At 42.3% G+C, this 144,179-nt stretch overlaps 3 protein-coding genes and 1 pseudogene across 6 annotated transcripts; 2 read left to right on the forward strand and 2 right to left on the reverse strand.

The window, feature by feature from the left end:
- Window positions 1-42,160: 42,160 nt before the first annotated feature.
- LOC124041759 (serine/arginine-rich splicing factor 11-like) lies at window positions 42,161-49,103 on the forward strand. Of its 2 annotated transcripts, none has more exons than XM_046359749.1 (12): window positions 42,161-42,459; window positions 42,777-42,910; window positions 45,364-45,521; window positions 45,682-45,768; window positions 45,910-45,959; window positions 46,370-46,515; window positions 46,634-46,712; window positions 46,836-46,961; window positions 47,127-47,216; window positions 47,344-47,427; window positions 47,730-47,889; window positions 48,082-49,103. In XM_046359749.1, exons 1-12 carry the CDS (start codon window positions 42,338-42,340, stop codon window positions 48,283-48,285), a joined length of 1,440 nt encoding a protein of 479 aa, XP_046215705.1. In that variant the 5' UTR covers window positions 42,161-42,337; the 3' UTR covers window positions 48,286-49,103. The 2 variants fall into 2 exon arrangements, with proteins under 2 accessions (XP_046215705.1, XP_046215707.1); XM_046359751.1 differs by having other exon boundaries at window positions 45,364-45,479.
- Window positions 49,104-49,806: 703 nt separating this feature from the next.
- LOC124041760 (ankyrin repeat domain-containing protein 13C-like) lies at window positions 49,807-61,396 on the reverse strand. Its single transcript, XM_046359752.1, has 14 exons — window positions 59,673-61,396; window positions 59,014-59,445; window positions 58,180-58,221; window positions 57,393-57,497; window positions 54,365-54,450; window positions 53,874-53,919; window positions 53,448-53,514; window positions 53,164-53,308; window positions 52,825-52,956; window positions 52,376-52,537; window positions 52,155-52,234; window positions 51,863-51,961; window positions 51,454-51,554; window positions 49,807-51,325 (listed from the first exon to the last, which is right to left on the reverse strand). Exons 2-14 carry the CDS (start codon window positions 59,411-59,413, stop codon window positions 51,195-51,197), a joined length of 1,596 nt encoding a protein of 531 aa, XP_046215708.1. The 5' UTR covers window positions 59,414-59,445; window positions 59,673-61,396; the 3' UTR covers window positions 49,807-51,194.
- Window positions 60,012-62,438, forward strand: LOC124041761 (annotated as a pseudogene).
- A 1,016-nt stretch (window positions 62,439-63,454) lies between these two features.
- LOC124041762 (EF-hand calcium-binding domain-containing protein 14-like) lies at window positions 63,455-87,906 on the reverse strand. Of its 3 annotated transcripts, none has more exons than XM_046359754.1 (10): window positions 87,119-87,906; window positions 79,398-79,543; window positions 79,005-79,150; window positions 78,716-78,814; window positions 76,749-76,859; window positions 76,141-76,230; window positions 75,658-75,822; window positions 73,231-73,357; window positions 72,999-73,121; window positions 63,455-64,610 (listed from the first exon to the last, which is right to left on the reverse strand). In XM_046359754.1, exons 1-10 carry the CDS (start codon window positions 87,295-87,297, stop codon window positions 64,432-64,434), a joined length of 1,365 nt encoding a protein of 454 aa, XP_046215710.1. In that variant the 5' UTR covers window positions 87,298-87,906; the 3' UTR covers window positions 63,455-64,431. The 3 variants fall into 3 exon arrangements, with proteins under 3 accessions (XP_046215710.1, XP_046215709.1, XP_046215711.1); XM_046359753.1 differs by having other exon boundaries at window positions 79,398-79,546; window positions 87,119-87,905; XM_046359755.1 differs by lacking the exon at window positions 76,141-76,230 and having other exon boundaries at window positions 79,398-79,546; window positions 87,119-87,905.
- Between the last annotated feature and the right edge of the window lie 56,273 nt (window positions 87,907-144,179).

A 144,179-nucleotide genomic window follows, 5' to 3' on the forward strand; every position in this document is an offset into this window, starting at 1 on the left:
CACATTTATTACTCAAATTTCCGTTACTGTGCGACTACTCTACCCACAGAAATAGAGCCTCATTGCCAAATCCAGAACTATCCCTTTAATGACTGATCTTAGCTGTCCTGATTTGCATATTCCCAGAATTTCACTTCACAACCACAGACAATTGTACCTCGGTGGGATTGTTGATTAACAAAAATGATCATATGTAAAATATATACTCTGCCCATAATTATTTTTCAAGGGTACCTTTCAAAGTAGTTGTAAAACCGTAATAGGTGAGGTCGAGACCGCTGTGGCACCATATAACAACATCTACCCTGTGTGTATTTCTGTGGGTGGAAGCTCATCATAGAGGTCACATGCAGGGTGCTCGTCACCCAACCAATCACCTTGGGGAAGGTCTGAGACAAGAGCCAATCACTGCCCTAGCAGGGTATCACCTGATCTGGGTGAGTGAGTGCACAGAGAATATGAGCCATTGTGAGTTGTCTTCACAGGAGAAACCAGCCAGTGCAGCTTTCCAGCACTACTGGTGGATGTGACCTCACTGGCTTGGAAACACTCATGGCTGGCATATGAGTGCAATGTGTGAGTTGGAGTACACCTCCAGAACCCAATTCAGACTACTCTCTGCCCACAGTTTTATTCTCAAACTACTGTCTATCACATTTACTCTTTCAACTAAATAAAGAAACACATTTATTACTCAAATTTCCGTTACTGTGCGACTACTCTACCCACAGAAATAGAGCCTCATTGCCAAATCCAGAACTATCCCTTTAATGACTGATCTTAGCTGTCCTGATTTGCATATTCCCAGAATTTCACTTCACAACCACAGACAATTGTACCTCGGTGGGATTGTTGATTAACAAAAATGATCATATGTAAAATATATACTCTGCCCATAATTATTTTTCAAGGGTACCTTTCAAAGTAGTTGTAAAACCGTAATAGGTGAGGTCGAGACCGCTGTGGCACCATATAACAACATCTACCCTGTGTGTATTTCTGTGGGTGGAAGCTCATCATAGAGGTCACATGCAGGGTGCTCGTCACCCAACCAATCACCTTGGGGAAGGTCTGAGACAAGAGCCAATCACTGCCCTAGCAGGGTATCACCTGATCTGGGTGAGTGAGTGCACAGAGAATATGAGCCATTGTGAGTTGTCTTCACAGGAGAAACCAGCCAGTGCAGCTTTCCAGCACTACTGGTGGATGTGACCTCACTGGCTTGGAAACACTCATGGCTGGCATATGAGTGCAATGTGTGAGTTGGAGTACACCTCCAGAACCCAATTCAGACTACTCTCTGCCCACAGTTTTATTCTCAAACTACTGTCTATCACATTTACTCTTTCAACTAAATAAAGAAACACATTTATTACTCAAATTTCCGTTACTGTGCGACTACTCTACCCACAGAAATAGAGCCTCATTGCCAAATCCAGAACTATCCCTTTAATGACTGATCTTAGCTGTCCTGATTTGCATATTCCCAGAATTTCACTTCACAACCACAGACAATTGTACCTCGGTGGGATTGTTGATTAACAAAAATGATCATATGTAAAATATATACTCTGCCCATAATTATTTTTCAAGGGTACCTTTCAAAGTAGTTGTAAAACCGTAATAGGTGAGGTCGAGACCGCTGTGGCACCATATAACAACATCTACCCTGTGTGTATTTCTGTGGGTGGAAGCTCATCATAGAGGTCACATGCAGGGTGCTCGTCACCCAACCAATCACCTTGGGGAAGGTCTGAGACAAGAGCCAATCACTGCCCTAGCAGGGTATCACCTGATCTGGGTGAGTGAGTGCACAGAGAATATGAGCCATTGTGAGTTGTCTTCACAGGAGAAACCAGCCAGTGCAGCTTTCCAGCACTACTGGTGGATGTGACCTCACTGGCTTGGAAACACTCATGGCTGGCATATGAGTGCAATGTGTGAGTTGGAGTACACCTCCAGAACCCAATTCAGACTACTCTCTGCCCACAGTTTTATTCTCAAACTACTGTCTATCACATTTACTCTTTCAACTAAATAAACACATTTATTACTCAAATTTCCGTTACTGTGCGACTACTCTACCCACAGAAATAGAGCCTCATTGCCAAATCCAGAACTATCCCTTTAATGACTGATCTTAGCTGTCCTGATTTGCATATTCCCAGAATTTCACTTCACAACCACAGACAATTGTACCTCGGTGGGATTGTTGATTAACAAAAATGATCATATGTAAAATATATACTCTGCCCATAATTATTTTTCAAGGGTACCTTTCAAAGTAGTTGTAAAACCGTAATAGGTGAGGTCGAGACCGCTGTGGCACCATATAACAACATCTACCCTGTGTGTATTTCTGTGGGTGGAAGCTCATCATAGAGGTCACATGCAGGGTGCTCGTCACCCAACCAATCACCTTGGGGAAGGTCTGAGACAAGAGCCAATCACTGCCCTAGCAGGGTATCACCTGATCTGGGTGAGTGAGTGCACAGAGAATATGAGCCATTGTGAGTTGTCTTCACAGGAGAAACCAGCCAGTGCAGCTTTCCAGCACTACTGGTGGATGTGACCTCACTGGCTTGGAAACACTCATGGCTGGCATATGAGTGCAATGTGTGAGTTGGAGTACACCTCCAGAACCCAATTCAGACTACTCTCTGCCCACAGTTTTATTCTCAAACTACTGTCTATCACATTTACTCTTTCAACTAAATAAAGAAACACATTTATTACTCAAATTTCCGTTACTGTGCGACTACTCTACCCACAGAAATAGAGCCTCATTGCCAAATCCAGAACTATCCCTTTAATGACTGATCTTAGCTGTCCTGATTTGCATATTCCCAGAATTTCACTTCACAACCACAGACAATTGTACCTCGGTGGGATTGTTGATTAACAAAAATGATCATATGTAAAATATATACTCTGCCCATAATTATTTTTCAAGGGTACCTTTCAAAGTAGTTGTAAAACCGTAATAGGTGAGGTCGAGACCGCTGTGGCACCATATAACAACATCTACCCTGTGTGTATTTCTGTGGGTGGAAGCTCATCATAGAGGTCACATGCAGGGTGCTCGTCACCCAACCAATCACCTTGGGGAAGGTCTGAGACAAGAGCCAATCACTGCCCTAGCAGGGTATCACCTGATCTGGGTGAGTGAGTGCACAGAGAATATGAGCCATTGTGAGTTGTCTTCACAGGAGAAACCAGCCAGTGCAGCTTTCCAGCACTACTGGTGGATGTGACCTCACTGGCTTGGAAACACTCATGGCTGGCATATGAGTGCAATGTGTGAGTTGGAGTACACCTCCAGAACCCAATTCAGACTACTCTCTGCCCACAGTTTTATTCTCAAACTACTGTGCAGCACTTTCCAGCACTATCACATTTACTCTTTCAACTAAATAAACACATTTATTACTCAAATTTCCGTTACTGTGCGACTACTCTACCCACAGAAATAGAGCCTCATTGCCAAATCCAGAACTATCCCTTTAATGACTGATCTTAGCTGTCCTGATTTGCATATTCCCAGAATTTCACTTCACAACCACAGACAATTGTACCTCGGTGGGATTGTTGATTAACAAAAATGATCATATGTAAAATATATACTCTGCCCATAATTATTTTTCAAGGGTACCTTTCAAAGTAGTTGTAAAACCGTAATAGGTGAGGTCGAGACCGCTGTGGCACCATATAACAACATCTACCCTGTGTGTATTTCTGTGGGTGGAAGCTCATCATAGAGGTCACATGCAGGGTGCTCGTCACCCAACCAATCACCTTGGGGAAGGTCTGAGACAAGAGCCAATCACTGCCCTAGCAGGGTATCACCTGATCTGGGTGAGTGAGTGCACAGAGAATATGAGCCATTGTGAGTTGTCTTCACAGGAGAAACCAGCCAGTGCAGCTTTCCAGCACTACTGGTGGATGTGACCTCACTGGCTTGGAAACACTCATGGCTGGCATATGAGTGCAATGTGTGAGTTGGAGTACACCTCCAGAACCCAATTCAGACTACTCTCTGCCCACAGTTTTATTCTCAAACTACTGTGCAGCACTTTCCAGCACTATCACATTTACTCTTTCAACTAAATAAACACATTTATTACTCAAATTTCCGTTACTGTGCGACTACTCTACCCACAGAAATAGAGCCTCATTGCCAAATCCAGAACTATCCCTTTAATGACTGATCTTAGCTGTCCTGATTTGCATATTCCCAGAATTTCACTTCACAACCACAGACAATTGTACCTCGGTGGGATTGTTGATTAACAAAAATGATCATATGTAAAATATATACTCTGCCCATAATTATTTTTCAAGGGTACCTTTCAAAGTAGTTGTAAAACCGTAATAGGTGAGGTCGAGACCGCTGTGGCACCATATAACAACATCTACCCTGTGTGTATTTCTGTGGGTGGAAGCTCATCATAGAGGTCACATGCAGGGTGCTCGTCACCCAACCAATCACCTTGGGGAAGGTCTGAGACAAGAGCCAATCACTGCCCTAGCAGGGTATCACCTGATCTGGGTGAGTGAGTGCACAGAGAATATGAGCCATTGTGAGTTGTCTTCACAGGAGAAACCAGCCAGTGCAGCTTTCCAGCACTACTGGTGGATGTGACCTCACTGGCTTGGAAACACTCATGGCTGGCATATGAGTGCAATGTGTGAGTTGGAGTACACCTCCAGAACCCAATTCAGACTACTCTCTGCCCACAGTTTTATTCTCAAACTACAGAGCAGCACTTTCCAGCACTATCACATTTACTCTTTCAACTAAATAAACACATTTATTACTCAAATTTCCGTTACTGTGCGACTACTCTACCCACAGAAATAGAGCCTCATTGCCAAATCCAGAACTATCCCTTTAATGACTGATCTTAGCTGTCCTGATTTGCATATTCCCAGAATTTCACTTCACAACCACAGACAATTGTACCTCGGTGGGATTGTTGATTAACAAAAATGATCATATGTAAAATATATACTCTGCCCATAATTATTTTTCAAGGGTACCTTTCAAAGTAGTTGTAAAACCGTAATAGGTGAGGTCGAGACCGCTGTGGCACCATATAACAACATCTACCCTGTGTGTATTTCTGTGGGTGGAAGCTCATCATAGAGGTCACATGCAGGGTGCTCGTCACCCAACCAATCACCTTGGGGAAGGTCTGAGACAAGAGCCAATCACTGCCCTAGCAGGGTATCACCTGATCTGGGTGAGTGAGTGCACAGAGAATATGAGCCATTGTGAGTTGTCTTCACAGGAGAAACCAGCCAGTGCAGCTTTCCAGCACTACTGGTGGATGTGACCTCACTGGCTTGGAAACACTCATGGCTGGCATATGAGTGCAATGTGTGAGTTGGAGTACACCTCCAGAACCCAATTCAGACTACTCTCTGCCCACAGTTTTATTCTCAAACTACTGTCTATCACATTTACTCTTTCAACTAAATAAAGAAACACATTTATTACTCAAATTTCCGTTACTGTGCGACTACTCTACCCACAGAAATAGAGCCTCATTGCCAAATCCAGAACTATCCCTTTAATGACTGATCTTAGCTGTCCTGATTTGCATATTCCCAGAATTTCACTTCACAACCACAGACAATTGTACCTCGGTGGGATTGTTGATTAACAAAAATGATCATATGTAAAATATATACTCTGCCCATAATTATTTTTCAAGGGTACCTTTCAAAGTAGTTGTAAAACCGTAATAGGTGAGGTCGAGACCGCTGTGGCACCATATAACAACATCTACCCTGTGTGTATTTCTGTGGGTGGAAGCTCATCATAGAGGTCACATGCAGGGTGCTCGTCACCCAACCAATCACCTTGGGGAAGGTCTGAGACAAGAGCCAATCACTGCCCTAGCAGGGTATCACCTGATCTGGGTGAGTGAGTGCACAGAGAATATGAGCCATTGTGAGTTGTCTTCACAGGAGAAACCAGCCAGTGCAGCTTTCCAGCACTACTGGTGGATGTGACCTCACTGGCTTGGAAACACTCATGGCTGGCATATGAGTGCAATGTGTGAGTTGGAGTACACCTCCAGAACCCAATTCAGACTACTCTCTGCCCACAGTTTTATTCTCAAACTACTGTCTATCACATTTACTCTTTCAACTAAATAAAGAAACACATTTATTACTCAAATTTCCGTTACTGTGCGACTACTCTACCCACAGAAATAGAGCCTCATTGCCAAATCCAGAACTATCCCTTTAATGACTGATCTTAGCTGTCCTGATTTGCATATTCCCAGAATTTCACTTCACAACCACAGACAATTGTACCTCGGTGGGATTGTTGATTAACAAAAATGATCATATGTAAAATATATACTCTGCCCATAATTATTTTTCAAGGGTACCTTTCAAAGTAGTTGTAAAACCGTAATAGGTGAGGTCGAGACCGCTGTGGCACCATATAACAACATCTACCCTGTGTGTATTTCTGTGGGTGGAAGCTCATCATAGAGGTCACATGCAGGGTGCTCGTCACCCAACCAATCACCTTGGGGAAGGTCTGAGACAAGAGCCAATCACTGCCCTAGCAGGGTATCACCTGATCTGGGTGAGTGAGTGCACAGAGAATATGAGCCATTGTGAGTTGTCTTCACAGGAGAAACCAGCCAGTGCAGCTTTCCAGCACTACTGGTGGATGTGACCTCACTGGCTTGGAAACACTCATGGCTGGCATATGAGTGCAATGTGTGAGTTGGAGTACACCTCCAGAACCCAATTCAGACTACTCTCTGCCCACAGTTTTATTCTCAAACTACTGTCTATCACATTTACTCTTTCAACTAAATAAACAAACACATTTATTACTCAAATTTCCGTTACTGTGCGACTACTCTACCCACAGAAATAGAGCCTCATTGCCAAATCCAGAACTATCCCTTTAATGACTGATCTTAGCTGTCCTGATTTGCATATTCCCAGAATTTCACTTCACAACCACAGACAATTGTACCTCGGTGGGATTGTTGATTAACAAAAATGATCATATGTAAAATATATACTCTGCCCATAATTATTTTTCAAGGGTACCTTTCAAAGTAGTTGTAAAACCGTAATAGGTGAGGTCGAGACCGCTGTGGCACCATATAACAACATCTACCCTGTGTGTATTTCTGTGGGTGGAAGCTCATCATAGAGGTCACATGCAGGGTGCTCGTCACCCAACCAATCACCTTGGGGAAGGTCTGAGACAAGAGCCAATCACTGCCCTAGCAGGGTATCACCTGATCTGGGTGAGTGAGTGCACAGAGAATATGAGCCATTGTGAGTTGTCTTCACAGGAGAAACCAGCCAGTGCAGCTTTCCAGCACTACTGGTGGATGTGACCTCACTGGCTTGGAAACACTCATGGCTGGCATATGAGTGCAATGTGTGAGTTGGAGTACACCTCCAGAACCCAATTCAGACTACTCTCTGCCCACAGTTTTATTCTCAAACTACTGTCTATCACATTTACTCTTTCAACTAAATAAACAAACACATTTATTACTCAAATTTCCGTTACTGTGCGACTACTCTACCCACAGAAATAGAGCCTCATTGCCAAATCCAGAACTATCCCTTTAATGACTGATCTTAGCTGTCCTGATTTGCATATTCCCAGAATTTCACTTCACAACCACAGACAATTGTACCTCGGTGGGATTGTTGATTAACAAAAATGATCATATGTAAAATATATACTCTGCCCATAATTATTTTTCAAGGGTACCTTTCAAAGTAGTTGTAAAACCGTAATAGGTGAGGTCGAGACCGCTGTGGCACCATATAACAACATCTACCCTGTGTGTATTTCTGTGGGTGGAAGCTCATCATAGAGGTCACATGCAGGGTGCTCGTCACCCAACCAATCACCTTGGGGAAGGTCTGAGACAAGAGCCAATCACTGCCCTAGCAGGGTATCACCTGATCTGGGTGAGTGAGTGCACAGAGAATATGAGCCATTGTGAGTTGTCTTCACAGGAGAAACCAGCCAGTGCAGCTTTCCAGCACTACTGGTGGATGTGACCTCACTGGCTTGGAAACACTCATGGCTGGCATATGAGTGCAATGTGTGAGTTGGAGTACACCTCCAGAACCCAATTCAGACTACTCTCTGCCCACAGTTTTATTCTCAAACTACTGTCTATCACATTTACTCTTTCAACTAAATAAAGAAACACATTTATTACTCAAATTTCCGTTACTGTGCGACTACTCTACCCACAGAAATAGAGCCTCATTGCCAAATCCAGAACTATCCCTTTAATGACTGATCTTAGCTGTCCTGATTTGCATATTCCCAGAATTTCACTTCACAACCACAGACAATTGTACCTCGGTGGGATTGTTGATTAACAAAAATGATCATATGTAAAATATATACTCTGCCCATAATTATTTTTCAAGGGTACCTTTCAAAGTAGTTGTAAAACCGTAATAGGTGAGGTCGAGACCGCTGTGGCACCATATAACAACATCTACCCTGTGTGTATTTCTGTGGGTGGAAGCTCATCATAGAGGTCACATGCAGGGTGCTCGTCACCCAACCAATCACCTTGGGGAAGGTCTGAGACAAGAGCCAATCACTGCCCTAGCAGGGTATCACCTGATCTGGGTGAGTGAGTGCACAGAGAATATGAGCCATTGTGAGTTGTCTTCACAGGAGAAACCAGCCAGTGCAGCTTTCCAGCACTACTGGTGGATGTGACCTCACTGGCTTGGAAACACTCATGGCTGGCATATGAGTGCAATGTGTGAGTTGGAGTACACCTCCAGAACCCAATTCAGACTACTCTCTGCCCACAGTTTTATTCTCAAACTACTGTCTATCACATTTACTCTTTCAACTAAATAAAGAAACACATTTATTACTCAAATTTCCGTTACTGTGCGACTACTCTACCCACAGAAATAGAGCCTCATTGCCAAATCCAGAACTATCCCTTTAATGACTGATCTTAGCTGTCCTGATTTGCATATTCCCAGAATTTCACTTCACAACCACAGACAATTGTACCTCGGTGGGATTGTTGATTAACAAAAATGATCATATGTAAAATATATACTCTGCCCATAATTATTTTTCAAGGATACCTTTCAAAGTAGTTGTAAAACCGTAATAGATGAGGTCGAGACCGCTGTGGCACTATATAACAACATCAACCCTATGTGTATGTCTGTGGGTGGAAGCTCATCATAGAGGTCACATGCAGGGTGCTCGTCACCCAACCAATCACCTTGGGGAAGGTCTGAGACAAGAGCCAATCACTGCCCTAGCAGGGTATCACCTGATCTGGGTGAGTGAGTGCACAGAGAATATGAGCCATTGTGAGTTGTCTTTACAGAAGAAACCAGCCAGTGCAGCACTACTGGTAGATGTAACCTCACTGGCTTGGAAACACTCATGGCTGGCATATGAGTGCAATGTGTGAGTTGGAGTACACCTCCAGAACCCAATTCAGACTACTCTCTGCCCACAGTTTTATTCTCAAACTACTGTCTATCACATTTACTCTTTCAACTAAATAAACAAACACATTTATTACTCAAATTTCCGTTACTGTGCGACTACTCTACCCACAGAAATAGAGCCTCATTGCCAAATCCAGAACTATCCCTTTAATGACTGATCTTAGCTGTCCTGATTTGCATATTCCCAGAATTTCACTTCACAACCACAGACAATTGTACCTCGGTGGGATTGTTGATTAACAAAAATGATCATATGTAAAATATATACTCTGCCCATAATTATTTTTCAAGGGTACCTTTCAAAGTAGTTGTAAAACCGTAATAGGTGAGGTCGAGACCGCTGTGGCACCATATAACAACATCTACCCTGTGTGTATTTCTGTGGGTGGAAGCTCATCATAGAGGTCACATGCAGGGTGCTCGTCACCCAACCAATCACCTTGGGGAAGGTCTGAGACAAGAGCCAATCACTGCCCTAGCAGGGTATCACCTGATCTGGGTGAGTGAGTGCACAGAGAATATGAGCCATTGTGAGTTGTCTTCACAGGAGAAACCAGCCAGTGCAGCTTTCCAGCACTACTGGTGGATGTGACCTCACTGGCTTGGAAACACTCATGGCTGGCATATGAGTGCAATGTGTGAGTTGGAGTACACCTCCAGAACCCAATTCAGACTACTCTCTGCCCACAGTTTTATTCTCAAACTACTGTCTATCACATTTACTCTTTCAACTAAATAAACAAACACATTTATTACTCAAATTTCCGTTACTGTGCGACTACTCTACCCACAGAAATAGAGCCTCATTGCCAAATCCAGAACTATCCCTTTAATGACTGATCTTAGCTGTCCTGATTTGCATATTCCCAGAATTTCACTTCACAACCACAGACAATTGTACCTCGGTGGGATTGTTGATTAACAAAAATGATCATATGTAAAATATATACTCTGCCCATAATTATTTTTCAAGGGTACCTTTCAAAGTAGTTGTAAAACCGTAATAGGTGAGGTCGAGACCGCTGTGGCACCATATAACAACATCTACCCTGTGTGTATTTCTGTGGGTGGAAGCTCATCATAGAGGTCACATGCAGGGTGCTCGTCACCCAACCAATCACCTTGGGGAAGGTCTGAGACAAGAGCCAATCACTGCCCTAGCAGGGTATCACCTGATCTGGGTGAGTGAGTGCACAGAGAATATGAGCCATTGTGAGTTGTCTTCACAGGAGAAACCAGCCAGTGCAGCTTTCCAGCACTACTGGTGGATGTGACCTCACTGGCTTGGAAACACTCATGGCTGGCATATGAGTGCAATGTGTGAGTTGGAGTACACCTCCAGAACCCAATTCAGACTACTCTCTGCCCACAGTTTTATTCTCAAACTACTGTCTATCACATTTACTCTTTCAACTAAATAAACAAACACATTTATTACTCAAATTTCCGTTACTGTGCGACTACTCTACCCACAGAAATAGAGCCTCATTGCCAAATCCAGAACTATCCCTTTAATGACTGATCTTAGCTGTCCTGATTTGCATATTCCCAGAATTTCACTTCACAACCACAGACAATTGTACCTCGGTGGGATTGTTGATTAACAAAAATGATCATATGTAAAATATATACTCTGCCCATAATTATTTTTCAAGGGTACCTTTCAAAGTAGTTGTAAAACCGTAATAGGTGAGGTCGAGACCGCTGTGGCACCATATAACAACATCTACCCTGTGTGTATTTCTGTGGGTGGAAGCTCATCATAGAGGTCACATGCAGGGTGCTCATCACCCAACCAATCACCTTGGGGAAGGTCTGAGACAAGAGCCAATCACTGCCCTAGCAGGGTATCACCTGATCTGGGTGAGTGAGTGCACAGAGAATATGAGCCATTGTGAGTTGTCTTCACAGGAGAAACCAGCCAGTGCAGCTTTCCAGCACTACTGGTGGATGTGACCTCACTGGCTTGGAAACACTCATGGCTGGCATATGAGTGCAATGTGTGAGTTGGAGTACACCTCCAGAACCCAATTCAGACTACTCTCTGCCCACAGTTTTATTCTCAAACTACTGTCTATCACATTTACTCTTTCAACTAAATAAACAAACACATTTATTACTCAAATTTCCGTTACTGTGCGACTACTCTACCCACAGAAATAGAGCCTCATTGCCAAATCCAGAACTATCCCTTTAATGACTGATCTTAGCTGTCCTGATTTGCATATTCCCAGAATTTCACTTCACAACCACAGACAATTGTACCTCGGTGGGATTGTTGATTAACAAAAATGATCATATGTAAAATATATACTCTGCCCATAATTATTTTTCAAGGGTACCTTTCAAAGTAGTTGTAAAACCGTAATAGGTTAGGTCGAGACCGCTGTGGCACCATATAACAACATCTACCCTGTGTGTATTTCTGTGGGTGGAAGCTCATCATAGAGGTCACATGCAGGGTGCTCGTCACCCAACCAATCACCTTGGGGAAGGTCTGAGACAAGAGCCAATCACTGCCCTAGCAGGGTATCACCTGATCTGGGTGAGTGAGTGCACAGAGAATATGAGCCATTGTGAGTTGTCTTTACAGAAGAAACCAGCCAGTGCAGCACTACTGGTAGATGTAACCTCACTGGCTTGGAAACACTCATGGCTGGCATATGAGTGCAATGTGTGAGTTGGAGTACACCTCCAGAACCCAATTCAGACTACTCTCTGCCCACAGTTTTATTCTCAAACTACTGTCTATCACATTTACTCTTTCAACTAAATAAACAAACACATTTATTACTCAAATTTCCGTTACTGTGCGACTACTCTACCCACAGAAATAGAGCCTCATTGCCAAATCCAGAACTATCCCTTTAATGACTGATCTTAGCTGTCCTGATTTGCATATTCCCAGAATTTCACTTCACAACCACAGACAATTGTACCTCGGTGGGATTGTTGATTAACAAAAATGATCATATGTAAAATATATACTCTGCCCATAATTATTTTTCAAGGGTACCTTTCAAAGTAGTTGTAAAACCGTAATAGGTGAGGTCGAGACCGCTGTGGCACCATATAACAACATCTACCCTGTGTGTATTTCTGTGGGTGGAAGCTCATCATAGAGGTCACATGCAGGGTGCTCGTCACCCAACCAATCACCTTGGGGAAGGTCTGAGACAAGAGCCAATCACTGCCCTAGCAGGGTATCACCTGATCTGGGTGAGTGAGTGCACAGAGAATATGAGCCATTGTGAGTTGTCTTCACAGGAGAAACCAGCCAGTGCAGCTTTCCAGCACTACTGGTGGATGTGACCTCACTGGCTTGGAAACACTCATGGCTGGCATATGAGTGCAATGTGTGAGTTGGAGTACACCTCCAGAACCCAATTCAGACTACTCTCTGCCCACAGTTTTATTCTCAAACTACTGTCTATCACATTTACTCTTTCAACTAAATAAACAAACACATTTATTACTCAAATTTCCGTTACTGTGCGACTACTCTACCCACAGATAAAGAGCCTCATTGCCAAATCCAGAACTATCCCTTTAATGACAGATCTTAGCTGTCCTGATTTGCATATTCCCAGAATTTCACTTCACAACCACAGACAATTGTACCTCGGTGGGATTGTTGATTAACAAAAATGATCATATGTAAAATATATACTCTGCCCATAATTATTTTTCAAGGGTACCTTTCAAAGTAGTTGTAAAACCGTAATAGGTGAGGTCGAGACCGCTGTGGCACCATATAACAACATCTACCCTGTGTGTATTTCTGTGGGTGGAAGCTCATCATAGAGGTCACATGCAGGGTGCTTGTCACCCAACCAATCACCTTGGGGAAGGTCTGAGACAAGAGCCAATCACTGCCCTAGCAGGGTATCACCTGATCTGGGTGAGTGAGTGCACAGAGAATATGAGCCATTGTGAGTTGTCTTCACAGGAGAAACCAGCCAGTGCAGCTTTCCAGCACTACTGGTGGATGTGACCTCTCACTGGCTTGGAAACACTCATGGCTGGCATATGAGTGCAATGTGTGAGTTGGAGTACACCTCCAGAACCCAATTCAGACTACTCTCTGCCCACAGTTTTATTCTCAAACTACTGTCTATCACATTTACTCTTTCAACTAAATAAACAAACACATTTATTACTCAAATTTCCGTTACTGTGCGACTACTCTACCCACAGAAATAGAGCCTCATTGCCAAATCCAGAACTATCCCTTTAATGACTGATCTTAGCTGTCCTGATTTGCATATTCCCAGAATTTCACTTCACAACCACAGACAATTGTACCTCGGTGGGATTGTTGATTAACAAAAATGATCATATGTAAAATATATACTCTGCCCATAATTATTTTTCAAGGGTACCTTTCAAAGTAGTTGTAAAACCGTAATAGGTTAGGTCGAGACCGCTGTGGCACCATATAACAACATCTACCCTGTGTGTATTTCTGTGGGTGGAAGCTCATCATAGAGGTCACATGCAGGGTGCTCGTCACCCAACCAATCACCTTGGGGAAGGTCTGAGACAAGAGCCAATCACTGCCCTAGCAGGGTATCACCTGATCTGGGTGAGTGAGTGCACAGAGAATATGAGCCATTGTGAGTTGTCTTTACAGAAGAAACCAGCCAGTGCAGCACTACTGGTAGATGTAACCTCACTGGCTTGGAAACACTCATGGCTGGCATATGAGTGCAATGTGTGAGTTGGAGTACACCTCCAGAACCCAATTCAGACTACTCTCTGCCCACAGTTTTATTCTCAAACTACTGTCTATCACATTTACTCTTTCAACTAAATAAACAAACACATTTATTACTCAAATTTCCGTTACTGTGCGACTACTCTACCCACAGAAATAGAGCCTCATTGCCAAATCCAGAACTATCCCTTTAATGACTGATCTTAGCTGTCCTGATTTGCATATTCCCAGAATTTCACTTCACAACCACAGACAATTGTACCTCGGTGGGATTGTTGATTAACAAAAATGATCATATGTAAAATATATACTCTGCCCATAATTATTTTTCAAGGGTACCTTTCAAAGTAGTTGTAAAACCGTAATAGGTGAGGTCGAGACCGCTGTGGCACCATATAACAACATCTACCCTGTGTGTATTTCTGTGGGTGGAAGCTCATCATAGAGGTCACATGCAGGGTGCTCGTCACCCAACCAATCACCTTGGGGAAGGTCTGAGACAAGAGCCAATCACTGCCCTAGCAGGGTATCACCTGATCTGGGTGAGTGAGTGCACAGAGAATATGAGCCATTGTGAGTTGTCTTTACAGGAGAAACCAGCCAGTGCAGCACTACTGGTGGATGTAACCTCACTGGCTTGGAAACACTCATGGCTGGCATATGAGTGCAATGTGTGAGTTGGAGTACACCTCCAGAACCCAATTCAGACTACTCTCTGCCCACAGTTTTATTCTCAAACTACTGTCTATCACATTTACTCTTTCAACTAAATAAACAAACACATTTATTACTCAAATTTCCGTTACTGTGCGACTACTCTACCCACAGAAATAGAGCCTCATTGCCAAATCCAGAACTATCCCTTTAATGACTGATCTTAGCTGTCCTGATTTGCATATTCCCAGAATTTCACTTCACAACCACAGACAATTGTACCTCGGTGGGATTGTTGATTAACAAAAATGATCATATGTAAAATATATACTCTGCCCATAATTATTTTTGAAGGATACCTTTCAAAGTAGTTGTAAAACCGTAATAGATGAGGTCGAGACCGCTGTGGCACTATATAACAACATCAACCCTATGTGTATTTCTGTGGGTGGAAGCTCATCATAGAGGTCACATGCAGGGTGCTCGTCACCCAACCAATCACCTTGGGGAAGGTCTGAGACAAGAGCCAATCACTGCCCTAGCAGGGTATCACCTGATCTGGGTGAGTGAGTGCACAGAGAATATGAGCCATTGTGAGTTGTCTTTACAGAAGAAACCAGCCAGTGCAGCACTACTGGTAGATGTAACCTCACTGGCTTGGAAACACTCATGGCTGGCATATGAGTGCAATGTGTGAGTTGGAGTACACCTCCAGAACCCAATTCAGACTACTCTCTGCCCACAGTTTTATTCTCAAACTACTGTCTATCACATTTACTCTTTCAACTAAATAAACAAACACATTTATTACTCAAATTTCCGTTACTGTGCGACTACTCTACCCACAGAAATAGAGCCTCATTGCCAAATCCAGAACTATCCCTTTAATGACTGATCTTAGCTGTCCTGATTTGCATATTCCCAGAATTTCACTTCACAACCACAGACAATTGTACCTCGGTGGGATTGTTGATTAACAAAAATGATCATATGTAAAATATATACTCTGCCCATAATTATTTTTGAAGGATACCTTTCAAAGTAGTTGTAAAACCGTAATAGATGAGGTCGAGACCGCTGTGGCACTATATAACAACATCAACCCTATGTGTATTTCTGTGGGTGGAAGCTCATCATAGAGGTCACATGCAGGGTGCTCGTCACCCAACCAATCACCTTGGGGAAGGTCTGAGACAAGAGCCAATCACTGCCCTAGCAGGGTATCACCTGATCTGGGTGAGTGAGTGCACAGAGAATATGAGCCATTGTGAGTTGTCTTTACAGAAGAAACCAGCCAGTGCAGCACTACTGGTAGATGTAACCTCACTGGCTTGGAAACACTCATGGCTGGCATATGAGTGCAATGTGTGAGTTGGAGTACACCTCCAGAACCCAATTCAGACTACTCTCTGCCCACAGTTTTATTCTCAAACTACTGTCTATCACATTTACTCTTTCAACTAAATAAACAAACACATTTATTACTCAAATTTCCGTTACTGTGCGACTACTCTACCCACAGAAATAGAGCCTCATTGCCAAATCCAGAACTATCCCTTTAATGACTGATCTTAGCTGTCCTGATTTGCATATTCCCAGAATTTCACTTCACAACCACAGACAATTGTACCTCGGTGGGATTGTTGATTAACAAAAATGATCATATGTAAAATATATACTCTGCCCATAATTATTTTTCAAGGGTACCTTTCAAAGTAGTTGTAAAACCGTAATAGGTTAGGTCGAGACCGCTGTGGCACCATATAACAACATCTACCCTGTGTGTATTTCTGTGGGTGGAAGCTCATCATAGAGGTCACATGCAGGGTGCTCGTCACCCAACCAATCACCTTGGGGAAGGTCTGAGACAAGAGCCAATCACTGCCCTAGCAGGGTATCACCTGATCTGGGTGAGTGAGTGCACAGAGAATATGAGCCATTGTGAGTTGTCTTTACAGAAGAAACCAGCCAGTGCAGCACTACTGGTAGATGTAACCTCACTGGCTTGGAAACACTCATGGCTGGCATATGAGTGCAATGTTGAGTTGGAGTACACCTCCAGAACCCAATTCAGACTACTCTCTGCCCACAGTTTTATTCTCAAACTACTGTCTATCACATTTACTCTTTCAACTAAATAAACAAACACATTTATTACTCAAATTTCCGTTACTGTGCGACTACTCTACCCACAGAAATAGAGCCTCATTGCCAAATCCAGAACTATCCCTTTAATGACTGATCTTAGCTGTCCTGATTTGCATATTCCCAGAATTTCACTTCACAACCACAGACAATTGTACCTCGGTGGGATTGTTGATTAACAAAAATGATCATATGTAAAATATATACTCTGCCCATAATTATTTTTCAAGGGTACCTTTCAAAGTAGTTGTAAAACCGTAATAGGTTAGGTCGAGACCGCTGTGGCACCATATAACAACATCTACCCTGTGTGTATTTCTGTGGGTGGAAGCTCATCATAGAGGTCACATGCAGGGTGCTCGTCACCCAACCAATCACCTTGGGGAAGGTCTGAGACAAGAGCCAATCACTGCCCTAGCAGGGTATCACCTGATCTGGGTGAGTGAGTGCACAGAGAATATGAGCCATTGTGAGTTGTCTTTACAGAAGAAACCAGCCAGTGCAGCACTACTGGTAGATGTAACCTCACTGGCTTGGAAACACTCATGGCTGGCATATGAGTGCAATGTTGAGTTGGAGTACACCTCCAGAACCCAATTCAGACTACTCTCTGCCCACAGTTTTATTCTCAAACTACTGTCTATCACATTTACTCTTTCAACTAAATAAACAAACACATTTATTACTCAAATTTCCGTTACTGTGCGACTACTCTACCCACAGAAATAGAGCCTCATTGCCAAATCCAGAACTATCCCTTTAATGACTGATCTTAGCTGTCCTGATTTGCATATTCCCAGAATTTCACTTCACAACCACAGACAATTGTACCTCGGTGGGATTGTTGATTAACAAAAATGATCATATGTAAAATATATACTCTGCCCATAATTATTTTTCAAGGGTACCTTTCAAAGTAGTTGTAAAACCGTAATAGGTGAGGTCGAGACCGCTGTGGCACCATATAACAACATCTACCCTGTGTGTATTTCTGTGGGTGGAAGCTCATCATAGAGGTCACATGCAGGGTGCTCGTCACCCAACCAATCACCTTGGGGAAGGTCTGAGACAAGAGCCAATCACTGCCCTAGCAGGGTATCACCTGATCTGGGTGAGTGAGTGCACAGAGAATATGAGCCATTGTGAGTTGTCTTTACAGAAGAAACCAGCCAGTGCAGCACTACTGGTAGATGTAACCTCACTGGCTTGGAAACACTCATGGCTGGCATATGAGTGCAATGTGTGAGTTGGAGTACACCTCCAGAACCCAATTCAGACTACTCTCTGCCCACAGTTTTATTCTCAAACTACTGTCTATCACATTTACTCTTTCAACTAAATAAACAAACACATTTATTACTCAAATTTCCGTTACTGTGCGACTACTCTACCCACAGAAATAGAGCCTCATTGCCAAATCCAGAACTATCCCTTTAATGACTGATCTTAGCTGTCCTGATTTGCATATTCCCAGAATTTCACTTCACAACCACAGACAATTGTACCTCGGTGGGATTGTTGATTAACAAAAATGATCATATGTAAAATATATACTCTGCCCATAATTATTTTTCAAGGGTACCTTTCAAAGTAGTTGTAAAACCGTAATAGGTTAGGTCGAGACCGCTGTGGCACCATATAACAACATCTACCCTGTGTGTATTTCTGTGGGTGGAAGCTCATCATAGAGGTCACATGCAGGGTGCTCGTCACCCAACCAATCACCTTGGGGAAGGTCTGAGACAAGAGCCAATCACTGCCCTAGCAGGGTATCACCTGATCTGGGTGAGTGAGTGCACAGAGAATATGAGCCATTGTGAGTTGTCTTTACAGAAGAAACCAGCCAGTGCAGCACTACTGGTAGATGTAACCTCACTGGCTTGGAAACACTCATGGCTGGCATATGAGTGCAATGTTGGAGTACACCTCCAGAACCCAATTCAGACTACTCTCTGCCCACAGTTTTATTCTCAAACTACTGTCTATCACATTTACTCTTTCAACTAAATAAACAAACACATTTATTACTCAAATTTCCGTTACTGTGCGACTACTCTACCCACAGAAATAGAGCCTCATTGCCAAATCCAGAACTATCCCTTTAATGACTGATCTTAGCTGTCCTGATTTGCATATTCCCAGAATTTCACTTCACAACCACAGACAATTGTACCTCGGTGGGATTGTTGATTAACAAAAATGATCATATGTAAAATATATACTCTGCCCATAATTATTTTTGAAGGATACCTTTCAAAGTAGTTGTAAAACCGTAATAGATGAGGTCAAGACCGCTGTGGCACTATATAACAACATCAACCCTATGTGTATTTCTGTGGGTGGAAGCTCATCATAGAGGTCACATGCAGGGTGCTCGTCACCCAACCAATCACCTTGGGGAAGGTCTGTGTAGAAAAGGCCCATGGAGTTGGTGGAATACTCCTTTAATTCATTGCCATTTACTCAGCTGGGCCAGGGGCGCTTTAATTAGGTCAGGTGGAAATGTCCTACAGATCTCAACTCCATAAAAGGAGGAAATTGCCATCGCCTGATCTCGCTGCTTTCTCTTCCCTAAATCCATCTGATCCAGAAGTTCTGTGCGTCCATGAATCCACCACAGACTACCTAGTAAATATACCACTTTATGGTTAAAGGAATTCCTGCCTCAGTCTCATACCTTCCTCTGTCACCTGACACGTGACCACCTGTTCACCTTCACTGTCAGTCATCCTACCTGTCCAGCTACCCACACAGATTCCACTAATCTTTCAATGGTCTTTTGAGCCGGATGATGACTGAACCAAAGACAGGTGAAAAGGAAATGGAGGCGGAGAGGGAAGAATTGTCTCCCCTGGAAGGAAGAATAGAGGAGGAGAGAGCAGCTGAGGGAAAGGTCTTGGAACAAAGGAAATATCCAGGAGCTAAGCCTAAAGCAACAAAGGCTTCATCCTCAATTACCAGCAGCACCAGAAGAACCAGGCAAGCACCTGGTTATCTTAAGGACTATATGGTCGAGGTTCCGACATCAAAGGGCAAGCCCACCAGAGCTCAAAGAGTTGATGGATCAACTATACGTTTCAGCCATCAACCATCCCCTCTGAGCCAAGGACCGGAAACTGCTTTGGAGCAGGAAAGTGGTCTACGTGAAGAACCTATGGAGGAGGTAACTCCCACTGCACAGGTCGACCAGCTTCCAGAGGCAGGCTCCGCTCACCCCTTAACTAATGGGAAATCGTCTAAGCACTCTAGACGGAGTGGGAGGTCGACCAGTGGATACCCCTTTGGAAGTGGCCATGGCAGCCGCCATTCACTAGCTCTCAGCAATTCACAGACCGCTGTCCTACAAGAGAGGATGAAACTATTAGCTTTGGAGGAAATTGAGCGTCAGCTTGAGGAGGAACGACAGGCTGACGAACGATGTCACCAACTGGATGTGCAGGCCCGTAGAGCTCTACAGGAAAGGGAATTCATTGCCAAGGACCTGGCACAGCAGCGACGGCACCGTCAAGCCAGAAGAGAATTAGAGGAGGCACGGATGGTCTCATCCTTCCTGGAGAAGAACGAACAGGGAGTTGACCTGACCACCCTTCCACATGGACCTGAACTGTCTGCCTTTCTTTCCCGATCTGCCCCTCTGGTACAGCATGGCACACAGTCTTCGGAGGCTCCGGGGTCAACAGCCAACACGGAGCACGGGAGACGGGCCGCTCCGCCAACGCCCTCTATGCCAGTGACACAAGTTAGCATTCCTCCATCTGGACAAAGCATCACTCCTTCGCCTTTCCGCCAATTACCAACCAAGGAAAATTGTTCCTTTCGTCCAAGGCCAGGCCAGTCCTCAAACAGCAGGTCGGAGGGCTCTCGCCCAATTCCGGTTGCCACAAATGGACGGTCTGGGACAGTAGGGGACAGGCCCAATGAGGCCACAGTGGGCTCATCAGAAGTCCCGGGTTTATCCTTCACGCAACCAGAAGAGGGAGCCAACATTATGAAACTTCTAGTAGCCTCAGCCTATGGAATTCCCAGACCCAAACTGCCATACTTTGAAAACGGAAAGGAGAGTGAATTTGTCCTTTTGGAAATGGCATTGGAGAGCCTACTGGGTATTCACGGTCATCTGTCAGAACGCTACAAATACCAAGTACTAATGGATCATTTGCGGTTTCCCAGTGCATACAGGCTGGCCCAATCATTTATGCACTCCGCAACACCATACACTGCAGCTCTCCAGGCCCTGAAGGCGAGATATGGTGAGACACGTCAGCTAGTAAAGAATGAACTAAACAACATCCTGAACACGTCTCCAATTAAAATGGGAGACCATGCTGCCTTCCAAGAATTCTCCCTGGCTGTCCAATCCCTGACCTCGATGCTCCAATCCGTTGAAGGAGAAGACGGGAACGAGCTTAAATGTGGCTCCCACGTGGACAGGCTTCTTAGCAAACTTCCAGTGTACCTCAGAGACAGTTTCATTGAACATTGTTTGAATAAGGGCATCCTGAAAGAGGGCTCGAGAAGCACCTATGCTCTCAGAGACCTGGCCACATGGTTGGAGGTGAAGGCAAAGGCGAAGAGCATCGCTCACCAGGCCACAATCTCCGCCATAGCCACAGGGGGAAGGAAGGAGTTTGAACGCCAGCAGGGACAGAAAAGACCAAATCCCACTACCATGTACTTAAATAGTGAGGCCGGGGAGGAACCCGGGAAGAAGACCCCTCTCAAGAGCAAGAACATCAAATTCCAGCCTTACTGCCCATATTGCAATAGTAAGGGGCACTTCCTTGGCTCATGCCCCAGAGTAAAAAAAGCTCACTCAAACTCAATTGAAGGCCTGGATCACTTCAGGCGAGCGATGCTACAAGTGTGCCCGTAGCCATAAGGTGGAGACCTGCACATTGAGGAAACCCTGCAACCGCTGTAAAGAAATCCATCTCACCGTGTTGCATGATCTATTTCCCCAAGCAAAGAAGGAGCAGAGTATGCTCATGGTAGGAGCTGCAAAGGAGCTGTACCTCGACCAGCAGAACCGATCTCCAAGGGTCATGTTGAAGGTGGTCAAGGTCACTCTGCAAAGTGAAGGGAGAAGCATTGATACATTCGCCGTTCTAGATGATGGGTCAGAAAGAACAATCATTCTCACAGTGGCCACCCGTCAGCTTAACCTGGAAGGGACCCCCGAGACCCTTAATCTTAGAATGGTGCGACATGATGTTATCCAAATGAAAGGCTCTGCTGTAACCTTCAGCATTTCACCTTCAGGAAACAGGGGCGTGGCCTATAACATCACCAATGCCTTCACGGCAGATGGCTTGAATCTCACAGAGCACTCCTGCCCGGTAAGTGTTCTACAGAAACAATATCCTCATCTACGAGGATTGCCTCTTCCTAACCTGGCCAGAGTAGCGCCACTTATCCTGATTGGGTCAGACACCACCCACATCTCGTCACCCCGACTGAGCCTATACGAGCTGGACCAGAAGGAGGACCCATTGCTGTCCATACATCCTTGGGTTGGGCTGTGCAAGGTCCATCCCATCTACTTCTCTCCACCCAAGCTGTACAGTCACAGCAAGTCCTCTTCACCAGAAGCAATCCAGATGCAGCCACTGACCTCCTTCAGAATGTTGAGAGGCTCTGGAAGATGGACACCTTCTCCAACCGGAAGCTACAGGAGGTCACTCGCTCGAAAAATGACTCCTATGCATTAGACCTCCTGGAGAAGAGCACCACCACCACTGAAATGGATGGCGTTCGCAGGTATGCAACCCCACTGCTACGGGTGCCCAACCATACTCCTCTGGCAACCACGACACGGGCTGTACTCCCACTACTGCGTGGAACAGAGCGATGCCTGGTGAAGAATCCTGAGCTTGCAGAAGTTCATAACCGAGAGATTCATAACCTTATGGAGGCAGGCCACACCCATGTCTCCTTTGTCATGGCCAGGTCCAGGGTCGCACCCAAGAAGCAGTTGTCAATGCCTAGGCTGGAACTCAGTGCTGCCCTTTCCGGAGCCCAGTTGGCCTCTACCTTGCGAGCCGAGCTCACCTTGTCAATCCAACGGGTCATCTACTGGAGTGATTCGACCACTGTATTGACCTGGCTCAAGTCGGAGTCCTGCAGGCATAAGGTGTTCGTCGGAACTCGCATCGCTGAAATCCAAGACCTAACAGAAGTCCAGGACTGGAGGTATGTTGATAGCATAAACAATCCTGCTGATTACATTACTAGAGGTAAAACCCTTAAGGAATTGGCTAAACCCCATCGCTGGAGCTTGGGACCACCATTCTTGTCCCAACCAGAGAACGAGTGGCCGACAGCCCCCAGGCGTGCGGCCCCTCCACAACCAACTGAAGCTCATGAGTTAAGGAAGTCCGCCCAATGCTACAGCATTTCTACGGAACCAACAACTGCTCTCCCTGACCTAACACAATCCCAAACACTGCCGGATCTGATCACCGCCACAAACCAGACCTCAGATGGGGTGGCTTCTATACCTACCTCCCTCGCGGCAGAGACACTACTCCTCCAGCAAGCACAAGCAGTTAGCTTCCCTGAGGAGTTAAAAGCTCTGAAAGCCGGTAGGGAAGTGGCTAAGGACAGCCGTCTTCTCTCTCTTGCCCCAGAATATGATCCAATCCTTGGAGTGATCAGAGTCGGAGGGAGGCTGCGCCAAGCAGAGGTTTTGGACCCAGATGCTATCCACCCAATTATCCTTGACTCCAGACACCCTCTTACCAGGCTCCTCATCAAGAGTTATGATGAGCGGCTTCTCCACCCAGGTCCAGAGAGGGTCTATGGGGAGATGAGGCGGAAGTACTGGATAATTGGAGGACGAGGAGCCATTTGTAAGCACCAATATGCCTGCATAGAATGTCAGAGATGGCGGGCCGGTACTACGGTGCCCAAAATGGCAGATTTACCCTCTTCTCGCTTGCGCCTCCTTAAACCACCCTTCTGGTCAACAGGAGTAGATTGCTTTGGCCGCTTGATGATCAAGTTAGGTCGTCGTGTGGAAAAGCGCTGGGGCATTCTATTCAAGTGTTTGACAACCAGATGTGTCCACCTGGACCTACTGGAGAGTTTGGATACGGAAGCCTTCCTCATGGCCCTACGGCGGTTTATCTCCCGACGGGGGAAACCCTACGAGATCCTGGCTGACAGAGGTACGAACTTCAAGGCAGGAGAAGCCAGGTTGGAGGAAGCCTTCCAAGCCATGGAACCCAGCCTCCAGGATCAGCTGATGGACCAACAAATCTCATTCAAATTTAACCCTCCAGGCGCTCCTCATTTTGGAGGAACATGGGAGCGAGAGATCAAATCTGTAAAGACTGCCTTACGAGTCGTACTAGGGGACCAAACTGTCACTGAAACTGTCTTGAGGACTGTCCTGATAGAGGTGGAAGGGATTCTGAACTCCAAACCCTTGGGATATCTCTCTGCAGACATCGCTGACCACGATCCGGTTACACCGAATATGCTCTTGATGGGACGCCGAGATGCGTCACTTCCTCAAGCCATGTATGCTGATACCAACCTCGTAGGCAGACGCCGGTGGCGACACAACCATATCTTAGCTGACCATTTTTGGGCCCGATTCATTCGGGATTACCTACCAAGTCTACAGCACAGAGGGAAATGGCGGAGAGAAATGGCCAGCCTGGAAACTGGCCAAGTAGTAATGATGGTGGACCCTCAGCTGCCTCGAGCCTCCTGGCCGGTGGGCCGTATAACTAAGACAATGCCTGGGACCGATGGTCGTGTTAGATCAGTGGAAATCCAGGTGAAGAATCGGACATGTATCCGGCCAGTTGCCCGACTGATTCCTCTCCCTGAGATGACAGAGGACGGGGAGCAATGAGCCTTTTTTGAGGAATGTGGAAATTAACAAATTTCCGGGGTGGCTGTAGAAAAGGCCCATGGAGTTGGTGGAATACTCCTTTAATTCATTGCCATTTACTCAGCTGGGCCAGGGGCGCTTTAATTAGGTCAGGTGGAAATGTCCTACAGATCTCAACTCCATAAAAGGAGGAAATTGCCATCGCCTGATCTCGCTGCTTTCTCTTCCCTAAATCCATCTGATCCAGAAGTTCTGTGCGTCCATGAATCCACCACAGACTACCTAGTAAATATACCACTTTATGGTTAAAGGAATTCCTGCCTCAGTCTCATACCTTCCTCTGTCACCTGACACGTGACCACCTGTTCACCTTCACTGTCAGTCATCCTACCTGTCCAGCTACCCACACAGATTCCACTAATCTTTCAGTCTGAGACAAGAGCCAATCACTGCCCTAGCAGGGTATCACCTGATCTGGGTGAGTGAGTGCACAGAGAATATGAGCCATTGTGAGTTGTCTTTACAGAAGAAACCAGCCAGTGCAGCACTACTGGTAGATGTAACCTCACTGGCTTGGAAACACTCATGGCTGGCATATGAGTGCAATGTGTGAGTTGGAGTACACCTCCAGAACCCAATTCAGACTACTCTCTGCCCACAGTTTTATTCTCAAACTACTGTCTATCACATTTACTCTTTCAACTAAATAAACAAACACATTTATTACTCAAATTTCCGTTACTGTGCGACTACTCTACCCACAGAAATAGAGCCTCATTGCCAAATCCAGAACTATCCCTTTAATGACTGATCTTAGCTGTCCTGATTTGCATATTCCCAGAATTTCACTTCACAACCACAGACAATTGTACCTCGGTGGGATTGTTGATTAACAAAAATGATCATATGTAAAATATATACTCTGCCCATAATTATTTTTCAAGGATACCTTTCAAAGTAGTTGTAAAACCGTAATAGGTTAGGTCGAGACCGCTGTGGCACCATATAACAACATCTACCCTGTGTGTATTTCTGTGGGTGGAAGCTCATCATAGAGGTCACATGCAGGGTGCTCGTCACCCAACCAATCAGGGTGCTCGTCACCCAACTAATCACCTTGGGGAAGGTCTGAGACAAGAGCCAATCACTGCCCTAGCAGGGTATCACCTGATCTGGGTGAGTGAGTGCACAGAGAATATGAGCCATTGTGAGTTGTCTTCACAGGAGAAACCAGCCAGTGCAGCTTTCCAGCACTACTGGTGGATGTGACCTCACTGGCTTGGAAACACTCATGGCTGGCATATGAGTGCAATGTGTGAGTTGGAGTACACCTCCAGAACCCAATTCAGACTACTCTCTGCCCACAGTTTTATTCTCAAACTACTGTCTATCACATTTACTCTTTCAACTAAATAAACAAACACATTTATTACTCAAATTTCTGTTACTGTGCGACTACTCTACCCACAGATAAAGAGCCTCATTGCCAAATCCAGAACTATCCCTTTAATGACGGATCTTAGCTGTCCTGATTTGCATATTCCCAGAATTTCACTTCACAACCACAGACAATTGTACCTCGGTGGGATTGTTGATTAACAAAAATGATCATATGTAAAATATATACTCTGCCCATAATTATTTTTCAAGGGTACCTTTCAAAGTAGTTGTAAAACCGTAATAGATGAGGTCGAGACCGCTGTGGCACTATATAACAACATCAACCCTATGTGTATTTCTGTGGGTGGAAGCTCATCATAGAGGTCACATGCAGGGTGCTCGTCACCCAACCAATCACCTTGGGGAAGGTCTGAGACAAGAGCCAATCACTGCCCTAGCAGGGTATCACCTGATCTGGGTGAGTGAGTGCACAGAGAATATGAGCCATTGTGAGTTGTCTTCACAGGAGAAACCAGCCAGTGCAGCTTTCCAGCACTACTGGTGGATGTGACCTCACTGGCTTGGAAACACTCATGGCTGGCATATGAGTGCAATGTGTGAGTTGGAGTACACCTCCAGAACCCAATTCAGACTACTCTCTGCCCACAGTTTTATTCTCAAACTACTGTCTATCACATTTACTCTTTCAACTAAATAAACAAACACATTTATTACTCAAATTTCCGTTACTATGCGACTACCCACAGATAAAGAGCCTCCTTGCCAAATCCAGAACTATCCCTTTAATGACGGATCTTAGCTGTCCTGATTTGCATATTCCCAGAATTTCACTTCACAACCACAGACAATTGTACCTCGGTGGGATTGTTGATTAACAAAAATTATCATATGTAAAATATATACTCTGCCCATAATTATTTTTCAAGGGTACCTTTCAAAGTAGTTGTAAAACCGTAATAGGTTAGGTCGAGACCGCTGTGGCACCATATAACAACATCTACCCTGTGTGTATTTCTGTGGGTGGAAGCTCATCATAGAGGTCACATGCAGGGTGCTCGTCACCCAACCAATCACCTTGGGGAAGGTCTGAGACAAGAGCCAATCACTGCCCTAGCAGGGTATCACCTGATCTGGCTGAGTGAGTGCACAGAGAATATGAGCCATTGTGAGTTGTCTTCACAGGAGAAACCAGCCAGTGCAGCTTTCCAGCACTACTGGTGGATGTGACCTCACTGGCTTGGAAACACTCATGGCTGGCATATGAGTGCAATGTGTGAGTTGGAGTACACCTCCAGAACCCAATTCAGACTACTCTCTGCCCACAGTTTTATTCTCAAACTACTGTCTATCACATTTACTCTTTCAACTAAATAAACAAACACATTTATTACTCAAATTTCCGTTACTATGCGACTACCCACAGATAAAGAGCCTCCTTGCCAAATCCAGAACTATCCCTTTAATGACGGATCTTAGCTGTCCTGATTTGCATATTCCCAGAATTTCACTTCACAACCACAGACAATTGTACCTCGGTGGGATTGTTGATTAACAAAAATTATCATATGTAAAATATATACTCTGCCCATAATTATTTTTCAAGGGTACCTTTCAAAGTAGTTGTAAAACCGTAATAGATGAGGTCGAGACCGCTGTGGCACTATATAACAACATCAACCCTATGTGTATTTCTGTGGGTGGAAGCTCATCATAGACGTAGAATGTATGCACACATGACTGTAAGTCGCTTTGATAAAAGCGTCTGCTAAATGGCATATATTATTATTATTATTATTATTAGGTCACATGCAGGGTGCTCGTCACCCAACCAATCACCTTGGGGAAGGTCTGAGACAAGAGCCAATCACTGCCCTAGCAGGGTATCACCTGATCTGGGTGAGTGAGTGCACAGAGAATATGAGCCATTGTGAGTTGTCTTTACAGAAGAAACCAGCCAGTGCAGCACTACTGGTAGATGTAACCTCACTGGCTTGGAAACACTCATGGCTGGCATATGAGTGCAATGTGTGAGTTGGAGTACACCTCCAGAACCCAATTCAGACTACTCTCTGCCCACAGTTTTATTCTCAAACTACTGTCTATCACATTTACTCTTTCAACTAAATAAACAAACACATTTATTACTCAAATTTCCGTTACTGTGCGACTACTCTACCCACAGAAATAGAGCCTCATTGCCAAATCCAGAACTATCCCTTTAATGACTGATCTTAGCTGTCCTGATTTGCATATTCCCAGAATTTCACTTCACAACCACAGACAATTGTACCTCGGTGGGATTGTTGATTAACAAAAATGATCATATGTAAAATATATACTCTGCCCATAATTATTTTTGAAGGATACCTTTCAAAGTAGTTGTAAAACCGTAATAGATGAGGTCGAGACCGCTGTGGCACTATATAACAACATCAACCCTATGTGTATTTCTGTGGGTGGAAGCTCATCATAGACGTAGAATGTATGCACACATGACTGTAAGTCGTCTGCTAAATGGCATATATTATTATTATTATTATTATTAGGTCACATGCAGGGTGCTCGTCACCCAACCAATCACCTTGGGGAAGGTCTGAGACAAGAGCCAATCACTGCCCTAGCAGGGTATCACCTGATCTGGCTGAGTGAGTGCACAGAGAATATGAGCCATTGTGAGTTGTCTTCACAGGAGAAACCAGCCAGTGCAGCTTTCCAGCACTACTGGTGGATGTGACCTCACTGGCTTGGAAACACTCATGGCTGGCATATGAGTGCAATGTGTGAGTTGGAGTACACCTCCAGAACCCAATTCAGACTACTCTCTGCCCACAGTTTTATTCTCAAACTACTGTCTATCACATTTACTCTTTCAACTAAATAAACAAACACATTTATTACTCAAATTTCCGTTACTATGCGACTACCCACAGATAAAGAGCCTCCTTGCCAAATCCAGAACTATCCCTTTAATGACGGATCTTAGCTGTCCTGATTTGCATATTCCCAGAATTTCACTTCACAACCACAGACAATTGTACCTCGGTGGGATTGTTGATTAACAAAAATTATCATATGTAAAATATATACTCTGCCCATAATTATTTTTCAAGGGTACCTTTCAAAGTAGTTGTAAAACCGTAATAGGTGAGGTCGAGACCGCTGGGGCACTATATAACAACATCAACCCTATATGTATTTCTGTGGGTGGAAGCTCATCATAGAGATCACATGCAGGGTGCTTGTCACCCAACCAATCACCTTGGGGAAGGTCTGAGACAAGAGCCAATCACTGCCCTAGCAGGGTATCACCTGATCTTGGTGAGTGAGTGCACAGAGAATATGAGCCATTGTGAGTTGTCTTCACAGGAGAAACCAGCCAGTGCAGCTTTCCAGCACTACTGGTGGATGTGACCTCACTGGCTTGGAAACACTCATGGCTGGCATATGAGTGCAATGTGTGAGTTGGAGTACACCTCCAGAACCCAATTCAGACTACTCTCTGCCCACAGTTTTATTCTCAAACTACTGTCTATCACATTTACTCTTTCAACTAAATAAACAAACACATTTATTACTCAAATTTCCATTACTGTGCGACTACTCTACCCACAGATAAAGAGCCTCATTGCCAAATCCAGAACTATCCCTTTAATGACAGATCTTAGCTGTCCTGATTTGCATATTCCCAGAATTTGACTTCACAACCACAGACAACTGTACCTAGGTGTGATTAACAAAAAATTATCATATGTAAAATATATACTTTGCCCATGATTTTTTTAAATGGTACTTTTCAAAGTACTTACGTAAAAACGTAATGGATGAGGTCGAGGCCACTGTGGCTTGGTAGAGCATGGCGCTTATAACGCCAGGGTAGTGGGTTCGATCCCCGGGACCACCCATACGTAGAATGTATGCACACATGACTGTAAGTCGCTTTGGATAAAAGCGTCTGCTAAATGGCATATATATATATAACAACATCTACACTGTGTCTGTGGGTGGAAGCTCATCATGGAGGTCACATGCAGTCACTCAACCAATCACCATGGGATAAGAGGCAATCACTGCCCTAGCAGGACTTCACCTGATCTGGGTGAGTGAGTGAGTACACATAGGATATTGGCCATTGTGAGCTCTCTTCACAGGAGATTACCAGTCAGTTAGACTCTGGTGATTGTGACCTAGCTTGCTTGGAAACACTCATGGTTGGCATATGAGTGCAATGTGTGATTTGGAGTATACCTCCAGAACCCAATTCAGACTACTCTCTGGCCAGTTTTATTCTCAAACTACCATCTCTCTCTCACATTTACTCTTTCAACTAAACAAACACTTTTATTACTCAATTTTCAGTTACTTTTGTCCGAGTTTGGCTCTGGCTCTCTCTCAAAATGTTCTGATTTGGCCACATTTCTTTCCCATCAATGATCTGTCTCACGTTCAAAGAGGTACTTTTATTTTGAAGGCAAACCGCAAATTCCACTATTGTGTCTATTCCTTATTGTGGCTAGTTTCACAACAAATAACCCAGTCAGGTCAAGCCTCACTAACCAGAAGAAGCTAGCTGGCTGCTTATAACATTAGCTTTGAAATTGAAGTTCAATTTCAATAGGCGAACAACAAGTGGCTACCTAGCTAATACTTACAAGTATTCCTAAATAATTGTTAAGAATGATAAAAATGACTGCAATTTCTACTGGTTATTGTTTTTAGGCTGGTTGTAATTGTTGCTAGCTAGATACCCCAGAAGTTGCGGTCAAAATAATAATGCCTTATTACCAACTCGGTATTGTAAAGACAGTTCGTGGCCAGTGTGTGCTTGTTCGCAGACTTTTTGTACAGCTTTGACTGCTTCTGGTAGTAGTGGTGGCGCTTGGCTTGCACGTGCAAATTCATCGCATGCAACATTCCATAATTGTAACGGTTTTCTTCCTGGGAAGGAGAGGTGGACCAAAATGCAGCGTGGTTAGAGTTCAACATGTTTAATAAAGATCATACAAAATACAAAACAACCAATGTGAAAACCAAAACAGTCCTATCTGGTGCAATGACACAAAGACAGAAGACAATCACCCACAAAATATGGCTGCCTAAATATGGTTCCCAATCAGAGACAACAATAGACAGCTGCCTCTAATTGAGAACCAATCTAGGCAACCATAGACCTACAAACTACCTAGAAAGGACACAGCCCCATAAACATACAAAAAAAACCTAGACCAGATTAAAACACATAAATCACCCATGTCACACCCTGACCTAAGCAAAATAATAAAGAAAACAAAGATAACTAAGGCCAGGGCGTGACAATAATATAATTGTGTTATTTGATGTGTCAAATTCAAGGCTTATTTAACGTTTCAAATAGTGTTATTTGACCCGTCAGATAGTGCTATTTGACGTGTATCTTTTTTGACACGTGAAGACCCAAATGGCGTTCCATAGAGGGGTGCCCTGTTCGAAAGAGACATGCACAACACTTCAAACGTATCAAATCAGTTAAGACAACACGCGTTCCTTCTGATCTGCAGAAGCACAAAGAAATCTTAACAAGCCTGCCTCTGGTGATCCTCACAGCCTGCACTTTACCCAGCACTCTCTCCACCAGTTTGGATAAGTCAAATTATTTATTTAAGATTAGTATTCTGCTCAGCTGCTTGGAGCCCGATCTTCCTGCACCTCAAGTACTTCAACTGAATAAAAAGAAGAAGAACTACACTATGAAACAAAGATAAATGACAAAGAATGATAGTAAAAAGCTTTGGAGCACCTTCAGTGAAATGTTGGAAAAAAATGCAAACTCAGCTCCATCATTCATTGAATCAGATGGCTCATTCACTACAAAACCAACTGATATTGCCAACTGCTTTAATAATTTTTGGCAAGATTAGCAAAAGTTAGACATGACATACCATCAACAAATGCTGACACAACACATCCAAGTACATCTGACCAAATTATGAAAGACAAGAATTGTAATTTGAATTCTGTAAAGTGAGTGTGAAAGAGGTGAAGAAAATTATTGTTCTCTATCAACAATGACAAGCCATCGGGGTCTGACAACTTGGATTGAAAATTACTAAGGATAATAGCGGACAATATTTCCACTCCTATTTGCCAACTAGGAAGTGTGTGCCCTCAAGCCTGGAGGGAAGCAAAATTCATTCTGTTACCTAAGAATAGTAAAGCCCCCTTTACTGGCTCAAATAGCCGACCATGTCAATCCTTAGTAAACTTTTGGAAAAAATTGTGATTGACCAGATACAATGCTATTTTTACAGTAAACAAATTTACAACAGACTTTTAGCACGCTTACAGGGAAGGACATTCAACAAGCACAGCACTTACACAAATGACTGATGATTGGCTGAGAGAAATTGATGTAAAAAAGATTGTGGGGGGTGTTTTGTTAGACTTCAGTGCAGCTTTTGACATTATCTTGCAGAAAGTAATCAATTACTTTGGTAATGTCACACCCTGACCATAGTTTGCTTTGTATGTTTCTATGTTTTGTTTGGTCAGGGTGTGATCTGAGTGGGCATTCTATGTTACATGTCTAGTTTGTCTATTTCTATGTTTGGCCTGATATGGTTCTCAATCAGAGGCAGGTGTTAGTCATTGTCTCTGATTGGGAACCATATTTAGGTAGCCTGTTGGGTTTTGTGGTTGATTGTTCCTGTCTCTGTGTTTGCACCAGATAGGGCTGTTTTGGGTTTTCACGGTTCTTGTTTTGTTAGTTTGTTAATGTGTAGTTTCTTTATTAAAGAACCATGAATAGAAACCACGCTGCATTTTGGTCCGCCTCTCCAACTCAAGAAAACCGTTACAGGTAAATTAACTAAACCATATTCAGACAGGGGTTTTATACCTTAGAAATGACCAAATGGTCATATTTGGAGGAAGAAATCGAATAATTCCTTCAGCTACCAAAACACTTATCTGCACTAACTGTCAACTTGCGTGCGCCCCATTCCAGATGTATCAATGTGAAGCATCTGCTTGGTGTTTCCTGTCATTACCAAATGAGAGGAAGCGCAGTGGCCAGAAGTGAGAGAAGATGGAACGATTTTGTCTGACATTCTGCATATGTTTTTAACGATGAAACGTTTGATCTCAATACAATTTTCTGTTCCCAAAACGAGAATATGTTACAAACAGAGTGGACTAAGATGCGTAGACTTTACCCTTTGCCAAAGTCTCAAGAAATGGTGTTGTTTAGAAAAATTCCTCCAGAAAGAGCTTGGTTTCCATCCCGCACAGGTAAACTGCATCTTAGCCCTCCCCTATGGGAAAGGCTTCGATGGCAGTTTTGCCAGCGCCTGCTTCCTGAGGGAGATCTGGGGGAAACTCCAGAATGCCCTGAACACCCAGGGGTCCCTGACAATGATGTTTGAGTTGACCAAGCTGATGGATAATAGCATTACTGCTGGAGGATGTTGCAGTATGGCTGGGCAGGTACTGTAATGTGAGGGGGCCCCTGGTCCAGGTGAAGGATCCCAATGGCATCTGGGTCACTGTCCAATAGTGGAAGGACCCTGGGGGCTATGCTGGGTTGAAAGCAATTCCATCCACCATAGTCCTCAGAGGGAACAGGGGCCATGTTTACTACCAGGACCAGCTCAAGTTGTGCTGTAAGTGTGGTGAACAAGGTGGTCTGCATAAATTGCCGGGAGGAGGGCCACCGCTATGAGGAGTGCACAAACGGAAGGTTGTGCAACCTCTGTGGCGAACGGTCCCACCTCATCCGTGGCTGCCCCTCCTCCTGGGACAATAAGGTCAGGGCTGGCAGGCGGAAGATTGTGGTCGCGGACTGGGCTTCCGAGTGCCAGATGGAAGGAACGGCAGTTGCCGATGTGGTGGAGGAGGCGGTTGTGCAGCCGGTGGTGGAGGAGGCGGTTGTGGAGCTGGTACTGGCGGAGGAAGTGGAGGGTGCGGAAGGTGCAGTGGTGGAAGAAGTGGGAGGAGAGGACAAAACCCTTCCCACCCAATCCCCCTGCCCCAGACTGATGTGACCCCTGAAGGAAAAAGTGCAGAGAAAGACTGCTCAGGTGAGGTTTTGAGTGAGAGCTCCCCAAGTGGGTCAGACAGCAAGGGAACGGATAGCACCATGAAGACGGTGTCAGGAGATACGGGAGAAAGGGGGAGGAACTCTGGAGGAAAACCTTCCACCACAAAAAATAAATGCTGAGGAGCTCTCCAACCCCAAACAGGGTGAGGAGAAAAGGGACAGAGTGTAATGGGAGAGCTCCCAGGGGAGGAAGAACCTAGAACCTTTCCCTCCAACTCTCACAACCAAATCTCCTTTTTAAGTCCCGTTTTAACTTCCTCTCTCTGCCAACCCCCTTTACCCTAGAGGGAGAGCGAGAAAGTAGCTGAAAAGTAACCACTTTAAATTGTTTTTAAAATGCCTTTTTTTAGCACTGTTTTTACTCACCCCCTTTATGGCTTTTAACATCACCACAATAAATGTCAGGTGCGTAAAAACGGAAGTAAGAGCACAGTCGGTTTTATCCTTTTTAGAAAGGTTTAATTCAGATGTGTTTTTATTACAGTAGTGCTGTCTACCCTTTTTATCCTCTTATAGTAAATGGCAGGTTAAGTGGTAGCACGGGCCCTCCATTTGGAGTGGTTCCAATTTGAACAAGAATGACAGTGTTGCCATTTTAATCAAGACCCCCACAGGTAGTGGTGAGGGGGAGCATGGCGGTGGTAGGTGGGCGTGCTCTTTTAGCCAATTGCACTTTTAAGCGAGGGATTTTAATGTGCTAAATGTGTATGGTTTAAACGACACATGAGTCCCACATGCTAGGGAGGGATCCTCTAGTGGTGTGTGGGGTTTTTAATTGTGTTTTAAGTAGAACAGATAGGAGAGGGGTGGGAAAAGATTTAAAGTAGATAGGTCGTGTTTTATTGCAAGGGCTGTGCAGGGATTTTAAACTGACTAACTGTTTTAAAACCCTGCATCCAAGAGAAGAGGGCTTCACCTGGACCAGTGGTGACGGCACCATAACCTCTTGCATTGACTATCTGTTTACCCGGGACTGTCCCCCAACTGATGCTAGAACAACCCCTGCTTTCTTCTCAGATCACTAACTTCACGTGTGACTTTGGGTAGAAGGCCCTGGAAACTGAAACTCCCTTTTAGAAGATGATAGAGTAGTTAGTCAGTACCAGGAGCAGTTCAGCCAGTGGCAGACGCTACAGGACTTCTTTGACACACGAGCACGGTGGTGAGAAATGGTGAAGGGAAGGACGAGGACCTTCTTCAGAGAGATAGGAAAGATGAAAAGTAAAGACAAAGATAGACGCATGGTGGGACTGCAGAGGCGACTGGAAAGGTATTTTAATCTTGGTCAACAGAGCTTTGATTTTAACCATGAAATTAAAGAAGTAAAAAAGGAAACTGCATTTTTTTAGCAGAACAGAAAAGTAAGGGGGTTATTTTAAGAAGCAAGGAAAGGGAATTAGAAGAGGGGGAGAAGTGCACAAGGTACTTTTTTAAGAATATAGTTAGTAAAGGTAGAACAATGACAGATTTTAAAAAACAAAGATGGGGTTTTAAAAACAGATACAGAATGAATAAAGGAAGTAGTGGAGGATTTTTATGGGGAACTGTTTGGAGTAAAGGATGTGTGTGAGGAAACCATGGGGGACGTTTTAACATACAGTCGTGGCCAAAAGTTTTGAGAATGACACAAATATTAATTTCCACAAACGTTTGCTGCTTCTGTGTCTTTTGATATTTTGTCAAATGTTACTATGGAATGCTGAAGTACAATTACAAGCATGTCAAAGGCTTTTATTGACAATTACATGAAGTTGATGCAGAGTCAATATTTGCAATGTTGACGCTTCCTTTTCAATCCGCCCTGGCATGCTGTCAATTAACTTCTGGGCCACATCCTGACTGATGGCAGCCCATTCTTACATAATCAATGCTTGGAGTTTGTCAGAATTTGTGGGTTTTTGTTTGTCCATGTGCCTCTTGAGGATTGACCACAAGTTCTCAATGGGATTAAGGTCTGGGGAGTTTCCTGGCCTTGGACCCAAAATATCGATGTTTTGTTCCCCGAGTCACTTAGTTATCACTTTTGCCTTATGGCAAGGTGCTCCATCATGCTGGAAAAGGCATTGTTCATCACCAAACTTCCTGGATGGTTGGGAGAAGTTGCTCTCGGAGGATGTGTTGGTACCATTCTTTATTCATGTGTTCTTAGGCAAAATTGTGAGTGAGCCCACTCCCTTGGCTGAGAAGCAAACCCATACATGAATGGTCTCCGGATGCTTTACACTGTTGGTAGCGCTCACCTTGTCTTCCCCTGACAAGCTTTTGTCCGGATGCCCCAAACAATTGGAAAGGGGATTCATCAGAGAAAATGACTTTACCCCAGTCCTCAGCAGTCCAATCCCTGTCCCTTTTGCAGAATATCAGTCTGTCCCTGATGTTTTTCCCAGAGAGAAGTGGCTTCTTTGCTGCCGTTCTTGACACCAGGCCATCCTCCAAAAGTATTTTCCTCACTGTGCATGCAGATGCACTCCCACCTGCCTGCTGCCATTCCTGAGCAAGCTCTGTACTGGTGGTGCCCCGATCCCGCAGCTGAATCAACTTTAGGAGACGGTCCTGGCACTTGCTGAACTTTCTTGGGCGCCCTGAAGCCTTCTTCACAACAATTGAACCGCTCTCCTTGAAGTTCTTGATGATCCAATAAATGGTTGATTTAGGTGCAATCTTACTGGCAGCAATATCCTTGCCAGTAAGGATAACTGTGGTTGAACGAGGTAACTGTGGTTGACAGAGGAAGAACAATTATTCCAAGCACCACCCTCCTTTTGAAGCATGTCTGTATTTCTAATTCAATCAGCATGACAGACTGATCTCCAGCCTTGTCCTCGCCAACACTCACACCTGTGTTAACGAGAGAATCACTGACATGATGTCAGCTTGTCCTTTTGTGGCAGGGCTAAAATGCAGTGGAAATGTTTTTGGGGGATTCAGTTCATTTGCATGTTAAAGAGAGACTTTGAAATGAATTGCAATTCATCTGATAACTCTTAACATTCTGGAGTATATGAAAATCGCCATCATACAAACTGAGGCAGCAGACTTTGTGAAAATGTATATTTGTGTCATTTTCAAAACTTTTTTTCTTCCCCCCACGAAGAACTCTTTTAGCTCTGGAATGGATGCTGTTCTACCTCCTGTGGGGAAGAAAGTGGGAGAGGCTGTGGAGGGAGGTGGTCAAGAGGCCCAGGTCCAAGGGGGGGGGGGAGACTTTCATGACCTCTACTTGTTCCTGGGTAGCTTCTACACAGCGTTACATCTCACTCTTGCCACCTCCCCGGTCACAACAAGACTCAGGCCCTCAAAAGGTTCTGGCTGGGATCTTACCTCAGAACCCTGAGGCTGATCCTAGTTGCCCTGCGAGCCCCAGTTTTTTTCCTGCCCCACACACACACAATCCAGCTCCAGAAGTTTTTAAGACATTTTAAACTGGAAAAAGAAGCAGTCACGGTTTTAACTTAAACACCGCTCTCTTCTCTCTCTTGTGCAGGAGCGGGGAACCAGTGTGTCCAGTGCGCGGGCTTGCTATAGGCGAGCCCATAACGGATTGGCGTAATGTGGCCCATTCTGCTCTCCTGAATTGGCACAGGGACCTGTCCTGGATGGGTGCCTACGAGATCCTCCCGATCAGGGCCGTTAAGCACTCCCGGGGCATGGCGAGGATATCCGCATGCCCCCGACCAGGCTTTTGCCAAGAGGAGTCGGTGATGCACTTGCTCTGGGAGCGCAGAGCCGCCAGGGACCTGTGGAAGGAAGCAAGCCCCCTGATCTCCCCATGTCTCCCTGCAGGGAAGGACCTAACACCCCAGCTCGTACTGTATGGGGTGGGCCGAAGGCCTATTCCACCGAAGGCCTTCACCAAGCTCTGACCCACCCTCATGTGTCTGAAGGATGCACTGTGGTCCTCCCGCAACCGGCTGGTAGTGAAACGAGTAGAGACCACCCCCCGGGCAGTGGCCATGGTAGACACAGAAGCCCTGGGGTGGTACAGAAGAAAGGGGGCCTCGACCCCATGCGAAGGGTCCCCCACCAACACACAAGGTCCCGGTGGCCACAGCCTGACAGCGCTGCGGCACCTAGGGCGATGCGCCTAGTGGAGGGATCTCCTCTTAGCCCCGAAGGACAGGATGGTGATATATTCAGAAGAGCAGGAGGAGGCGAGTTTAAGGACTCACCCCTCTCCTGTACAAATGACCGAAGACAGCTTTTAACAAAGTGACTTTTAAACATGTTTTCCATGTCTTAAAAATGTTTTACTTTTGTTAATTCATTTGTACACATTTGAAATGGCTTTTACAGAATTGGAGGTGTTACATAGAAAAGTGCTTGTATTTATGGTTGTTTAATTGGTTTTAAAAACATGTACTTTTGACACAAGAATATAAATGAGCTGTTTTAAAGGAAATGCGATAATAAAACTTATCTGAAAGAAAAAAAAGAAAAAAATAACTATCTTTACTGCTTCGGCATATAACACCTTCTGTACTACTCTGACAACCTCAATCTGCCCTTTTCTCACCAGACACCTCTGATCTCCAGCTCCACAGGCACCCCCACAACTAACACACATAACTTTCCACGTAACTTTGACTAATAGTAGTAAAAGTGTGTGGGGAGAGTAGCTAAAAACCAACTTCATACAATTGCTAGGTGAATAGTAGTATTGCAGAGATTATATATACATGGGCAAGAAAAAGTATGTGAACCCTTTGGAATTACCTGGGATTTCTGCATAAATTGGTCATACAATTTGATCTGATCGTCATCTAAGTCACAACAATAGAAAATACAGTCTGCTTAAACTAATAATACACAAACAATTATACGTTTTCATGTCTTTTTCGAACACACCGTGCAAACATTCACAATGCAGGGTGGGAAAAGTATGTGAACCCTTGGATTTAATAACTGGTTGACCCTCCTTTGGCAGCAATAACCTAAACAAAATGTTTTTTTGTAGTTGCGTATCAGACCTGCACAACGGTCAGGAGGAATTTTGGACCATTCCTCTTCACAAACTGTTTCAGTTCAGCAATATTCTTGGGATGTCTGGTGTGAACTGCTCTTGAGGTCATGCCACAGCATCTCAATCGGATTGAGGTCAGGACTCTGACTGGGCCATTCCAGAAGGTGTATTTTCTTCTGTTGAAGCCATTCTGTTGTTGATTTACTTCTGTGTTTTGAGTTGTTGTCCTGTTGCATTACCCAACTTCTGTTGAGCTTCAATTGGCAGACAGATAGCCTTACATTCTCCTGCAAAATGTCTTGATAAACTTGGGAATTCATTTTTCTGTCTATGATAGCAAGTTGTCCAGGCCCTGAGGTAGCAAAGCAGACCCAAACCATCATGCTCCCTCCACCAAATTTTACAGTTGGGATGAAGTTTTGATGTTGGTATGCTGTGCCTTTTTTTCTCCACACATAGTGTTGTGTGTTCCTTCCTTCCAAACAACTTAACTTCAGTTCCATCTGTCCACTGAATATTTTGCCAGTAGTGCTGTGGAACATTCAGGTGCTCTTTTTTTGCAAACTTCAGATGTGCAACTATGTTTTTTTTGGACAGGCCTGGAATGAGTAGGTGTGTCCAAACGTTTGACTGGCACTGTATTTATATATTTACATATTAAAAATATAATCCCTGTAATATTGCTATCCACCTAAAAATTTTATGAAGTTGGCTTGAGCCCTGTTGCTCCCTATGGGAGGTGTGTATATACATATTTTTTTTCTGATGTGAGCAGTTCTGGGATTAAAGCCCCAAATTATCAAAAATAAACCGTTTCAAAATAAATACTTTTAAAAAAAAGCACTCTTTCGTATGATTTTCATTTTACTAAGACTAACACATTATTGTCTTAAAGTACACTGCTGCTGTCTACTGGATTGAAATGGGATGAACATAAATTACATCCATGAGTGGTATCCACTTGGGGAAGTAGATTGCCAAAATCACAAACTATCCCTTAACTTGCCAATCATAGCTGTCCTGATTTGCATATGCCCATGATGCTTCACTCTAGTTTGTCTGATTTTGTAGTAGATGCAGAAACAAACGCAGACAACTGTACCTATGTGGGAATTTTCATAGAAATAATACATATAAAGAATGTATGCTATAATTATGGTTCATTTTAGAAGTTAATTTTAAATGTTGTCATAAAACCGTAATAGAGATTGTCTGGGCTGATTTGAAACTATATAAGATCATTCACGCTTCCTTTGGTCATGTGGGAGGAAGCTCATTGTAGAGGTCACATGCAGAGTGCTAGTCACTCAACCAATCACCTTGGGGAAGGTCTGAGACAAGAGCCAATCACTGCCCTAGCAGGGTATCACCTGATCTTGGTGAGTGAGTGCACAGAGAATATGGGCCATTGTGAGCTGTCTTTACAGGAGAAACCAGTCAGTGCAGCTCTCCAGCGCTACTGGTGGATGTGAACCTCACTGGCTTGGAAACATTCATGGCTGGCATATGAGTGCGATGTATGAGTTGGAGTACACCTCCAGAACCCAATTCAGACTACTCTCCCCCCACGCTTTTAAATAAACAACCTATTTGTTTCCCCCTTTTAATATTTAATTTAAATGTGAAATAGATAATATACAAAGATAATAGATAATATACAAAGTGTAAAAAAATGTACACAGAAAAGTTCCAAAAGAATAAAGACATTTCATATTATGTTGCAAATAGTTAAAATACAAATGGAAAATTAAATAAACATAAATATAGGTTAGATTTAGAATGGGTTATATTTACAATGGTGTTTGTTCTTCACTGGTTGCCCTTTTCTTGTGGCACCATGCCACACATCTTTCTGCTGTGGTTGTACACTGTGGTATTTCACCCAATAGATATGTGAATTTATCAACATTGGATTTCTTTTGGAATTCTTTGTGAGTCTGTCTAATCTGAGGGAAATATGAGTCTCCAATAAGGTCATTTGGCAGGAGGTTAGGAAGTGCAGCTCAGTTTTCACCTCATGATTTATCAAACTACTCTCCCCCTGTCATAGTGTTTTACAGCAATCTTGTCGTTAATTAGTGTCATTTTGGAATGAGCTCAATAACTATCTCTAGTTTAATTACTATTTTAGTGGCATACTCCACTTCTCCACCTGTAGGCTACCTAATCAGTCAGTGCCCAGGACTGGATCAGACCAGACTGGACTACAACTAATGTCGGTGTCTGTGTTTGCTCAGGAGTGTGTGAGAATGAATTAGATATGAAGGTAATAGAGTGTATTCACAAACAACACACAGTACAGACTGAAAACACACTAAATGCACACATACATCTTATAATAGCACTTGGTTGAGGTCAAGTGACATAACCAAAAATATTTACAGACTTTATGGAGATAAAGAGGGACCTTCAACCCGAATAACAGGTTGTGTACTCCCACAGCCCTTTATAGTGTCAGATACAAATGATCTCCAAAAATGAATGACCAACGGACGATAGGCCAGAATACCACCACCCCTGAGATTTGGACTGAGCTAAAGGAGCTGAGAGACATGGTGCAAAACAGTGAGGACCAGACAGAACAGTAACAATTGCTTGTTTCTTTCACTTTTGTGAAAGCATATTCAAAGAGTCAATGTCTGTTTTCATTATGATTACCATCTGAACATAAAATATGTATTGGCCTGAGTTGCACCATCTATTTCAATTAGCCTAGAAATCAAATTCACTGTTTATTTCATGCCACCGAAACGTGAGAAATTTCACATTTGATTCCTGGGAGGGAGAGAGCGACCTCTCCTGGCACACATCACCACTCGCTACATCACCGCAGGACTTTCACAATGCGCATGCGCTGTTTTGTGTATTCAAGCTAAACAACATGGCGGCGAAACGAATCGAGATCTATATTTGAGTTTTTCAAAACGCCTTCGACGAGGATTGCAACTAATTGGCTATATTTATACAATAATACTTCTGAAATAGAGAGGTAATTGTTTATATATATATATATATTTGTTTTTACTATTTTGTGAAAACATGAATTGTACCACGAACGTAGTGCAGGTGACGAACGTGTCGCCAAGCACAACATCCGAGCAGATGCGAATGCTGTTCGGGTTTCTTGGAACCATTGAAGAACTCAAATTGTTTCCACCAGAGTAAGTAGCTCATATTTGTTGAACGGTTGTTGCTAACTATATACAGTTATTGTTTGTTTAGTTAATCACTTCTTACCACTTTGTGATTTAATTGATTTCAATGTAGTATTATTATTAACGATGCTAACGTTAGCATCAGGAGGCCCCATCTCGGGCCGTCCCCGAAACCTAAGAAGGCGAATCATTAACTACTATAGTTGGGTAACGATAGTTTGCCTAGCTACTTCGGGGATGTTTTGCTATATACAATCTATTATGGTGTCACTAGCGGAATAACTAACGTTAGTTAACTACAAAAACGTTTTTTTTTATTGCAGTGAGTCGCCTCTGCCAGTGACGTCGCGTGTGTGTTTTGTGAAGTTCAAAGAGTCCGAGTCCGTGGGGGTGTCTCAACATCTGACCAACACAGTCTTCGTGGACAGGGCGCTGATCGTCGTCCCTTTTGCCGAAGGTTGGTGATTTGTTCTTCCCTTTCTGTATGAATGATCCTTGATTGTATAATGTAGTGATGGGAGAGTGACGCCTGACGCCCCCATTGATTTCAGGATGGAGTAATATGAGCCTGTGGCTTGAAGCCACTGTTAAGCGTGCATCCTAACTATTTCAGATTATATCAGTTTCACTTGCTTTGGCAATGTAAACATATGTTCCCATGCCAATAAACCCTATTGAATTGAATAGTAACCATTTTTGATCTGACAAGCCTATCTGATTCTGTGATCAATGATGTCATGCCACTCTTTCTGTCCTATCTTGTACGACCCCTCTGCTAATTGCAAGGAGAGAGGTGTCTATACCAGCTCTCACAACCCAGGCCCTTGGTATACTGTGGAACTAAAGACCATACCTATAACGATACACGTATGTCTTATATACAGTTTCTGCCACACTGTAAGGTCATAATGTCTTCCATGATGCATTGGACTTGGTAGACACTAAACAACACAGATGACCTTGAGTAGTCTGTAGTAGTCTCCACAGCCAATTCTTTGTCCTCCTCCACCAGTAAGCACAGTATACCACGGTCTGCTTTAGGGACTGGGACTTGCTCCGACTGAGAGGGCTGAACAAGCCCAGACCCATGGGCAGACAGACGCACCTCCTCAAAAGAAAGCAGAGATGAACTTACATGTGTATAAAAACTTAACCATGCTTTTTATTTTCTCCCCCATATTGGACTATCCTCTGTTAAACTTCTCTCTGTTATTTGTGTGTGTGATTTGTTGTAGTGGAGAAGGCAAAAGCAGAGCCCCCTCCTTGATGGCTGAAAGTGGTCCTCTGCCTGCCAACAGGGGATTGTAGGCATTTACAAAAGGCCAGCAAGCGTTCAAGCAGCCCCCCCAGACCCTTCTCTTTCTCTTTTTTCCTGTGTCCTTTCTTCTCTCTTTCTCTCATTTTCTCTTCTTTAGGGTATTTTAGTTTAAATTGAATGCAGTAGCATATATACTACTGTTAATACTATAATGCATATCACATGTATTACACAAATATTTCTTGACTGCTCACAAGTACATATTTATCAAAACAGGTGTGTTAATAATCTGACCTGTATAATGTCCAATCTGGTTTTCTCATTGGATCCAAGTGGTAAGAAAGTAAACCATAGCAGAGTAACAGAACAGTAAACTATACACTTCTCAATAACACAGCTATTGGTATACCTGTATTTCATATTTTTTTCACCTTTAGCGTTAAGGCACTTCCTGGTTTGGGGATTTGGGTGACCAATGGTATCCAATTTAAATTTAGCAAGAAATTACATGCACTCACTCACCACTCTGTCCCTGAAATTGGCGGATTAAAATAGCAAATCTCTGTGTTTTCTATGTTGTACTTTAAGGTTCCTGACTGTATCTAGTTGTTAATTGTCTTAGATATCCACCCCACATGGCAATGGCAACTGGTTCAGTGCTCTCTCTTTAACAGTGGTCTTTCTTTTTTGTTGTTGTGTTTTACAGTTCTTTTTCCTGGCTCAGCCAGTCCTGTATACCAGGCCCCGCTGAAAATACCACCCAACCGTTTTGTCTCCTGCAGCTAAATTCTCTCCCCCGTGTGCCCTTTTTAAATGTTGTTTGTGAGTGTGTTTGTGTGTCTTCTGTAAAAAAAAATGTTATTTTTGCTATTGTATCTTGATTAAGATATTGTATGTTTTCTTTTTTTAGGTAGCAATGGCAACATTGAGATCTGAAACCATAGTTTTTTTTTTCCTGATCACTATGTTAGGCAAACAAGATAATCTAATGTTGCCAAGTTGATTTTACACTTAAATAAAAGGCATTGGTTCATTTGTTGCATATTTAATGCAGTGACAGGTAAGGTTCTTGGGAGCGTAGATATCACCTACCCAAAATGTGTATGCTAGGTGTTTTTTTTTTCTACTTATAACTGTATTGCTGGTAAGTAGTAGAAAATGTCAGTAATCACTGTTGACCTCCAACTCTCTGAAATTCTTTTTGTTTTGTGTATCTCGATTTTTCTCTGTGTGCTCCTTAGTAGTGAAGCCGCCAACGTGAGTCGCTTGTTCAATCTAAATGAAAATTGAGAGCACACCCCACTGGAGAAGCCGCTGTGCTAGCTAACGTTTGGTTCATGACTTAAAAAACACGTTCAGGTGATACAATCTTGGCAGTGTTCACTGGAGTAGTGTGTATTGTGATATACTATTTTCCCAATCGTAGTTATTTTTCAATCTACACTGGTTAAAATAATAAAGGAACAAACCTTCTCAAATCTTGCAGCTATCAAAGGTAACAGTATTGAAACCTTTACAAATGTTTTTGAAGAATACTTGAGCAAGTCATCTGTATTTTTTGGTTTGTTTTTTTCAAAATGTCTCTCCTTTTCTGTAGAGTCTAGACGTTGATGTTCTCTTCTTCCCCTAATGCCTGTTTGGTTTTTCTGTAGGCGTTATCCCGGAGGAGGCTAAAGCTTTGTCACTGCTGGCGCCAGCAAATGCTGTTGCAGGGATTCTGCCCGGAGGAGGTCTCCTTCCAACACCAAACCCCATGTCTAATCCACAGGTAGGACTTCTCCCAACACCAAACCCCATGTCCTATCCACAGGTGGGTCCTCAGCACAGAGATACAATGTTTAATTGTTCTGTTTAATTCTGTGGTCCTTAAGTTATTCAAATTAAACATCTGCCTTAATGACTTGATTATTGTCCGCTCGTGTATATATAGACAATGAAAGGGTTAATGGTGTGCTGTTGTTTTTTTGTAGATGGGTGGCAATCCTTTCGGCGGTCCCTCCTTGGAAGCGATGGCAGCGTTCGGGTTTCCAAACCCCAATATGAATATGAACCCCCAGGTGAGTGTTGGCTTGAAATCTGGTGATATTTTTGTGTGCGCACACAACTGCTGGTGTTGAAGGGAAATGTTAAAAGGATATCAGATATCTAACTTTTATATTATATATTTCACACTTTTCTTCACTCTTCTTCCCCAACAGTCATTTCCCACTGACCAGCTTCTGAAGTTTATGTCGCAGGTGGATCCAAAGTAAGTCATCATGCCTCTAGAAAATGTCCATTAAAAGACATCAAACACCTATGAGCTGTTCATTTGTTGGATGACCCTCCAGTTTGTTCTAATTAAGGCCTGAGGAGGTGTGTTATATAGCCAATATACCACGCCTAAGGGCTGTTCTTGTGCACGGAGGGCCTAGATACAGAGCTTAGCAGATGTATATTGGCTATATACCACACCTCCTCATACCACAAACCCGAGGTGCCTTATTGCTTTGTAAACCGTTTGCCAACATACGTATGACAGTAAACAAGTAGTTTTGTGTCATACCCTTAGTTTATGGTCTGATATACACACGACTGGAATGCTGTTTCAGCCTATCAGCATCTCGGACCCAAACTACCCGGTTTATAATCACCACTAAATAATGTCCTCTTCTTCAGAATGAACCACATGGGTGTAGGGATGAACATGAACATCAACATGAATCCGGGCCTGAAGGCAGACTCCTCCAACAAAGAGATAGAAGAGGCCATGAAGAGGGTCAGAGAGGCTCAGTCACTCATCTCTGCTGCCATCGAGCCTGGGAGTGAGTAGCCCAAGCATTGCATCTCCAAAGGATATATCATATCTGATAAATTACTGGTAGCCCTAGCTATAAGCTATTATTTGCTCTACCAAAGTAATTTCATGTTTTGTTTGTGCAGACAAGGAGAGCAAGAGGAAGCACTCGCGTTCCAGGTCCAGGTCTAGACGCAGAAGGTCCCGTTCTCGCTCCAGACACAGGTGAACACAAACTCTATTCCCCTGACAAATAATTTGGATTGTGTTAAAAGTAAAGGTAGTACGTTTTTTGTTTTGTTTTCATATTAAGGGTAGAGACTAATGTTGTTTTTGTGTGATCTGCAGGCGTTCAAAGAGCAGGTCAAGGCGACGCTCGCACTCCAGGAACAGGAGGCGCTCCAAGAGCCCCCGAAGGAGGAGTGGGAGGTCCCACTCCAAAGACCGGAGCAGACCATCACCAAGCAAGTCCAGGTGAGCCACAGAGCACAGACTTGACCCATTCTTAATCCTCAAGCTGCACGATCTGAACTTCTGAGACCGCCCTGTGATTACTCTCTACCTCGTTATCACAACTCTAATCCCAATATACAATAAGAAATGTTGATCAGATGTAATTAACTTGTCTCCGATCCACAGGGATAGGAAGAAGGAGGAGCGGGATAAAAAGCGCTCCAAAACACCTCCGAAAAGCTACAGTACTGCCAGGAGGTCTCGCAGTATCGATCGGTTAGTGCAGCTTTCATTGGTCAGAGCCGCATGTCTGACTTGTGGCTCTGTTTCACCATTCTGTCTTAACATGTTGTTGATTGGTCAGATATTTACAAAAAAATTTTTTTCATGCTGTTGGGTATAGAAAGCGGAGAAGGACTCGCAGTGCCAGTCGATCTCCTAAGAAATCCCCCAAGAGGAAAGTCTCCAGGACTCCCTCTCCTAGAAGGTTGGTGTTTTGGGGATCTCGATTCTCATAGAACAAGAGAATTTCCTTAGTGAACACATTTTCAATATGCTGCCAGTGGTATTTCATTGCTATTTTGAGACTGAAAATGACAAGACATTTTGTTTACAAAGTGTAACTGTAAATGCCCTGAGAACACTCAATCAAATAATTTATTTAGATTCAAATGTAAAGGTTTCTTTAGGGTAACCTGGAAATAAGCCATTTTAGACAGTCAACTACTACACTTCTCTTTGGATTTGGAGACTTTATTTCATAAGCTTTTAACTTTCCTCTCCCTACAGACATAAGAAGGAGAAGAAGAGGGACAGGGAAAGAGAGAAGGACCGTGAGCGCAGGAGCGATAAAGACCGCAGTCGGGATGAAAGGAAGGAAAAGAAAGAAAGGAGTAAAGACAAAGAAAAGGAAAGGGAGAAAACTGACGTGGAGAAAGGAGATGTAAAGGTCAGCACCAATGACTGAATGATTGTGTCTTGTGTTATACACCTCATGTAAGATGTGTAGGATGTCCGTGTTCATTTTCTTTCTTCCTTCTGTATTCTGATCCAGCGTTTTACTTGCCGTGTATGAAAGAATAACAAGTAATATGAAATGAGTGTCCGATATATTAAACTTAGTCATTTCAAATTTCCTTAGACGTCTTTGCAGGTCACCAGAGACTATGATGAGGAAGAGCAGGGCTACGACAGTGAGAAGGAGAGGGAGAGGCTGGACAAGAAAGATTCCGACCAGGACTCCGGAGCCCAGTCTCCTCACTCGGTGGAAGGCAATGGCACTGGGCTTTCCAAAGTCAACGGAGACGACCACCGTGAAGAGGACGACATGGATGTCAGTGATTGAGTCACCCAATAATAGAGACCGATGTATAGACCTCTATGTACCCAACCCTCCATTGTACCAAAACCTCCATGCCCCACTGAGCTTACTAAATTCGGGCTTCATTCAACTCTACTCGATCCTTCTTTATCTCAGTTCAATTGTTAGTGTTCCTTTTGGATTGACGAGACAAAATCGATCAAGTAGAAGACGAACCGAAAGATTAACCTTAAGATTTTTCTGTTTTGTCATCGTTTTCTGTATGTATTATAATTATTTGGTCCTATTTTGATGGTGAAAATGTGAAAAGGGTGGGGTTGGTTGAAACTTTTATTGCTGTAATTTGAAAGTGGATTCTATTTGGCAAAGTGTGCGACTTGATTTTCTTTTTTCAAGCAGAGCTTACATGATGATGATGATGATAATGGCTTTTGTGTATTTTTGTTGTTGTTTAAATCTAGTTTCTACACATTGCTAGGAGCGGAAGCAGCCAGTTACACTGCTTGACAAGTTCACCGTATGTCCATTTTAATCAGACATGGCTGCTACATAGAACAGTGCTGTGGACTTAGCTTTTTATTATTGAGCTTCTGTACGGAAGTCGCCTCAATAAATTCACCATCTATTTTCTGTCACTCCTATACGTGGTATATTGTGTTTATATCCCATCCGTTATTATACGGAAGATGTACACTTATACTGGGTCTTGTGGCGCCAAAATAATCGGTCCTATCTCTCACCTATTCACAATACCCAGTAGATCTGATGCTCGTTGTAATTCTTAGAAGTTTGTATCGTTTTATCAGTGATTTTTTTATATACAATAAAAACCTGGGGAAAGATTTGATTTATTTTGTTTTAAACTTCAGGTGTTCATTTTAGGTTTAGGGCAAAGTTTTAACATGGGCCCTTGTGTGACCCCATATCAAATGCTGAGCTATCTGAAGCCTGAATAGTATGGTTGATCAATAGAGCATTAGACCAGGGGCTCTATTCAATCTGTATCGTGGACGTTCAGTGTGATTTAATTTGAAAGGCAATGGTGTTGTATTAGTGGAGGCTGCGTTCACGGTATTATAGCCTACACTTTCTCATTAACTTGTAACATGGGTATGGTATAAGGGTGGGTGTGGTTTTGTGACAATGACCACAACGTAGTTACACCGCCGACAAAAGCGGTCGGCTACCATGGGTTAACGCTGATCGGATTTAATCCAAATTACACTCCCATTGGATTATGGCCAATGTCTTGGAGGCTTGACTCCATTGATTCAGGGGTTAGTGTTGGACTAGTAACCGAAAGGTTGCAAGTTCGAATCCCCAAGCTGACAAGGTACAAACCTGTCGTTCTGCCCCTGAACAGGCAGTTAACCCACTGTTCCTAGGCAGTCATTGAAAATAAGAATTTGTTCTTAACTGACTTGCCTAGTAAAATAAAGGTAAAATAAAAATAAAATGAAAAAATTTCAGAGACCCCTAGCTACAGTCTGCTGGAGACTACAATTAAAATAATCACTGAATAAAATACAAAGAAACAGACAGTGCTGAGACATGATGGTGCTGGTGCTTTATTTAAAGGGATGGGAAGTTGGAAAGCTGCAGTACATTTAGAAATACCAGTAGGGCACATCTGTTTTCAAAGACCATACAGATCTTACATTTTAATGAGCTTATACAGTCCAATAGTAAGCTCATTGAAATGTAATGCAATTGTACAGGAAAGTAAAGTAATACAGACAGTTGCAGTCAATAAGTTGCAGTTAATGCTTAAACCACCTAAGTACATTTGACCAAAGGGTTTTTAGTGTGATTACAATATTTATACGGTAGACGTTAGTCTTCCTGAATAATCAGAAAGGATAGGGAGATGGTAGCAGGTATAACAAGTGTAGGAAATATACGCTCAAGAGTATACAAGGAATCCAATTGGGTCAACGTAGCATGCGATTAAATATACTTAATGTCAGTGCAGTATCAAACTAGAACAGCTTTCCTGATACCCCATCTGGGTTCACTCACACAATCTCACACACACACACACACAACACTAAACCCTTTAAAGTCCTCTCTCACACACAAAACAGATTAAATTCACAGTCACTTGAAACAGACAGTGATAGCCGGGAGGTAAGATAGATGAGCTAACCTGCACTAGAGAGAAAAGGCTTGGGTGTTGATATCTTTGAAAGAATGCAGTTTTACACCATACTTTCCTCCCAGCTGGTTTAAAAAAACATTCTTATGTACTGGAAATGTATTGCTACACAGTGTTGCTCCTTTGACATACATACAGTACGTTTGGTACATCATTTTCTCAGTTCAGTTATGACATCTTCATATTTCTGACACTTCATTTATACCGTAGTCATTTACAGGCAATGAATGTCCAAGGGTACTTAAACATGTTGAGAAAGGGGCAGTGCCCAAAGGGCAGACGCTAGATAAACTGGGCGCGGTGAGTGCTAAACCTGGAGAAGTGCACGGTTAAGATGTCACAGATGAAGCCAACTTCATGCCGTTTCACAGGTGCTGGTTTGCAGTACAAAGCAGTGATCACGTAGTCGGTGAACAATAAGCTGTTACGGAGATGACATCAAATATTTTTTTAAACTCCTCATCCCCTCAATTCTTCTCTTCTGGAGTTTGACCTCGTGCTGTTGTTTCTACACAGCTGAAAATGGTTGATTCTTGTTTGCTATAAGGAAATATCTACAAAATTTAAATAAATAAAAACTCAGGGCCAAGAGATAATTCCCCCTTTTCATCAGAACACACAGACAGATATCAAATAATACATGGGCATCCTCCTATTTAATCTCAACTGTCGTTAGTTGGTTCTTTTCCTTTTAATAGTGTAGGTAGGTAGAGTTTGTTTCTCTGTCAGTTTCCGAATGGGCGGGGCGGGGAAAGCTCTGGTTGCTACGACAACCAGGTCAGAGGTCAGGGAAGCGACTGGGATCCTCCTTGTAGTCCGCTGGGATGGAGAAGATGGACTCCTCAAAGTCATCATAGCGGAACTCCTGGAAGGTGACCGTAGCTGTGATAGTGGGGAACACAGGGATGTCTGGCACACAGAAATAGGAGAGGATATTTAGAGTGTTTAATATGTCAATTTCTTCATTATTTCACTTTATTTTTTAACTTTCAAATAAAATCGTCCATGTGGCCACACAATGTACAGTAGATGCATACCAAGTTTGACTGGGAACCCAGGAGGAAGCTTCAATTGAACAAATTCTCTGAGTTTGTTGAAGTGCTTAAATGGGGCTATGACCTCCAACACGTTCAGTAACCTGGAAGACCGAAGAAAAAGGGGAAACGTTAAATCATTAGGGTCGGGGTTAAATAAAAAATGTTCTTACAGTACATTATTTGATGAGGTCCCATTTAAACAATAAAACCAATAAGTAATAAAACATTTTAAAAAAGGGGCATTTGAAAAGCATTATAGCTAGACACGAATCTGCAACAGCCTAATATACATTGAACTAGAACCTGTGTGCACAACAGTGATCAATACATGGACGTTTCCAATAGCACTGCAGTCAGCGATGAGACTGACCAGAGAATATTAGCCAATAAGAGGAAGGATTCTACTCACGACTCAATGCCCAAAGGGAAGTCCTGGCTCATGGCTACGTTCGCTTTGAAGTTCTTCTTGCTCTCCTTACACACAAGCTCTCTCCCAAGATGAGGTGCCCTAGGGATGAACACACTGGCTAAGTCAGCATCATTGGCGTATACATTTGGAGGATTAACAGTAAGCCACTGCTAGTAATGATCTTCAATGCACCGACTTGTCAATAACTCAATAATGAACACAGTTGCTTGAAATTCCTCCGGACAGTAGTGTCATCTGTGACCTTTCTTAAAAGGAATTATGCAGGGCTTACTTTCCGTGCTCTGCAGAGATGTACTCCTCCCAGGAGATAGTGTTAGGACCTGGAGCCATGAGGGACAGCCTTCTCTGAGGCTGAGGGAAAGACCGCGAGGGAGAGGATCACATGTAGGCTTACTTTAATATCCATCTAATGTGCACCACACCACAACCACCACTGAAGAAGAGACCAAAGACCCAAAGCCTCCCTCCCTTCCATCCCTCATCCTCCCTCACCTCATAGTTCTGCTCCACCAGGTTCCCTCCTTTGCTCAGGCTCTCCACAATGGCCTTGTTCCTCAGAATGTCCTCCTCACTCAGGTGCTCCCGGCGCTTCCTGGACTCCAGCACCAGGCCGTTCACACAGTAAAAGTCTGCCAGGAAGTTACCAACCCTCTCCTTCAGGGACAGACACAAGACAGATGTATAATACACACTGGCTGAGTTAGGACACCCTATTCCCCATACAGTACACAGATTATGAGATCCATTGTATTACAAGCTTTATATTCCAGTGACTGGCCTGGTTTGACCACAGGGTCGTATTCAGAAGGACACACCGTGGGGAAATGTTTTGCAACCGGTCAAACAAATCTGTGTTCTTATTGGACAACTCCAGGTAGATCCCCATTTCAAAACATTTTGACCCCCTTTGAACAGGACCCAGGACGGGGAGGGGTGCTTACTGTCTTGTCTTCCCTGAAGAGCCAGCCGATCTGACTGCGGGAGAAGGTGATGGACTTGGTGGACAGGGTGGCAGAATAGACGTCACTGCTCATCAGGATGTCCACCTCCTCCTCAGTCTCCATCTCAGACTCCTGCAGGGACACAACAGGCAGTCAGCCAGATAGTATCACGCTGGATGGTGACATGACTTCGGCACAATATTGAATCCGGGCAAATGTTAATTTTACTGTGACCCCCTGCAGATCTTTCAGTCAATACAAGCATTTGCAATACAAGCAGTGCTGTAAGAGCGGTTGGCTTGGAGGATGGTGATGTTAAATGCAGACCAGACAGCTCACCTCGTGGTGAATACGCTGGTACACCTTCTGCTCATTGTCCAGAACATAGAAGGACTTGGCAGGCGGAGCGTCTCCATTGAAGATGAAGCTGAGGTCTCCTCTCTGACACTTCATATCTGTGAAGTCTACCAGAGTGGTGTCCAGTCTGTCAGCGGTGAGAGGGGAGAGAAAGTGTGTATAGGGTTAACTCTGGAAGGTGAATGGTTACAGACGCCAGCTATACTCCTCACAACTTGTGAGGAGTACAGCTGGCGTCTGTGTCAGACGTGTATTTGATGCCTTACCTGATGTTGATCCCCTGCTTGTAGATCTTGCAGTTATCAGATGGCAGAATCCGGGAGAGCAAGGGCACTATGAGAAGGGAGAAAGAGAAAGTAATGATCGATAGCATTTGATTCATAAGATTAACTAAGAAACTGAAGAGATAATACGTGGTATCATTACGTGGTATATAAATGAACACGGCTGTGGCTAGGCGCTGAATCCCTGAGCCAAGAGACAGAGAGCCCCAAACCCACTGAGCAACTAACACGTCACACTAACAGCCAGGATAGAATGGGAACAAAACGCTAATTAGATTGGAGAATGAATTGACTTGGCTAAGGTGTCCTCCACCAAGAATAACAATGAACGGAGACAGAGCGTGTGAAAGGAGATGTTGGCCCATCACTGTAGCTTATTTCAACGTATAGGATGTAGAGCCGACTCACCCCAACTTTGAAAGTCCCAGTGAAGCTCCAAGTAGAAGTCCCCAAGCTATGAGAATAAAATAAAAAAAAGTAGTAAATTATTATCTTGTCATGCAAGCCACAAAACACCAAAACAAAATCTACCCATACTTTTTCTTTATAGCTGGAGGAATAACTTGTTAGAGCATTTTAATAAGGGAAAGAGCGTGTTTTGGTGAGCGGTTGGGGCTGTTACATCGGACAGATGCTAATGTTGGAGAAAAGGGGTAAAGGTATAACAAGATAGTAATTGTAAACCGAAACTCGGTATGGAGTGGACCAGACCTGCCTCAAATGCATATCAAATCCGACCAAATACTTTTGGGACTATTCCATTTATTCCACTGTACCGGCCAAACTAAATCAAGTGCAATGCAGCTCAAGTATTTGACACATGTATATAGAGTGCAAAGATCCTATTTCTAACCAGATACTGTAGTAGTCCCTAGTCTAGTCGGCTGTCAGAACCTCACCTCTTTCAGTGCTCTTAGCAGTTTGGGCCTCTTGTCCTCCACACTCTCTCTGGACTGCTGCTTCAGCTTCCGCAGTAGAGCCGTAACTGAGGAGGGGAGAGGAGGGAGATAAACAAAGCCTTAACAAAGCACACCACCACACAAGAAGAGACAATATATTCCATAGCCCTAGACATTCTATATGTGCATGTTTCTACACACACAGCAGAAGGGATTACAAGGTCACATGATCTTTCAAAAAGCAACTTTCACTAAAGTGAAAAGTGAACTTAGCAAACCCACACTTCAATGACAGGGAAAGTCATGAGCAATAAATCATTCAACCAAGTAATATACTGTAACAGTAATCCGATGGGGTTTAGGACGATACTACGGACACCGACAGTGTAAGTGAGTGGTAAGGTGACCCCAGCTCTTCTCTCCAAAGCGTGTCACGTCGCTGCATATCATCATGAAACACACGTGTGTGACTGTTACAAGACATGAAGGCTCAACACTGATGTAGCCAGCAATCTGGACCGTGGCTTGTTGATGCAGTAGAGTTTTCAGGGGAGGCTACGCATGACATGAGTCACCTTACACACGGCTTGTTCTAATATGAAATTTAATACAGGCTGAACCTCAGTTATATAACCCCACTTAGGACTTGTGAGTTTTCGGACAGATTGCTAAGTGTGTGCTCTCTTGCAATGAATTATAATTGGGGTGATCTTCTATCCAGTAATCTTGACCAGTGAGAAACATTAGAGTGGGGATTTTCAGTGTGAGGAAGTGCTGACAAAGCAAGCACTCGCTGCAGGGGCAGAGCAGTGTTGCATGGCAGATATGGACACCTAGCGTGAGCTGCTGTCGCAGTGCGTGTGTGAGTGAGATGAAAGCCTAGTTACTATGAAATTATTTGATCTTATGCAATTGAAAAAGAAGGGGGGGGGGGGAAATCAAGGCTCCATCTATACAGGATGACCTTTCTCTTCTCGCCGTAGGCCTCCCTCTCTGTATCTCTCTCAATAATAAGCCATAGCACAGTACCCCCAACATAACACATTTTTGTTGTGGCCCCGGACAAAAAACACCAGATTCAACTCGTGGAGGGCCTGGTGATTAGTTGACAAGTAGAATCAGGTGTGATTGTCCGGGGCTACAGTAAAATGTGTACTGTTGGGGGCACTCGAGGACTGGAGTTGGGAAGCACTGCCCTAGTATACGCAGCATTATTTTCATTTTACCACTACTAGTACCGACCCAGTCACTGGCCAGTTTGGCTGCCTTTGCGTGTCCTTGCTGTACTGTGTGGCAAGAGCCATGCTGTCCTTTCCTCTGATCCCTGCCCCCCACACCCCTCACTGAGATCTGACCTTCCCATGCCTGACCTCTGTGTCCCCAGTCTGCCAAATCATCCCTGCTGCAGGCCTGGAGCTGCATACTAATGTATGCTAGGGTGACAGGGTCATAGTGCTAACCCACTCAACATACATCAGGGAATTTAATAGGAGGGAAATAAAGATTTGTATACTGAACAAAAATATAAAACATTTAAAGTGTTGGTCCCATATTTCATGAGCTGAAATACAAGATCCCAGAAATGGTCCATATGCAAAGAAACGTATTTCTCTCAAATTGTGTGCACAAATTAGTTGACATCCCCGTTAATGAGCATTTCTCCTTTTCCAAGGTATATCAAGAATCTGATTAAATAGCATGATCATTACACAGGTGCACATTGTACTGAAGACAATAAAATGGTACTTTAAAAATGTGCAGTTTGTCACACAACACAATGCCACAGATGTCTCAAGTTGAGGGAGTGTGCAATTGGCATGCTGACTGCAGGAATGCGCTGTTGTCAGAGAATTGAATGTTAATTTCTCCACCATAAGCCGCCTCCAAAGCTGTTTTAGAGAATTTGGCAGTACGTCCAACCGCAGACCACGTGTAACCACACCAGCCCGAGTCCTCCACATCTGGCTTCTTCACCTGCGGGAAGCTGATGACAGCTGAGCAAACTGAGGAGTATTTGTCTGTAATGAAGCCCTTGTGGGGCAAAACTCATTCTGATTGGCTGGGCCTGGCTCCCCAGTGGTTGGGCCTGGCTCTCAAGTGGGTTGGCCTATGCCCGCCCATGGCTGCGCCCCTGCCCAGTCATGTGAAATCCATAGATTAGGGCCTCATTTATTTATTTCATTTGACTGATTTCCTTATATGAACTGTAACGCTGTAAAATCATTTGAATTGTTGCATTTATATTTTTGTTCAGTGTACAATTACCAGTATCTGAGTAAAATTATTTGCCTAACCTTAACAACTACTCACATGGAATTTTTGATGAACTAACCTATTTATAATATTATTTTATATTTTGCAGGTTGATTTTTTTTGCTAACAAGGCATTAAAACAGAAAAAAACAGTAAGCTAGTAAAGCCCATGGGGGAAAACATGGCATTGGATTCAATCTTCTCTACACTACTCCCACCATTTAAAAAAAAAAACACTCCACTTAACTGGCATTCCTTACAAACATTCAAATAATCAATACACATAAAACATATATTGTGGCCTTTAGTTTACAGCGCTGTGTTAAAAGCATTAGGATGGGGCATTAAATGTGAACAGACAGAGAGGAAGCCAGCCAGCTGTAAAGCTGCTCAGTACCCTCGCAGTCACACTAAGCCCTTGGCCAGGCTGTGTTCCAGGCCGTATGGATGTGGATAGAGTGCTCAGAGAAAATCCCCTGCATGGCTTTGGCTGGCTAGGGCAACCTTACAACCCAACCTCTCATCAGCATCAGAGAGTAAACAGAGTTAGTCTACAGCCCAGGAAGGATCCAATTAGGATCAAACAAATAGAGGGAGGACCATGAACTTGAGAGAACCTGAGTGTAAATGTGTAGACTTAAATACAGGATAAACTCAAATATATGTAACGAAAAAACAGTGATGGAACACTGTTCAATGATGCAGTATCTATAATATAAAATAGCTTTCCGGTCCCGGGTACAAAAAAAGGATATAAAATATCCCATATCCTTACTCATCTGTCGGTCTCCATAGCTGATGGCCTCTGCCAGGGGACTCCAGCCCTGTGCATTCTTCACTTTCACAGGGGCATTATGGGCCAGGAGCAGGAGGGCACACTCTGTAGCACACACACAAAACATTTTTTTTTAAACAAATATCAAGCTACTTTTAAGATGATTTTTTTTGGCTAAGCCTACTACCCGTCTCCATGGCCTTTGTACTTGCACAGTGGATTCTCATTACCATAGTTAATTATGTTACCAGTATATTACATTTTGACAGTTCATTTACCGTGTCTATGACCTTCACATAAGAGAGATGCTGCTTTGCATTTGAGTCAAACTAATCAACGGGATTAAGGGATCCTGTGGACCTGTCCCACCCATGGGACCAGCCGCTGCCATGCTGCTATGAGACGACTAGACTATGTAACACACTGCAGTCGGCAGAGGTCAGCCAGGATAAGCTCAGTATGGCAGAACAGGAAGGGAATTTTATCCCAGAAAAAAAGAAAAAAGGCATACGGAGGATTTACTGAAGGAGAGCTGGAAAACATGGTGATTATGTTATGTGAATGGCAAAACCCCTGGCTGGGGTTAGGTTTAGGCCAGAGACGAGAATATGAGGCAAAACATCCCGTCAAACTCTGGCGATATGTGATGTTTAGAGGAAAGTAGTACAGATGTACTGGTCAGTCTGCTCCCAATGGGAAACAAGCCTGTTTGCATGTCTCTGTCCTGCCTATGTAGCTGTTATTCTCCATATCAGATAGTGTTGATTACAAAAGTCAAAGCCCTTACCTTTGTGGCCCATCATCACAGCTAAGTGAAGAGGTGTGTTTCCTGGAAAGATAGACAGATAACTGTTATGAGATCATTTGTCAGAGCTGGTGCACAAGGACAATCTTTGTGTAAATCAATGTACTTGTTGTGAGCAAGCAGTGACTATGTTGGTCACATGATTGTCAGGTAAGATTTAATGGATCCAGAAGTGATAGCCTAGCTATGTGATTTCCTAGCTCAATTACATGTACTAAGTTTGGGTTACCTAGATTTTGAAAACCCTTCTTATCTGCAGGGTTTTCAGCAATTATCTCCCAGTTGGCTGCATGTTAACTCCAATTCTGACAATTCTGACTTTAGAAACGTCAATAACCACTGCTTGCAAAACAGTTTAAAACATATGCTGATATGCCCTTTATCTTTTATATCAGCTAGAGATAATCTTTAAAAAAATATATATAATACACACACATACTGTAGCAGTGATGCATAGATCCATATGCTGTGTGCCTCAAGTTGACAAACTACACTTCCTCCCCAATTATGCGTACACATACATAGGTGTTCAGAGGATGCTAGACAGCTGAAGCCCAAGTGGCTGCCAATTTCTTCCATAAACATGCGCTGTAACATGGAAATATGGCTGTATGGGAACACTACCCTTATAAAAAAGACGTGTGTAGTAATTTAACCTTTTGTTTTTTGACAATTATTTCCTGTTGATATGAAAACCGTTTTAACGAGCGTTCGGGCCTTATCAAAACAACCCCTGACAGAAGATATTAGCTATCATCAATAGGCGCTTAAAGGTAGTTAGAGTCTATAAATGGGTAAGGGTTACCATGCACTCACCATGTACATCTTTCTGGGAGATGTTCTGGGTCCGAATGAGTGAGGACAAGCGACGCACATCTCCTTTGAACACACATTCGTGAACAGGGAATTCCAAATTGAAGCCCTCATTGCCATTGGTCAGAAGGATTGGGTTCTTGTTATTGTCATCGATGATGCTGACAACTGATTGATTGCCATTGATATTGTTTGCATTGATATTCGAAATCTGCTGCAGTACCAAAGGTTTCACCGTCTTGTTATAATTCTTGTTTGATTTGTACGTGATGGTGGTACCGTTGGGGGTTGGAGATGATATTGTCCCATTTGTAGATTCATCATAGGTTTCCATTATATCCCCATCCTTACTGGGCTTGTTGTTATGGTCTTTCCGCAACGTGCGAATCTTTTCCCCGGTCATGATTTAACGTAACTAACCAGCAAGCAGACTACCTAAAATAAATGTTGTATTAATGATGTTGTCTAATTGCCAACGACACCTGCAATTGCTACCTTAACAGTTAGTATTTAGCTAACCTAGTTAGCAGTTCTGCTAGCATAGAATGGATGTGGGTAGAGGTGCAGTGTTGACAACAGCAGAAACAACATACACACGTAAAAACAATGCAGATGGAAAATATACTCTCACTGTTGTAACAATCGATTAAGAATGGAAATACCAATTGTTTTCGGCTACATCCTTGATAACACTTGTTTCAAAAAAATTGCCCGTTGCAGCTTGAGGTGCGGTTGTTTGCTTGCCTTGGTTAACTAACTAGCTAGAAAACAAGACTACCGAGTGAAAAGACCATCTGCCATTTTCCGCTTAGTATCTCACCAGAATGACAAACATCAGACCACGTTCCCTTAGATATCGCGATAATTAGGTATGCATCATCTATTTAGAAATGCAAAATATTTTAAGGCACACAAAATATATTGTTGTAAACTCGTGATGATACATGCAATGTAAAAGTACCAGCTTTGGGTATAATTTACAGTATTTGTTCTCAAACTTAAATCTGGCAATATGTTTGACACCAACTATGGGTCCTGAATGAAGACACACAGTGTTTTTTTTCTTCCCCAAGGTTTCTGAAATTTGGTTTGAAACTCAATGAAAGAATGCCTCCAAAAAATAAGCAGAAGAAAGTGATACATCAAGATGAACTGCGACGGTTAATGAGAGAGAAACAAAGGCAAACGATAGATAAGAAGCGTGTCGAATCCCCATATGCCAAGTACAACAGTCTCGATCACCTTAGCTGCGTACTCTGCAACGAGCGAGTAAAGAATGAACTATTGTGGCCAGACTCACATTCTTGGAAAACAGCACAAGGAGAAACTTTCTGAGCTCAAGGGGTCTAAACAAAGTTCTACAAGTCAAGGACCCCAGCCTCTGCTTAAAAGGAAAGCTTCTGAAGACACGAATGGGAAGCAGTTTAAACCAGTGGCAGTTACAGTGCAGTTGTCTACGCCAGGGCTACCTGATGATTTCTTTGCTAAACCTGCCCCGCCGGGGCCGAAGAAACTACCAGGAATATTGAAAAAAAACGGCATCTGCTGGGCTGACTCTTTTGGCCGGAGTCGATGATGAAGACAGTGATGAAGAGGAGGCTGGTGACCAGGGGGCAGATTTTAGCTTGGGTGTGCAGAAGGGGGCACCTGCCTCAGGACTCCCATCTGATTTCTTCGACAACAGCACCATTCCAGCTGTCCCAGCTGCTTCTCATTCAGGGTCTATCCTCAAACCAAATGAAACTGAGAAGAGTGTGGAGAAGAAGGGAAATACACCTGAAGCTCTACCAGAAGGCTTCTTTGACGACCCAGTGAGAGATGCCAAAGTCCGCAATGTCGATGCTCCCAAAGATCAAATGGATAAGGAGTGGGAAGAGTTCCAAAAGGAAATGCGGCAGGTGAACACCAAATCAGAGGCCATTGTAGCCGAGGATGACGAGGAGGGTCGTCTTGAGCGTCAGATTGATGAAATCGATGAGCAAATTGAATGTTACCGGAGGGTTGAGGTATTGCGAGATAATAATAATAATAATAGATAAGCAAGATGTGGTGAAGAAGGTTGTGAAGGAGAAAACAGAAGACCAGGAAGACTCCAGCAGAAGTGATGAGGATGAAGAAGAGCTGCTCCACTTGTTGTCAAGGGATTGGAGGGCCAAAGGGGCCCTTGCTTAAAATTCCCAGGGCATTTTGACCCTAACTTGATCAAAAGGTTTCTCCAGATTATAAATGAGTGAAGTTGCATAGGAAGCCACTTCTATCTTCCCTCCATGTCAATGACAAACATTTGTTGAGGATATTGAATGTCTATATAACATGCTTTTGTGGTAAACAATGTTTTTCTACTGTCAGACTGTCGCACACTTGCAGAAATACTGTACTATCAGCATTCATTAAAAAAATGAACAGGAGCCAAATCCTAAATTCTCATTCCTGGAGCCCTTACACACAGCTCAGACCCATAATAAAATGCACTCATTTTGTTTCCTCTGTGGTTGCACAACAAATATACAATCACAGAAAATATTCAATTTACACCCCATGTGTTCCTCATTATTGGAACCTGGTGCATACTGGTACATGATACACTGCATTCCAAAACAAAAACTACAGAGTCCTTTATGAAAACCTAGACTTGAATACAGTCTAATGTTTGAAAAAGTATGGAAACTACAGATTGTAAAATCCTGGTAATCCACTTGTTCATTTATTCATTAGTGCTCGCACAAAACAATACAATTCCCAAAGCACACATCTTTGTAGGGACAATATTCCTGTTGGAAATCTAAATGACATTTCTAAATCTGTTTTGCCTAATTGAGTTACAGAATTCCACACCATTACCCTGCAAACCAAAACTACATTCAAACAGTCCTTTATGTTAAACTGATAAATTACACATTTATTCATGTTACATTGAAAAACATGCAAAGCACAACTTCATAAAAGTATTCCGTTACAATGCTGAGGATTATCTACAGTCCTCTAGCTACACAAAGCAGCCCAAGTCCCCCCCCCCCCCAAACAATTCAATCTTACATGATGCCATATAAAACAATTCTTCCATATTTACATCATATGACAGTGTTGAGTGATTTGACATGTCCAGATTTGTACATTTGCATTTCATTATGTAAAGGCGCACACACAATGACAGAATCAAGTAAAGCGGGATCAGTGCTTCTCTCACTATCAGCCAGGTGTGCTTACTTTTGTCTTCTGTACTACACACAACACTTACAGTACCAGTCAAAAGTTTGGACACACTCATTCCAGGGTTTTTCTTTCTTTAAAAAAAATATATTTTCTACATTGTAGAGTCATAGTGAAGAAAGCAAAACTATGAAATAACACATATGGAATCATGTAGTAACCAAAAAAGTGTGAAACAAATCAAAATGTATTTTATATTTTGAGGTTCTTCAAAGTCAACACCCTTTGCCTTGATGACAGCTTTTCACACTCTTGCTATTCTCTCAACCAGCTTCATGAGGTAGTCACCTGGAATGCATTTCAATTAACAAGTGTGCCTTTAAGTTAATTTGTGGAATTTCTTACCTTCTTAATGCATTTGAGCCAATCAGTTGTTGTGACAAGGTAGGGTTGGTATACAGAAGATAGCCCTATTTGCTAAAAGACAAAGTCCATATTATGGCAAGAACAGCTCAAATAAGCAAAGTGAAATGACAGTCCATCATTACTTTAAGACATGAAGGTCAGTCAATACGGAACATTTCAAGAACTTTGAAAGTTTCTTCAAGTGCAGGCGCAAAAACCATCAAGCGCTATGATGAAACTGGCTCTTATGAGGACCACCACAGGAAAGGAAGACCCAGAGTTACCTCTGCTGCAGAGGATAAGTTCATTAGAGTTACCAGCCTCAGAAATTGCAGGCCAAATAAATGCTGCAGAGTAGAAGTAACAGACACATTTCAACAACTGTTCAGAGGAGACTGCATGAATCAGGTCTTCATGGTCAAATTGCTGCAAAGAAACCACTACTAAAGGACACCAATAAGAAGAGACTTGCTTGGGCCAAGAAACACGAGCAATGGACATTAAGACTGGTGGGAATCTGTCCTTTGGTCTGACGAGTCCAAATTTGAGATTTTTGACTCAAACCACTGTCTTTGTGAAACGCAGAGTAGGTTAACGGATGATCTCCGCATATGTAGTTCCCTCCGCGAAGCATGGTGGTAATGGTGTGGGGGTGCTTTGCTGGGGACACTGTCAGTGATTTATTTAGAATTCAAGGCACACTTAACCAGCATGGCTACCACAGCATTCTGCAGTAATACGCCATCCCATCTGGTTTGCGCTTAGTGGGACGATCATTTGTTTTTCAACAGAACACTGACCCAAAACACCTCCAGGCTGTGTAAGGGCTATTTGACAAAGGCGAGTGAAGGAGTGCTGCATCAGATGACCTGGCCTCCACAATCACCCGACCTCAACCCAATTGAGATGTGTTGGGATGAGTTGGGCCGCAGAGTGAAGGAAAAGCAGTCAACAAGTGCTCAGCATATGTGGGAACTCCTTCAAGACTGTTGGAAAAGTATTCCAGGTTAAGCTGGTTGGAGAGAAGGCAAAGCTGTCGAAGGCAAAGGGTTGCTACTTTGAAGAATCTAAAATATATTTAACACTTTTTTGGTTACTACATGATTCCATATGTGTTTCATAGTTTATGTCTTCACTATGACTCTACAATGTAGGAAATAGTAAAAATAAAGAAAAACCCTTGAATGAGTAGGTGTCCAAACTTTTGACTGGTACTGTATATATACTGCAAATTGAAGTGATCACTATAGTCCGTTAGTATAAGCTCATTTACATTGTATTATTGCTACATATGCTTCAGGAGTTAATATTTCAACATGATTCATTCTGAACTAGTTAAAAGTGTGTGTTTATAGCCCTTCAAATATTGCAGACTTAAAAACAACTTAAAAATAAACTATGGTTGGGTTAAGGATATGTCTACAGTCTCTGTGTTACATTAAAATCCAAATAAGAATGCAGAAAATAACTCAAGACTTACAACAAAACACGTATAAAGAAGACAGAAAATAAGCAAAGACGATCTGAACTTCCCTAAAATGGGAGTGTGTGTGTGGTAGGAACTACATTATAATAGGTGATATTTTGACCCTTCTCAGCAATTCATTTGACATCAACTGGTCATAAATGAATAAAACAAATATTTCTGAAAAGTGTAGGACCAGAGTGAGGCGTGAGTGTGTGTGTGTGTGTGTGTGTGTGTGTGTGTGTGTGTGTGTGGGGGGGGGCATGCCAGTGCTACCGTTCAACATTCAGTTCGTTATTAAATACTCAGTCCAATAAAAGTGCAACCATCTTCACTGTGAGGCACTCCACACACACCAGAGACCACTTCTCCTTCCACTGTTGCCTCTGCCACTCCTCTTCTCACAGACCTGCAGCAGCTTTCATTTCAGCCAGTGAGAACCTCTGGTCACCGTCTTTGTCGTAGTGTTTCAGGCTTTGGGGATCTGGCGTTGCTGTGTCAAATAATTTCTTCAGGACTTGGTAAGACATCCCCTGAGAGGTGGGGTCGGTACCCGAGCGCTCAAAGAGCTCTTTGAGATCTATTGGAAGTAGAAGAGAGGTTTCAGGCAATTGTTAATTGTCCACAAAATAAAATGCAATCTGACTTTTACAGTTGCATTTCTCCTTGTGTATGCAGGATACTCTGTAAACAAGCACGTTTCCATCCACAGTTATGGGAGTAAAGTCATGCAGTATAAAATAAAATGACAGGCGTGATGGAAACAGGAAGTGTCGGTACAATGTCAAATGTCGAGAGACAATTTGTTCGTTCGACATGGTGGGATCTTTGTGTCTGTAAAATCATTATGCATCAATTGTCTTGGAAACTCCTTTATGTGCAAATATTGATATCATAAACCATGTTGAAGAAAACTTGGAGTCACAGGATGAAATACTACGTTGTACTACCACTACAACGTGAAACGCATTAAGAGTTTATAGACCGATTAAATAAAATGAACTTCATGGTGGTTAATGATGGACGGTGATAAAATGCAATTGTGTTCGTTGTCCATTCCTTATGCCTGCCTATACCATAACCCCACTGCCGACATGGGGCACTCGGTTCACAACTTTGACATTGGCAAACCGCTCGTCCACACGACGCTGTCTGCCATCTGCCCAGTACAGTTGAAAACAGGATTAATCCATGAAGAGCACACTTCTCCAGTGTGCCAGTTGCCATCGAAGGTGAGCATTTGCCCACTTAAGTCAGTTACGACGGCAAACTGCAGTCAGGTCAAGAACCTTGTGAGGACGACGAGCACACATGAGCTTCCCTGAGACGGATTCTGACAGTTTGTGCACAAGTTCATCGGTTGTGCAAACCCACAGTTTCATCAGCTGTCCGAGTGGCTGGTTTCAGACGATCCCACAGGTGAAGAAGCGGGATGTGGAGGCATTTGTGACATTGTGTTGTGTGACAAAACTGCACATGTTAGAGTGGCCTTTAATTCTCCCCAGTACAAGGTGCACCATTGTAATGATAATGCTGTTTAATCAGGTTCTTAATATGCCACACCGGTCAGGTGGATTATCTTGTACTTTTCACACCATACATTTTCCTTAACAGCCAAAAGTACTAATTTAGTTTTGAATGCTAAACAGGATAGGAAAATGCAACTTATACACTCAAGAGAACATACCTGGTCATCCCTACCACCGCTGATCTATCGGACTCACTAAACACAAATACGTTGTAAATTATGCGTTGGAGTGGCAAAAAACAAAAAAACAAGGTGCCGTCTGGTTTTCTTAATATAAGGACATTTAAAAGTATACCTTTAATTTGGACACTTAAGTATATTTAAAACCAAATACTTTTAGACTTTTACTCAAGTAGTATTTTACTGGGTAACTTTCACTTGAGTAATTTTCTATTAAAAATCCATTAGCAGTCTAAGCCCTGTCTAATCCATTCTTAAATAGAAGAAGGTTGGATCACCAAGAATCTTCCTAGAGCTGGCCGCCCGGCCAAACTGAGCAATCGGGGGAGAAGGTCCTTGGTCAGGGAGGTGACCAAGAACCTGATGGTCACTCTGACAGAGCTCCAGAATTACTCTGTGGAGATTGGAGAACCTTCTAGGACAAACATCTCTGCAGCACTCACCAATCAGGCCTTTATTGAAGAGTAGCCAGATGGGAAGCCACACCTCTGTAAAAGGCAGATGACAGCCCGCTTACCTAAATACCCTCAGACCATTCTTTGGCCTGAATGCCAAGCGTCACGTCAGGAGGAAACCTGAAACCATCCCTACGGTGAAGCATGGTGGTGGCAGCATCATGCTGCGGGGATGTTTTTCAGCTGATTGGACTGAGAGACTAGTAAGGATCAAGGGAAAGATGTAGGGAGCAAAGTACAGAGAGATCCTTGATGAAAACCTGTTCCAAAGCGCTCAGGACCTCAGACTGGGGTGAAGGTTCACCTTCCAACTGGACAACAACCCTAAGCACACAGCCAAGAAAACGCAAGAGGGGCTTCGGGACTCTGGATGTCCTGGATGTCCTTGAGTGAATGTCCTTGAGAAGTCTCTGAATGTCCTTGAGTGGCCCAGCCATAGGCCGGACATGAACCAGATCGAACATCTCTGGAGAGACCTGAAAATAGCTGTGCAGCGACGCTCCCCATCCAACCTGACAGAGCTTGAGAGGATCTGCAGAGAAGCATGGGAGAAACTCCCCACCTACAGGTGTGCCAAGCTTGTAGCGTCATACTCAAGAAGACTCAAGGCGGTAATTGCTGTCGAAGGTGCTTCAACAATGTACTGAGTAAAGGGTCTGAATACTTATGTAAATACAATTTCCTTGGCAAAAATGTCTATGGGGAATTATGTGTAGATTGAATTTAATCCATTTTAGAATAAGGCCGTAACGTAACAAAATGTGGAACAAGTCAAGGGGTCGGAATACATTCCGAATGCAATGTAAATACAAAAGAATGTGGACACCCTTTCAAATTAGTGGATTAGGCTATTTCAGCCACTCGTTCAGCCACTTATAGACAAACACTGGCAGTAGAATGGCCTTTCTGAAGTGCTCAGTGACTTTCAATGTACCGTCATAGGATGCCAACTTTCCAACAAGTCAGTTAGTCAAATTTCTGCCCTGCAGAAACTATTGTTATTGTGAAGTGGAAACGTCTAGGAGCAACAACGGTTCAGCTGCAAAGTGGTAGGCAACACAAGCTCACAGAAAAAAAATATTCTGTCCTCGGTTGCAACACTCACTACTGAGTTTCAAACTGCCACTGGAAGCAACGTCAGCACAAGAACTGTTCGTTGGGAGCTTCATGAATTGGGTTTCCATGGCAGATTAGCCGCACACCAGCCTAAGATCACCATGAGCAATACCAAGCATCGTTTGGTGGAGGAGGAATTATAGTCTGGGGCTGTTTTTCATGGTTTGGGATAGGCCCCTTAGTTCCAGTAAAGGGAAATCTTAATGCTACAGCATACAATGACATTCTAGACAATTCTGTGCTTCCAACCTTGTGGCAACAGTTTGGGGAAGGCCCTTTCCAGTTTCAGCATGAAATGCCCCCCCCCATGCATAAAAAGAGGTCCATACAGAAATGGTTTGTTGTGATCGGTGTTGAAGAACTTGACTGGCCTGCACAGAGCCCTGACCTCAACCACATCGAACACCTATGGGTCAACATCAGTACCCAACTTCACTAATGCTTGTGGCTGAATGGAAGCAAGTCCCCGCAGCAATGTTCCAACATCTAGTGGAAAGCCTTTCCAGAAGAGTGGAGGCTGTTACAGCAACAAAGAGGGAATCAACTCCATATTAATGCCAATGATTTTGGAATGAGATGTTGGACAAGCAGGTGTCCACATATTTTTAAGAAAGATCAGGAAACATGTTTTTAATTATGATTATTTTTGGCACTAAACTATCTCCATATATACATCCATACATTTTTTTCAACTGGTACCAGGGGACCTTTAGACAAGTCTTGTGAGGCCTGTGGGATCCTCACCTTTCCACAGAGGGTTCAAATTAGTGTGTAGCCAAAACTGTTCGGATGCAACAGACAGAAGTTGGCAGATTTGCTGTTCCTGACTTCAGACAAGTGCCAAGACGCTTTATGGGGGTTATAGAGCAAAACGGAGAACACCATCTTGTTCGTAATAGTTTGTAGGCCAAACCGTTCGGACACTACATACAATGTTTTGAGAAAACCGATTTTCGGGATGTCTGAAACACTGCTCTTGCTTCGTCACCTTTCACTCCAGATGTGGAAGTGCAACATTGGTGGATGCAGTGGATTGCGACGCATCCAGTTGTTGGGGTTCTGAGAATATGAAAATAGACTTATTCATGTCACTGATGGAGTGCTGAGGTTTAGAGGGTCTACACCAGAAGTTAATGGATATAGGAGGAAGGTATATAGTGTGCTCAACTAAGCTTGGAATGTGTTGAGTGCAGGGAAGCGATTATATGTGGCAGGCATTGATAAGGGGAGAGAGCCATGGATTGGTGATCAAATCAAATTTTATTGGTCACATACACATGGTTAGCCAGTGTTAATGCGAGTGTAGCGAAATGCTTGTGCTTCTAGTTCTGACCATGCAGTAATATCTAACAAGTAATCTAACAATTTCACAACAACTACCTTTTACACACAAGTGTAAAGGAATGAATAAGAATATGTACATATAAATATATGGATGAGCGATGGCCGAACGGCATAGACGAGATGCAGTAGATGGTATAGAGGACAGTATATACAGTTCCTTGCGAAAGTATTCGGCCCCCTTGAACTTTGCGACCTTTTGCCACATTTCAGGCTTCAAACATAAAGATATATAAAACTGAACTTCTGGAGAGAGTTTGCTGCACTGAAAGTAAAGGGGCTGAATAATTTTGGCACGCCCAATTTTTCAGTTTTTGATTTGTTAAAAAAGTTTGAAATATCCAATAAATGTCGTTCCACTTCATGATTGTGTCCCACTTGTTGTTGATTCTTCACAAAAAAATACAGTTTTATATCTTTATGTTTGAAGCCTGAAATGTGGAAAAAGGTCGCAAAGTTCAAGGGGGCCGAATACTTTCGCAAGGCACTGTACATACATACGAGGCAAGTAATGTAGGGTATATAAACATTATATAAAGTGCCATTGTTTAAAGTGACTAGTGATACATTTATTACATCAATTTTTCCATTATTAAAGTGGCTGGAGTTGAGTCAGTATGTTGGCAGCAGCCACTCATTGGTAGTGATGGCTGTTTAACAGTCTGATGGCCTTGAGATAGAAGCTGTTTTTTAGTCTCTTGGTCCCAGCTTTGATGCACTTGTACTGACCTCGCCTTCTGGATGATAGCGGGGTGAACAGGCAGTGGCTCGCTCGGTTGGTTGTTGTCCTTGATGATCTTTTTGGCCTTCCTGTGATATCAGATATTGTAGGGTTCCTGGAGGGCAGATAGTTTGCCCCCGGTGATGTGTTGTGCAGACCTCACTACCCTCTGAAGAGCCTTGCGGTTGTGGGTGGAGCAGTTGCCGTACCAGACGGTGATACAGCCCAACAGGATGCTCTCGATTGTGCATCTGTAAGGTTTGTGAGTGTTTTTGGTGACAAGCCAAATTTCTTCAGCCTCCTGAGGTTGAAGAGGCGCTGTTGCGTCTTCTTCACCACACTGTCTGTGTGGGTGGACCATTTCAGTTTGTCCGTGATGGGTATGCCGAGGAACTTAAAAACTTTCCACCTTCTCCACTACTGTCCCGTCGATATGGAGAGGGGGGTGCTCCCTCTGCTGTTCCCTGAAGTCCATGATCATCTCCTTTGTTTTGTTGACGTTGAGTGAGAGGTTATTTTCCTGACACCACACTCCTAGGGCCTACACCTCCTCCCTGTAGGCCATCTCGTCGTTGTTGGTAATCAAGCCTACCACTGTAGTGTCGTCTGCAAACTTGATGATTGAGTTGGAGGCGTGCATGGCCCCGCAGTCATGGGTAAACAGGGAGTACAGGAGAGGGCTGAGAATGCACCCTTGTGGGGCCCCAGTGTTGAGGATCAGCGGGGTGGAGATGTTTCCTACGCTCACCACCTGGGGGCGTCCCGTCAGAAAGTCCACCACCCACTTGCACAGGGCGGGGACGAGACACAGGGTCTCGAGCTTAATGACAAGTTTGGAGGGTACTACGGTGTTAAATGCTGAGCCATAGTCGATGAACAGCATTCTTACATAGGTATTCCTCTTGTCCAGATAGGTTAGGGCAGTGTGCAGTGTGATTGCGATTGCGTCGTCTGTGGACCTATTGGGGCGGTAAGCAAATTGGAGTGGATCTAGGGTGTCAGGTAGGGTGGAGGTGATATGATCCTTGACTAGTCTCTCAAAGCATATTATGATGACGGAAGTGAGTGCTACGGGGCGATAGTTGTTTAGCTCAATTACCTTAGCTTTCTTGGGAACAGGAACAATGGTGGCCCTCTTGAAGCATGTGGGAACAGCAGACTGGGATAAGGATTGATTAAATATGTCCGTAAACACACCAGCCAGCTGGTCTGCGCATGCTCTGAGGACGCGGCTAGGGATAATGTCTGGGCCAGCAGCCTTGCGAAGGTTAACACGTTTAAATGTTTTACTCACGTTGGCTGCGGTGAAGGAGAGCCCGCAGGTTTTGGTAGCGGGCCATGTCGGTGGCATTTTATTGTCCTCAAAGCGAGCAAAGAAGTTGTTTAGTTTGTCTGGAAGCAAGACATCGGGGTCCGCAACGAGGCTGGTTTTCTTTTTGTAGTCCGTGATTGACTGTAGACCCTGCCAAATACCTTTCGTGTCTGAGCCATTGAATTGCGACTCCACTTCGTCTCTATACTGAGGCTTAGCTTGTTTGATTGCCTTATGGAGGGAATAGCTACACTGTTTGTATTCGGCAATGTTTCCGGTCGCCTTGCACTGATTCAAAGCAGTGGGTTCGTGCTTTCAGTTTTGCGCGAATGCTGCCATCAATCCACGGTTTCTGGTTGGGGAAGGATTTAATAGTCGCCGTGGGTACAACCTCACCGATGCACTTACTAATAAACTCGCTCACCAAAACAGCGTATACATCAATGTTGTTGTTCGACGCTATCCAGAACATATCCATGTGATCGAAGCAATGTTGAAGCGTGGAATCAGATTGGTCGGATCAGCGTTGAACAGACCTGAGCACAGGCGTTTCCTGTTTTAGTTTTTGTCTATAGGCTGGGAACAACAAAATGGAGTCGTGGTCAGATTTGCCAAAAGGAGGGCGAGGGAGGGCTTTGTATGCGTCGCGGAAGTTAGAGTAACAATGATCCAGAATTTTGCCAGCGCGGGTCACGCATTCGATATGCTGATGGGGGAGGTTGAGGTCAGGGAGAAATAAAAGTTTATGGCTCATATCACTAGTGTCCTGCCTAGCAGTAAATAACGATGTTTGTTCAGATGTGTAGGAGACTCGGCATAAAATGAACGGATAAATATCTGTGCTTGTGTGAAAATGTTTGTCTAATGCAGTTGTATTGATCCTCTGGGAAGAATTAAACTTGGTTAAGCTTTCATAGTGTCCTTAGAGTTTTTTAAAAGCCTAACACAGTAAAAAAAAAAAAAAAAAAAAGATCTCTAGCTTAAACGGACTGATTTTTATGGGGATTTTTTTAAATGATGCTAATTAGACTTCCGTGGGGGCACAGACATCGACTCTGGGGGTTAAGGTATGTTTACTTTTACTCTAGTACACCAGTGAAAGTAGATTTAATTTCTTACCAGTACGGGACACCCAAGTGCGTGTACAGTTTTTTTTAATACTACAAAAATGACTGTGTAGCCTACTCTGCCGACATTGTTTTTATTCATCTGTTTGTTTTTGTCAATGTCTGATCCATATAATCGGCCTACGAAAAGGGGAGACACAAATACAATATAACGTCCATCTAACCTAGAGGAAATTATTGTCCAAAAACAAACAAAAGTGGCACTGACCCAATGATAAAGACAGTGAATATGCACACTCACCGGCAATATGGCCAATGTTCTCCGCTGGTGCCAATAAGATGTTCACTCAATTACGTTATGAATTTTGATAATGAAAATACTCCAATCTGTCATCTCTTTACAGCAATAGCCATTTGCTTTCCAAACAGTTTTTCCACAATGATATTTTTAAATATTGCTATATGCCTGGCCAGATTGCTCTGCTTTCACTGGCAGTCGCAACTCAACAATATATTTGGTATCTGCAGTGAGCCCTGCACAAATTGTAGGCCCTTCCAACTGTAGGCTATGAGATTAAAACAATCCACAGCTTTTTTGTTGTTCTTAGAAGCTAATGATCCTCTGATAAAATCATTTTTTTTCTGGTGTAGTAGCCTATTTTGAATGATTTTCTTTCTTTCTGTATAGACAGGAGTAAGTTAATTTTGGCTATTTAATTCTATTTACTTTAGGGAAAGCTTAGCTTCCCCAGCCTTATGAACACCCCGCCTATGCCTTTTAATGTGGCGTAAACACAACCAGTCATGTTTTCATCCGATTGTCAAACAATCACTTAAAGGTACTCCTGTAGACTACATTCTGCAATTGTCATTAGGCCTAGACTTGTAACATGAATTGATGCATCCACTGTTGTCCACGCACGCCTCGGTCTTGGCCACTCATCTCCGACTTGACAAAATGTAAGTGTTCTCCTCGAACCACACGGTTTCCAGTTAATTCACTAACTTTTCCATGCGGCTGACATACAGTAATGCTAACTAATAGGGTAATAGCCTATAGTTTATTGGGCATGTTGTATTAATTGCGATAGGCTCATGTTTTACCGGGACAGAGTACCCCCACTATTTATTTTGCCGGGACGCCATACAGCCATGACAATTTGGTACTTTTCCCACCACTGCGTATGACTAAGATTGTGATGTATGATCACAGATAATCAACTTCATAACTAAAAATGTATCCAATACCTTTCAGAGAGCTGACTCCAGTGAATGACACAGTCTTTGGGATTTCTGTTCCAGACTCTCTCTTGGTGCGGTTTGGAGTCAAAAACCATGGACGCCTCGTTGGCTTTGAACCTGTGGATTTTTCTGGAGAAAGAACAGGCCAAAGTCATCCAAAGGTAACATTGTACATCACTGTACTAATTTTTTAAATGAAAATGTAATAGAGAATTAAGCTTTCTTGTCTTATTTATACCATGTGTAGCTTCTGAAGTTGCTGCTTTAAGTCCATCTGCATTGGTGTCCCTCTCTGTGACCAGGTCCTTCACCGGTTCTGTTGCATCTCCACTGACAGGCAATTGTTCAACTACCTCCACAAGGTCCTTTGAGGTTGAAATGTAAATTTTATTTTATGCACAGTACATTCGGAAAGTATTTAGACCCCTTCCCTTTCTCCACATTTTGTTACGTTACAGCCGTATTCTAAAACTGATTAAATATATTTTTCAATTCTCTGAATGTCCTTGAGGCCCAGCCAGAGCCCAGACTTGAACCGGATCGAACATCTCTGGAGAGACCTGAAAATAGCTGTGCAGCGACCCTCCCAATCCAATTTCACAGCACTTGAGAGGATCTGCAGAGAAGAATGAGAAAAACTCCCCAAATACAGGTGTGCCAATCTATCTATTTTAGAATAAGGCTGTAACGTAACAAAATGTGAAAAAAGTCAAGGGGTCTGAATACATTCCGAATGCACTGTAGATATATATATATTTTTACATTTAAGTGATCATAGCATAATTGATGATGTTTTGATACATGCGAGCACAACTATAAAATCATGAACGCCCCAATTTGAAATGCAGCTCAACTCCAGTGCAGTAAGAACAGTACATCTTATCTGGGGAAAAAGCCACTGAGTGGCAAGCAGCTCTTTCTACAGCTGATTCTGAATCTATATCTTATCGGTCTGTGTGCCATAACAGGACTATATAATCTGAACCATCTGTAACAGGAATTTCAAGGCGAACCAAAAGGAGAGCAATCATTGATAAACTCAATCAGAAATAAATCCGGTTTATTCCAAGTTGCAACAGAGAGACACCTCCAGAACAGAACCAGAAAAAAAATGTTTAAAGGGCCTCTTGGAGACAGGCCTTTTACATTCTAATCAGAAAGTGACAAATGTCCTCTAAACCTCAGCCGGAGAAGCTTGAACCATGTACAAAGCCAAAACAAAAGATAATGACTTTGCCAGCTGCTACAAACGATATGGGGCGATTCCACGGCAGGAAGGCCTAGAAATATTTTCTGCCTCTCAGACTGTTGTTCTCAAGTCTCACATTGGGAGGAAGGCTATTTGATATGCTTTTTACATTTGTATCACAAACCATATGAGAAAAATCATGATGAAAGTGGCCATTTTAGGCCCCTTTTAGACCTATACATGCCTTCTGTAAGAATCTATGATCCGTGAACCATACATGATACAGACATCGTGGTGTCATTATACATGTGTTCTAAAATATGGAGCAAGTATAGATTCTGAAATACAATTTTTCACATAAATTTATTTTACATAGTAAAAATGTGTATAAATATCTCAAAAGTACCCTTTATGATTTTGTACATTTTTAGACATGTACTTTAAACAATACTCTACAAGTACATCAATTTATCAGAGTGGGTACTCTGTTACAGTACTTCTGAAGTCATGATACATTTTATGAGTACCACCACAGTGAATGGGAAAATGGATTCAAAGAGAACTCCTTCTGCTGGTGATTTGTTGATGACCTATAAATATACATTTCTATGATGTAGAGTTTCTTTCCAAAACGCTATATAAATATCCATATTCAGAAATGTTTATTGTTTAAAGAAACTAAAGAGATTGGTGTGTTTTTTCACCATCGAATCATGGCCTGGTGTATTTGTTTGAAATCTATCATTGATGTTTTCATTTCAGAGACAAATAACATTTTTTTTGCAAAACGCTATAGAAATAAGTAATACTGCTAGGTTTTATACAGTCAAATGTAACACAACTAAATTTTTAATAAAGCACTGCACAAATGATACATTTGGCATCAATATTATAAATGTTGTATTATTATTATCATCATCAATTACTGTTTAAGACATTTTATTTATTTAACAGATGCTCTTATCCAGAGGGACTTAGTTTGTGCATTCATCTTAAGATAGCTAGTTGAGACAACTAAATATCACAGTCAAATATACAAATATTCCATTCCAGCTAAATAATGGATATATAGCGTTTTGCAAAAGAACATTATAACACACAAACTATGAATTAAATATCTGAAAACAGTAATATTTTACACATAAATGAAGGTACCCATAAGCAATCATTTCTGGTTAAAAAAAAGGTGAAAAATTGGTGGATATAGTATTTTAGAAATACACTCATCATGTATAAAATGGATCACATCTTCAAAAGTAGCAGAGCACCCACTCTGGAAATGTGACACGTTGAGAGAGTACTGTAATGTTCCAAACACCACATCAAAAACAAAACAAAAAAAAGATAAACCAAAAAGGGTACTTCTGAGATATTCATATAAATATTTTTCCATGTTGAATACATTTTGAAGTCTTAAATTACTGAATATTAATTCATTGTAAATATTCCCATTACACCATCCATGTCATTACTCACACTGTGTGGTGTTGTCTGAGGTGAGCCCTGCTCCATGGAAGACACCCTCTGAGTGAGGTTGGACACAGCGGTTTGGAGATTCTGGATCTGGTCACCAGTCCAGGAGTGGTACAGCCCTTGGGTCTTGTTAACCTCGCTCACAACCTCTCTCAGGTGAGTTACATCCTGTAAGAATACAACACAAACAAACAAATAAATATTTTTTCTTAATCTGATTGATGGACATATGTGTTAAAAATGAATTTTTGATTAAGGAACTGATCAGCACTACCATCAGTCCAGTTTGATTAGATAAATATGTAAGAAACTGACTTTATAAAATCATATTAAATTAACCACGCTCTATTTTATCCCAACAACGTACTTTTGTGTGAGAAAATGAATCCATGAGAAGAATACTCAGTATTCTACCCTTCATAAATGGAATGCTTTGAAAGGGTATGAGAATGGAATTGATCAACAGTAAGAGTAGTGTACCAGTACCTGGTTTTGAGCTAACGTTGATGAGCGGTTGCTTGTTTCTTTTTCAACTGAGGCTGTCGATTTCATATTTGATTCTTTAGCCTCGGCATCCTATTTTGCCCACAGAGAATAAAATAGCAAGTCTTTAGTTGATCTGACAGAAACTGACCCTGATTCACTTTGCAGGCTGGCCTGTTTAATATGCCAAAAAAAGGATCAGCACTTGTGTGGATACGGTTAGATTGTTTCATGTAATGTGGATGACGCACGCACACACAGATAATCCCATCCATGTTACACATTGAACATAGGGCCCCATGTTTATTTCACCTATAATCTGCCACAACATTCAAAAGGTGCACAACAAATCAGTGGGGAGAGTTGCTCGTTCTGCCAGCTATATAAAAATTAAAATAAATTGTAGCTAGTTCAAGGATAGATTAGTGCACTGACCTCAGTTACTTCTTTCTACTGGTCTAGATGTTGTATAATCTGTCATCTAGTTAATTCCGCAGCTCATGCATTTGGACATTGGTACCGCTAGCTGGCTCAGACAAACTAAAAGCAGGCATAGGTTCAAGCTGAAAAGAGCAGAGTGTAAAGGAAGCTAGTATTTTTATGTTCTTTACCATGGTCTTCTTGAGGTCGTCTGTTTCTTTCTTCTGGTCCTCAAGGGCCGTCTGTATTGTCTTGACATCATGCTGCACACTGGTTAAAGTGCTGCCGATTGAAGCCACACTCTGCAAATGAAAACATTTAAGCTTCACTTTCCAGATGCATAAACTTTTTTTAATGGCAATATGACAACCCAATAGACCGTGGGTGAATACCGAGCAATATTGATGGCAATAATTGCAAACAAACATGGCAAATACTTCTGAATATACAGTTGAAGTCAGAAGTTTACATACACCTTAGCCAAACACATTTAAACTCAGTAATTCACTATTCCTGACATTTAATCCTAGTAAAAATTCCCTATCTTGGGTCAGTTAGGGTCGCCACTTTATTTTAAGAATGTGAAATGTCAGAATAATAGTAGAGAATGCTTTATTTAATATTTTATTTATTTCATCACATTCCTAGTGGGTCAGAAGTTTACATAATCAATTAGTATTTGGTAGCATTAGGTTCAATTGTTTAACTTGGGTCAAATGTTTCAAGTAGCCTTCCACAAGCTTCCCCCCTATCAGTTGGGTAAGTTTGGCCCATTCCTCCTGACTGAGCTGGTGTAACTGAGTCAGGTTTGAAGGCCTCCTTGCTCCCACACACTTTTTCAGTTCTGCCCACAAATTTTCTATGGGATTGAGGTCAGGGCTTTGCGATGGCCACTCCAATACCTTGACTTTGTTGTCCTTAAGGCATTTTGCCACAACTTTGGAAGTATGCTTGGGGTCATTGTCCAGTTGGAAGACCCATTTGTGACCAAGCATCAACTTCCTGACTGATGTCTTGAGATGTTGCTTCAATATATCTATATAATTTTCCTTCCTCATGATGCCATCTATTTTGTGTAGTGCACCAGTCCCTCCTGCAGCAAAGTACACCCACAACATGATGCCGCCACCCCCGTGCTTCACGGTTAGGATGGTGTTCTTCGGCTTGCAAGCCTCCCTATTTTTCCTCCAAACATAACAATGGTCATTATGGTTAAACAGTTCTATATTTGTTTCATCAGACCATTTCTCCAAAAAGTATGATCTTTGTCCCCATGTGCAGTTGCAAACCGTAGTCTGGCTTTTTTATTGCGGTTTTGGAGCAGTGGCTTCTTCCTTGCTGAGCTGCCTTTCAGGTTATGTCGATATAGGACTTGTTTTACAGTGGATATAGATACTTTTGTACCTGTTTTCTCCACAAGGTCATTTGCTGTTGTTCTGGGATTGATTTGCAGTTTTTTCACCAAAGTACGTTCATGTCTAGGAGACAGAACGTGTCTCCTTCCTGAGCGGTATGAAGGCTGCGTGGTCCCATGGAGTTTATACTTGCGTACTATTATTTGTACAGATGAAAGTGGTACCTTCAGGAATTTGGAAATTTGTCCCAAGGATGAACCAGACTTGTGGAGGTCAACAATTTTTTTTCTGAGGTCTTGGCTGATTTATTTTCATTTTCCCATGATGTCAAGCAAAGAGGTACCGAGTTTGAAGGTAGGCCTTGAAATACATCCACAGGTACACCTCTAATTGACTCAAATTATGTCAATTAACCTATCAGAAGCTTCTAAAGCCATGACATTTTCGGGAATTTTCCAAACTGTTTAAAGGCACAGTCAATTTAGTGTATGTAAACTTCTGATCCTCTGGAATTGTGATACAGTGAATTATAAGTGAATGAATCTGTTTGCAAACAATTGTTGGAAAAATTACTTGTGTCATGCACAAAGTAGATGTCCTAACCGACTTGCCAAAACTATAGTTTGTTATCAAGAAATTTGTGGAGTGGTTGAAAAACGAGTTTTAATGACTCCAAGTGTATGTAAACTACCGACTTCAACTGTACATATGAGAAACCTTACTTGTCTCTCTTTTGCGTCTCAATTATGCTTCAAATGCTTGCATTTTGTATATCTCATAGAAGTTATCAAGTTTAGATCTACCTTTTGGAGCTCTTCAACTGTGGTTGGAAGGTTGATTAAGTCTGAGGCTGATTTGATATTGGCCTTTAGATGGTTCACCGCAGTGTCCAGAAAACTGATCTAATGAGAGAGAAGCATTCCAGAACACAGGACATTCAATTACACGTGGAAAACAGACTTCCTTTCACTCTACCTTGTTTTAACCTTGATTTAACCTGCCATGGTGTGAGAGGTTTCACAACAATGGGGCTGACAGATGACAAAACAAGATAGTTCTACAGATAACATCACTTTCCTTTTAGCACTGTACCTTTCTGTTCATCTCTGTAAGGTTGGACCACAGTTTGTTCAGACCCTTGTCTCCAATTTCAATGTCCTCCAGTTTTCTCTGCTTTGTCTTCAGATCTTCAATTAGTTTTGGTATTTCATGTGACGACACCTTCTGGCCGGATTCCACTGTAGAGAAAATATGCCGTAAAAAACAAAACAAACACACAATGTAATAAAACTATAGTCACTGGGCTGTATGATTGTAAAACTCAGCCATAAGCAATTGATGTGCAAAGGTTAGCCTACTATTTATTGCGAAGTAAAGTGGGATAGTGTGTACTAATGTGGCTGAATTCATGCTTGAACCTGACGGCCTTTTCTAAAGATTGACATGGGACAAATGACAGGTTGTAGTGTTTGTCTGATGGCTTACTTGTATGCAGCTTTTCTTTGAGGGAGTCTAGATCTTCTTTCAGGGCAATCTGCATCCATATCAGTCCGGCACAAGCCGTAACACAGGCAGCCAGTATGATGAACAGGAACAAGGGATAGCAGACATTGCAGCACTTCACGTAACTTCTTCTATGATGAATGAGAAAGTTTTTATTCATATTTTACATTCACAAGCTTTATGCACCATAGCCAAATAATGGACTAACGTTACTCCTTATAGTCCAAGGACCGTACACGTTCTGTTCAGAGATGAATTGGCTCCGTCAGCCAAAACAGCCAAATACTCCATCTAAACGTGAATGGATTCTCAAGTCCAATACGGTTCTAGAAACATATATCCCTCTACTTTCATATCAAATCAAAATAATATCACAAATGCAAAATACACACTTACTGTACGCTGTTTTAACACTGTGACAACATGCTTGTGGCGTCCATCTTCCATTCGGAGACACAGATAGCTCATTAGCATAGTATATGCCTCCATTGTCAATGGAGCAGTTTGTCAACGCTATGTTGGAGGTGCCTCACTATGCCATGTCTATCAGATGCGCATGCGTTTTGCCATATCTTGTTTTTGCCGGATGTCTAGCCCGTATTTTCCTGTACTTAATGCACAGGTGCTTCGCAGAGCTGCAGAACGGTTTGCAGCACGAAGTAGATCATTTTCGCCCTGTTCGACCAATCGAGTTACTGGTTTCATATACTGTAGGGCTACCAACAGACTGGTCAATCAAATCAATCAAATGTATTTATAAACCCCTTCTTACATCAGCTGATGTCACAAAGTGCTATACAGAAACCCAGCCTAAAACCCTAAACAGCAAGCAAAGCAGGTTTAGAAGCACGGTGGCTAGGAAAAACTCCTAGGCCAGAACCTGGGAAGAAACCTAGAGAGGAACCAGGCTATGAGGGATGGTCAGTCCTCTTCTGGATGTGCCAGTTGGAGATTATAACAGAACATGGATAAAATGTTCAAATGTTCATAGATGACCTGCAGGGTCATATAATAATAATAGGGTTAGGGTTAGTCACAGTGGTTGTCGAGGTGTGCACAAGGGCGCATTACAACAATTAATCTAGTTTGTTTCTATTCTTCAGTCACCCATCTCTAGCAACATCAATAAATTGAACTGGTTGTTCCCATATAGATGACTGATTTCAAATCACTAGCTTGCTAAATGACATATTCATTTTGCATGCCATTCTGTTGGCTAGTTTTGTGAAAACTAGCTCACTAAGCAAGTGTAGTAATGACAAATTGCCCTAGCGTCATTCTTAACTGAGACAAATTTCCAGTCGTTCAGCCGGTATTTTCTCACAATAGTCATTATCATTTGGCCTCTGTATGGTGCTGCCCCATTGGAACTTCCGATTGTACCACTGCATGACAATGCAACTCACAACATGAAAGTATTGAACGCTTGCGGTACACTGAACCCATCGTAACCTAGTGCGGCATCCCTAACTTTGCAGACTGCTCCATTGACAACTCGTGCGTTGCTTTGCCGAGCGGTGGTATTATCGGAAGTACACAGACTCCAACTACTGTAGCTAGCTTGAAGCACATGAGCATCAAGTAAGGAAAATGCTGACTAGACATCCGGAAAAAGAACATAATAATAATAATATAATAATAATAATAATATATGCCATTTAGCAGACGCTTTTATCCAAAGCGACTTACAGTCATGTGTGCATACATTCTACGTATGGGTGGTCCCGGGAATCGAACCCACTACCCTGGCGTTACAAGCGCCATGCTCTACCAACTGAGCTACAGAAGGACCAAAAGAAAACGCATATGGCATAGTCCACTCTGCCCTCTGTCTGTTTCCGTAAACAAGCACTGTAACATGGAAATATGACCATGTGGGAACCTTAACACTATAAAAATGTATATATAAATTTTGCCTTTTTAAACATGTGTTTTATTATTTCTCACCGATATGAAAAATAAGGTCCCAAGCGATGCGTGTTAATCTTCAGACCGAGAGTCAGGGCTCTTAGCAAAACTTCCCCATAGGTAAGAAGCCTTCGTCCAATGACTTGTGTAATGTAAATGGAACTAAGAGTCATGATCAAGTAAGGCTACATGCATCATTGATAGACATATGTGACCCGTTTCAAGAAGCTTGGCGTATGTGTTTTTTGGGGCAAAAATGCTTTCTGGAACATGTTAACTTTCATCTGCCTTAATAACAAACTTGTATGCCATCTGGTAATATGAATAAAACATTAGAATTACGAGCCTAGTTGGTTTAGCCACAGAAAAAAGACAGGAACCTTCCTGCTAGCCATGATTGGCTGAGAAAATGGATGGGCTTGGACATGCCGAAAGAGGAGTTTGGATTGGTCTGCCACATAGCACGCTCCTGTCTATAACATGAGCTGCTCAGCATGTGTAGATAATCCTTGCTAATGTGGCCTTTTTGAAAGATATAACGTTAGCCATGGAGAACTGCAAAAGTGTTGCTATGGATCAACTGCCCAGAATTTAGCAGGCACTATTGACAAAGATCAGTGGGAAAACGTTGTGATGGACTACTTTTTGCACACGGTCAGTGTCAACCGGAGTGACTTGACACAACGGGCCAAACAAGCTGTAGCTAGCTACAAAACAAACAGAAATACACGCTGCCGTGGAGCGTTCATCCATGTATACGGGTAAAAGTCGAGCTACATTTCATATATTTTAAATTTCTAATTTTGTCAGAAAGTTGTTTTCATTGAAAATTAAAGCATACCATTTGATAACTAGCAAATGTTAACATTAGCTAGCGAGCCAGTATGATCCGTGTAGTAATACTAGTCGTTTGCATTTCTAGTCATTGCCTAATGTTAACTAGCTAGCTAACATTGAACTTAGCTAACCAACTAAAGTCAGAATGTACATTAGTTTCATATTTTTCCCTACCCTTGCCACACTTGTTAGATATTATGCACATTGACAGCTTGATATCAAATGTCCTCGCCATGTGATTTATCATAGTAGCAGGAAGCAGCAATCTAAATGATCAGACTGAAAACATGCAAGGAAAAGTGATCGGTGAAATTATGAAGCGAGTGGGACAGGACAAATACAGCTTCATTCTATCCAATCAGAGCAGCAGGATCAATGTACAGCCCACCCTTCTCTTTGAAAACAGGCAAACTAGACAGTTGAGTTTTGACCACGCACATGACTGACTCAAAGACAGTACAGTATGGTTTAGAAAGCCTGACTGACACGAGAAACATGCTTGCTGGCACCCACATTTTTTAAATATTTTATCATAGATAATAAAAAAATATATATACTTGGATCATAACCGTATCCAGAAAATTGTACACATCTATTATGATACTCGTTTTGTCTGACTACTCAGTACACCCTTAGTGTCTGGGTAAGCATCATCTAATAATGATACAATATTTGTATCTGGACAATTTCTATTTTTGATATTGCTACTATGCAAATAACCATTTCACTATACTGTTTCCACCTATGTATCCTATGGATGTGAAGAACCTGACCTGCACCAAAGTCAGATTAGGATATAAGACTAGAAAAAGTGTATTTTTACCTGGAGTGTTTCCTCATTGTAGGCTACTACTTTCACCACTTTTAGTCTTGAAATGTTTGGTTGTTTATTACACTACCTTACTCTATTTAGCACATGGCCTCACATGTGATTCCCTAAAGAGATGGGTGGGGCTAAGGCTTTCAAGGGTGTGAACTAGAAGTCGACCGATTATGATTTTTCAACTGATACCAATTAGAGGACCAAAAAAAAAATCAGATACCGATTAATCACCCAATTTTTACTTATTTGTAATAAATTACAATTACAACAATATTGAATGAACAATGAACACTTAAATTAATATAATACAGAAATAAAATCAATTTAGTCTCATAAATAATGAAACATGTTCAATTTGGTTTAAATAATGCAAAAACAGTGTTGGCGAAGAAAGTAAAAGTGCAATGTGCCATGCAAAAAAGCAAACGTTTAAGTTCCTTGCTCAGAACATGAGGACATATGAAAGCTGGTGGTTCCTTTTAACATGCGTCTTCAATATTCCCAGTTAAGACGTTTTAGGTTGTAGTTATAGGACTATTTCTCTCTATACCATTTGTATTTCATACACCTTTGACTATTGGATGTTCTTATAGGAGCTTTAGTATTGCCAAGCCTATCAACTCCCGAAATTAGGCTGAAAGTCATAAACAGCGCTCCGCATCCCAGCATTGCTAAGAGCTGCTGTTTGAATGAATGCTTACGAGCCTGCTGCTGCCTACCACCGCTCAGTCAGACTGCTCTATCAAATAACAAATCATATACTTAATTATAATATATTAAGCACACAGAAATACAAGCCTTTGGTCATTATTATGGTCAAATCTGGAAACAAAAGGTTTATTCTTTCAGTGAAATACAGAACCGTTCCGTATTTTATTGAACGGGTGGCAACCCTAAGTCTAAATATTACTGTTACATTGCACAACCTTCAATGTTATGTCATAATTAAGTACAATTCTGGCAAATTAATTACGGTCTTTGTTAGGAATGAATGGCCTTTCAACAGTTCACAAGCCAGATGGCCCAAACTGCTGCATATACCCTTACCCTGCTTGCACTGAACGCAAGAGAAGTGACACAATTTCCCTAGTTAATACTGCCTGCTAACATGAATTTATTTTAACTACATATGTAGGTTAAAAAATATATACTTGTGTATTGATTTTAAGAAATGCATTGATGTTTATGGTCAGGTACATTTGTGCAACGAATGTTGAATCACAGTAGGCTTTGATTCAATGATAAATTAGCAGGCGCCGCATTGATTATATGCAATGCAGAACAAGCTAGTTAACCTAGTAATATCATCAACCATGTGTAGCTAACTAGTGATTATGTGAAAATGTATTGTTTTTTAAGATAAGTTTAATGCTAGCTAGCAACTTAACTTGGCTCCTTGCAGCCACAAGGTCTTTTTGATGCTGCACTCACGTAAAAGGTGGTCAAGCCTGCCACGCAATCTCCTCGTGGATTGCAATGTAATCCACGAGGATTATGAAGATCCTATGAAAACTTGAAATCGGCACTAATTAATAGGCCATGTCGATTAATCGGTCAACCTAGTGTGAACGATGCTGAGTAGGTGTAGACAAAGAGCTCTTTTTTTATTTAACCTTTATTTAACTAGGCATATCAGTTAACCTGTTACTCCTACCCCCTACTTTTTCGAACATTCTGTAAAAAAATCGCGCAACATTTCAGCGCCCTGCTGCTCATGCCAGGAATATAGTATATGCATATGATTAGTATGTGTGGATAGAAAACACTCAGACGTTTATAAAACTGGTTAAATCACGGCTGTGACTATAACAGAACGTGCGTTTCATCGAAAAGCGCAGGAAAATCTGATCACTGAAAATGGAAATATATATCCATCCGCCACTTCAACCCATTGATAAAGGCGAACCACAATAAATGGGGCTGAGGTTGCAATACCTACAGCTTCCACATGATGTCAACAGTCTTGTCATTTGTCTAGGCTTTGTTTCTTGGTCAAACGAAGAAGAGACAAGCCATTTCTTCAGGTCTCCGAACGGATATTTTGGTTGAGATTTACCCGGACATTATTTCCAGACGGACAGCTAAAGAATATACTTCGCCTCGTGATCAATTTGGTCGCTTATTAACGTGTACTAATACCTAAAGTTGCATTACAAAAGTATTTTGAAGTGTTTTGTGAAAGTTTATCGTCGACTTTTTTAATTTTAAAAAATTACGTTACAAGACGCTATTTTTTTAGTTTATCACACAGTCTTCATAGATCGATATCTAGGCTATATATGGACCGATTTAATCGGAAAAAAAGACCCAATAGTGATTATGGGACATCTAGGAGTGCCAACAAAGAAGATGGTCAAAGGTAAGGAATGTTTTATATTTTATTTGTGCGGTTTGTGTAGCGATGACTATGCTAATTATTTTGTTTACGTCCCCTGCGGGTCTTTTGGGGTGTTACATGCTATCAGATAATAGCTTCTCATGCTTTCGCCGAAAAGCATTTTGAAAATCTGACTTGTTGCCTGGATAACAACGAGTGTAGCTTTAATTCAATACCCTGCATGTGTATTTTAATGAACATTTGAGTTTTAACTAGTACTATTAGCATTTAGCGTAGTGCATTTGCATTTCCAGATGTCTAGATGGGACACCTGCGTGTCAGGTAGGAGCAAGAGGTTAACAACTAATTCTAAATGTACCATTTTTGTATTTCACCTTTATTTAACCAGGTAGGCTAGTTGAGAACAAAGTTCTCATTTACAACTGCGACCTGGCCAAGATAAAGCAGAGCAGTGTGACACAGACAACAGAGTTACACATGGAATAAACAATAAACAAGCCAATAACACAATAAACAAGTCAATGACACAGTAGAAAAAAATAACATCTATATACAGTGTGTGCAAAAGGCACAAGATAGGCAATAAATAGGCAATAAATAGGTCATAGTAGCGAAGAATTACAATTTAGCAGATTAACACTGGAGTGATAAATGAGCAAATGATGAAGTGCAAGTAGAGATACTGGTGTGCAAAGGAGCAGAAAAGTAAATAAAAACAGTATGGGGTTGAGGTAGGTAGATTGGGTGGGCTATTTACAGATGGACTATGTACAGCTGCAGCGATCGGTTAGCTGCTCAGATAGCTGATGTTTAAAGTTGGTGAGGGAAATTTAAGTCTCCAACTTCAGCGATTCTTGCAATTAGTTCCAGTCACTGGCAGCAGAGAACTGGAAGGAAAGGTGGCCAAATGAGGTGTTGGCTTTGGGGATGATCAGTAAGATATACCTGCTGGAACGTGTGCTACGGGTTGGTGTTGTTATCGTGACCAGTGAACAGAGATAAGGCAGAGCTTTACCTAGCATAGACTTATAGATGACCTGGAACCAGTGGGTCTGGCGACAAATATGTAGCGAGGGCCAGCAGACGAGAACATACAGGTCGCAGTGGTGGGTGGTATAAGGTGATTTGGTAACAAAATGGATGGCACTGTGATAGCAAACTGATGCAGTTTCTAAGTAGAGTATTGGAAGCTATTTTGTAGATGACATCCCCGAAGTCGAGGATCGGAGGGATAGTCCGTTTTACTAGGGTAAGTTGGGCGGTGTGAGTGAAGCAGGTTTTGTTGCGAAATAGAAAGCTGATTCAAGATTTGGTTTTGGATGAGAGATGTTTAATATGAGTCTGGAAGGAGAATTCACAGTCTAGCCAGACACCTAGGTACAATAATGGCCTTCCCCGGCCAAACCATAACAACTTTGTGCCGCCCTAAGGGACTCCCAATCACAGCCGGTTGTGATATAGCCTGAAATCAAACCCGGGTCTGTAGTGACGCCTCTAGCACCGAGATGCGGTGCCTTTGACCGCTGTGCCACTAGTAGGTGTACCAACACATTTAAGGGCCATTTTCTCAAAAGTGGGGTTACAAGTTTATCAACTTTCAAAGCAGAATTACTTTCCCATTGTTCCTCAACTGCAGTGTATTATTATATATCATGTACCTCTGAGTCTCTACTTTTATCATATGTAAAAAAAAAATAAACTTAAAAATGTTGCTCCATAAGACCAAATTGAGGCACGTCAGTCACATATTTGGAATGGACGTTGTGTCAGCGGAAAATAGCTAGATCGATCACTTACTTTCCAAAAGCAGCGACAGTAGCAAGGTTGCTGAATTCATCATCATCTGAACTTGATTCGGATTCTGAGTCTAGTGGAGGCTCGGTTCTGAGGAGCCTGTGGCCGGACCCCTTTTTGGTTTTCTTCCTTTTACTGTCCCCAAGTCCGATTAATGCATCGAGTTCCTTCCTCTTCTTCATCCTCTTCTGTGGGGTCAGCGAACCCGCTGAGCCCGACTTAAAACCGACCAAATCCAACGTTTTATCCAGTTTGGTTGTTGTATAAAGTCCTCTAGGTAGCTAGCCAGTACTACAAGCTACAGTTGATTATCTGATAAGGCTTGTTGTTAGCCAACTAGATAGCCAGGTAGCTAGTTAGCCAAGCGACTAACGTCGTAATTTGAAACTACTACCATGAGCTACCAAACATGTAGCCAAGCTTGTTAGACAGCTAGCATGATATTTTAAAAGCTCGTTGTACTGGGTTAACGTCTAAAACAGTGAGCAACCCAGCTAGCAGCTATTTTGACACTGGCCCCTCAACCCACCGCCCAAGGCACAACCAGAAATTAAAATGGCGATTTTGAGATAGCTATTGAGCGAAAGACCGTAAACAGTATAAGCTATACATCAGGTTACTTTTAGTAGGACTTACAATACAGTATACATCTAACCAAATTTGTTTAAATGTCAGTGCAGTCGTAAATGCATCTGACGCGCTAATAATGTTGTTTTGATGTTGAACATCTGACAGAGCCGCCCACACTTGCAGCTTCCTTGATGTTCTTCTTTGCTATTATTCCGTTCGCACATTTCGTTGTGCATGCCGCCACCTACTGTGTCGGAGTGTGTGGTCAATCACGTTGCATTTTGCGATAACAAAAATAAAGGGGAAAGGCATAAATTGCACCACCAATTTACCCTACGCCTATATACCACCATTTAACCCTTGTGTGGTGTTCATGTTTTGTTATTCACCCAATGTTCGCGGGTCTGATGGACCCACAACATTATTGGGTTTTTAAAACAATACAGCCATAACAATTTACGTAAAAATACTTAATACTTAGATGTTGACTTACATCAATTACAAGCAATATAGACAGCTTACATGGTTAATATGTGCCATTTACCTTTGCTAGATCATATTTATCAATAAAAGCAATATTAGTTTGCTTTGATAAAATGTGATTTTTGTAAACAACATTATTTTTTTTCACCTCTATTTAACCAGGTAGGCTAGTTGAGAACAAGTTCTCATTTGCAACTGCGACCTGGCCAAGATAAAGCAAAGCAGTTCAACACATACAACAAACAACACAGAGTTACGCATGGAATAAACAAACATACAGTCAATAATACGGTAGAAAAATCTATATACAGCATGTGCAAATGAGGTACAATAAGAGAGGTAAGGCAATAAATAGGCTGTGGTGGCAAAGTAATTACAATATAGCAATTAAATACTGGAATGGAAGAATGTGCAGAAGAGGAATGTGCAAGTAGAGATACTGGAGTGCAAAGGAGCAAGATAAATAAATAAATACAGTATGAGGATGAGGTAGATTGGATGGACTACTTACAGATGAGCTATGTACAGGTGCAGTGATCTGTGAGCTGCTCTGACAGCTGGTGCTTAAAGCTAGTGAGGGAGGTAAGAGTGTCCAGCTTTAGTGATTTTTGCAGTTCGTTCCAGTCATTGGCAGCAGAGAACTGGAAGGAGAGGCGGCCAAAGGAAGAATTGGCTTTGGGGGTGACCAGTGAGATATACCTGCTGGAGCGCGGGCTACGGGTGGGTGCTGCTATGGTGACCAGAGCTGAGATAAGGCGGGGTTTTACCTAGCAGAGACTTGTAGATGACCTGGAGCCAGTGGGTTTGGCGACGAGTATGAAGCGAGGGCCAACCAACGAGAGCGTACAGGTTGCATTGGTGGGTAGAGTATGGGGCTTTGGTGACAAAACGGATGGCGCTGTGATAGACTGCATCCAATTTGTTGAGTAGAGTGTTGGAGGCTGTTTTGTAAATGACATCGCCAAACTCAATGATCAGTAAGATTGTCAGTTTTACGAGGGTATGTTTGGCAGCATGAGTGAAGGATGCTTTGTTGCGAAATAGGAATTGGAGATGTTTAATGTGAGTCTGGAGTCTGAGAGTTTACAGTCTAACCAGACACCTAGGTATTTGTAGTTGTCAGAACCGTCCAGAGTAGTGATGCTGGACGGGCGGGCAGGTGCGGGCAGCGAACGATTGAAGAGCATGCATTTAGTTTTACTTGCATTTAAGAGCAGTTGGAGGCCATGGAAGGAGAGTTGTATGACATTGAAGCTCATCTGGAGGTTAGTTAACACACTGTCCAAAGAAGGGCTAGAGGTATACAGAATGGTGTCGTCTACAGAGATGTGGGTCAAAGAATCACCAGCAGCAAGAGCGACATCATTGATGTATACAGAGAAGAGAGTCGGCCCGAGAATTGAACCCTGTGGCACCCCCATAGAGACTGCCAGAGGTCCGGACAACAGGCCCTCCGATTTGACATACTGAACTCTATCAGAGAAATAGTTGGTGAACCAAGCGAGGCAATCATTTGAGAAACCAAGGCTGATTTGTAGGGGTCCAGATTTGGCAGCTCTTTCAGAACATCAGCTATCTGGATTTGGGTGAAGGAGAAGTGGGGAAGGTTTGGGCGAGTTGATGTGGGGAGCGCAGGGCTGTTGACCAGGGTAGGGGTAGCCAGGTGGAAAGCATGGCCAGCCGTGAAAAAACGCTTCTTGAAATGTTCAATTATAGTGGATTTATCAGTGGTAACAGTGTTTCCTAGCCTCAGTGCAGTGTGCAGCTTTGAGGATGTGCTCTTATTCTCCATGGACTTTAGTGTCCCAAATTTTGAGTTTGTGCTACAGGATGCAAATTTCTGCTTGAAAAAGCTAGCCTTAGCTTTCCTAACTGCCTGTGTATATTTGTTCCTAACTTCCCTGAAAAGTTGCATATCACGGGGGCTGTTCGATGCTAATAATCAAGACATGGGTGGAGTAAATCATGTTTATCTTGAACAAATATAAATGAAACAAGGTTTTCATTACTATAGATGTTTATTGCTTTGAACTGAACAAACCTGAAGGACACATTTTACATACAGTATTTTATGGAAATTATAAATGAGCCCCATTAAACACAAATTAAGGCAGGTCTACACACCACATGTTGGACCGAGTTTGACTGTGTTTGTTGCAAATGTATTTTTGCACTTGATGCATTGTGTACTGTGTCTTCCTGTCCTTCTTGGGTCCACACACATCGCAGCGCATCTTCTTGTTGCTACTGGCTGCAATCTAGAATGTTAAAAACTAGGGATGCACGTTATATCGGTCAATTTATCGGAATCAGACGATATTAGCTAAAAATGCCAACATAGGCAACGGCCCGATGTCTAGTTTAACGCCGATGTGCAAAACCAATGTCTAAGCTGATGTGCATACCTATATAACGTAGGTACATGACGTAATGACGCCACATAAGGCCACAGCTACTCCACCTGGCTTCCCCGTATACTCTTGCAAGTTCCACGCATATGATGAAGCAGCATCACAGGCAGCCCAGATCTTGATTCCAAATTTTGCAGGTTTAGACGGTATGTACTGCCTGAAGGTGCAGCTCATCAACAGTTACAGTACATACATACATACATACATACATACATACATACATACATACATACATACATACATACATACATACATACATACATACATACATACATACATACATACATACATACATACATACATACATACATAGACACTTAGATACACAAATACAGTGCCTTGCAAAAGTATTAATCTCCCTTAAATGGAAAAAATAACTTGTTTTAAAAATTATACAAAAATAAAACGGAAAAGTGGTGCATGCATATGTATTTACCCCCTTTGCTATGAAGCCCCTAAATAAGATCTGGTGCACCCAATTACCTTCAGAAGTTTAAAAAAGTCCACCTGTGTGCAATCTAAGTGTCACATGATATGTGATCTGTCACATGATCTCAGTATATATACACCTGTTCTGAAAGGTCGCAGAGTCAGCAACACCGCTCAGCAAGCGGCACCACCAAGCAAGCAGCACCACGAACACCAAGTAGCTCTCCAAAGTTGTGGGGAAGTACAGATCAGGGTTGGGTTATAAAAAAATATCAGAAACTTTGAACATCTCACAGAGCACCATTGAATCCATTATTTAAAAAATGTAAAGAATATTGCACCACGACAAACCTGAAAAGAGAGTACCGCCCACCAAAACTCAAGGACCAGGCAAGCAGGGCATTAATCAGAGGCAACAAAGAGACCAAAGATAACCCTGAAGGAGCTGCAAAGCTCCACAGCGGAGATTGGAGTATCTGTCCATAGGACCACCTTAAGCCATACACACCACAGAGCTGGGCTTTACAGAAAAGTGGACAGAAAAAAAGCCATTGCTTAAAGAAATAAATATCATGTCTCGCCAATTCTTCATTAACGGAGTTGATCTTTATGTTGACCTATGTGGCGAGAATTGCTATAGGTCAGTGGATAATGACTCCACCTTTGCCATCACAGTCAGTTCAGATTTAATGATAGCCGCCATTACCATGGCTCGGTCGGGGGGAGTCCGTGTCAGGTGAGCCCGTGTCAGGTGAGCCCGAGGCTTCAGCAGAAGCCTGCTCCTTTGTGGCCCACAGCTGTTGTCTCGACATTTTACGATTAAAAGGACAACATTTTCAGACAAAAAAAGCCAGATTAGTACATTGGGTTAGATTCCAAATGAAATGTTACAAAATGAACACGGTGGGGGAGGTGTTGATCAAGTATTAATAGTAAATTGTTCGCCTTGGATAGGAGCACCGAGAAAACGCATCTTCACATGTTGCTGCTCACCACCGCCCCCCCCCACACTGAGAAACTTTAACGCAAGGGTGAAAACGTAAAATTTCCCCAAAAACTGAAATCAAAGAGGCAATGAAAAACCTCTGTCTTATTCATGTCTACTCAGATCCCTACAAAGGCTCTGGGGCCTGAGAGGAGGGGGGGGGGGACTTATTCTGAGAGTATTCCCTGCAACGTCTTTCGGCTGTGAAGTCCTTGAGATCCAAAAACCTTTTACCTGCATTCACAATGATATCCCGTTTCTTTAGATGTCTTGTTAGTTTGGCCAGTATAATTTATCATCTGCGCAATAAATGCAAAAAGTCCACTTTCTTCACGATCAGTGTTTCAGGATTCCTTAACGGCTGAACAACATTCTCAGCATGCTGCAGGGACATACACTGCCATGTCTTCCTCCTCTACATTCCATCCTTCAACTATTTCCACGGCTTACTTCTTACACTTGCAACATTGTAGTGGGTTTTGCACTTACACTGTCAAACCGTATCTCACATACCCCAGCATGACGTGTCGGGGGAACGTCATGATACAGCACTAAAACCAATAGGCTTTCATCCCTTTTCCCATCCACAATACGAGCCAAATGACGCTTCCTTGTGTTAATACTAGGGATTCTTGTTGTAACTTGTTGAAGTATCCCTGTTGATACTGCCCCCGAAAGGTCTGTTTAGTCAATGCACAGAATTACGTCTCAGAGCCATCTGTACATTGTTAAACATTTGTCTGCATGAGGAAATATCACTCATCTCAATGAATACCAAAGATTGTAAATTTACTACCATCTATTTGAATACATTCACTGACATAAACAATTCCTTAAATTGAAAAATGTCTTGAATTTGAAATCACATGGTTTTGGGCACATGTTTAGCAATTAACACTGGAACTTCCATGGTTGAAGTATTTTTCACCTTTCTTCTGGTACTTAAATAGTTTAACACTTTTGCTGTTTAATGCTACTGTCTCTGATGTACCCTTCTCCATTTATCTTCCCAGACATAGCATCAGTGGGGAGCCATCCGTTCCTGACAGAGCTGAGCTGAAGCTGCCAAGGCCCTGTTGAGTGAACTTTGACTTTGGCCTGACCTGTCTCCTCTGGGGTGGAACCCCACTGTGAACCTCCTGGCTGGAATTGCCCTGACCTTTTGCACTTGACCCTTCGGCCTGTATGGACTACTGCGCTATAGGCTACAGTGCACGTGCTTATTAGATCATAAATAAAAGATAAATTTCAAAAATGACCCAATGCATATCTTAATTCTATCAACTCACTAATTTCACTCACATTCCTACTTAAGTGATTAATACTGCTACCACATGGTTCTCTCTGTACACCAAACCGGCAAAGGTCCTCTCTGTACACCAAACCGGCAAAGGTCAAGGGTAAGAGGCCACTAAGTTCCAGTGAAGGGAAATCTTAACCTACAGCATACAATGACATTCTAAACAATTCTGTGCTTCCAACTTTGTGGCAACAGTTTGGGGTAGGCCCTTTCCTGTTTCAGCATGACAATGCCCCCGTGCACAAAGCGAGATCCATACAGAAATAGTTTGTCGAGACCGGTGTGGAAGAACTTGACTGGCCTGCACAGATCCCTGACCTCAACCCCATCGAACACCTTTGGGATGAATTGGAACGCCGACTGCGAGCCACGCCTAATTGCTCCATATCAGCGCCAGACCTCACTAATGCTCTTGTGGCTGAATGGAAACAAGTCTCTGCAGCAATGTTCCAACATCTAGAAAGCCTTCCCAGAAGAGTGGAGGCTGTTGTAGCAGCAAAGGGGGAACTAACTCCATATCAATGCCCATTATTTTAGAGGTGTCCACATACTTTTGGTCATATAGTGTACTATGATACTCTGCCTTTGTGCTGCAATGGGAATTAACAGGATATAAACTATTGTGCTCAAGCAAATACATCCAGTATAGCAGTAGAGGCATGTAGGTGGTAGAGTAAAAATTTAATCAGAGGCTCACCTCTACTTAGAACACCTGGTGAGGGGACATGCGTCACGCTGTGGGTCTTTGCTAAACCCTCAGCATGACGCTCCAATTCAAAGCATCGGGGGATGTTTCATCTCTTCGCCGGATTTTTCACTTTTTCATCTCAGGGTTAAGACTGAAAAGGATGGCATTTTAACATGCCGCCTAGTCACAGCCATGAAGCAGGGATTGGGTGGTATTAGCAGTCTACCGTATTCTTGATTACAATAAAACACTTGTTTGCACACTTTGTTCACAGTAGGGGTCCCCCTATTCTCATCAGGACTGATCCCCTCCAACGCAACTGTCTGTCAGGCAGCAATCTCTCTCGTGCGTTGAGTGAGAATGTAAATTGTTGGCATGATGGGAGATACTGCATAGAATTGACTACTAATTGGATGCTTTCATCTGACATGGCAGCCTGCTCGAATACAGATTAACAGCGTCAGTTTGTGGAAGGGCCGCTCCTGGAATACTGATTCTGCTCACTCGGGGCCTATGTTACCCATTTATTGTGGTTCATGGACCTTCATGTTTAATAGCTGTATCCATACATCTCCATCAGGAATTATATTCGAGACGGTCCTATTGTCTGTGATGCAAGGCCTAAGGCTAAAACAGTACGTGGTACTCAGTTTAAGAAGAGCTACGCTGAACAAAAATACGGAACGCAACATGCAACAATTTCAAAGATTTCACTGAGTTTCAATTCAGACCAGGAAATCAGTCAATTGAAATAAAAATTCATTAGGCCCTAACCTATGGATTTCACATGACTGGGAATATGCATCTGTTGGTCACAGATACCTTAAAAAACAGTAGGGATGTGGATCAGAAAAGCAGTCAGTATCTGGTGTGACCACCATTTGCCTCATGCAGCGCGACACTTCTCGTACACATAGTTGATCAGGCTGTTGGTTGTGGCCTGTGGAATGTTGATCAGGCTGTTTGAAGTTGCTGGATATTGGCGGGAACTGGAACACGCTGTTGTACACGTCGATCCAGAGTATCCCAAACACACTCAATCGGTGACATGTCTGGTGAGTATGCAGGCCATTGAAGAACGGGGAAATGTTCAGCTTCCAGGAATTGTGTACAGATCCTTGTGACATGGGGACATGCATTATCATGAATAGCACGACAATGGGCCTTAAGATCTCGTCAAGGTATCTTTGTCCATTCAAGTTGCCATTGATAAAAGGCTAATTGTGTTCATTGTCTGTAGCTTATGCCTGCCCATACCATAACCCCACCGCCACCATGGAGCAAACCGCTCGCACACACAACACCATACACGCTGTCTGCCATCTGCCCGGTACAGTTGAAACCGGGATTAATCTGTGAAGAGTACACTTCTCCAGCGTGGCAGTGGCCATCGAAGGTGAGCATTTGGCCACTGAAGTTGGTTACAACGCCGATCCTCCGTCGGGTCAAGACCCTTGTAACGGTTCTCTTCTTCCTCTTCCTCTGAAGAAGAGGTGTAGCAGGGATCGGACAAAGACGCAGCGTAGTTATAATTCATGGTTCTTTTAATAACGAAACTATACATGAAATAGACTACAAAACAAGAAACATGAAAACCCGAAACAGTCCGTGTGGTACAAACACTGACACAGGAGACAACCACCCACAAAACCCAACACAAAACAGGCTACCTAAATATGGTTCCCAATCAGAGACAATGACTAACACCTGCCTCTGAATGAGAACCATATCAGGCCAAACATAGAAATAGACAAACCAGACACACAACATAGAATGCCCACCCAGCTCACGTCCTGACCAACACTAAAACAAGGAAAACACACAAGAACGATGGTCAGAACGTGACAACCCTGCTGAGGACGACAAGCACGAGATGAGTTTGCCTGAGATGGTTTCTGACAGTTTGTGCAGAAATTCCTCGGCTGTCTAAACCCACAGTTTCATCAGCTGTCCAGGTGGCTCGTCTCAAACCATCCCGCAGATGAAGAAGCCAGATGTGTAGGTCCTGGGCTGGCGTGGTTACACGTGGTCTGCGGTTGTGAGGTCAAATTCTCTGAAAAGACAGTGACTTATGGTAGAGAAATTAACATTAAATTATCTAGCAACAACTCTGGTGGACATTCCTTCAGTCAGCATGCCAATTACACATTCCTCAAAACGTGAGACATCTGTAGCATTGTGTTGTGTGATAAAACTGCACATTTTAGAGTGGTGTTTTATTGTCCCGAGCACAAGCTGCACCTATCTAATGATCATGCTGTTTAATCCTCAAGAGTCTAGTGACACACCCGTGTGTCAATTTAAGTAACATAATAAAAAAATCCCTATCAAAATCTGTCAGTTTAAGATAGAGATATCCCCTCCACCCCTACTAACCCCTCCACCCCTACTACGGGTGTGTCTCAATCTGCCACCTCCGCCTATGGCGACCTTCCGCATCTGCGGTGGAAGGTGGCCGAGCTAGAGCGGTGTTTGTCAGACTATGAGACATCCCGAAAATCGTTCTTGTCACGAAAACGCCCGTAGCGTCCCAACAGTTTGGCTTATTGACAAATATGACCCCACGAACATGATGGTGTTCTCCACAAGTGTCACAGGACTCATCTGAAGGTAACCCATACAAACGAATATGTCTAAAAAAAATACAGAAAGATAAATAACACAAATCTCCTGAGCTTTCTTATACCTCCTAGATATAGGACATTTGTCAAAATCGTTTCCTTATGATTTCATTTCTGACTGCTTTTTTTACCATTTATGAATGTGTAATTCAATGCGCTTCAATTTTTCTAGTATACCTTAAGGGGTCCTAAAATTCAAAATCAAATAGCTAAATGATCCATGGTATTACCATCTTAAAACACCCCCCCCCCCTCAGCTTCTTGACATATATTGCTTGTCAGGTGGATGGATTATCATAGCCTACTCACTAACAGGGATGTAAACAAATTTATGCACAAAATTTGAGAGAAATGAGCTTTTTGTGCATTAGGAACATTTCTGTGATATTTTATTTCAGCTCAGGATACATGAGACCAACATTTTACATGTTGCTTTGATTTTTTTTTGTTCAGTGTATGTCGGGTCTATAAGAAATATATCTATTAAGATCATTGGTCTCTACACAGTATGCTTCAAGCTACTTTTTTTCTCTCCGAATGAGCTGGTGTATAGGCTATTGATCATTCATTGACATTCATCCCTGTACTGCACATTGTTGGTTCAGCAAAGATTTAGCCTCATGAGACATTTGAGACATCCAATTGGAGTTCACTAAATGGAATATTAGAAACCAGTACATGGGCGTTTCGTCCTATACCAGAGCTATTCAATCATAACATTGAAGGACCACATCACTGCTGGTTTTGATTCTTTCCTTAAGGTTCCCAGTGTGAAATAATGCTGTGTTGATAACCCATCCACTTAACCCCGGAAGCCAGCCACACCAATATGTCAGAGGAAACACAGTTCAACTGACAACCAAAGTCAGCCTGCAGGGGCCCGGCCCGTCAAAAGGAGTCGCTAAAGCGCGATGAGCCCCCCCCGCCAAACCCTACCCTAAAATGTTGGGCCAATTGTGCGAAGCCCCAAGTGACTCCCGGTCACAGCCAGTTGTGACACAGCCTGGGATCAAACCCAGGCCTGTAGTGATGCCTCAAGAACTGCAATGTGATGCAGTGCCTTAGACCGCTGATCCATTCGGGAGGTAGTTACTCTCCTGTTTTTTACAGTATTTGCTTGTGTATATCAGCAGGGGGCAATGTTCTCATATAATACAACTGACTCCTGCCATGCCTGTCAGATAGAGCATGGCAGAGAGTTTGTGTGCAGCGCAGAGTTGACGACCCAGCAAAAAAAAGGTCAAGCCAGCAGATGGAAGTATTGTTACTGAGGTGTCAGCAAAATTATATGTCAGTTTGATATTCACTTTATTTCAATCATGTGATCATCAATAATGAATTTGCCTATTTGTTGATGATCAATGGCATATTGATCATTAAATATTTACATATCTGTCAGTGCGTCTGTAGTTTGAACATACGGTACCTGTCAAAAGTTTGGACACACCTACTCATTCAGGGGATTTTCTTTATTTGTAAAAATATTTTCTACATTATAGAATAATAGTGAAGACATCCAAACTATGAAATAACACATATTGAATCATGTAGTAACCAAAAAAGTGTTAAACAAATCAAAATATATTTTAGATTTTAGATTCTTTAAAGTAGCGACCCTTTGCCTTGATGACAACTTTACGCACTCTTGGCATTCTCTGAACCAGCTTCACCTGGAATGCTTTTCCAACAGTCTTGAAGGAGATCGCACATATGCTGTGCACTTGTTGGCTGCTTTTCCAATACTCTGCAGTTGAGGTCAGGTGATTATGGAGGCCAGGTCGTCTGATGCAGCACTCCATCAATCTCCTTCTTGGTCAAATAGCCCTTACATAGCCTGGAAGTATGTTGGGTCATTGTCCTGTTGACAAACAAATGATAGTCCCAATAAGGGCAAACCAGATGGGATGGTGTATTGCTGCAGAATGCTGTGGTAGCCATGCTGGTTAAGTGTGCATTGAATTCAAAATAAATGACTGACAGTGTAACCAGCAAAGCACCCCCACACCATCACACCTCCTCTTCCATTCTTCACTGTTGGAACCATACATGCGGAGATCATCCATTCACCTACTTGGCATCTCACAAAGACACGGCAGTCGGAACCAGAAATCTCAAATTTGGACTCATCAGACCAAAGGACAGATTTCCACTGGTTTAATGTCCATTGCTTGTGTTTCTTGGCTCAAGCAAGTCTCTTCTTCTTATTGGTGTTCTTTAGTAGTGGTTTCTTTGCAGCAATTCGACCATGAAGGCCTGATTCACGCAGTCTCCTCTGAACAGTTGATGTTGAGATGTATCTGTTACTTGAACTCCGTAAAGCATTTACTTGAATTCTGTGAATAATTTTTAGGGGCTGCAATCTGAAGAGCAGTTAACTCTAATGAACGTATCCTTTGCAAATCAAATCAAATCAAAGTTTATTTGTCATGTGCGCCGAATACAACAAGTGTAGACCTTACAGTGAAATGCTTACTTACAGGCTCTAACCGAAAGTGCAAAAAAAGGTGTTAGGTGAACAATAGGTAAGTAAAGAAATAAAACAACAGTAAAAATACAGGCTATATACAGTAGCGAGGCTATACATGTAGCGAGGCTACATACAGACACCAGTTAGTCAGGCTGATTGAGGTAGTATGTACATGTAGATATGGTAAAGTGACTATGCATATATGATGAACAGAGAGTAGCAGTAGCGTAAAAGAGGGGTTGGCAGGTGGTGGGTGGCGGGACACAATGCAGATAGCCCGGTTAGCCAATGTGTGGGAGCACTGGTTTGTCGGTCCAATTGAGGTAGTATGTACATGAATGTATAGTTAAAGTGACTATGCATATATGATAAACAGAGAGTAGCAGCAGCATAACAAATGGGGTGGGAGGGAGGAGCACACAATGCAAATAGTCCGGGTAACCATTTGATTACTTGTTCAGGAGTCTTATGGCTTGGGGGTAAAAACTGTTGAGAAGCCTTTTTGTCCTAGACTTGGCACTCCGGTACCTCTTGCCATGCGGCAGTAGAGAGAACAGTCTATGACTGGGGTGGCTGGGGTCTTTGACCATTTTTAGGGCCTTACTCTGACACCGCCTGGTGTAGAGGTCCTGGATGGCAGGCAGCTTAGCCCCAGTGATGTACTGGGCCGTACGCACTACCCTCTGTTGTGCCTTGCGGTCAGAGGCCGAGCAATTGCCGTACCAAGCAGTGATGCAACCAGTCAGGATGCTCTCGATGTTGTAGCTGTAGAACCTTTTGAGGTTCTCAGGACCCATGCCAAATCTTTTAAGTTTCCTGAGGGGGAATAGACTTTGTCATGCCCTCTTCACGACTGTCTTGGTGTGTTTGGACCATTCTAGTTGCTGTTGATGTGGACACCAAGGAACTTGAAGCTCTCAACCTGCTCCACTACAGCCCCCTCAATGAGAATGGTGGCGTGCTCGGTCCTCTTTTTCCGGTAGTCCACAATCATCTCCTTAGTCTTGTTTACGTTGAGGAATAGGTTGTTGACCCGGCCAGGTCTCTGACCTCCTCCCTATAGGCTGTTTTGTCGTTGTCTGTGATCAGACCTACCACTGTTGTGTCGTCTGCAAACTTAATGATGGTGTTGGAGTTGTGCCTGCCATGCAGTCGTGGGTGAGTACAAGAGGGGACTGAGCACGCACCCCTGTGGAGCTCCAGTGTTGAGGATCAGCATGGCAGATGTGTTGCTACCTACCCTCACCACCTGGGGGCGGCCAGTCAGGAAGTCAGGATCCAGTTGCAGAGGGTGTTGTTTAGTCCCAGGATCCTTAGCTTAGTGATGAGCTTTGAGGGCACTATGGTGTTGAAAGCTGAGCTGTCGTCAATGAATAGCATTCCCACATAAGTTTTCCTTTTGTCCAGGTGGGAAAGGGCAGTGTGGAGTGCAATAGAGATTGCATCAAAGATCATCATGGATCTTTTGGGTAGTACGCAAATTGGAGTGGGTCTAGGGTTTCTGGGATAATGGTGTTGATGTGAGCCATTACCAACCTTTCAAAGCACTTCATGGCTACGGACGTAGGGTCTGTAGTCATTTAGGCAGGTTGCCTTTGTTTTCTTGGGCACAGGGACTATGGTGGTCTGCTTGAAACATGTTGGTATTACAGACTCAATCAGGTACATGTTGAAAATATCAGTGAAGACACCTGCCAGTTGGTCAGCACATGCCGGGAGCACACGTCCTGGTAATCCATCTGGCCCCGCAACTCTGGTATGCTCGTGTCACTGAGCAGCTCACGGCTGTGATTCCCTTTGTAGTCTGTAATAGTTTGCAAGCCCTGCCACATACGACGAGCATCGGAGCCGGTCTAGTATGATTTAATCCTAGCCCTGTATTGATGCTTTGCCTGTTTGATGGTTTGTCACAGGGCATAGCAGGATTTCTTGTAAGCTTCTGTGTTAAAGGGTGGCAGGGTAGCCTAGTGGTTAGAGCGTTGGACTAGTAACCAGAAGGTTGCAAGTTCAAACCCCCAAACTGACAAGGTACAAATCTGTCGTTCTGCCCCTGAACAGGCTGTCATTGTAAATAAGAATTTGTTCTTAACTGACTTGCCTAGTAAAATAAAGGTAAAAAATAATTTAAAAAATCAGTGACTGATGTGGTGTACTCCTCAATTCCATCAGAATCATCCCAGAACATGTTGCAGTCTGTGATAGCAAAACAGTCCTGTAGTTTAGCTTCATCTGACCACTTTTTATAGACCTAGTCACTGGTGCTTCCTGCTTTAATTTTTTGTTTGTACGCAGGAATCAGGAGGATACAGTTGTGGTCGGATTTACCAAATGGAGGGCGAGGGAGAGCTTTGTACATGTCTCTGTGTGTGGATTACAGGTGATCTAAAAAAAAAAAATCTGGTTGCACATTTTACATGTTGATAGAAATTTAGTTTCTCTGCAGTAAAGTCTCCGGGCCACTAGGAGTGTCACCTCTGGGTGAGTGGTTTCCTGTTTGCTTATTTCCTTATACAGCTGATGCCAGCATCTGTCTGTGGTGGTAAATAAACAGCCAAGAAAAGTATAGTTGAAAACTCTCTAGGCAAGTAGTGTGGCCTGCAATTCATCACAAAATACTCTACTTCAGGCGAGCAAAATCTAGAGACTTCCTTAGATTTCGTGCACCAGCTGTCGTTTACAAATATGCACAGACCGCCACCCCTCGTCTTCCCGGAGTGTGCTGTTCTGTCTTGCCGGTGCAGCATATATCCCGCTAGCTGAATATCCATGTCGTCATTCAGCCACGATTCCGTGAAACATAGGATATTACAGTTTTTGATGTCCCGTTGGTAGGATATTTGTGATCGTACCTCGTCTAATTTATTGTCCAATGATTACACGTTGGCGAGTAGTATTGACGGCAATGGCAGCTTTCTCAGTCGTCTTCTCCGGGTCCTGACCAGGCATCCGGCTCTTTGTCCTCTTTACCTGCGTTGCTTCCTCTTGCAAATAACGGGGATGTCGGCCCTGTGGGGTGTTTGGAGAATGTCTGGTGCGTTGTCTAATCCGAGGTGAGTGAACGCTGTCCTGATATCAAGAAGCTCTTTTTTGCCTTAAGATACGGTTGCTGAAACATTATGTACAAAGTAAGTTACAAATAACGCGAAAACCCCCCACATAATAGCACAAGTTGTTGGGCGCCAGTAAAACTGCTGCCATTTTTTCCGGCGCCATTTTCTGGGTGAACAGGTAACTCTGAGTCTTTTTTTCCTGTAGCAGTCATCATGAGAGCCAGTTTCATCATAGCGCTTGATGGTTTTTGCGACTGCACTTGAAGAAACTTTTCAAGTTCTTGAAATTTTCCAGAGTGACTGACCTTCATGTCTTAAAGTAATGATGGACTGTCGTTTCTCTTTGCTTTTTCAGCTGTTCTTACCATAATATGGACTTGGTCTTCAACCAACACTTTTTTTGGTTACTACATGATTCCATATGTGTTATTTCATAGTTTTTATGTCTTCACTATTGTGATGTAAACAATGTAAAAAATATATATCTATATATATTATTCTACAATGTAGAAAATAGTAAAACAAAGAAAAACCCTTGAATGAGTATGTCACGTTGTTCGTCGTAATGATGAGACCATTTTTAATAAACTGAATCTCACCAAACAAAACAATGAAGAACAAACAAAACGTGTAGCTACTGGTGTGCACATAGGCACCTATCTGTAGACAAGATCCCACACCAGGAAGTGGGAAAAAGGGCTGCCTAAATATGATCCCCAATCAGAGACAACGATAAACAGCCGTCTCTGATTGAGAACCATATCAGGCCAACATAGAATGCCCACCCCAAATCACACCCTGACCTAACCAAACAGAGAAATAAAACGACTCTCTAAGGTCAGGGCGTGACAGAGTAGGTGTCCAAACTTTTGACTGGTACTGTATAAGTACCATGGTTTTCTGATCCACGCCCCTACGTCTTTTTTATGTATCGGTGACCAATTTCTTTCAGTTGACTGATTTCCTTATATGAACTGTAACTCAGTAAAATATTTGAAATTGTAGCATGTTGCATTCATATTTTTGTTCAGTTTATTTAATTACTACCAATGATATATTGTTTAAAGTGTTGCATACTCAAAGAACTTTATCATTCCTGGCTACTCACATAACAAACGAGTTACATTTTAGACAACAAAAAAACGTGTGTCCGAGTGGATGTTTCTGATTACCATTCTTCAAGTTCCTGTACAAAGTAATTTATCATTTTTTTATTTATAATTTTGATTTTGTTTTACCCATAACTCATTACTAAGAAGAGAAGATCAACGATGGCTACAAGGTAAGCTAGCATTTTCGTTTTGTAATACTTGATGTTTGAGCAAAATTATTGATTCAACTATTTACAGTATAATAGATTAGAAAGAGCATGAATTGATTATGTATTTTTTTCTGCCGTAATGGCTTCTGAAATTGTTAGCTATATTTGCTAAGGGCTTCTCATTACCATAATGCCCATTTCCCATGATGCCATATGGTTGTCTGTTACAGCAATTAGAAGTTCAGTTACGGTAATGATAAAAACTGTTTCTGATGCATGTACAATGTAACTATCACACCGCTAACCAAACAACAGTGCTAGGTGCATGCACACCTGAATTAAAGGGTAACTCCTCTACAAAATGTTGAATTTGTCCCAGACCTGAAAAAGTGTCTCCTGGTATGGTTTAAGCTTTGCTGAAAATATACTGTAGAGGCCACACTGAGTTACCATTTATAATTAGGCTTTTTAAAGGCACATTACACTTACAAATCTAAAGTTTGTCTGTTTTCAGAACTCAGAAGTGGTCTTCTGTCAACAAATGTTCCCATCCTAGACCATCTGTTTTGTAGATCCAGCTGTTTACAAACAATCCAAAACGAATGGAAAAAATGACCCCCAAATAATTTCCAGATTTGTTGTGCTTATCTTTTACACTAAAAACTAAAGTTATTGGTGTTCTATTAGATTGTACACTGTCATGTTCAAAGCATATTGATTCTATTGTTATAAACGATGGGGAGAGGTTTGTCGGTGATAAAGAAATGCTCTGCTTTTTTAACATCACATGCGACTCAACAAGTCCTGCAGTTGTCAGGTTTTGTCCCATCTTGATTTTACCTTCCAGTTGTATGGTCAGGTGTGGCAAAATAGGACTCAGAAAAGCTGCAGCTGGCCCCGAACAGAGCAGCACGTCTGGCTCTCAAATGTACACAGAGGGCCAATGTCAATAACATGCAGGTTAGTCTTTACTTGTTTAAGGTGGTAGAGAGATTGACTGCATCACAAGTACCAAATTGTCTGTTCAGCCAGTTAATTATTCGTAGTTAAAATTTCTGTTTCATGTTCCTGTCCATTAGTGTTCTGTATTTGATCTCTTTCATGTTCCTGTCCATTATTGTTCTGTATTTGATCTGTTTCATGTTTTCAGTGTTCCTGTCCATTAGTGTTCTGTATTTGATCTGTTTCATGTTCCTGTCCATTATTGTTCTGTATTTGATCTGTTTCATGTTCCTGTCCATTAGTGTTCTGTATTTGATCTGTTTCATGTTCCTGTCCATTAGTGTTCTGTATTTGATCTGTTTCGTGTTCCTGTCCATTAGTGTTCTGTATTTGATCTCTTTCATGTTCCTGTCCATTATTGTTCTGTATTTGATCTGTTTCATGTTCCTGTCCATTAGTGTTCTGTATTTGATCTGTTTCATGGTGTTCCTGTCCATTAGTGTTCTGTATTTGATCTGTTTCATGTTCCTGTCCATTAGTGTTCTGTATTTGATCTGTTTCATGTTCCTGTCCATTAGTGTTCTGTATTTGATCTGTTTCATGTTCCTGTCCATTAGTGTTCTGTATTTGATCTGTTTCATGTTCCTGTCCATTAGTGTTCTGTATTTGATCTGTTTCATGTTCCTGTCCATTAGTGTTCTGTATTTGATCTGTTTCGTGTTCCTGTCCATTAGTGTTCTGTATTTGATCTGTTTCGTGTTCCTGTCCATTAGTGTTCTGTATTTGATCTGTTTCATGTTCCTGTCCATTAGTGTTCTGTATTTGATCTGTTTCATGTTCCTGTCCATTAGTGTTCTGTATTTGATCTGTTTCATGTTCCTGTCCATTAGTGTTCTGTATTTGATCTGTTTTATGTTTTCTGTGGACCCCAAGAAGAATAGCTGTTGCTTCTTCAACAGCTAATGGGGATCCAAATAAAAAATAAATACCATGATTAATTTGGGGTTGAGGCATATAGCACGATGTTCTAATTGTTTGCATGCGTAGTGGACTCTTGACTTTGTGCTACTTTTGAGATCTGAAAACACCTTACAAACTTTGATATAAACTGTTAAAGGGGCGTTACACACTCAAACGTCAAAAGATCAATTGTCAGATTGAGTACAAGAAGGTCGACGAAACAGTGGTTTACCCATAGACATTACTGGGAGCTTATACATTGTGTGTGACTATCTTTATTTTATAGCTTACTCATCGTTAATCAGCACCTCTACTAACTTTTATGCAATTGATTGTGTAGAGCCAGTTGTATGCCTCAACACCAACAGGAAAAAAAAGGAACGCCGTATGATTTCCATATCTTATTTGCTGCTTATCTTTTCTTATTCATGTGGGGGTTTTGCATATAGGTGTGTCACACAATTAATGCCCTGGGATGTGGACTTAAAGGGACAGTTCACACAAATGACATATGAGTTTCCCTACCCTGTAAGCAGTCTATGAACAACATAAGACAGCAATCCATGCTTGGGTTTTGTTTACCTGGTCACTGTCTCCTTTTTAACTTTCAGAGCACAAAATCAATGCAAGTGAAAATCCCTGATATTAGCATTTTTCGCTTTTCATTTCCAAATCATCTTGAGGCAACTTTATTGAGCCACGCAATCAATTGTTGACACCTTTTGGGAGGATTTGGACTTGGAATGTGAAAATGCTTATATTAAGGACACCCACCCTGCATTGGTTTTGTGCTATAAAATACTAAACAAAACCAAAGCAGAGAATGCGGTCTTACCTTGTCCAATGACTGCTTACAGGTTAAGGAAACCGATGTACCAATGATGCAATCTGGGTGAACTATTCCCATAGGTCTACTTTTCAGGTATCAAAACATCCGACAGACTCAAAATGTTTTGAGTGCAATGCCCAATGTAGGGGTTGTGTAGTGATGTAGTAGTCTAATAAACAGAACAATTGTGTTCATCTAAACGTCTTGTTGTTAAGATTGGCAGATAACGAAAGGGGGCTGCATCAGAAGCCAGGGTGGAAAAGCATAGATAGTAACTGTACAGAAATCCAGAGCTTCTTGAGGAGTACAGAAGAAAGGAAAAGAGATATATAGAGAAAGGTTGCAGACAAGAGTGTTATTGCTGACTCCCTTGTCCTTACAGAAGTGTTTGGTAACAATGCACAATGTTGCTTTTATAATAATAATATAATATGTGCCATTTAGCAGACGCTTTTATCCAAAGCGACTTACAGTCATGTGTGCATACATTCTACGTATGGGTGGTCCCAGGGATCGAACCCACTACCCGGGCGTTACAAGCGCCATGCTCTACCAACTGAGCTACAGAAGGACCTGTTTTGTAATAATAATGATATAATAATAATAATAATAATAATAATAATAATAATAATAATAATAATAATTGTTTAATAATGTTCAATGGTAACACAGTTTTTCATTGGTAGAAATGTTTACAATTTAGAAGCACCAGAAAAAATATATTTTTAAATTGATTGAGATTTGGCCTACATTGGGCCCACGTGAATCCCTACTTACTTTTGAAGCTCATCTCCTGGAGAAGATAGCCATTTCCCTTTCTTTCTGTGCCACCAAGTGTTTGCATATACTGTCACCAAGTTGTTAGTAGGGCTGCACGATATGGGCAACAAAAAAAACCATTGCTATTTTTCAACCAAAGATTGCGATTTGACTTGCGCTATAGATCAGAACACTTGGGTTAACTGTTTTAATCATATAAATATATTAGTTATTCTAATTCTATGGTTGGTGCTGTTAGGCATGACAACAAATGAAAAAGCCAGGTAGGAGTTATGGTAGGGTAGGAACCAAAGTGTTGGCTGATGTTTCCCAGGGGACCCTAATCACATTTTAATAGCATTTAAACAAATATTTTAGAATAGGCTGATTCAGAACATGCCATTGCACAAACGACATGCTGATCTAGATTGTAGCACCACCACTTATAGCAACCTGTATTAGAGCTAATGTTTGCTTTGCCCTAGCTAGTGTATTTAGCTAAATGGCATTTAGCTAGCCAGCCAGCTAGTTAGCAATTAGCATTATTTTAGGCGTTGGTTGTAAAATTGTAAGTCTACACTAATAAAACTGTAATCATGTTATTGCATTGTAATTGCATGCTAATGAGGTTTAGATGTGTATGTAATTACACAAGAGGAATAGGGAGGAGCTGGGCAGTGGTGGGGAGTTAATGATTCCTTTGTTGTGATGATTAAAGCATTGCTTAATGCTTCAGATTGTTACTATGTTTAAAAATTATATATTTTTTGCTCTTGATGAAGCACTGTTTGCTAATTTGCTCATTACCATAATGCAGTCTCTCATCTACTGTAACATTTATCTCATTACCAAAATGCAACATCAATGATCAAATATTCCTAGAATATTATTACAGAATTCAAAATATTTGAGCTGTGCATAAAATGATTTGCTCTCTATATTTGTGTACTTTTGAAATGATCATAATAATTGTTTAAATCATAAATAATAAACAATCCAGGTTATGAACATGCCACACGTTACAGTAATGAGAACGGATTCAAATGGAAATATATTTAAAATCAAAAAGTCTTTTTTTTTATCAAACGTATATTTTTGAAACTCTCCAGTATTTTAGGATTTTTTAATATATATTTTTTAACATTTCCACCTTCCTATGTTTTTTGTTTGTTTTTACTTTCCAAGTGTTACGGAAATGAGATTTTCTTGTGCATGGTCTTGGAAAATGTGTAAAAAATCATTCAATCTGAACAGTTAAGATTATTAATTTAACATGGACAATAATTACAGATGGTATTTAATCCATTACAAAACATGCCATTTTTATCTTTGTGTTTTCAAAATGTACCAAGAGTAATATCAAGTAAAGTAAAAGACCATCAATGGGAGTTTTAGGAGTAGATGACCACAGTACGGTGGCACTTTCTGTAGACTGCAATTACACTGATACAGCAAAGGTTGGATAACATCTCAGATGGATGAAAGAGAATAGATTAATACATTTAGTAAATGAAAGAGGGCAGGGAGATCGAGCAAGAAGCATTTGATTCATGGCAAATAAATGTATTTAATAAGCATATCAGCCCCCTGATGTATTGCATTTAAACTTTTATTTGGTGAATAATTTCATAAATTATGCTCTTAATTCATCACTCAGTTAGACATTTAAATATACAAGACATTTAATACACATAGCGAATAGCCTGCTGAGAAACACAGTCACAGGCATTTTGTGTGGTACTAATTCAAAGGTATGCTTGAGCATCCACAGGTAAAACACACAGAGAGAGTCAAAGACTGAGCATGTGTAATCAATACAGGGATCAATAGTTCATAGAAATACAGATGTTATTGAGACATCTTCTACCAAATAATATTTACTTAATAATGTTGACAATAATACATTAATATCAAAATGAATGAATTCTTATGCAATGGTAAAAAAATTTTTTTTTAAACAACCTTAATTCTGACGTTTTAGATACAATCTGCAAGCCACTTAAAAATGAAAAAGGAGTATTAATACTTGCTATTATGTGCAAGGTTTATTTTTATTTTTGCTTATAGCTCACGCCTTGTTGAATAGGATTTGTAATTCTATTGTTGTGGTAGAGAAAGAGGCGTCCCTGTTTGGGTCTTCCTGTGTTTGACTGTATTCATGTACTGAGGTTGATCAGGGATTCTCTTTGTATAGGCTTCTCTCCCTGCACAACTTAACAGGCCAGACACAAAAAGAGAGAGAGAGAGAGAGAGAAAGAAAGAAACAAAGAAAGAAAGAGAGAGAGAGAGAGAGGGAGAGAGAAAGAACCATTGATGAGGTGCAGAAGAGGGAAACCAGCACATTCATTCGGCTATAACCAACCTTTTTCAAAGCATTCTCAGGGAACTGGATCATATATGCTCCAGCTAGAGGCACGGAAAACAGCCACACTGCACATTGGGAAAGTGAAATGCCATATTTTGTCATCATATTTTGTGTGTTAGGACTCTAAGGTCAAGTGTTACTCTCAACAATATGAGTGTGAAACTGCGGCAGAGAGCCAATCTAAATAGAAGAATATATCTGCTGCTAATGAGACCAAGAGGAAATGAGAAAGGTATATTTACAGGAGAAAAGGAGGAAGAGAGAGGATTAGGAGTGGATTCATATGTAGCCTCCCACTAAGGCAAGCATGTCCTGCTGTGGAGTGCCCTGTAGATGGCAGGGCAGGGGGTGGAGAGGACTGAGGAGTTCCCTGTGGATGGCAGGGCAGGGGACAAGGGATTAGTCTAACATGGGGTTGTTCAGAATGGAAGTGACTGACAGGCAAAGACAAAAAGTTGTAGGGAGAACACATGCAAAATTCAACTATTGTTGTGATGGCGACAGTGATTTTGATGGATAGGGGTGATGCTGATGATAGTAGTGAGGGTGAGCGGGATGATGATGATGATGATGATGATGATAGTCTTGGTGGCTGGCTTTATGCTGCTGTAGGCTACTGAAAGTGTGTTCTATTTAAACTGTGTTTGTGTGTCACAGGAAAACATTTATTATGAGAGGCTCCATTCCATATTCTGAAAACAATTGGCTTTGATGTTCAACAGAATAACACTCAAGGCAGTTCAGATGGTTCTTTCAACTCACTAATAAGAGATGACGAAGTTAAGACTTTGCCCTTCTGGGAAATTGCCGCAAAGAAACCTAGCTAAGCAGCCTCATGCATATTCATGAGGTGTTGATGGTTATCAAGTCATCACAATCAAAACAAACATCCAGGGCCATCGTTATTGGTTTCTAAATTACACCGCAACAGGAAATAGGACCCAAACAGCTCGGCACCAGATGGAATCCTCAAAGCACTGTGAAATTTGACAAGGAAAACCATGTTGTGTTTTTATTGGAGAAACTATCTATTGGTCCGTGTTGATCAGACAAATATATATTACTGATGAGAACGGACAAAATCTTTGCAGGATGTGTTGTTTAGGGGTCCAAATGTCTGGTTTAGAGATGATAGCAAGTATTTCTTTCTCAGCATGGCAATTTAATTGAATCGAGTTAATGGGATAACAAATAGAAAAACAACAAGTCAAAATATCAAGAAAACTTCATATGAAAATTGAAATGACTAAATAGTAATAGCAGTGTATTTCAAGGTTTTGACATTCATCAACATTGATCTAAATTTGACCCAATTGGACTACAAAAGTGATTTGAAAGGCCAGTGTTGTTACAATGGTTACAGATAATGCCGCACATGAACCAGAAATAATCATAAGTGGTATAATACCCCAGCATTCTTCCTACTGAACTAGTAGGTGTTTAGATCTGAAGTCCAACTTTTCTAATTGGAGCAATTACTACGCTGAAGGGAACACAGCTTGGCTGGCCTTGAAACAGGTCCAGAGATGTAAAACCATATCCTTATCATCCAATCAATTACTACGCTGAAGGGAACACAGCTTGGCTGGCTTTGAAACAGGTCCAGAGATGTAAAACCATATCCTTATCATCCAATCAATTACTACGCTGAAGGGAACACAGCTTGGCTGGCCTTGAAACAGGTCCAGAGATGTAAAACCATATCCTTATCATCCAATCAATTACTACGCTGAAGGGAACACAGCTTGGCTGGCTTTGAAACAGGTCCAGAGATGTAAAACCATATCCTTATCATCCAATCAATTACTACGCTGAATGGAACACAGCTTGGCTGGCTTTGAAACAGGTCCAGAGATGTAAAACCATATCCTTATCATCCAATAAATTACTACGCTGAAGGGAACACAGCTTGGCTGGCCTTGAAACAGGTCCAGAGATGTAAAACCATATCCTTATCAATCAATCAATTACTACGCTGATTGGAACACAGCTTGGCTGGCCTTGAAACAGGTCCAGAGATGTAAAACCATATCCTTATCATCCAATCAATTACTACGCTGAAGGGAACACAGATTGGCTGTCTTTGAAACAGGTCCAGAGATGTAAAACCATATCCTTATCATCCAATCAAGGTAATAACAGGCTTGATTGATATTGGCAATGCAAATATTAACAATGTTATGGAAAGTAATGATAGTATACGGTACACGATTTGCCTATTTTCCCACATGGAATATAGGCAATTGAAAGGACAGTTACTTATTGAAAGTACACTTTTTGATTTTGTCCAAGGCCAGTACTGCTGTCCGGGAAATAGTACAGTGAATAAATAAATAAATAAAATGACTGAAAATCCATTATTTCCGTGTGTGGAGGTTTTACAGTGGAATAGCGGTGACATCATTGTTCCAACATATTGTAAAATCTCCCTCACTATGCCTCTAAGAGCTCCTTAAATCGTATCAGTCAGACCATTTAGGTTTTTCCCTGCAATCTTCAAACGCTTATCGGGTTGACCACCCTACCAATTACTGCTCAGCCATGCTGCAGGGCCTCATACACCAACACCACACAGAGCACATCGTAGAGTCAGAAACACATTCAGAAATACACACTCCACTCAAGACATACAGTGACCATTTTTTTTTAACGAACACAGGTCTTAAATCACAGTTCCATTTGGATAACACAAAATTATCACGCATGGACCTCACTGCATGTAATATAATCACGTCACATTGGTAGTTCCATTGGTAGCGAAGGGAAGTGGCTCGTCCAGGTTAAAGGTATGCTACAGTAAATGTGTTCAACTCATACATTGTCTTCTTATAAAGTCAGAGCTATTTAATCAAGCTAAATATGAAACGGGAGGATTCTGCACAGTGTGCAAAGTGAGTAGGAAGATACTTCTCATGATAAAATATGCCATTTTCAATGAACCAAAACCACCTGTGAAACAGTCTGTTTGGCTGGATAATAAAACAAATCGCCATGGTGACACAGAGGCAATGAGGATGAAGGAGGAGGATATTGCCTGTTTCCCTCACTGTCTACCAGTGTGTGTATGTTTCAGTGTGTGGGTTTCAGTGTGTGTACAGTCTCCTCAGTTACCCAGAGGGATTACCAAGGGAGAGGAACACTTATACCATCCAATTCCTGTTTCATAATTTACTGCTTCTTGGGTTATTTCCAGGAGGAAAAATATTGTGTTTAATTCTCCTATAGTACCTTCAGAAATAGAGAATCTCTTCCCAAGCAGGATCCCAGCTCACCTTTTTTTGACATTCTGTAAGAACAATTACTAGAAAACTTTTACCAACTTCCACTCTTGGCCGTTTTCAATCAAATTTGCACTGCAGAAAAATCGGATAATTTCCATTTACATCAAAATGTGTTTTGTTTTATTTTAAATTGCCTGAGCTCCACAAGTTTGATTGAAACCCAACCTGTAAGCAGCTCAATTAATTAAATCCAACTGGTATTGCAATTTTGACACAGTAGCTCAACCTTCATCACAGAGTGGTTTTGGGTAATATAAAACTCTAACGTGTGTATATTTCAAATTATGAAGACTGTTTTTTGCTCATTAAGATGAGTTTTGAAATTAAATTCAAATAAAATAAGTGTCATGAATATTGGCTTAGAGGGACATTTCAGAATATTTCTACTTAATATTCATCAACTCAAGCACCACCACAGCATCAGCAAATGGCATGTTTCTACAGCACCTGTCAAAAGTTGACACACACCTACTCTTTATTTTTTTATATTTTCTATATTGTAGAATAATAGTGAAGACATCAAAACTATGAAATTATACATATGGAATAATGTAGTAACAAAAAAGTGTTAAACAAATCAAAATACATTTTAGATTTTAGATTATTCAAAGTAGCCACCCTTTGCCTCGATGACAGATTTGCACACTCTTGGCTTTCTCGCAACCAGCTTCACCTGGAATGCTTTTAAACAGTCTTGAAGGAGTTCCCACATATCCTGAGCACTTGTTGGCTGCTTTTCCTTCACTCTACGGTCCAACTCATCCCAACCAATTTGGTTGAGGTCAGGTGAATATGGAGGCCAGGTCATCTGATGCAGCACTCCATCGCTCTCCTTCTTGGTCAAATAGCCTTTACATAGCCTATAAGTGTGTTGGGTCATTGCCCTGTGGAAAAACAAATGATAGTTCCACTAAACTTAAACCAGATGGGATGGCATATCGCTGTGGAATACTGTGGTAGCCATGCTGGTTAAGTTTGCCTTGAATTCTAAATAAATCAAAGATATTGTCACCAGCAAAGCACCCCCACACCATCACACCTCCTCTTCCATGCTTCATAGTGGGAACCACACATGAGATCATCCGTTCACCTGCTCTGTGTCTCACAAAGACACAGCTGTTAGAAACAAAAATCTCAAATTTGGACTCATTAGACCAAAGGACAGATTTCCACCGGTCCAATGTTCATTGCTCATGTTTCTTGGCCCAAGCAAGTCTCTTCTTCTTATTGGTGTTGTTTAGTAGTGGTTTCTTTGCAGCAATTAGACCATGAACAGATCTGAACAGATGATATTGAGATGTCTCTGTTACTTGAACTCTGTGAGGAATTGATTTGGTCTACAATTTCTGAGGCTGGTAACTCTAATGAACTTATCCTCTGCAGCAGAGGAAACTCTGAGTCTTCCTTTCCTGTGGCGGTTCTCACAAGAGACAGTTTCATCAAAGCGCTTGATGGTTTTTGTGACAGCACTTTAAGAAACTTTTGAAGTTCTTGAAATGTTCCTTACTTACTGACCTTCACGTCTGAAATAAATTATTGTCTGTCGTTTCTCTTTGCTTATTTGAGCTGTTCTTGCCATAATATGGACTTGTTTTTTTAACCAAATAGGGCTATCTTCTGTATACCACCCATACCTTGTCACAACACAATTGATTGTCTCAAACGCATTAAGAAAGAAAGAAATTCCACAAATAAATGTTTAACAAGGAACACCTGTTAATTGAAATGCATTCCAGGTGACTAACTCACGAAGCTGGTTGATAGAATGACAAGAGTGTGCAAAGCTGCCATCAAGGCAAAGGGTGGCTACTTTGAGAATACAAATTATATTCTGATTTATTTAACACTTTTTTGGTTACTACATGATTCCATGTGTTATTTCATAGTTTTGATGTACTCATTATTCTACAATGTAGAAAATAGTAAAAATAAAGAAAAATTGAATGAGTAGGAGTGTCCAAACGTTTGACTGGTACTGTATGTTCTGTGGAAAAACAGATAAGAGGAAGATACGTTTTTCTAATGACATCGGTGTGCATCAAATAATTTTAACCAATTATGAGTAGACATTGCCTACTAATTGCTTCCTTGCCTACTAACCAATTAATTGCCTACTAATTGGTTGATGATGTCATTGGAAACACTTATCTTCCTCTATCTAAGGATCGGACCAAAATGCAGCGTGGTAAGTGTCCATATTGATTCATTCAAAAACAACTGAACACTGGAACAAAATAATAAACTTGAAATATACAAAACCGAACCAGGTCCGTGTGGACCAAACACACACACGGAAACAAAGACCTACAAACCAAAAGTGAAACACAGGCTACCTAAGTATGATTCTCAATCAGAGACAACTAACGACACCTGCCTCTGATTGAGAACCATACTAGGCTGAACTCAAAAACCAACATAGAAAAACAAACGGACTGCCCATCCCAACTCACGCCCTGACCATACTAAAACAAAGACAAAAACAAAGGAACTAAGGTCAGAACATGACATTTCCCTTTAAATATAATAGCTGTGGATGGATTATTTAATCATTTATATTCACTTGTATCCTTGATTATTCCAGTCACAACACAAAATATGTTGACTTCAGATTCATCATAACCAAAGGTAAAATATTCAAATAATAGTTATTTGAGTTATTCAATTATATTATTCAATTATAAAATGCCAAATTTGAACTAATTGGGAAGTTCTTAGTTGGGATTCTGAAGTTTTTGTTGATTCTGAAATGTAATTCCTTTGAATTTGAATAATGACTTTCCTATGTCATTGAGCTGTTCTCAGAGTCATGGGACAATTCTCTTTAGCTCCATGGTCGTAGAATTGAGAGCCCAACCTTCTCACATAACATGGTTTATATACGGGATGTGAGGTCACTTTTCCATCCTTGAATGAGACAGTGACTATACCCAAAGGGATTTTTAAAACTCTGTAGGAAGGCTGCATGGAAAGACAGTCTCTCAGGTGTCATGTCAATCATAGCAGGGATCATGGTCTGACATCCATTTGACGTGTGTTTGCATTTTCTCAATTTCCCTCCATTTTGGAGAGCAGATCTACTCTATGATAATGTCCTGGAGTCAAACTCTAATACCCTTGGTGCCCATAGCTTCATCCGGTGAACTACAATTGATATATAGTGTGACAGGAAAGTCCTCACTTATTTTTGTCCAATAGCTGTGCACAGTTGAAGCACACAATAATAATAGTATTAATAAATAACTAACTTCATCAATATTATTTCAGTAATTATAACACCAAACTAAGAGTCCAGACTAATTTGTGCAAAACATGTAATTATAGAGGCATTATTTCAGGGTAACTATAAGGGAAAGGATTTATGTCATTACAATGTATCTGTCACGTTCGTCGTATAGAGGAGACCAAGGCGCAGCGTGATATGAATACATTCCTCTTTTAATAAAGAAAGAACACTAAACAAACATGACGCTATATAGAACGAGTGCTGAGATGCAACTACACACAGACAATAACCCACCAAACCAAAATGGCAACCTAAATAGAATCCCCAATCAGAGACAACGATAAACAGCTGCCTCTGATTGGGAACCAATTCAGGCCACCATAGACCTACATTACCTAGACATACAAAAACCCCATAGAATGTACAAAAAACCCTAGACAAGACAAAAACACACATACCAACCTCGTCACACCCTGACCTAAACAAAATAATAAAGAAAACAAAGATAACTAAGGTCAGGGCGTGACAGTACCGGGCATCTTAGAATAGTTTGTAGCATAATACCTGGCTAATTTCTAGCTAAATCCAAACATATGAGATCCAAATACATCCACAAATGTAACTTATTACCAGCTTGTTACAGTAAGCACAAAGGTTATTCATCTGCAGTTACTCAGCTATAAGTCAACATAGTTGTACTCCGCCTCATTTTTGCTAAATATTTAGATCAACAACAAATATTTGATTTTATCCGTTGGTCAGAGAGCCATGTGAAAACTTAAGATGTTTCATATTGATATTTCATATGAAAACCCTATTCATATCGAGAGGTTTAAGGGCTGAACCTTGCTCCAGCATACACTCAGCAGATAAATGTGTGTCCTTCACACTGGAGAAGCTCTCAATGGTAGGAGTCAAGGTTCATTACTTTTCCATTCCCATACAGTTGTCTCCTCTACAGAGGCCAACATATGAAATATGCCGCACTCTTATTTGATTCCCTGTAAGCATAGAAGGTGGTAATAATTTATTGCACAGTTTAACTCTTAAAAGGCAGAAAAGAAGAAGACACAACTGTGGTAAGCCGGCCAAAGAAAGGAACACACTATCTGTCTGAAAGTGACACACTAGAGACAATTGAAAACAATTATTTTCTGACAGAACACCATTTGGAATATCCAGACCTTTCCTTTTGGGACCATATGGTTTTGATATATCATCATGGCTGCAATTCTTTTTTTTTAAAGGAAGTCATGTATGACATTTATATAAAGCAATTATTTTATAATTTACTGTATAAAGAAAAACATGCCATGGATTCAAATTTGTGTGCAGTGCATAGACATCATGATTTTCTTTCTCTGTCTCTGACAATTTCCCTCTAGCAAGCACATGCCATGAAACAAAAGACAGTATTTCAGCCCCCAATAAGTGCTTCTCTGCATTTACAGTGAGGTCTGAAATTATTGACACCTTTGGATAATGATGAGAAAGAATGACCGTATAAAATAACTAATTATAATACAGCCTAAAATCACCAAGCGTCTGCTGGAGTGGTGTAAAGCTCGTCGCCATTGGACTCTGGGGCAGTAGAAACGCGTTCTCTGGAGTGATGAATCACGCTTCACTATCTGTCAGTCTGACAGACTAATTTGGGTTTGGTGGATACCAGGAAAACGCTACCTGCCCCAATGCATAGTGCAACTGTAAAATATGGTGGAGGAGGAATAATGGTCTGGGGCTGTTTTTCATGGTTCGGGCTAGGCCCCTTAGGTCCAGTGAAGGGAAATCTTAATGCTATATACTTTTGGTAATGCAGTGTATATTGTATGCACAACAAAAATACTAGGGGAAATCTATTATTTTATACTAATCCAAGTATAACATTTTTTTAAAGGTAGTGGTCAAAATGATTGACACCCCTGTTTTCAATATCTCACCTTTTGAGGATAGGGCACTGGGCCTTTTTCTAAAATGTTTTATGAGTTGGTGAATCCTTCCAGATGATTTTATATCCTTTGTCTGTGCTGGTGGACTGCCCTCTTCAATTCATAACCCAGGTTTTCAATGGGTTTCAAGTCCGGAGACTGAGATGGCTATTGCAAAATGTTGATTTTTGTTGACAATTAACATTTTCTTCATGGATTTTGATGTGTGCTTGGGGTTATTGTCTTGCTGGAAGATTCACTTTTTCTAAAACACCCTGCGGGGCTAATCAGGATGGCCTACTTTTCCTGTCTTCCTTTCTAAGTCCTCCTGATGGATTTTTTAAAACATTTTTATTCTAATCCTCTGAATTTTCATGAGGAGTGAGGAGACCAAGACAGGTCTTTAAATGAAGGTGTATTTTGGCAACAATGTGCATATTTTAAAGAACACACACTGATATTTACGTATACACAACCAGCAAGAAGTTGGATGATCTCATGAACAAGCTGGGAAATGTAGGTATATTTTTCAGGGGCAAGTCGAGGACATATTTTGCCATGCTTTTAAATGATTTGGTCTGTGTGGGTGGCAAACCAAACCGATATGATCTATTATCTGGGGGGGGGGACTGATGTCTGTCTTTTAAATCTTGTTGATCTCAATTCTGGAATTCTGTGGAATCTCAATTTTTATTCAATTGTGTCAATAATTTGAAATAATAAGATCCCTGGGAGTTATTGCAACAGTGACCAAACCACAGTAATTGTGACTCAAATCCTTTTTGACACTCATCTTGTGTTTAAGGCCAGTCCCAGAAAGCATATTCCTTGGGTGTATAATTCCCCCTACACTCTGCCAGCACAATGTTCTGTGTCGTGCTCATCACGACACAACGCATTTGTCAGTCACTCTCCACCTCGTTTCCTCCATCTATCAGCCTGTGTTTGTGTAAACATTCAGAGTGGCCAGGCACATGGACATACAGCTGTCAATGGACTACAATTACAGTTACAGCGCACACAACAGCAGTTTACACAATGACAACACCACTCAAAACAGAACAAGTTTGCTAAGCCAAGAGAGATAAACTGTTGCCACTGGGAAGTTGGACAGTAAAACGAAAGGAGGATGCCATAACAAGATATCCAATTGACTGACATTAGTGTCAGGTCGTATGTGAAGGCTGTTGGGCACACAGTTACAGAAATGTCACGTAGTGCACAATACTTTACATGGTTACATGGTGCCAGAACATGTCTAGTACACAAGAGCAAAATGTGTATAATAGCTGCTAGCTCTGGGTGACTGGTGCCCTCGCTATGACCATTGATAGATGGCTTCAAATCAAATCAAATTGTATGTCACATGCACCGAATACAACTAGTGTAGAATTCACCATCAAATGCTTGCTTACGAGCCCTTCCCAAAATGCAGAGGAATAAAATAAAATACACAAGAAAGGAGCTATATACTGGGAGTACCAGTACCAGGAGTAGCGATAGTTAATTTGGAATTTTATCAAATCCATGTTGACTGAACGATCAATTATTCTGAAACACAAAATACTGGAATAAGCCATACCATGGAGCTAACTTATCATATTTGTATACACTATGCCAATATAAATAGACAGACCATCAGCAACAGGACAATGCGAGTGTAGATATCATGACCAACTAGTGAGCTGCTGTCTTTGGGAATATGACATAATATGAAGGTACAGGGCTGGCGTTATGGGTGGGCCTTAAGGGGCCTGGTCCGCCCTACCATACGTCCTTGCCCGTCCAAATAAAATATGAATAATGTATTTGACACACTGAGACACACCCATAAAGCTGTCATCAAGGCAAAGGGTGAATATTTGAAGAAACTCAAATATAAAATATATTTTGATTTGTTAAACACTTTTTTGTTTACTACATGATTCCATATATGTTATTACATAGTTTTGATGTCTCCAATATTATTTTACAATGTAGAAAATAGAAAAAATAAAGAAAAACTGAGTAGGTGTTCTAAAACATTTGACAGGTAGTGTAAGTTAAATGCATTGGATACAAAACAAACACTGGTATATTATAACGGAGAATATATCCAATGTAATTATATTGATTCGTATCAAACAAGAAAATACAGCACATTCAGAAAAGCATTCAGACCCCTTCCTTTTTTCCACATTTTGTTACGTTACAACCTCCTTCTGAAATGGTTTAAACCGTTTTCCCCCCTCCTCAACCTACATACAATACCACATAATGACAAAGCAAAAACAGATTTTTCGACATTTTTGTAAATTTATAAAAAATAAAAGCAGAAATACCGGATTTTACATAAGTATTTAGTTATTATGTAAAATTCAAAATTGTGCTCAGGTGCATCCTAGAGATGTTTCTACAACCAGATTGGAGTCATCCTGTGGTAAATTCAAATGATTGGACATGATTTGGGAAGACACACAGCTGTCTATATAAGGTCCCACAGTTGACAGTGCATGTCAGAGCAAAAACCAAGCCATGAGGTCAAAGGAATTGTCCGTAGAGCTTTGAGACAGGATTATTGTGAGACACAGATTTGGGGAAGAGTACCAAGACTCTTCCTAGAGCTGGCCGCCCAGCCAAACTGAGCAAACGGGGGAAAGGGACCTTGGTTAGGTAGGAGACCAATAACCCAATGGTCACTCTGACAGAGCTCCAGAGATCCTTGTTGGAGATGGGATAACCTTCCAGAAGAACAACCATCGCTGCAGCACTCCACCAATTAGGCCTTTATGGTAGAGTGGCCAGACGGAAGACACCTTAATAAAAGGCATATGACAGACCGCTTGGAGTTTGCCAAATGCACCTAAATGACTCTCAGACCATGAGAAACAAGATTCTCTGGTCTGATGAAACCAAGATTGAACTCCTTGCCCTGAATGCCAAGAATCAGGTCTGGAGGAAACCAGGCACCGCTCATCACCTGGCAAATACCATCCCTACGGTGAAGCATGATGGTGGCAGCATCATGCTGTTATGATGTTTTTCAGCAGCAGGGACTGGCAGACTAGTCAGAATCGAGGGAAAGATGAATGCAGCAAAGTACAGAAAGATTGTTGATGAAAACCTTCTCCAGAGCACTCAGGACCTCAGAGTGGGGAGAAGGTTCACCTTCCAACAGGACAACGACCCTAAGCACACAGCCAAGACAACGTAGGAGTGGGTTCGGGACAAGTCTCTCAATGTCCTTGAGTGGCCCATCCAGAGCCTGGACTTGAACACAATCAAACATCTCTGGAGAGACCTGGAAATAGCTGTGCAGCGACGCTACAAATCCAACGTGATAGAGCTTGAGAGGATCTGCAGAGAAGAATGGGAGAAACTCCCCAAGAAGGCTCAATGCTTTAATCGCTGCCAAATGTAACAAAATGTGAAAAATGTCAAGGGGTCTGAATATTTTCCGAATGCACTGTATATTCAGTTAGATCAATACACCATTGTAATATTCTGAATGCCTTTCTCTCTCCTTGCAGGGGATTAGACAGAGCCTCAAAACCAGAACCCTGGGGAGACATGAACACTTCTCATGTTTAATAAATATGAACACCTTTATTGTTTTTCCAGTATCTGTGCATTAATCCGTAGAACACAGTTCATTGTACAAAATAAGTCAAGTTTACTTGCAGGTTCCTTCTCGACAATTCAACAACAATAAGAAATAATAAAAGATAAGAACAAGAACATAAAGTAAATGGCTCAGTAGAATAAACATTTTAGCATCCTCATGTGAGGGACATCAAGGAGATTAACATTCGAAAGCTTGTTCAGCACATGATGGCAAACCAGAGGTTTTTTGTACACTGGACAAGAGCTCACAGGTTTTTGTTCCAACCAATTACTAACACCTCATTCAACTAACTGTGCTCTAAATTGTAGACAATTAATAGTTGATCATGGTGTTTGCTCGGCAGGAATAAAAACTTGCACAGAGCAGTACCCTGGGGCAGAAATCACCCACGTCTATTTTATAATGAGCTACAATAAGATGACAGTCCTGCAAGATAGAGAATAATGCGTGGATCTACTTCTAACATAGTGATGCTGCACACTGCTGAATAAACTCCTGACTAAACTCCTGGGATATGGTGATTTTCCTGGTGGATGGGAGGTTCCCAAGTTCTTTACATCTGTTTGGGTGATGGGGTGGGATGTGCTTCAACCTGAGGAGAACAGAGCAGAAACATAAGGCCAAGGTAAGAGAAATTAACCTCACTGCTCAAAAATGAACCATGCGTGCCACAACACTACAGCCAAAATGGGAGCCACTTTCAAAAATGACAAATTCTAGCTAATTTTTCAAAAAACAAGCCTAAAACTCTTTCTAAAGACTGTTGACATCTGCTGGAAGCCCTAGGAACTACGTGATGCATGAAGAAACCAGGTGGCTGTATCGACTCTGACAACATATCCCGAGTGAGCCATGTTTCTGTGAAACAGAGAATGTTACAATCTCCGATGTCTGGCCTAACTTCGTCCACCTTGTTGTCTAGAGATTGGACATTGGCGAGTAATATGCTCGGAAGCGGTGGACGGTGTGCTCGCCTTCTGAGTCTTATCAGTAGGCCGCTCCGTCTGCCTCTCCTGCAGCAACCGCGTTTTTTTGTGTCGGCCTCTGGGATAAGATCCCATGTTCAGGATGGAGGTCCGAACAAACGTATTCCTGGTCGTAATGATGGTAAAACGACATCGCTTTTATATTCAATAGTTCTTCCAGACTGTATGTAATAACACTTGAGATTTTCTGTGCTAACAATGTAAGAAATAATACATAAAACAAACAAATAAATGCATAGTTTCCTAAGGACCTGAAGCGAGGTGACCACCTCTGTCAACATCATGTTATACAAATAAGATTGTGATTGTAAAATTAATCAGCTGATGCATTGGTCCAGAGCCAGGTGTCATTGGCAGAGAGTCAGGCGGAGAATGACTCGTTGAAGAGGGCGAGGAACGAGATGGAGTCACAATCCATGCCAGGCACACCTGTGAGCTCTGGAACTCCACCTCCTGTTTGTGGACTCTGCAAACAATGTGACCTTGATGAAAATGCTTGTTTATTTGTGGAAAAATCCCCTGATTAACTCTTTAGTCATATCACAGTTAACCTATTTGCTTATGGTTTTGCCTACACCTAACGACCTGTTTAAATTATTTGAGCAAAAAACATTATATTTTATTTAGAATGGCTAGCCAGACAAAATTAAAAGGGCCTATTGTATTACCCAATGTTCAAGAATGGCCTTTTTCCCTTTATGCAGATTACAACTGCTCACTTTTGGTTATTTAAATACAAAATCCATCGGTAGTCTAAAATCTGTTTGTAAATTACTGGAGGTGTTTTCATATTGAATAATCAGGTGCGTGTTGCACTTTAAACATTTGGATAATAAAACATTTAATTAAAGACTGACATTTTGTCACGTCTTGACCTTAGTTCCTTTTTTATGTCTCTATTTTAGTTTGGTCAGGGCGTGAGTTAGGGTGGGCATTCTATGTTTTGTTCTGTGTGTTGGTATGGTTCCCAATCAGAGAAAGCTGTCAATCGTTGTCTCTGATTGAGAACCATACTTAGGCATCCTGGTTTCCCACTATGGGTTGTTTTCTGTTTTGTGTGTATTGCACCTTGCAGAACTGTTCGTTTGTCGTGTATTAAAAGTATTATGAATACTTACCACCAATCGTTACACATTTGTTGATTTGAATACTTCTGACAATCAGAATTCTAACTCCACCCATAACTTTATTATAACCTGCTGCAGGCCTAAAACCTATGGGTGCAAACGTTTCTATGATGGGCTATTAGCAGTACAATAGACTCCTATCAAAAGGATAGCTCGGCTAAGTGTGAATAAAAATCCCTCCAACTTGCAATGTGTTAAGTACTCTAAACTCCAAATAAAAATCTAACCGCAACATGTAGGATGAAGCATATACTGTAGTGTATTTCTTCATCAACATCTTCATGCTTTCTTTACAAAAAAAAGAATGATAAAAAAAATACTCTTTCAAGATGCAGATGTTGATTTCAATTATCAGCAGGATAATAGACTCTTGCCAAGTTGAGGGACTTTAAGTATATTAATGGAACAAATGACTATGGGAAGAAAAATCACTGGATGACATGGGGACTGGTCTTGATATATCAATCATATTTTTATTTGGAAATGTTCTTCACTATCACAATATTAAAAACATTCAAATGCATTCATGAATTAAATCTCTTTAGCTGACATGTTGCGGTACATCTGATGAAGGTGCACATGGGCCTATTTATATAATGAATATGAATTCCAGGGGCAGAAATGATTAAATATTAAAGCATTAGACCTCTCAATAAAGGTGTCAGTCATACAAAAATTATACTTAAATCCAAACTTGTTCTCTAGCAAATTAGTAAGAATGTCTCACCCCATGTTCAAGTTATGTCACACATGCAGCTAACACAAATATATGGAAATGTCTACTCTACACAAAATTACAACCAACTAATTGCAGCATGACCGCAAAAATGGAAGAGGCAAGTGGAAGGGGGAAAAAGTAAGGAACTTGTCTGTCTGTCCTGGAGGCATTTTAAAAACATGCTTGTTTTTCACAAGGGCTATTATCAGGACAATAGACACAATGTGGTCCCAAAAACGCCTCTCTGACATAGGGTCCAGCATATATTTTGATGATGTCATTGAATGTCTCGCCAGCCTTGATCCATGCCTGGGCCTGTAGCAAGCAAATGTCTTTGTTTGTCAGACCAATCAATGGGTCGAAACTACAGAACAGTACAAAACAAGAGAACACACATGTTTAATGTTCTGAAGAAAAAAAAAATATATATAACATGTCTTACAGAGCCTTTCCATAAGCCCACTCAAATTCCTTCAACTGTCTTCTGACTGCGATTAGAGCGATGCTGATGTTGTGCTGTGATGCCAGCAGATTCCAAATTGCATTTGCTGATTGCTCATCATCTTCAACCATTAGTGAGTTGATGGCTTGAATGGTCTCGCTGGAAATGGAATACAATGTCAAAATGTGCAGCATACAGTAAAGACCAGCAGTAGATTTATTTAAGCATGATTTTTTTTGCATTATTAGGCCTACTTTACAGTATTGTAGCCTACTGTACCTGTTCATTTTCCTGGGCCTTCGCGTTCGGCGTAACACGGGCAAATAGCACTGTCCGTGACCATAATCCCCAAGGTCACACACACCTCCAACTCAATCATCAAGTTTGCACACGACACAACAGTAGAAGGCCTGATTACCAACAATGATGAGACATCAAGACCACAGGCGAGAAGTTCATTCAGAGACTTGTCTCGAAGCCACTCCTGCGTTGTATTGGCTATGTGCTTGGCTATGGGTCGTTGTTCTGTTGGAAGGTGAAACATCACCCCAGTCTGAGGTCCTAAGCCCCCTGGAGCATGTTTTGATCAAGGATCTCTCTGTACTTTGCTCCGTTCACTTTTCCCTGGAACCTGATTAGTCTCCCAGTCCCTGCCGCAGAAAACATCCCCACAGCATGATGCTGTTCAATCTTGGTTTCATCAGATCAGAGAATCTTGTGTCTCATTGTCGGAGTCATTTAGGTGCCTTTTGGCAAACTCCAAGTGGGCTGTCATGTGCCTTTTAATATATAATAATATATGCCATTTAGCAGACGCTTTTATCCAAAGCGACTTACAGTCATGTGTGCATACATTCTACGTATGGGTGGTCCCGGGGGATCGAACCCACTACCCTGGCGTTACAAGCGCCATTCTCTACCAACTGAGCTACAGAAGAACCACTGAGGTGTGGCTTCCGTCTGGCCACTCTACCTTAAAGGCCTGATTGGTGGAGTGCTGCAGAGATGGTTGTCCTTCTGGAAGGTTCTCCCATCTCCACAGAGTATCTCTGGAGCTCTTGGTTTCTTGGTCACCTCCCTAACCAAGGCCCTACTCCCCCGATTGCTCAGTTTGGCTGGGCGGCCAGCTCTAGTTAGAGTCTTGGTGGTTCCAAACTTCTTCCATTGAAGATTGATGGAGGCCACTCTGTTCTTGCACCTTCAATGCTGCAGAAATGTTTTGGTACCCTTCCCCAGATCTGTGTCTCGACACAATCCTGTCTCGGAGCTCTGTGGACAATTCCTTCAACCTCATGGCTTTGGTTTTTGCTTTGACATGCACTGTCAACTGTGGAACCTTGTATAGACAGGTGTGTGCCTTTCCAAATCATGTCCAATCAATTGAATTTACCACCGGTGGACTCCAAGTTGTAGAAACATCTCAAGGATGATCAATGGAAACAGTTGCACCTGAGCTCAATTTTGAGTTTCATAGCAAAGGGTCTTAATAGCAAAGGGTCTTAATACTTATGTAAATAAGGAAATTCAGTTTATAATTTGTCATAAATTTGCAAACAAAAAAACATTTTTTTAGTCAATTTTAGAATAAGGCTGTAACAAAATGTGGAAAAAGAGAAAGGGTCTGAATACTTTCAGAATGCCCTGTAGATTCAGACTACTGATGGAGCTAGGAACTTTTCGCTACAACTGCAATAACATCTGCTAAATATGTGTACGTGATCACTAAATTTAGATTTGATGTGATCATTTGGCAATGTCTGATTTCTGATTGTCTTAACTCACCACATCCACCAAGTCTAACTTCTCAGTAATTGTTTCTTCACATCACACATTGTAAAATAAGTATTTTTTTTTTTTTACATCCATTATAAATTATAGTTATTCTGTATTTTAAATCCTTTTCCAACACTCCCTGCCTCGATAATAACCAATCCTCGGTGTGATTGAGCAATATTTCCAGTGGAGCTCACTGGCACGCAAAGCTCTGTGGGCCCGGAATATTCTAGTTGATGCAAGTTCGCAAGCAACAGCTTCAAGCTGAATCCAGTTGATAATTTAACACAAATGTTGCACTTCACTAGCAATAGCTCAAGTCAAGACAGATAGAAAGGGAGGCTGACAGGCAGATAGAGAGATAAAGGTGATTGTAAAGAACCAGAATTTTCATCAAGATATTGTCTACTGTTTTTATTTATCAGCTTTAGGCCTATGTATTTTACTTAGTGAGTTGACAATGTAGACCTACTGCTATCTCTGTGTTGCATAAGCTCAGTTATTTAGCTGCTAATGGATCACGGTGTATCAATGTGTCCATATGGCAGAGTGTCATGTTTGTCATTTATTATCATGTCTTGTCCCTGTGCTCCCCATTCTGTTCGTTTCCCTCTGCTGGTCTTATTGGGTTCTTTCCCTCTTTCTATCCCTCTCTCTCCCCCTCCCCCTCTCACTCTCTCGCTCTCTCTTCTCTCTATCGTTCCGTTCCTGCTCCCAGCTGTTCCTATTCCCCTAATCATCATTTAGTCTTCCCACACCTGTTCCCGATCCTTTCCCCTGATTAGAGTCCCTATTTATTCCTTTGTGTTCCGTTCCTGTCCCGTCGGTTCCTTGTTTAGTATTCACCATGCTGTGATTGCGTTTCGCCCTGTCCTGTCGTGTTTTTGCTGTGATTGTGTATCGCCCTGTCCTGTCGTGTTTTTTGCCTTCATCAGATGCTGCGTGTGAGCAGGTGTCTCTGTCTACCACGGCCTGCGCCTACCCGAAGCGACCTGCAGTCTGTGGCCGCTTCTCCAGTTATTCCCCTCTACAGACTAGAGGATTTCTGTTATTCCCTGTTTGGACTTAAATAAACTCTGTTTCTGTTAAGTCGCTTTTGGGTCCTCTTTCACCTGCATGACAGAAGGAACCGACCAAGGAATGGACCCAGCGACTTCAGACGCTCGTTACACTGCCGTCGAGATCCAAGGAGCCATGCTCGGCAGACACGAGCAGGAATTGTCTGCTGCTCGCCATGCCGTGGAGAACCTGGCCGCTCAGGTTTCCGACCTCTCTGTACAGTTCCAGAGTCTACGTCTCGTGCCACCTGTTACTTCCTGGCCTGCCGAGCCTCCAGAACCTAGGGTTAATAACCCACCTTGCTACTCCGGGCAGCCCACTGAGTGCCGCTCCTTTCTCACGCAGTGTGAGATTGTGTTCTCTCTCCAACCCAACACATACTCTAGAGAGAGAGCTCGGGTTGCTTACGTCATTTCACTCCTTACTGGCCGGGCTCGAGAATGGGGCACAGCTATCTGGGAGGCAAGGGCTGATTGCTCTAACAAATTCCAGAACTTTAAAGAGGAGATGATTCGGGTTTTTGACCGTTCAGTTTTTGGTGGGGAGGCTTCTAGGGCCCTGGCTTCCTTATGCCAAGGTGAACGGTCCATAACGGATTATTCTATTGAGTTTCGCACTCTTGCTGCCTCTAGTGAGTGGAACGAGCCGGCGCTGCTCGCTCGTTTTCTGGAGGGACTCCACGCAGTGGTTAAGGATGAGATTCTCTCCCGGGAGGTTCCTTCAGATGTGGACTCTTTGATTGCTCTCGCCATCCGCATAGAACGACGGGTAGATCTTCGTCACCGGGCTCGTGGAAGAGAGCTCGCATCAACGGTGTTTCCCTGCTCCGCATCGCAACCATCTCCCTCCTCTGGCTTTGAGACTGAGCCCATGCAGCTGGGAGGGATTCGCATCTCGAATAAGGAGAGGGAACGGAGGATCACCAACCGCCTGTGCCTCTATTGCGGAGTTGCTGGACATTTTGTTAATTCATGTCCAGTAAAAGCCAGAGCTCATCTGTAAGCGGAGGGCTACAGTTGAGCGCAACTACTCAAGTCTCTCCATCAAAGTCCTGTACTACTTTGTCGGTCCACCTACGCTGGACCGGTTCGGGTGCTACATGTAGTGCCTTGATAGACTCTGGGGCTGAGGGTTGTTTCATGGACGAAGCATGGGTTCGGAAACATGACATTCCTTTCAGAGAGTTAGAAAAGCCTACGCCCATGTTCGCCTTAGATGGTAGTCATCTTCCCAGTATCAGATTTGAGACACTACCTTTAACCCTCACAGTATCTGGTAACCACAGTGAGACTATTTCTTTTTTGATTTTCCGTTCACCGTTTACACCTGTTGTTTTGGGTCATCCCTGGCTAGTATGTCATAATCCTTCTATTAATTGGTCTAGTAATTCTATCCTATCCTGGAACGTTTCTTGTCATGTGAAGTGTTTAATGTCTGCCATCCCTCCCGTTTCTTCTGTCCCTACTTCTCAGGAGGAACCTGGCGATTTGACAGGAGTGCCGGAGGAATATCATGATCTGCGCACGGTCTTCAGTCGGTCCCGAGCCAACTCCCTTCCTCCTCACCGGTCGTATGATTGTAGTATTGATCTCCTTCCGGGGACCACTCCTCCTCGAGGTAGACTATACTCTCTGTCGGCTCCCGAACGTAAGGCTCTCGAGGATTATTTGTCTGTGTCTCTTGACGCCGGTACCATAGTGCCTTCTTCTTCTCCGGCCGGGGCGGGGTTCTTTTTGTTAAGAAGAAGGACGGTACTCTGCGCCCCTGCGTGGATTATCGAGGGCTGAATGACATAACGGTTAAGAATCGTTATCCGCTTCCCCTTATGTCATCAGCCTTCGAGATTCTGCAGGGAGCCAGGTGCTTTACTAAGTTGGACCTTCGTAACGCTTACCATCTCGTGCGCATCAGAGAGGGGGACGAGTGGAAAACGGCGTTTAACACTCCGTTAGGGCATTTTGAGTACCGGGTTCTGCCGTTCGGTCTCGCCAATGCGCCAGCTGTTTTTCAGGCATTAGTTAATGATGTTCTGAGAGACATGCTGAACATTTTTGTTTTTGTCTATCTTGACGATATCCTGATTTTTTCTCCGTCACTCGAGATTCATGTTCAGCACGTTCGACGTGTTCTACAGCGCCTTTTAGAGAATTGTCTCTACGTAAAGGCTGAGAAGTGCTCTTTTCATGTCTCCTCCGTTACTTTTCTCGGTTCCGTTATTTCCGCTGAAGGCATTCAGATGGATTCCGCTAAGGTCCAAGCTGTCAGTGATTGGCCCGTTCCAAGGTCACGTGTCGAGTTGCAGCGCTTTTTAGGTTTCGCTAATTTCTATCGGCGTTTCATTCGTAATTTCGGTCAAGTTGCTGCCCCTCTCACAGCTCTTACTTCTGTCAAGACGTGTTTTAAGTGGTCCGGTTCCGCCCAGGGAGCTTTTGATCTTCTAAAAGAACGTTTTACGTCCGCTCCTATCCTCGTTACTCCTGACGTCACTAGACAATTCATTGTCGAGGTTGACGCTTCAGAGGTAGGCGTGGGAGCCATTCTATCCCAGCGCTTCCAGTCTGACGATAAGGTTCATCCTTGCGCTTATTTTTCTCATCGCCTGTCGCCATCTGAGCGCAACTATGATGTGGGTAACCGTGAACTGCTCGCCATCCGCTTAGCCCTAGGCGAATGGCGACAGTGGTTGGAGGGGGCGACCGTTCCTTTTGTCGTTTGGACAGACCATAAGAACCTTGAGTACATCCGTTCTGCCAAACGACTTAATGCCCGTCAAGCTCGTTGGGCGTTGTTTTTCGCTCGTTTCGAGTTTGTGATTTCTTACCGTCCGGGTAGCAAGAACACCAAGCCTGATGCCTTATCCCGTCTGTTTAGTTCTTCTGTGGCTTCTACTGATCCCGAGGGGATTCTTCCTTATGGGCGTGTTGTCGGGTTAACAGTCTGGGGAATTGAAAGACAGGTTAAGCAAGCACTCACGCACACTGCGTCGCCGCGCGCTTGTCCTAGTAACCTCCTTTTCGTTCCTGTTTCCACTCGTCTGGCTGTTCTTCAGTGGGCTCACTCTGCCAAGTTAGCTGGTCATCCCGGTGTTCGAGGCACTCTTGCGTCTATTCGCCAGCGCTTTTGGTGGCCGACTCAGGAGCGTGACACGCGCCGTTTCGTGGCTGCTTGTTCGGACTGCGCGCAGACTAAGTCGGGTAACTCTCCTCCTGCCGGTCGTCTCAGACCGCTCCCCATTCCTTCTCGACCATGGTCTCACATTGCCTTAGACTTCATTACCGGTCTGCCTTTGTCTGCGGGGAAGACTGTGATTCTGACGGTTGTCGATAGGTTCTCTAAGGCGGCACATTTCATTCCCCTCGCTAAACTTCCTTCCGCTAAGGAGACGGCACAAATCATTATTGAGAATGTATTCAGAATTCATGGCCTCCCGTTAGACGCCGTTTCAGACAGAGGCCCGCAATTCACGTCACAGTTTTGGAGGGAGTTCTGTCGTTTGATTGGTGCGTCCGTCAGTCTCTCTTCCGGGTTTCATCCCCAGTCTAACGGTCAAGCAGAGAGGGCCAATCAGACGATTGGTCGCATACTACGCAGCCTTTCTTTCAGAAACCCTGCGTCTTGGGCAGAACAGCTCCCCTGGGCAGAATACGCTCACAATTCGCTTCCTTCGTCTGCTACCGGGTTATCTCCGTTTCAGAGTAGTCTGGGTTACCAGCCTCCTCTGTTCTCATCCCAGCTTGCCGAGTCCAGCGTTCCCTCCGCTCAAGCGTTTGTCCAACGTTGTGAGCGCACCTGGAGGAGGGTGAGGTCTGCACTTTGCCGTTACAGGGCACAGACGGTGAGAGCCGCCAATAAACGCAGGATTAAGAGTCCAAGGTATTGTTGCGGCCAGAGAGTGTGGCTTTCCACTCGCAACCTTCCTCTTACGACAGCTTCTCGTAAGTTGACTCCGCGGTTCATTGGTCCGTTCCGTGTCTCCCAGGTCGTCAATCCTGTCGCTGTGCGACTGCTTCTTCCGCGACATCTTCGTCGCGTCCATCCTGTCTTCCATGTCTCCTGTGTTAAGCCCTTTCTTCGCACCCCCGTTCGTCTTCCCTCCCCCTCCCGTCCTTGTCGAGAGCGCACCTATTTACAAGGTACATAAGATCATGGACATGCGTTCTCGGGGACGGGGTCACCAATACTTAGTGGATTGGGAGGGTTACGGTCCTGAGGAGAGGAGTTGGGTTCCGTCTCGGGACGTGCTGGACCGTTCACTCATCGATGATTTCCTCCGTTGCCGCCAGGATTCCTCCTCGAGTGCGCCAGGAGGCGCTCGGTGAGTGGGGGGGTACTGTCATGTTTGTCATTTATTATCATGTCTTGTCCCTGTGCTCCCCATTCTGTTCGTTTCCCTCTGCTGGTCTTATTGGGTTCTTTCCCTCTTTCTATCCCTCTCTCTCCCCCTCCCCCTCTCACTCTCTCGCTCTCTCTTCTCTCTATCGTTCCGTTCCTGCTCCCAGCTGTTCCTATTCCCCTAATCATCATTTAGTCTTCCCACACCTGTTCCCGATCCTTTCCCCTGATTAGAGTCCCTATTTATTCCTTTGTGTTCCGTTCCTGTCCCGTCGGTTCCTTGTTTAGTATTCACCATGCTGTGATTGCGTTTCGCCCTGTCCTGTCGTGTTTTTGCTGTGATTGTGTATCGCCCTGTCCTGTCGTGTTTTTTGCCTTCATCAGATGCTGCGTGTGAGCAGGTGTCTCTGTCTACCACGGCCTGCGCCTACCCGAAGCGACCTGCAGTCTGTGGCCGCTTCTCCAGTTATTCCCCTCTACAGACTAGAGGATTTCTGTTATTCCCTGTTTGGACTTAAATAAACTCTGTTTCTGTTAAGTCGCTTTTGGGTCCTCTTTCACCTGCATGACACAGAGGATGGTGCTCTCTCCTTAGATGAATTTGAACTTTTAGATTTGTATCATTTCATTTCAGATATTTACGATTAACCACGTGACAGTGATTTTGAGAAACTAAAGTTATTATTGAAATGAAACTGTTCCATGAAAATGTGCGTATAAAAATAACTTACACAGATCGGTAGAAATGGTCGGATAACTTGTAAGCTTCACCAAACTTGAAACTCACAAGCTGCCTATGGCCTTTACTATAACGCAAGCGCGTGCACACATAGGAGGTCCCGTGAAAGAAAAGTGCCCCCCTATGGATATCAAAGTCCCGTCCAACTGATTCGTTCTGGCCCTGGGAAGGTAGTATGAGGAGCAAACTACCTGATAATCTCTAGCACATTATATCCAAAAGTAATAGGAAAATAGCCTGCCATAAAAAGTCAGTGGGGAGTCGAGTGGGAAGAGAAAATAAAGTAATAATAAATGGTGGAGGACCTGTACTGGACAGTCGGACAAGAAAACACAACACCTAATACATGTAATTGAGAATTGAGTCCTGAAATAGAGTGAACAAATTCCCTGCTTGTTTATGTCACAGAAAAATGATAACCGTGTAATTTGGTTTTAAAGACATTATACAATTCCAGGAGGGTCTGGTCCAGGCTTAACTTTCAATCAGATATGGGGAATATATATATATCCTAACCACAAGAGATAACCAAGGCAACATATTTTGTAGAGTGGTCACTCTTCGATAGCGTCTAGCAAGGGACATATTTGTTGATTTGAAACATTGACGGACAAAATCAGATATGTTTCCATTCCCAGCAGCATTCCCGAAAAATGTATGAATCTACCAGGGTTCTCAATGTCAGGAGTAAAGTTCATTCTGCTAGAGCACTTCCATTCTTTAAAACGGGTTTAACCTATACAATAATATACATATTACTTTATTCCTAGCCTATATAAACTCAGCAAAAAAAGAAACGTCCTCTCACTGTCAACTGCGTTTATTTTCATCAAACTTAACATGTGTAAATATTTGTATGAACATAAGATTCAACATCTGAGACATAAACTGAACAAGTACCACAGACATGTGACTAACATAAATGGAATAATGAGTCCCTGAATAAAGGGGGGTGTCAAAATGAGAAGTAACTGTCAGTATGTGGTGTGGCCACCAGCTGCATTAAGTACTGCAGTGCATCTCCTCCTCATGGACTGCACCAGATTTGCCAGTTCTTGCTGTGAGATGTTAACCCATTCTTCCACCAAGGTACTTGCAAGTTCCCAGACATTTCTGGGGGGAATGGCCCTAGCCCTCATCCTCCGATCCAACAGGTCCCAGACGTGCTCAATGGGATTGAGTTCGCTGGCCATGGCAGAGGACTGACATTGCTGTCTTGCAGGAAATTACGTATAGAATGAGCAGTAAGGCAGGTGGCACTGTCATGCTAGAGGGTCATGTCAGGATGAGCCTGCAGGAAGGGTACCACATGAGGGAGGAGGATGTCTTCCCTGTAACGCATAATGTTGAGATTGCCTGCAATGACAACAAGCTCAGTCCGATGATGCTGTGACACATCTCCCCAGACAATGATGGACCCTCCACCTCCAGATCAATCCCGCCCCAGAGTACAGGCCTCGGTGTAACGCTCATTCCTTCGACGATAAACGCAAATCAGACCATCACCCCTGGTGAGATAAACCCGTGACTCGTCAGTGAAGTGCACTTTTGCCAGTCCTGTCGGGTCCAGCGACGATGGGTTTGTGCCTATAGGCAAAGTTGTTGCCGGTGATTTTTGGAGAGGACCTGCCTTACAACAGGCCGCTCAGGAAGGAAGATGCCACAGCTCCAAAACCGCCATAAAAAAAGCTAGACTACGGTTTGCAACAGTACAAAGATCATACTTTTTGGAGAAATGTCCTCTGGTCTGATGAAACAAAAATAGAACTGTTTGGCCATAATGACCATCATTATGTTTGGAGAAAAAAAGGGGGGGGGCTTGCAAGCCGTGAAGCTTGCATCCCAACCATGAAGCACGGGGGTGGAAGCATCATCTTGTGGGGGTGCTTTGCTGCAGGAGGGACTGGTGCACTTCACAAAATAAATGGCATTATGAGGAAGGGAAATTATGTGGATATATTGAAGCAACATCTCAAGACATCAGTCAGGAAGTTAAAGCTTGGTCGCAAATGGGTCTTCCAAATGGACAATGACCCCAAGCATACTTCCAAAGTTGTGGCAAAATTGCTTAAGGACAACAAAGTCAAGGTATTGGAGTGGCCATCACAAAGCCCTGACCTCAATCCTATAGAATTTTTGTGGGCAGAACTGAAAAAGCGTGTGCGAGCAAGGAGGCCTACAAACCTGACTCAGTTACACCAGCCCTGTCAGGAGGAATGGGCCAAAATTCACCCTATTTATTATGGGAAGCTTGTGGAAGGCTACCCGAAACGTTAAACAATTTAAAGGTAATGCTACCAAATATTAATTGAGTGTATGTAAATAATAAAAAATAAAAAAATTATACTCACTAATATTATTCTGACATTTCACATTCTTAAAATAAAGTGGTGATCCTAACTGACAGAAGGCAGGGAATTTTTACATTTACATTTAAGTCATTTAGCAGACGCTCTTATCCAGAGCGACTTACACATTTTTATTGAATTAAATGTCAGAAATTGTGAAAAACTGAGTTTAAATGTATTTGGCTAAGGTGTAGGTAACTTCCGACTTCACCTGTAGGTATTCCTCTTTTTTTAGGTGAGCAGTGTGGAGTGCAATTGAGATTGTGTCGTCTGTGGATCTGTTGGGACAGTATGCAAATTGGAGTGGGTCCAGGGTGTCTGGTATGATGGAGTTGATGTGTGGCATGATCAGCCTTTCAAAGTATTTCATTATTACAGATGTGTGCTAGAGGGCAGTAGTCATTGTGGCAGGAAGCCTTAGAGTTTTGGGAACAGGAAGGATGGTAGTCAGTTTGAAACATGTGGGGATTACAGACTTGGACAAGGAGAGATTGAAAATGTCTGAAAATGCCTGTCAGCTGATCAACACATGCCCTGAGATCATCGGCTTGGTCTGCCCTTATACATTCGTCTGCCCACATAATTCACACCAAAGATTTTACAGCACATATCAATAGCCAAGATACTCCGCTTTTCGCAGACAGATAGGAGCTACCATTTTTATAGACTGAATTGAATAAAAAAATCAAATAGGGTCCCCAAATATGGGGACTTTACATTTAAGAGGTTAAAATCATTGAATTAGTCTGGTAGAGAGGCAACATTGGACAGATCACGGCAAGGACTTCCTTTGTAGTTTACTGTAGCCCCTTCCTTTGTAATTTACTGTAGCCCCTGCCAAGTGTCGAGCATCGGAGCCGGTATGTTAGGATTAGATTCCGATATTGTCCTTTTGCCTGTTTGATGGCTTTGGGGAAGTCGTATCAGCACTTCTTGTACGCATTAGTGTCCTCAGCCGTAGCCGTTAGCTGTGATAGCCCTGTGAGTGGTAGATCTGTCCGTTAGCTTAGCACTCACCTTGTGTTAATCCAAGGTATTTCACTGGGGAAGCAGCGAACCTTCACTGTGGGGACAACATCAGCGATGCATTTCCTGATGAAGCCAGTGACGGAGGTGCTGCTGCATAGCCTCTGCTTTGGTAGACCTTCGGTAGACCATGGGCACTGGGACTCTGCCGATAGTGTCGACTAGCTAACCATGTGTCACGGGCATCATCAGGAAATGCATCACTGACGTCATCCCCACAGTGAAGGTTTGCTGCTTCCTCAATCAAAAGCTCTGGATTGGCACCTCACCTCTTTCCTCTGGCCGGCTGGAATCACTGCATATAATCATCTAACTCTCACCGCTCCGTCTTTCGCGTCCATATCACTACGTTGAATGAGCTATGCTAGTACATCTGTCTTCTTACAGTCAAAGGAGAAAGTTTTGCTAGCAGTCTTTGATGTGGTTGTTGCTCCATTCACCTCCACCCATCCTGTGAAGGGGATGGCTGTCTGATTAACCTTTTTAACTGTCCCAGATCCCAGGATCTCTTCTGTGCTGCACACCATTGTGTGTGGGAGTTGGTCTTGTCTCCATTCCTCGTTGAGGAGACTGACCTGCGACCCTGTATCCCACAATGCTTGAGTCGCAACTCCATTGTAGAAACAGCACCATATACTTTTTCCCAATCATGTTCAGTAGCTTTGAGTGACACAGTATGGAGAAGTGGCTTACATAGGTGGACCCCTCCAACTTACTCCCTGACCCCTATTGACTCCGCTTTGCAGCCTCACTAGCCTCTAACTCTCTGATTCTATCACACAGAAGCTCATGACCATTGTCACATTGTTCTTCTTGGCTCTGAGATAATACGTTTGGCGGTGACAGTGTGGCCTGCTACGTTCACCTGATCAGTTTTTCCCACTGGCTTCCTTTGTGCTCTTACAGGCCTTTGAGAAGTTCCCAGGTTGTCCACACTTAAAGCAGTGTTCACAGCGATCACCTGTATCATTTTCCTGACAGACTCGGGATCCTCTCTTTCCATTCCATCTAGGCTGATGAGCAGGCACATGGGGGTTGTGTATACTTTTCTGCATTTCCTCCACTTCCTCCTTCAGTTTCTTCACCATTTCATAAAACTCAGCATCCATTTGACTAGCTGCTGCTGGTGGTTTGCAACTCTTACAACTTGAGAATGGTGATCTTGGACCCCTAACATTGTCTCTGCGCCGCTGTTACTTTGCTGCTGGATCTGCACCTTAGGTCTGTAGTTCACTCATTTTGGTTACTGTACTGCTTGTGTTCTTTCTCAGATTGCTTCGTATTTCGTACTCAAAGCTAGCCGTTTCATTAATCTTGTCAATTAACATATCGTCTGTCACTCTTTAAAACTCTTTTGGGATAGGGGGCAGCATTTTCACTTTTGGATGAATAGCGTGCCCAGAGTGAACTGCCTCCTACTTTGTCCCAGATGCTAATATATGCATATTATTAGTATTGGATAGGAAACACTCTAAAGTTTCTAAAACTGTTTGAAGGATGTCTGTGAGTATAACAGAACTCATATGGCAGGGGAAAACCTGAGAAAAATCCAACCAGGAAGTGGGACATCTGAGGTTTGTAGTTTTTCAAAGCTTGGCCTACCGAATATGCAGTGGGATATGAATAAAGTTGCACTTCCTACAGCTTCCACTAGCTGTCAACCATCTTTAGAAACTTGAAGGAGGATTCTACTATAAAGGAGGAGCTCATGAGACCTGTTTGAGTCAGTGGTCTGGCAGTGTCTCAGGCTCGTTATGCACGCTCCCGACAGTTACCTCTCGTTCCAGTGCTTTTCTTCAGACATAGGAATTCTCCGGTTGGAGGCTTATTGATGTTTTATGTTAAAAACATCCTAAATATTGATTCCATACATCGCTTGACTTGTTTCTACGACCTGTAACATAACTTTTTGAGTTTTTGTCTGGACGAAGTGCTTGTGCCTCATGAAGATGGATTACTGGGCTGAACACGCTAACAACAAGTGGCTATTTGGACATAATTGATGGACTTTATGGAACAAATCAGTCATTTATTGTCCAACTGGGATTCCTGGGAGTGCCTTCAGATGAAGTTCATCAAAGGTAAGTGAATATTTATCCAGATCAGGGTCCAGGAGGTACAGAGTGGCAGGCAGGCTCGAGGTCAGGGCAGGCAGAATGGTCAGGCAACTGGGTACAGAGTTCAGAACAAGAAAGGGTCAAAATCGGGAGGACTAGAAAACTGAGAAAAGGCCGCAGGAAACCGAAAAAATACTGGCAGGCTTGGAAATACAAGACAAACTGGCTCAGAGAGACAGGAAACACAGGAATAAATACACTGGGGAAAAGAAGTGACACCTGGGGGGAAGGGGTGGAGACAATAAGGAGGACAGGTGAAATAGATCAGGGTGTGACAATGAGAGAGTCTAAATGACTCGAATGTTAATGGAAGGGTGAAGTCACTTTTTATTTCAAGCATATCATGTATGGCCTTCACTACAGCTTCAATGACTTCAGCTTCACTCTGTCCCTTATTCAGTCCCATGTCAATCTGATGCATCAGATTTGTGTATGAAAGTTTGTTTTTTTGTCTCCTCTTCCCAATCTGTCCACAAATCTTGAACTGTCTGCTTAACGTCACTTCAGCTAATCGATTTGACTGTGGATGTAGCACACTGTTTCACTGGCCCTGGGCTGTGTCCTGTGTGTCCCACTTTCTCAAGCAACCTCTTTGATTTTCAAAGCTAAGGGCTGGGTAGCTGACTAAAAACTCAACTGGAGATCTGAGTATTTTTCTATCGCTTTGCTTTAGCTGGTCTGTTAACTTTAGCAGGTCATTCAGATACTGCTTGGCTACATCCCAATCTTCTTTTACAAATAACTTCCATTAATTCCATAACTAGGCGTATTAACCTCTCTGGGATATTCGGGACGGTAGCGTCCCACCTCAACAACAGCCAGTGAAAGTGCAGGGCGCCAAATTCAAAACAACAGAAATCCCATAATTAAAATTCCTCAAACTTACAAGTATTTCACACCATTTTAAAGATACACTTGTTGTAAATCCAGCCACAGTGTCCGATTACAAAAAGGCTTTACGATGAAAGCACACCAAACGATTATGCTAGGTCACAGAAAAACACAGCCATTTTTCCAGCCAAAGAGAGGAGTCACAAAAAGCAGAAATAGAGATAGAATTCATCACTAACCTTTGATGATCTTCATCTGATGACACTCATAGGACTTCATGTTACACACTACATGTATGTTTTGTTCGATAAAGTTGATATTTATATCCAAAAATCTCAGTTTACATTGGCACGTTACGTCAGTAGTTCCAAAACATCCAGTGATTTTGCAGAGCCACATCAATTTACAGAAATACTCATAATAAACATTGCTAAAAGATACAAGTGTTATGCATGGAATTTTAGATCCACTTCTCCTTAATGCAACTGCTGTGTCAGATTTAAAAAAAGCTTTACCAAAAAAGCATACCATGCAATAATCTGAGTACAGCGCTCAGACAACAAAGCAAGACATACAGATATCCGCCATGTTGTGGAGTCAACAAAGTCAGAAATAGCATTATAAATCTTCACTTACATTTGATGATCTTTATCAGAATGCACTCCCAGGAATCCCAGTTCGACAATAAATGTTTGATTTGTTCGATAAAGTCCATCAATTATGTCCAAATACCTCCGTTTTGTTTTCCCGTTTAGTAGACAATCCAAACTCATGACGCGCAGGCAAGTCCAGGTGAAAGTTCAGACGAAAAATCATATTACAGGTCGTAGAAACATGTCAAACGAAGTATGTCTGTAGAAATGCGATGGAACTCAGCTAACTCTCACGTGAGCGCGCGTGACCAGCTCATGCCACTCTGGCAGACTTCTTACTCATTCAGCTCCCATTCCCCCCTCTATCATAGTAGAAGCATCAAACAAGGATCTAAAGACTGTTGACATCTAGTGGAAGCCTTAGGACGTGCAATATGACCTAATTTCCACTGTATCTTGGATAGGCAAAGAGTTGAATAACTACAAACCTCAGATTTCCCACTTCCTGGTTGGATTTTCTTCTCAGGTTTTTGCATGCCATATAAGTTCTGTTATACTCACAGACATCATTCAAACAATTTTAGAAACTTCAGTGTTTTCTATCCAGATCTACTAATTATATGCATATTCTAGCTTTTAGGACTGAGATCAGGCAGTTTACTCTGGGCACCTTTTAATCCAAGCTACTCAATACTCCCCCCCCTGCAGTATTGAGAAGTTAACGTTTGCCTGTCTCTTTCAGCTGGGACTTTAACATGAACACACACTTCTTTTAGCTGTTCCAGACTCAGGGGCAGTAGTTTTTCACTCATCGTATATTGGCACTGTTCCAGCGCCATACTCTCTGGCCATGTCTAGACTTGACTGTTCATGCAGCTTTAGTATTCTGATTATAGAGTTCTGATCATGGAATTTCGAACACGCCATGCATCTACGCCTACATTTAAATGTGTCTACCATGTCCACAGTGTCCAGATTCCCTTTCCCGGACTACATTTACATTTACATTTAAGTCATTTAGCAGACGCTCTTATCCAGAGCGACTTACAAATGCCAGTTTGCATTCTACAAATGGTGGAATAGGCAAAATATGATAACACAACATCTGACGACAGTAGCTAACTACTGTAGCCAACTAGCCAGCTAACCTCTGTGGCTAGTCAGCAAGCTGGTAAGCAATACTAAAGGGTTTGCAAATGGTTTAGCATAACTTTAGCCAAGCAAAATAATTGTTTGTCTAAATATTAGCTAGCTGGCTAGCATTTATGAGGCCAGCAAACACGATCTTCACACGCTAGAAACATATTTCCTCCAACGTTATAATGAAAAGGTGCCTCTCTGTCCCAAAACCAAAACACCATTTTTCTGGAGACTTGTGGGAGGAGTGTTGATGACGTTGCCCACTAAATGGCTTTCGGTAGCCTGATTGTGTCCATACTTAGGAGAAATCCACAAACAATGCATCCCTGACCACGTCCCGAAGTGGTCAGCCAGATCTGAACACCCGTCTTTTCAATGCGATCTTCAATTCGGATTGCAGAAGTCGCATGTAAGTGGCAAGTGTAGACACAATCCCTGTGTATGCTGCCTCTCTTCCTGCAGAGCTCGCTCGACCACTGTCAATCGAGGTCCGGTTCTATTTTTAGCCGCGTCACCCACCCCGTGGCACAATGTTTTCCCTGGCTAGCTCGACAATTTTATTGCACAATGTAATAATGACGACTTTCAAGTGTGCAGGAGATGAGAACGTTTACTTTTCTTTTCTGAAATCACAAGACATACATGCACATCAGACATGCTGCCTGTATCACCACTCGCTCTCTTTCACTGATGGCCAATAATCTCTATCTCAAATATGTACATTTTCATTCCCTTAAAGGATATAAACATGAACAACATAACATGAACAAACATAGCGAAATACTGGTAATATGGGCACATTCACATTTCCGTATTCTCTGTTACATATGGCTAATTTCATGTCATCTAGCCAGTTGGCTAGCTAGACACTCGATTAGCATACGACACAGTAGGTATATTTCTCTATATCTGGAAAACTTTTACACACACCTCATTTGTTTCCCTGATACCCTTACTGTGGTATACATTCACTTAACATGTGCAAAATAAAAAAAATTATGCGCTTCGGGACTTATTTGCTCACCTGAAATCACAACACGACAAATCAGACAGACTGTATCATCACTGGGTCTCCTTCTACTGATGGTCAATAATCTAAGACCCGTAAGACCTCTGAGATCTCTTAGCTGGTCTAACAGTGCCTGACATTGAGCATTATTAAGTAATTACCACAACAACCATCTCATGTCCTAATATACTAGTCTGCTTTACAGTACCGTGTGAATGAGCCACATGTCTAAAGATATTATGAAAAAGGGGGGTCTATTCCTTATGCCTAATGTTACAATAGAGTCCAACACAAAAGCTCCACACATAAGGATAAAGTACATTGGCGCAAACACTCCAAGTCAACTGATAAAATAAAAATGACTGACATGAAACAGTTGAAAGTGTATGAAGCCGGCGACTACGTCCCTGAGCAATGATGCTCTTTTCATGCCACACACTACTTGTCTATCCTTGTTTTTTGTGTGCCTTGGAAACCCATCAACTGAATATGAACAGCCCTGGTGGGTATTGCTGATGCTTACCCACCAGGGCCGATTCAGATGACACCAAAATGAGTATGGGTGCCGCGGCCGCACTGTATCATTCTTTTGAGCTCTTAATTACAACTTATATATAAAAAAGGTGATTTCATAAGTATTGTCACAAGCACTCTGAGGGCACCTTGCTCAGGAGGGGGGGGGGGGGCAGGCCTGTCAAGATGCTCACTTCAGGGCATCAGACAGAGTTGCTTTTTTTCCACCAATATTGTACATGTTCCCGGGGAATATTTGACAGCCATATTGCTTTTTAAACTGTGGTTACAGTAATTACATAGAGCTGCTTTTCAGGAGAAGCTGAGGCCAGCTTTGAACGAACCGCTGGAATTTAAATCAGACTCATACCCAACAAGGATATTCCTCTATCATTTCTCCCCCTAAACTCTTTTTCTGACCATCCAATCTCAGAATCTACCACTTCAATGGACCATACTGTCTCGGAATCTACCACTTCAATGGACCATACTGTCTCGGAATCTACCACTTCAATGGACCATACTGTCTCAGAATCTACCACTTCAATGGACCATACTGTCTCAGAATCTACCACTTCAATGGACCATACTGTCTCAGAATCTACCACTTCAATGGACCATACTTTCTCAGAATCTACCACTTCAATGGACCATACTGTCTCGGAATCTACCACTTCAATGGACCATACTGTCTCGGAATCTACCACTTCAATGGACCATACTGTCTCAGAATCTACCACTTCAATGGACCATACTGTCTCAGAATCTACCACTTCAATGGACCATACTGTCTCGGAATCTACCACTTCAATGGACCATACTGTCTCGGAATCTACCACTTCAATGGACCATACTGTCTCAGAATCTACCACTTCAATGGACCATACTGTCTCAGAATCTACCACTTCAATCCACCATACTGTCTCAGAATCTACCACTTCAATGGACCATACTGTCTCAGAATCTACCACTTCAATGGACAATACTGTCTCAGAATCTACCACTTCAATGGACCATACTTTCTCAGAATCTACCACTTCAATGGACCATACTGTCTCAGAATCTACCACTTCAATGGACCATACTGTCTCGGAATCTAACAATTCAATGGACCATACTGTCTCAGAATCTACCACTTCAATGGACCATACTGTCTCGGAATCTACCACTTCAATGGACCATACTGTCTCAGAATCTACCACTTCAATGGACCATACTTTCTCAGAATCTACCACTTCAATGGACCATACTGTCTCAGAATCTACCACTTCAATGGACCATACTGTCTCGGAATCTACCACTTCAATGGACCATACTGTCTCAGAATCTACCACTTCAATGGACCATACTGTCTCAGAATCTACCACTTCAATGGACCATACTGTCTCGGAATCTAACAATTCAATGGACCATACTGTCTCAGAATCTACCACTTCAATGGACCATACTGTCTCGGAATCTACCACTTCAATGGACCATACTGTCTCAGAATCTACCACTTCAATGGACCATACTGTCTCGGAATCTACCACTTCAATGGACCATACTGTCTCAGAATCTACCACTTCAATGGACCATACTTTCTCAGAATCTACCACTTCAATGGACCATACTGTCTCAGAATCTACCACTTCAATGGACCATACTGTCTCGGAATCTAACAATTCAATGGACCATACTGTCTCAGAATCTACCACTTCAATGGACCATACTGTCTCGGAATCTACCACTTCAATGGACCATACTGTCTCGGAATCTACCACTTCAATGGACCATACTGTCTCAGAATCTACCACTTCAATGGACCATACTGTCTCGGAATCTACCACTTCAATGGACCATACTGTCTCAGAATCTACCACTTCAATGGACCATACTGTCTCAGAATCTGCCACTTCAATGGACCATACTTTCTCAGAATCTACCACTTCAATGGACCATACTGTCTCAGAATCTACCACTTCAATGGACCATACTGTCTCGGAATCTAACAATTCAAGGGATACATCATGTAAAAGGCCGTGAGCTCTTGAATGCAGTCTCATGGACTGTTAGCACAGGCATTCCTTATTGTTAATTAAAGGCGTGGCCTCTAGAAAAATGGTTAGCTGTCAGTTCAATCAGGGGATCCGGTTGAGCTGTGTACCAAAAGAGA

Source organism: Oncorhynchus gorbuscha, linkage group LG08 (assembly GCF_021184085.1).
Source record: "Oncorhynchus gorbuscha isolate QuinsamMale2020 ecotype Even-year linkage group LG08, OgorEven_v1.0, whole genome shotgun sequence".
In the NCBI taxonomy this organism is placed as follows: domain Eukaryota; kingdom Metazoa; phylum Chordata; class Actinopteri; order Salmoniformes; family Salmonidae; genus Oncorhynchus; species Oncorhynchus gorbuscha.

What these genes read in the sequence shown, in the direction of transcription:
- LOC124041760 (XM_046359752.1), bottom strand. Translation starts at nt 59,413, where the DNA reads ATGACCGGGGAAAAGATTCGCACGTTGCGGAAAGACCATAACAACAAG. An exon ending in TGTGATGATGGGCCACAAAG is followed by an intron (nt 57,498 to 58,179) that starts GTAAGGGCTTTG and finishes TGTGTGCTACAG; the next exon opens with AGTGTGCCCTCCTGCTCCTG. An exon ending in CTGGGACTTTCAAAGTTGGG is followed by an intron (nt 53,515 to 53,873) that starts GTGAGTCGGCTC and finishes CCCTTCTCATAG; the next exon opens with TGCCCTTGCTCTCCCGGATT.
- LOC124041762 (XM_046359753.1), bottom strand. Translation starts at nt 87,297, where the DNA reads ATGAAGAAGAGGAAGGAACTCGATGCATTAATCGGACTTGGGGACAGT. An exon ending in TTACAGAGATGAACAGAAAG is followed by an intron (nt 78,815 to 79,004) that starts GTACAGTGCTAA and finishes CTCTCTCATTAG; the next exon opens with ATCAGTTTTCTGGACACTGC. An exon ending in CAGTTGAAGAGCTCCAAAAG is followed by an intron (nt 76,860 to 78,715) that starts GTAGATCTAAAC and finishes TTTCATTTGCAG; the next exon opens with AGTGTGGCTTCAATCGGCAG.
- LOC124041759 (XM_046359749.1), top strand. Translation starts at nt 42,338, where the DNA reads ATGAATTGTACCACGAACGTAGTGCAGGTGACGAACGTGTCGCCAAGC. An exon ending in CGTCGTCCCTTTTGCCGAAG is followed by an intron (nt 42,911 to 45,363) that starts GTTGGTGATTTG and finishes GTTTTTCTGTAG; the next exon opens with GCGTTATCCCGGAGGAGGCT. An exon ending in AGGTCTCGCAGTATCGATCG is followed by an intron (nt 47,217 to 47,343) that starts GTTAGTGCAGCT and finishes TGTTGGGTATAG; the next exon opens with AAAGCGGAGAAGGACTCGCA.